General features: G+C 34.6%; 1 protein-coding gene across 4 annotated transcripts; it reads right to left on the reverse strand.

The window, feature by feature from the left end:
• Positions 1 to 5,888: 5,888 nt before the first annotated feature.
• LOC123533149 (RNA-binding protein Musashi homolog 2-like) lies at positions 5,889 to 121,014 on the reverse strand. 4 transcript variants are annotated; one of them, XM_053519339.1, is made up of 16 exons: positions 120,130 to 121,005; positions 119,941 to 119,981; positions 119,674 to 119,755; positions 112,166 to 112,250; positions 107,611 to 107,652; positions 87,922 to 88,014; positions 60,858 to 60,906; positions 32,732 to 32,814; positions 32,263 to 32,338; positions 30,369 to 30,431; positions 27,481 to 27,573; positions 20,154 to 20,252; positions 17,984 to 18,205; positions 16,617 to 16,801; positions 15,843 to 15,902; positions 5,889 to 15,417 (listed from the first exon to the last, which is right to left on the reverse strand). In XM_053519339.1, the coding sequence occupies exons 1-15, from the start codon at positions 120,195 to 120,197 to the stop codon at positions 15,864 to 15,866; spliced, it is 1,320 nt and encodes a 439-aa protein (XP_053375314.1). In that variant the 5' UTR covers positions 120,198 to 121,005; the 3' UTR covers positions 5,889 to 15,417; positions 15,843 to 15,863. The 4 variants fall into 4 exon arrangements, with proteins under 4 accessions (XP_053375314.1, XP_053375315.1, XP_053375316.1 ...); XM_053519340.1 differs by lacking the exon at positions 30,369 to 30,431 and having other exon boundaries at positions 120,130 to 121,014; XM_053519341.1 differs by lacking the exon at positions 20,154 to 20,252 and having other exon boundaries at positions 120,130 to 120,987.
• Between the last annotated feature and the right edge of the window lie 882 nt (positions 121,015 to 121,896).

Here is a 121,896-nt window from a genome sequence, read left to right on the forward strand (position 1 = left end):
AAGTTTCTGTCATTGTGTCATATCATTGTGCCGTCAAAACTACAAATGTACATTCCTTTGTTATTCTTTTAATTATTAAGACTTAATTTAAATGACATTAGCTGTTTTCTATCAAGCAGGTGTGCTTTCATGAAAGATTTACGAGTTATTGAAAAACTGACGAATTGAACCCAGTACCAAAATGGACTCGTCCAAAATTTTCGTACATTCAGCAGAATCGTATACGTCCTTCCAAGCTTTGTACCACATGTGTGACAGTCTTCAGTTTTGTTGACGCTTGCATGTTCTTTAAAATAATGAAATATTAAGAATTCTTTTCTCCTTGCTTGTATTTTCGTTCAGTTAGGCTGATCATTGTTTTTGTTGCCTTTTTTCACTTAAGGGACTTTCTCAACACACAATATCTTAAATACGGGACATAACTGTTATATATATTTAGAAATATAAGGCTAAGAGTTGTCTATCTTCCTCCCGCAAGCCGTGCTATTATTTCTAAGCATCCGAATGATTCGAAATGGCTTCGGTTTTATTTCCAAATATTTATGTTCAAATAAATCACATAGAACTGCGATAGCAGGAAGTCCGCATTTGTCTATATTATATAATTATATACTTTCTCCTCCACAGAGTCACTAATTTGGTGCGATCTAATACCACCGTCCGTTAGTCCTGGTATATGGATCTTCATCGGCGCGTTAGTGGCATGTTCAGAGTTCGTGTACTTGCTCCACGCATGTAACCGTGGTCACCTAAAAATGAAACTATGGTATTTTTTATAATCCAATTAGTCTAATGCTTTTAACACTCGGCCTGTCATTCAGTCTGTCCATGTTAAAGCACTGAAATACGATTTTCTTAGCCGAAGGGCCGTTTTGTTTGTTAGTGCTGTGTTCAAGTTTTCTCTCAATTTGCGTGCCTCGCTCTGATATCCCATACCTCCTGATGCCGTGGTTATTAAACCATGCTATATCGAGCATATTAAGTAGTGAGTACAGGTTGTATTGTAGCCTAACTGAACAATAATACTGTAAAAATGACCTCGGAAACACGAAAGGTAAATGTGGTTTGTGGAAACCTACAGTCAGAAAGAAAGGCTGTTCCCCTAGCCGGACAGTTTCTGCTGAGCTTTGCAATGTCTTCAATACTTATTTAGCAATCTATTCATTAGTGAGTGGTCACTCTATGAGCGGGTCATCAGGAACCACAGACCAGATATGTTTGTCTGTCTCAGGATATCCGTGGAAGTATGGTTCAGACCACGAGACAAGATCGTCCTACCCGGACGCTTCCCCGTTGTGAAACCTTTCCAATACCAATTAATGTATATCCGTTCATTTTGAAATATTGTGGCAAAGATGTGTAGTTTCCACCAACTTCCCGGAAGTAAGGACATATCTCGTAGACATGCGTAGTGTCTGGCCTGCGCCCAGTCAACAGGGATGACCTATTTGGCGCACTCAGTGCAAGGTGAACATAGGCCTGTTCCGGAAGCAAACTACGAGAAACTAGGACGTCTAAGGTGGATGTATGTATTTTCGGAGACATCACTGCTGGGTAGTTCTTTCCTTTGCAAGCACTGTAGCCGAATGCCGTATGCAAGAAGGAACAATACGATCCATAACATATTGCAAGTAATGAAATGGTTGTAACGGTCTCAACGGCAGAAGCAATTATCTTTGTTTTCATTTTGAATTAAAATGATTTCTTAGCCATATTTGTCTTTAACTGTGAACGTACATATTTAAGATCCGGGCCAAATTCAGCACGCTGTAATATTTCGTTTGCCGCGACACTGTGCTCGAAGTGGATTTCTTACATAATTTGTCAACAGTTATCTGTCAGTTATTATTTATATGCATATATAATATTGTTGTTAACGTATACAAGGCAACATTATAGTTCTGTTTTCCTTACTAATAGGTATTATTGTATGGGCTATAAGTTGTTACCATCATCCTCGACTTTATCCAAACTTGGTACAAATTGCAATGATCTACACTTTTTTCTTTGCCATAATCATAGAGGTAGATCAAAAGAAGTGTATGTAGATAATTAGACATTTTCAGTAGCGCGCCAGACTTTGGATGCGGTCAAGGTGATACTGCAGGCATTTTAAAGCTGTTCTCATGTTCCAAGAGTCAAATTTTGTTTAACCGCACGGAGAAACACTTTCACATCTTACTGTTTTAATAAATTGCGAGTAAACTCTTCTAGAGTAATGGAATTACTGAAATATGTCGTTGATCTGGACAGGCTAATTTTCTAAGAAACATGTCTTTAGAAGAAAAGTATTTGTTTCAGTTTATTGGGGAGAGGTGGGCGAGGGTGCATTTTTTTCTTATTTACAGTGTTGTTTAGCATAGAAGATTATACTGTACATATATTGTTTTTAGTCTGGCCACCATATTAACCTTGTAGTAACTTCTGCTTTTTTTCCGAGTTGTGTTGCAACCAAACTTCGTATATGTGTTTATAACATCATCTCAGTGAGGACACGGGAGTCTGAAATTCTATCAATAAGACCCTAGAAGTCTATCTTTACAAAAAAAATACCCCCTAGGGTCTTTTATATACCGTATATAGGGGGTATTTTTTTGTAAAGATAGTCTTCTAGGGTCTTATTGATAGAATTTCAGACTTGTGTAGTGAGGGGCACTTGTATCCTAATGTCAAATGTTTGATATTGAGGGTTTATCTTCTACATTCTGTTAATCATGTTCCACGCACTTTCTTATTCAGGCATACACTTCAATGTGGTTAATCAGTCCTTGGTCAAGTAATGGATTTGTTCAGACTTTTAGCTGGAGGAGCGGGGGCTCGAACTCACGATCCCAAGTTTTGTAGTCAGCCAGTTACCACTGGGCCACCGCTCTCGGGAATTTTTGTGTTAGGGGTGGCTCTCTTCTAGTCTGTAGTGTCTGTTAATACCACGATCAGACCTTAGATCTTGTTCATAGGAGACAACTCATGCGGGTATTCAGTTCGTCAGACATAAGGAAATTTGCCGAGTTAGTAAAAGCGAAAGTGGAAAGTTTAGAAAAATAGTTTAGAACGTTAAAAAAGATTATCTAGTCGGTAGTCAGACTACCAAGGAATATGTAATCACATTTTCAGGATATGTCGAAACCATTAGGCCAAACACTTCATTAGGCCTTCGATAGTAAAGAAATATATTTTTAAATGCGAGGTGACCGGGTATCTATTGATTGTGGACATATTATGTCGCTATGTCCTACGAGTTGTTGATTCTACTAGAGACACCAAGACCTGTAAACGCTGAGCAAGAACATGTCGCGGCTAAACGGTAAACTGCCACAACTCACTGAACTCGAAGAAAAACATACAAGCTTGATGCACAGTTCTATAGTACTCTGGCTCTTTAACACATTGCGCTAATGCATTTTACTCCGACCTGTTTATAGGACAAGAGGACCATGATGGTCCTGAATCGCTCACCTCTTCCCACATGATCCAGTTTTGAGCATGACGTCGTTTTTTCTATTATTTGACATAGTGACCTAGTTTTTGAGCTCATGTGACCCAGTTTTGAACTTTACCTAGATATTATCAAGATAAAAATTCTGACCAATTTTCATGAAGATCCATTGAAAAATATGGTCTCTAGAGAGGTCACAAAGTTTTTCTATTATTTGACCTATTGACCTAGTTTTTTAAGGCACGTGACCCAGTTTCAAACTTGACCTAGATATCATCAAGGTGAACATTCTGACCAATTTTCATGAAGATCCATTCAAGGGTATGGCCTCTAGAGAGGTCACAAGGTTTTACTATTTCAAGACCTACTGACCTAGTTTTTGATCGCAGTTGACCCAGTTTCAAACCTGACCTAGATATCATCAAGATAAACATTCAGACCAACTTTCATACAGATCCCATGAAAAATATGGCCTCTAGAGAGGTCACAACGTTTTTTCATTATTTGACCTACTGACCTACTTTTTGATGGCACGTGACCCACTTTCGAATTTGACTTAGATATCATCAAGTTGAACATTCTGACCAATTTTTATGGAGATCCATTCACAAGTATGGCCTCTAGAGAGGTCACAAGGTCTTTCTATTTTTAGACCTACTGACCTAGTTTTTGACCGCACATGACCCTGTTTCAAACTTGACCTAGATATCATCAAGATGAACATTCAGACCAACTTTCATGAAGATCCATTGAAAAATATGGCCTCTAGAGAGGTCACAAGGTTTTTCTATTATTTGACCTACTGACCTAGTTTTTGATGGCACGTGACCCACTTTCAAACTTGACCTAGATATCATCAAGATGAACATTCAGACCAACTTTCATACAGATCCCATGGAAAATATGGCCTCTAGAGAGGTCACAAGGTTTTTCTATTATTTGACCTATTGACCTTTTTTGACGGCACGTGACCCACTTTCGAACTTGACTTAGATATCATCAAGGTGAACATTCTGACAAATTTTCATGAAGATTTCATGAAATATATGGCCTCAAAAGAGGTCACAAGGTTTTTCTATTTTTAGACCTACTGACCCAGTTTTTGACCGCACATGACCCAGTTTCGAACTTGACCTAGATATCATCAAGATGAACATTCAGACCAATTTTCATACAGATCCCATGAAAATATGGCCTTTAGAGAGGTCACAAGGTTTTTCTATTATATGACCTACTGACCTAGTTTTTGATGGCACGTGACCCAGTTTCGAACTTGACCTAGATATCATCAAGGTGAACGTTCTGACCAATTTTCATGAAGATCTTGTGAAATATATGGCCTCTAGAAAGGTCACAAGGTTTTTCTATTTTTAGACCTACTGACCCAGTTTCGAACTTGATCTAGATATAATCAGGATGAACATTCAGACCAACTTTCATGCAGATCCCATGAAAAATATTGCCTTTAGAGAGGTCACATGGTTTTTCTATTAGTTGACCTACTGACCTAGTTTTTGAAGGCACGTGACCCCGTTTCGAACTTGACCTAGATATCATCAAGGTGAACGTTCTGACCAACTTTCATGAAGATCTTGTGAAATATATGGACTCTAGAGAGGTCACAATGTTTTTCTATTATTTGACCTACTGACCTAGTTTTTGATGGCACGTGACCCAGTTTCGAACTTGACCTAGATATTATCAAGGTGAACGTTCTGACCAATTTTCATGAAGATTTTGTGAAATATATGGCCTCTAGAAAGGTCACAAGGTTTTTCTATTTTTAGACCTACTGACCCAGTTTTTGACCGCACGTGACCCAGTTTCGAACTTAACCTAGATATCATCAAGATGAACATTCAGACCAACTTCCATACAGATCCCATGAAAAATATGGCCTTTAGAGAGGTCACAAGGTTTTTCTGTTATTTGACCTACTGACCTAGTTTTTGATGGCACGTGACCCAGTTTCGAACTTGACCTAGATATCATCAAGGTGAACGTTCTGACCAACTTTCATGAAGATCTTTTGAAATATATGGCCTCTAGAGAGGTCACAAGGTTTTTCTATTTTTAGACCTACTGACCAAGTTTTTGACCGCACGTGACCCAGTTTCGAACTTGACCTAGATATCATCAAGATGAACATTCTGACCAATTTTCATGAAGATCCATTGAAAATTATGGCCTCTAGAGAGGTCACAAGGTTTTTCTATTTTTAGACCTACTGACCTAGTTTTTTAAGGCACGTGACCCAGTTTCGAACTTGACCTAGATATCATCAAGGTGAACATTCTGACCAACTTTCATAAAGATCCCATGAAAAATGTGACCTCTAGAGTGGCCACAAGCAAAAGTTTACGGACGGACGGACGGACACGGACACCGCGCGATCACAAAAGCTCACCTTGTCACTTTGTGACAGGTGAGCTAAAAAAAAACAATAACCAGATTTTACCAGTTCAAACGTTTTATTCAGAGTAAAAGTATGACATTTACAATAACACATAACCCAGTAAACAATCATGGTACATAGAATTTGAGACATTTATTCCCGTAACACGCTACAGTAAAATGTTTAATAGTCAACAGTATGTCCAACTAATCAGATCAGTACCTCAAAAATCTAACCTCTATCTCAAGGACATTTAGTTCAGGGACAGAGGAAACATACTGATAGGGTGTACATTTTCTATCCATATATGTTAGGTTTCTCAATCCAATGGCATTATGTCTATGAAACCTAAAAGCCTTTGAATGTGTCTAGAACAATCTTTAATCGCAAATCTAGGATGGCAGATTTGGTTTATATATCTTTATTTCTAAATATGTATCCATTCTCTAACCCCAGTACCAACTACCTACTCAGCATCTCCATGGCAACCAAGCCCATTCACCATCTAGGATACCTATGGGTGTATGGGCCCTGTTGCAATGTATCTTCCAACACAGCCAGATACCAGAGAATGGTATCAAATTATCAGGATTATCTCACCCTCTGTAACTAAATGTCCTCGGGACAGATATTAGATTTTCCAATGTTTCACCTCTCCGGTGCACGTGTAAAGTAACACCGGTCTGTGGACCCTTTGGCACATGAAAATTTTTATCCATGGCTTGTAACCTTTATGTGAATCAATGTCATTTCATCAGAAGTATCAGTGTTTGTCTGTAAAGCCACACAGGCTTATTATAACACAAATATACAAATCTAAGCAGAGGGTGGCAAAAATTCCATTTCCGCAAGTTGAATAAATCACCGCAAGATTGCAAAGTATGAATTTCATTCACATTATTTTTAACTACCCACTTGGAAAAGTTCAAATATTAATGGAATAAATGTTAAGGGTCTTTGTGCTACATCTTTTTTTTCTTTGCCGAGGAATAGCTTCTATATAAAATGACTAATGATCACATAAAGGTTGGTTTAACTAAGCTACTTAAAAATAATATACTGGTTTTGCATAAAAACATGCTCCAAAAAGTTAGCATGTATTCTTATTGCTAATCTAACATAAATAAATTTATCACCTTTGGGTAAGAACTGAGTTTTTTCAAGTATACTGTATCAAAAACAAAATGTGTACATCAAATACATAAAAATGCACATCTTAATCTGATGTGATGATAGGCCCAGAAGTTCCCAGGGGAGGTAACATATACTAAATCCAAAAAGTATTAAGAATATGGGACAAATTCCAATAAATAAATTATTTACAAAAATAATTTAGATTTTTAGAAATATTTACACTCTTGAATGAAGCCAATACAATACGCTCTAAAACTATCAGCTGTCTTTTAAATTGCCTAAAACGCTACTATTACTGATTATTAAATGTTAACATCTATTTTGGTGGTCTACGTAAATGCCTTACACATATGCCATAAACATATATATACAAACACACATATGTATGTAATCCATACTAAATATGCTAACACACTACATTAAATATCCCCTGGGAACTTCTGGGAGAATAAAATACACTGATATGTTATGTCAAAAACGTTATACATCATTGGATGTAAGTAACTTTTACAGTAAACTTTCTGGTGGTTAGTGTGTCAAAAACATCTCGTATTAATGTACAATGAGACAAAAATATTTCCAAGAACAAATTAATGGTGGGCGTGGTACATAAAAATTTCAAACATTTTAAGGTAGTTCTGCACGTTTGGATCGAAATTATTTCTACAATGTAGAATTTGATTAAACACTGATTTTTCAAAACTTCAGAATATACCTAGAAAATTAAGCAAATATAAAAGATAGGATCGTGTGCTTGATTTTTTGCTAGACTGATTTGAAAAATAGGAACCTCACGCAATATTTCATAATGGGAGTCTATGGGGAAATCATAACTTTCATAATATTTTCACGGATAGAAATTTTTCTACAATGTAGATTTTTATGAAACTTCTCACAGTTGTAAATAAAAACGTGGCCTATAATTTGATGAAATAAAATATATAGGTCCGTGTGCTTATTTTTGAGATATGTGACCATGATTAAAGTAAACCGGACATTTCACGCTAATTTAAGACGTTATTTTGAATTAATTAACAAGTGGTATGTTTTAATATCATATTTTGACTTTACAATATAGCAACAGTGCCATTGTAATAAATTTACTCACAGGTTGCAATTAATTCATAAAATGATTTTCTGTTCCGTACGCCGAATCCAGTCTTTATTCTACGTTTTCCGGAAAAATGGCGTTACACCATCACTTCCGGTTTATCAAACGTGCAGAACCACCTTAACTTAATTCTATTTTTATAACTGCATTATTTGCACTGCATAACTTCTCTGGCATTATCAACATTACTGCCTTTTTTCTTTTTAAATATTAAATGTGGAAAGATCAACAAAGCTTTATGCGTCCGAATCAAGTTTCAACTTTAGAATAATTTCTAACCACATCCTTGTTATCAAAAACTTGATCATCTTTTCTGGTACATTTCTTCTGACCCTACTGGTCAGATTCTTTTACGATGAAAGTAGCATGTTGCAAACCCATGTACTACATGCGCTAGAAGTTGCCACACCCTGGAGGTTTTACGAGATGACAACTTACACCCGCTTGTAGCTAAACAGGCCAGAGAAGCCATGCAATACCTCAGTACCAAATGGTATTTTTTTTTTTTACGTAAATGTATAATATTACACTTTTTTATAAATTTATATGCAATATATAAATTTCAGTCAGTATATAAGCATTTCATTTACTCGAAAAAGAAAAAAAAAATATTTCGCAAAATATAAACAGAACTTAACTTTCATAATATTTACCCATCTTTACCATATATAAATTCATAACCAAAAATGTTATAATGGTTCCACATTCTATTCTAAATAAATGCATTTATTTTGTTCAGTAAACCCCCGCATGTTATAAAGTCAAGGTAACAACAGATGAACCCTAGTAAAGACACAATCATCATGGATAATCAATATGTATTGATGATTTTTTTTCTTAGTTTTGGAAGCAACATAAGTTGCTCATATTTATTTCTAACAGATTTGATAATATGCATTAAATTTTATAAAAAAGATTATGGTTTTAGCTTTTTTCATCATTCCATCTGCATAGATGTAATTTCAAATATTACTGATGAATAAAAGAAAATCTTATTCCTTGGTAGAAAAATATCTGCGTAAATTTTAGCACTCTTGTAAAAGTGTTTTGTTCTTTGGAACTTGATGTAATAATATGCTATAAAAACAAGAAATATAACAATACATTTATATACAAGCTTATGGTAGGGCATAGATTTATTTCCACTTTTTGTTGGTTAAAAACCCCACATTTTCTTTGGTACATGGAAAGACTAATTTTCAAACTCGGATTTATTAGTTCCAAGTTTTTCCCTACCTAGGCCTGCAGCAGATGACTGCCTGTACTAGGTCTGTAGCAGACGACACTGCCACAACTGGGTCAGCAGCAGAGGGTAGTGACCTACTAAGTCAGTGGCAGACGACAATGTCCCTACTAGGTCAGCAGCAGGTGACAGTGCCCCTGCTTGGTTAGCAGCAGACGGCAGTGCCAAAACCATGCCAGCAGAAGACAGTTATGCCATTCTTAAGAAACAGGTCCATAACTTGCATAACAGAACATGTTTATTGATACTGCAAGAGTATTTACTGTTCTGCCCTGAAAAGTGAAAATATTCTATGCCAGTCCACAAGATAATTCAACATATATCATAGACAAAAAAGTACAATTAGATATATTTTAATAATCACTACACACTACATGATACATGTTAACATGATTTACAAGTTATCACTGTACAAGATCAAAGTTGTATTACCACCACATCATATTTTTTCACACTTTTTTTTTTAATAAAGAAAAACAACCATAGTTGTATTTGTGATGCATCATGGGTACAGAAAGTATCAGCTGATGGCACAAAAATGACACATACACCGCTGATTTTTTTTTTTTTTTTTTTTTTTTTTGGAAACTCAACTAGGACTTCAGAATTAAGAAATAAAATGGGTAGAGCATGGCATGAAATTATGGCTTCCTAAATCCATCTAATCTATCACAAACCACACAAACTTTGCAACATAAATGCCATGATAACTTTGCTAAAAATATACAACTTTGTAAAGTTTGTTGAGATGATACCTTTCATTTCATAGTATCATGAACAGATGATGTTCAAATATTTTGAATGTTAAAAATACACTTATAATACATGTAAAGTTCAAAATAGCCAACATGAAAGAATGATGTTCTTGTGACATTACAAGAATAACCTGTAATTGTTGAATCAATGCATGCTTTATACAATCAACTGATTCTTTCTACCACAATGCATCACTGAAAAACCATCCTAACTGCTATTTATATTCCCTTATACAAGTAAAATTGAATATAAAACCAATCTGCACACTTTTATGGAATATATTTTCTGCTTTTTTTTTTATATGAAAGTCATGGGTTTAATCAAGTTTACACACTTTTTTCACATATTATAATAATTTCATGTTGCTTCGGACACTCTATACCAATCAGTAATTAAGTGCTCCCACTTTTAAGTGACATTTTCCGACAGTGCAGAGACAAAATGCTAACACAATGCTTTGCTATAGTCAAAAAGGAACAACAGTAAGATGGGAATGTTCTGCCATTTTACAGTTAAAATCCATTCCGTGCAAATTGTTTTATAACATTTGGAAGTACCCTGAACAGACAAGACCCGATGAATTAAGAATCTTATTGCTTTCGAATTTTTCTTTTTTTTTTCTCTCTTTCCAGACTATTTACACAAACTAATGCACAAAATGTATTAGAAAATGCACTGTACTTCATATATATGATGGAAAAATTTATTCAAATGATAATAAAAACATATTTAAGACAAAGCTTCCATGGTAACAATATTTTAAGTATTTATACATGATCAATTACAGAATTTTTACACAACAATATCGGGGCGGGTCAACTTTTTGGGGACTTGTACGTGATTTTTTTTCCTCTACAACACAACAGATACAATATTTCTGTACAGCGGACACAGATCACTCTATATATATATATATAATGTCATCACATTTAAAAATAACATCTTCGGTTTAAAAGATAAAAACAGTATACAGTGTTAACAATGCATCAACAAGTATATAAATTAAGATTATGTGTATATAATTTGCGTGAAACCAGCTGTAACGTGTAATTTATCTAATTCTATAAATAATACCAGTTCCGGTCGGAGATGACCAAATTACGCGAAGGATTAACAAAGTACAAAAATGCCTAAATCTAGCGTGTTATTTTCACACAGACTGAACACTATAAAACTGCCAAGGTTTGATATACGGATGCATTTGATATATCTAATTTGAATAATTACTAATTTGGAAGTCGAAACCCACTGAATGTAATCATATTTATCTAAAATCCGGAATGTCACATGATCTCATGTCCTCTCTAATCTATCAGTGGAACTTGAATTCATGTCCATAATTAAAAAAATATATTTTTTCTTGTATTTTCGATACTTAAATCAATTTCAGAATTTTAAGACTTGTTGCCATTTTAAATTTCTGTAAACAGAACAAAAATATATCATTCTAACAGTTTCTAGATAGATTTTATTTTTTAGAAGATAGATGACTATTTAGGGCGAGTAACAAAGAAGCCAGAATACATGTCTACTATTTTAGGTCTAGCATAACAGATATCTACTTTTCAATTTCTGAACTCGTTTCTGAATATTTCAGCTAAGGGTAATGATGGGAAAAAACTGTTGGGTTAGGTCTAATTTCTAACTTTGAACACATTGATGAGCGTAATTTGGTCAACTCCAAACAAGAACGTAAGCTGATCTAATTCTATTATCTATAACCTAAAAATATACCTACTTGGTTATTGCTTGAACATATTAAACAGTAAAATACCCGATTTTTCTCATTAAAAAAGAACAATAGATCATAAATAAGGTTAAAATCTTAAAAATACAAATAGCTGATGGAAATATGTTCGATGGATGAATATCAATAAATAACTATATTTGATGATACCACAGAACTAACATATAAACTATTCATGTATAACACCAACTGCAGCGCAAAAAGAAGTTATCTCAATACAAAAATACAGTATCAGATAGCCTCTTTTTGCAAAAACCAAATAAAATATCCCACCACAAGCTCGCCAATGTTGGATAGATAACAGCATGCCAAAAGTAAATTTCGACTTTTGCAGATTTTGTCTCGATGCTTTCAAGTTTTCGATATATAACGTTAAAGCTTAGCATTAAATAAAAATATCATTTGAAGGTAATGGTTCTAGACCTTCCTGTACAAAAAACTTAAATTAATCATTGTTTACTGGAATTTAATTGATGATGGAACGTGCAAACAGTCTTTAAAACAATTCAATGGCAAATCCAACATGGCTGATATATCCAACATGGCCGACATTGCAACCTTAACGCATTTCAAATATCCCAGTGATGGTCGATGATTATATAGGTCATGTATCAAGCTAATATGTGTAACGATGAAAATATGTCATGAACAGCATGCAAGAGTGGAGAAAAATATGGCAGAGTAATATAAAAGTGTAAATCAGTTGACAGTTACATGACAGAGGTAACCATATAATCCTGCTCATGCTAATTTTCCATTTCAGAATCATTACTGTTCAAGTCGAAGGCCAAAAAAAAAGCCAATTAAAGGACAGTACCGATTCTGCAACCAATGAAAATCAGCGAAACTGTACAACTGATTTCACCTTACATATCTTAAAAGTCAATTTTCACCATGTACATAGTATCTCAATTCTATTTCACTTAAATATCGTTATTTGAAGTAAAAACTGTACAATATAAGTAAAGTAAATATCTTTCTACTAACTTTGATCAATCTGGCCCGATTATTTTTTTAACAGGCAACTAAAACAAGTCCCTGAAATTATTACTAAACCTCTCCTACATCATTTTTTTTTTTTAATATAAACCATTTCTCAACATCTGCGTAGCACATTATAGAAACAGACTCGGCCAGTTTTGCGTATTTTTCACTAATCTACAGTACAAATGCAATTTATAGCACAAAGATAAAATGTGTCCAAACTGCTTTTCGCCTACATGTTAAAGCTCAGTATCTGTTCTTGCGTATGTATTTTAGAAAATAACTTCAAACTAATTCTAATTTTTACAAAGACTTATGCGTAGTCGTAGCACCTTTCAAATTTGAAAAAAAATAACACAAAAAAGGTTAACATCAAGCACTATGCTTTGTTTACTTTGCAGATGATGTTTAAATGCTAGAGTAGACTAGTTTCGATGAAGCCTAAAAAAGAATATTTCCAAATTCGGTGAATTTTTTTTAAGGTATTTCTGTTTTGTAAACTTCTTCCAACACCTATTGTGCCTTTTAAGTATAACTTATGCATATACTTGAGAAAAAAAATTATCCAAATTTGGAAAAATTCATTTTAAGACTGTTTGAACAGAAGAGTAAGAACACTATAGTATATAAATTGTATGCAAACATCGATAAAAACAAGTACGAGAGAAAGAAAGAAAATGAAAGCACACAGAATGAAGAGAAATGTGTGTAACTATAGTTACTAAATGGAAGAAAGTCACATGATCACAAACAAATGGTCACATGACTGTATCACATAGCGTCAAAAAAAAATGAATCTTGCATAATGTTAATAAAATGAACGCCTAAAAAAATATCGCCACTACCGAAGAAGTAAACAAAATGTTTGGTCCTACAGTGCTATTTACAGCTAAAAATATGTCAAGTCTCAAAAAACATTCAATAAAATAAGGTCTTTGTCAACTACCATTTTCCTCGGTAACAAAAATTTTGTCACCTTCCCTCAAATAATGTTTACTAAATTTTTCCCAGACAAAAGTAAAAATTTCTCTATTAAAGCATGCAGTTATTTTTTCCTTAAAAAATGTCAATCGATAATTTTATCACCTTAATATTTTATATGTCCAACAATAATGCCACTATCAAATGAGACTTGAGACCCTGTGAAATCTACACAACACTACTATAGCTCTAAAAAAGCTTGGAAGTTCAAAAAAAATAACAATACTTGAAATAAAGTCATCAAAAATATAAGTACCAGTTAAAAATAAAATTGATAAAAATCACAAACAAAAAGAAAACCTGTGCAACAAAAAGTTGTTCTGGTCATGTATATACATAATGAGTTTTAAACAAGGTGTATGCAAATTTAAAGTACTCAATACATCTATCGAATATCTTATTTTCGATACTGCGATGAATCTGGATATGCACATGACAGGGCCTTTTTACAACAAAATTCCAGTTCTCAAATTACTACATCGCAGTTCTGAAATGATGCACATACAATGTAAATCCATTTTGGTCGAATTTTCATTTTAATGCCAGATTGCTCTGTTTATTCAATAACTGAGCGAAATTTCGACTGACTTTGCAACAACTTTGGAATTTTGGACCAAGAGCTACAAACAGACCACTATCTAAATAGTAATGAGACCAAATATAACAATGATCTGGGAAACAAACGCTTGCATGTCACGAATTAGGCCAAAATTTGCCATTTTTATAAACTTAAATAAAGTTAAGATTTCTGATTATAAACTCTTGTGCTAAGCAAACGTTAGCAAGCACACATTCCAATCACAAGCACTGTCGACTTTCCTTATTTCCGCCAACAGGGGGCATTTCCTTTCACCTGCTTGGCACAGGTCTTTAAATTCTGATAAATTTGCATACAGCATGTGTAATAATTATATGACATTAACTATATAACAGTAAGCCACATATTGTGGCATATAATATAACATTTTATATATGAGACTCTCCATAATATAATTATGTAAGTCTTTCTATGTCAGACCCTCCCATACATAGTCACCCCTATCCACCTAAGAAAAAACAAAAAGGTCAATAGGTGTAACCTTATTGCACTGAAGGGTCTGGTTCCCAGTCCAACTCGAGACAGTATAGCAAATAAATTCTGCCATCGACAGAGTGTAAACAGTAACTATGACAACGTAAATCTAGCCACCTTGATGACGTAAAACTGTAAATTTCACAATACATATAAAGTGTGAGTTTGACAAAATGTCTTAACAAATCCATAAATCAAATTCGATACAAAAAGTGAAGACCTCATTACAGATACAGAATAAAATACAGAAAATCTAGAAAAACTTATGATAACTGTTCTCAGTGTGTCTTCACTTTTATCCGGTATCCCGGAAACATGCTCAGCACTGTATTGTATACTCCAACATCTGTAAGAATTCTGGGTAATGCGACAGTTTCAGCAAAGATCGACTTCAGTATGACTGAAAAATTCAGTCACACATTCTTTGGTCTCGTAGTAAGAAAGAAGCAAATCTATCGGTCTTTGGTATAAAGAATTTATGGTTTAAGCTTCGAAGAAGAAAAAAAAAGTAGAAAGGTCAGCAACTTGTCCGGTTATCTTTGGCAAACGTCTTGCTTCCTGCGGTAAAAATTAAAACTTTTATGAATTCAATGTTAAAACAAGTTTCTAACTGTTATGACATTTACTAATGACTGTAACGGTTATCAGAGAGGGTTTCAAATTAGTACCATACTGGAAACTAGGTAACTATTTAAAATACAACTTCAATGATAAATAAAACTCCTGGTATGTAGAATAATCAACTGGGACATTTACATACAGTCAAAACTCTTGAATTTCAAGAGATCGAGCGTTTTACTTCAAGATAACAGAAATTTAACTTAAAATGATATTTAATCACGTTTTCCGAATGGTGCTTGAAAACGTCTTTCAACCTAAATTTTGAGATAAGCGAGTTCTACATATTGTGTTTTAACTGCATCACAGCAGTCTTATGTTCATACTTAAGTATTATATGAATAGTTATAATGAAATGTACTCACCTGTCGTCTAGAGTATGGAATTTAATGGTAGCCATTCTGAAAGCTGACCAGCTGTGTAGGCTGAAATTAACAAATTACTATATTAATTCTCATACCTGTTGCAAAAACACAACTCAGGGCAGAAACTTCCCCATTTCAATATAACATTTTAAATTCATGTCATTCACTATGTAACACATCAGACGTAAAATTTTCTGTTCCAATTTTTGTAAAGGTACTTGCAATTTAATGAAGACTCATTCACACTTTTTTAAGAAGAGTAGTTGAGCCGCGCCATGAGAAAACCAACATAGTGGCTTTGCGACCAGCATGGATCCAGACCAGCCTGCGCATCCGTGCAGTCTGGTCAGGATCCATGCTGTTCGCTAACAGTATCTCTCTAATTCCAATAGGCTTTGAAAGCTAACAGCATGGAACCTGACCAGACTGCGCGGATGCGCAGGCTGGTCTGGATCCATGCTGGTCGCAAACCCACTATGTTGGTTTTCTTATGGCGCGGCTCATTTATACTGCATGTATTTAACATGATTATATTTAGTGAAATTATTTCGGGACAAACTTTAGGTAATGCTTGAAAATATAAAGATAGACTTTCACTAGATCATATGCAGTACTTTCAATTCTATTAAAACAATAACATATTCTAACCCTATGTGTGAAAACAGTGCTGATACTTTCTGTCTAACAGTTTTAATCTTTATACATGAAGAACATGGTTACTCAGACATTTTGTAGTCTTTCATTTTACCACCATTGCGTAAAAAGTATACATACCCTGGTCAAATTGAGCCCACTGAAGCCGGCTGGCTGAGGGCTTGTGGCCTGCAAGTAGCTAAGAGGATCCTGCATTGAGATCAGTTGATCAAGGGGTCCTGGGCTGCTGGCCCCAGGGATGATCTGACGACTTGTGAGGGGAGAGGTAGCTTGTGGGACTTGTTGTAGGGACGACAATGCCATAGCTACAATTATCAAACAGTTATAGTTACAATCTGAATTAAAGTCAGTCAAGAACATAAAAGCTTATTTGCAAGTCACGCTCTCCATTGCTTCGGCAAAAACTTGTGAGATGTTCGTGTCCTCGGATGGGCTCAGCTCTCCAACCACCAATGGGGTTCTCATCTTTGACCTCGGATTTCGGCCTCTAAATCTGTAATCTCTTACATGTATATCTACAAAGTACTACCATAAAACTACTATTCTGTTATTGTGCGACTTGTTAAATCACGACAGACAGGCATTTTTAACACATCACTTCTGCCTGTGCTAGTTCACTCATCTACAGATTTAGTGGCTAGATACAGTATGTAGTTAGAGGTATGAAATATTGACAGTAAAAACAGCTGGTTGATAAAGAAACTGAAAAACTCCACCCACACCCCAATCTTGATCAACAACCATTTTTAACTTATCCTAATATACAAACTAGAGCTATTAATTAAGAATACCCCCACTAAAAGCCTTGTTTGGAAAGGTAAAACAACAATGGTAATCAATAATACTCGTAGGTATCATTTCAGCAATACAGAAGAAATGGGTTTTTTTCAAGTGCAAATAGGGAAATACATGTAAATTGTAAAAACAAACATCTGAGTTATGGGACCTGGTATGTTAGTTTGTCTTTATGATCAAAGAAGCCTTTTTTGAATTACCTAAGCAATAATTTCATTGGTTTCATGGATATTCAAAGAAAACAAAAACGGTGCTACAGGTCAGTTTGCAAGTCCAGTAATAATTTTGTCAAAACAAGTCATGGGACCTGGAATGCGAACTTGAACACCTGTTTGAAGTTTCAAAATTACATCTCCATGTGTTTTACAAGGAAAACAATACCAGATGGATGGACAAAGTGATTCCTATATGGCCTCGCCAAGAAAACTTTGCTGGGGAAATAACTATCAGCTACCAGAAAACAACTACAATATGTCAACTAAATAAAACATTATACTCACCACTGTTTTTCATTATTATTATTTATTTATCAAAACTCATCAGATTTTAAAGAAATCTTAAAGAGAAATGCAGGGTATAAAGAAACAAACGCATAGCAAAAAAATTGTCTCCAATCACACCTTTGAAGACCTATCTTGACTGCTTCTTTGTTTTCAGTGATAAATCATGCAAAAACAAGAAAATATATTTACCTGAGCGCTGGGCATTAACTAGAGCCTGTGCCTGGGACTGGGCCGTGAACAGGGCCTGTGTATCATTGGCTCGTTGTAGAGGGGAAGTGGAGACAGGAAGTGGAGATGGTTCGCTTCTCTGAATAGTGGGGACTCCAGTGGTCACGTCAGCAAAGTTATACAGAGCAGTGGGAGATGTGTGTCTCTCCGTTGCCGAGGGGATCAAGCCGTAACTAGGGAAGCCTGATAGAGAAAAAAAAATTGTCCCGTTTTAAAAATTTTGAAATATAGTTCTTACAAATTACTTTTTGCTTTTGTTCGTAATCTATAAAAACACAAAAATATCAACATGACGTCTGCATTTTATATGGCTTCCCTTGTTATTGCTCTGAGTGTCAGGTTTTGTAAACGGCACACAGAAGTTTTTTGTTTTTTTCTAACAATTCATAAGCTCTCCAATGCTGGAATTGCCTAAGTTTCAAAATTAGTAAAAATGATTTATTCAGATTCTTTGGTTGGCTGAACTCGGTAGTCTAGCTTAATATTGATTTTCTACAGCTAAAACTATTCTCTACTATCTACAATTTCGATTGGTTACATTTTAGTGCATCATGGGTAAACGATGCAATTCAAATTTTCAAATAAAAAAATTCTTCAAAACAATCAAACAAGACATGCAAAAAGTAAAACTACACTTGATTCATGGCAAACTACAATCTACAAGCAGACAGTTTGATGTGTGTGCTGTCGTCATTAAAACCAGGACATGCAGAGCAATATGTTAAGAGTTGTCTTTCTTGATTTCCAATTAGCAATATGTAACACTGGTACAAATTTTTTTTTTTTCAAAAATACAGTCAATATATAGAAGTATTTCTGTCATCCATGACAGGGAATATGTGTGGCTTTGGCAAGAAAAGGTTATTTAAACAATTTTGCGATTGTTTGAATTTTCATAAACAGAGAACTACATTTAAAAACCTCTTTTTGATTTTCAAAAGGTAAGTTTTTTAACGTTTTCAGAATAAATCTGTTAATATTTTCTCATTATTTACGTTATTCCCTATCATGAAAGTAGGAATTTTGACTGTATATCAATATTTGTGTTTAACACACTGAAAACTGGCATCAGCTCAGAAACTGTACGCAATATGTAAATGGTAATCAAAATATGAAAACATATAAATAAACTGAGCCAGTAACTCCAGTAACTCGCAACTGCAGTTAGCAATTTATGCGTAAATTACTAATCTACTTCACTTAATAAAAATACATTATGCAGATGCACACATTTAAAGATGGAAGCAAGATGAAAGTTTGCTGTATTAGTCAACAAAGCTGGGGAAGGTTTCAAATACAAAATATACATGTCACAAGCACTATGTATAAATACACAATTATTCTGTATAACACCTAAGAACTATTTTGTTTGCTTTCATTTTCTCTTATTACTAAAATGCTACAATTCTATCAAGTAAACAAATCAAAAAGACTTTCAAGAGAAGGTATGGCAAACAAAGTTTCTTTGGAGTTACACATCACAGTTAACAGTAAAAATTTGGTACACGTTAAAATTTTTAAAATTTCTGTGATATAAATTATTGATATGGCAGAAAGACAGACAAAAAGCGATTTGGCTGTCTTTCTTTCCTAGACGACCTCAGATATCAGCAATATGAATACAATATAAAGAATGTGAAGAAGTAAACTACTCTGAAAAGTGGTACAACACTTCACAATATTGTTACTCTCAAAATTTGTTTACGATTGTTTCAGTGAATTTTATGTCCATTTTTATCGTAAAAAGTGAATGATGTTATAGAAACAAAAAGTGCAAAAAGGCCTGCTCTGGATTTAGTCCAAAACATAACACATCTCTTGTTCCTGTCACGACATTATCGATATATTGATACCAGAAATAAATTTATTTTTGCTGAAATCCTTTACATAAACAAAATCTTGAAAAGAAAAATTTGGTAATTTTCATATCAATCATACGTATCAAATCTTAAAAACAACGAGGCTAAATATACCTTTCCTAAGAATTCATTTGTAAAGATATCTTAAGATCATGGAACAAAATTTTAATTCAAAAATATGTGTAATGATCCTAATAAAGTAGTAACAATATTGCTAGGGCTCTGTACAATGAATACAAGTATCTACACTGCCACTAGGGGACACTGCTTACCCCCCATTCGGGAAACAGTAGAAGCCCGTGAACTGAACGCAAGAGCTGCGTTCTGAGCTGGCGTGATGCCAACAGTTTGCCCCAGAGAGCCTATACCAGCTGTGAGTAGAAAAACAGAAGACCTGTCAGTTACTGTGACAACCGACTGTTTACGTAACTATGGCAACTAAAATATAATCTACATTGACAATATATCTACAGAAAATATAAACATTATACGTGCTCTATTTTTCTAAGCAACAGAAAATTTTGGTCTTTGGTGTATCTTTCAGCATCTAAAGCCTGATTCAGAAATTCTTCAAATGGAATTATTCTAAAAACTCAGTTCTTGATCACCCAACTACTCTCTAAACCCCTTTAATATTTAACCACCATAGCTGCATGGATATCTTTATTGATTCCTTCTTTCTTTTTTTTTCAAATTTCTTTTTTTTTTTTAAGCAATTTTTTTTGCTGGGTGGGGGAGGGGGGTAACGTCGCATTGACACAATTAAAGGTCATATGGCAACTTTCCAGCTTTGATGGTGGAGGAAGACCCAAGGTGCCCCTCTGTGCATTTATTTCATCATGAGACTTTAAGCATCTAGACACACCAAATAAAATTTTTTGAAGAGAACAAAAATCCACATTTTGTCGAGAGCAAAGCTGAACCAGAAATCATGTATAAACATGCCCGATTCGAAGATAACAAAAAGATCTTCAGCAACGAAATCTGTTAGTGTCTAGCTTACATCAATCTCAAATACGCATACAGTTTTATAACACACTCAAAACACATACACTTGCAAATTAAATGCATACATATCATGTTCTATGCTACAATGATCTATGAAAGTGGAAGGCTGTCCTAAACATAACGGTGTTATGGCAAAAAATTTATGATAACTCAAATTTTAATATTTCGTTTGAATGCTGACATCATTTAGCATTTTACATTAATAACCAGTTTCCAGAAATTTAAAACTTTTGACTTTAATACAATATTTAAAACTTTGCCAAAAATACCTGTTATGTAAGAGCAGCCTTTTAAAAAAAGCCAGTCAGTTAAAATTCATACAAAAATATCAAAAAAGAACTTTAGCACACTTAGCAAGCAAAAAAATTACACAAATATTCTCATTTGTATAAAGATCACTACTAATTGTTCAAATATAGACATACAATATCTGTATGCATTATAATTTCAAATAAGAAAACACCACTGTGGATTCATTTAATTTCGTGGGCATAACTTTTTTGCCCCCCACCACACCCCCAACTTCCCGTCTCCGAAAACTGCTTTTTTGTGGGGGATATCAACTTCTATATTAAAACTACTGAAGATAAAAGGAATGGGAAGCGGAGTGTTTAACCCTTACCCTGCTAAATTTCTTTAATGAACTTGTCCATGTTTGAATTTGGACAGCACCATTAACTGTTAAAAGGGGTGCTTACCAAAAAGATACCGACTGAATAGCGAACAGTGCAGATCATGATCAGACTGCAAGGATGTGCAGGCTGATCATGATCTACACTGGTTGCAAAAAGTGTCCAGCATGTAATCGCCCATGAATATTAAAGATTCCACAGCATCTGTCATCAACAAACATGCATCAGCCAACCTTTTAGTATGAAAAAATATACTCGTATTTATAGAAAAATATTCAGAAAAGATAAAATACAAAAATTCTTTATTACAAAAATTTGTTTTCAATTGCTTTAAAATAAAACAATGTTGCGCACCTATCGGCATTTTCATTTTTAAACAAAAGGTGAGCAACTGAGCATCCAAAGAGTAAGCACAGAGCATCCAATCAAATCCCAACCTGTTCCCAACACTAGCCAAAAGAGGCTGTTGGAAAATAGGCAAAGCATTGTGAAATTTGAGAAATTTCTAGTATCTAATTAGGTACATCTTAGCAAACCTGCCTTTGTGAATTCCAGCAGGGTTTTGAAAGATGCCCGATAGGTGCAAAACAAAATTTTACATCTCTTATTCTGCATGTCCCCCTCACAAAAACGGGGATTTTCTTGCAATTTCAAATCATACAAAACCTGACAAAAATTCAAGTTTGAACAGAATGAATGAGGAGTAAGATAAACTCAATCAATATTTTATTGCATCATGATATAGTAATTATGTTATATTGTTTTTTGAATGAAAAATATACCTTACAAAGACAGTAATTGTCACATATGTAATGGTCAAATAAACATGGCTGAGATGAAAAAAGGTCATCATTTTAAACTGTTTTCTTCGAATCAATTTTCCGCAATCTTACCACACTGCAATTTCATACTAAACTGACATAAACATATTTCACAGAGAGTTTAAACAAACCATGTATGTGACATGTTTTCAAATCAGTATTTCTGCTCTACTTTGTTTTCTGTTATCATCTACCTCAATTTACGGCAGATCAGGTAATATACGCAATGTTTTTTGTGACGTTTTTTTTTTTAATGATGTTTTTATTTTCACAAATATTCCTGCATAATTCTACTGGAGAATTCAAAATATCCATGTATATAATAATCTGCATCGTGTCCTAAAAACAGAAAAACTACTCGATCTATACAGTAGTCTAGGCCCCTAGCTGAAGTGTTCAAACTTTACTGAAGGAGAACAACAGATGTATGTGACGATTTCCAACAGCCATGTATATTTGTTACAAAAATGAAGATTTTTGGTCTTTTTGGGCACATTACAAAACAACAAAGATACAATTTAAAATCACAGCCCGATTAAAAAAGGGGGAGTTAACACTGGCTGAACAATTACCACCGTCTTATTAGTGATTTCTTCTGCAGATGGTTTCAGTGACTTTAGATCTAAATCGCCCTAATGCTGACATCATGCTGACCTGCTTATAGAGATGAAAATACAATAATAACAGGTATAGCTATTATTTTTACACTAATGATAAACAGTAAAATAACAGCCAGTTGAAAGGTGTTTTAATCTAAAAAAAATAGTGGTTATCCTGCTAGACATGTATAACCTTGGTGTCAAAAAAAAATGCATTTCTGTTATATACAGTACTTCTTAACCTTTAGCATGCTAGATAAATTGTCGTCTGCTGGAAATGTCGTCTGCTAAAATTGTAAAGTTCATTCAATTTGCTCCAAAATTGGAAGAAATGTTGTCAGAGTAGCAAACAGCTTGATCAGCAGACGCCGATTTAATCGGCGTCTGATCTAGCATGCCAAGCTGTTTGCAAAGGCTGTTAAATTCGCCTGCAGCAGGCTAAGGGTTAAACAAGCCATACTAACTTAAATCTGGAACTTTACAGGGGAGATAACTCCTTTTTAACATAGGAGCACTTTTATTGCTACTGTTACAGAAAAATGCAATGTTTGAAATAAGTTTTAGCCGAAAGAAATCACTAATTTGACAGTACAGAAATTGACAACAATTTCAAAGCATTACATAAATATATAAATATAATACAATAAATATGGTGATATAAATTAACATAAATATATATAACACAAAAACATTATGTATATTTTGTACATCATTTTGGCACAGTGGTACTGTTGATGTGTTAAAACCCACTGAAAAACAACAACAATGTTGTTTTAGTGCAAAACTACTCTTTCCATTTCATTCCATTACTTAAGGTAGCGGCCAGGTAATGACATGCTGTAAATTACAGATTTTCCTTATGCAATTTTGACACTTTCAAGATTTTACGGAGAGCCATGTGTGTTTTTAGCTATATCTGAAGAATGCTGAACTACTTTAAGAGAATATCGAGGACTCGGCGCAAAACTATTGCAAGTCTAAATAAATAAAGACCAGGAAACAACTGTTACGTGCCGAGTCCACGATATGTAATTATGAGGAAATTGCAGTGTCACTGCATATCCACAACCTTAACAAGGTTTTCTTTAAAAGCCATTCTTAAGTTACATTAAATTGCATAAGTAACATTTTATTTTAAAAATGCTTTCATCATTTTCATTTTTTTTGTTCCTAGGAATATCCAGGAAATTCTGCCCCATAAATTTTTTTTACAAATTTTTTGTATGAACATGTTGTTTATATGATGTTTCCTAAGAATATTCTAAATACGAGTTCAACAACAAATTGTGTTATAAAAGCAATTAAAAAGAAAGGAAAATTGGTAACAATAATGCCTGAAATTTACATTGATTCAAAATGGGACTTCTAGTGATAAACTCTACAAAAAATAAAGTGTTCCTATTTTCATCTTTCAGTTTATAAAAAATATTGTTTGCAACCTTTTTATTTTGTATTCAAGAGGAATGAATGAAGAACCTTTGATCATACAACTATAGTTTTGCACCAAGACAAAGAAATTTACACTAGTTACTAAAAAAAAAACACAATCGTACGCCTTCTTTTTAAAATACATGCGGACAGAAAATATTTGTGTCGGCACTTCCAACAATACCTTATCTGAAATAACATTTAGCTGCACCATGAGAAAATCAACATAGTGGCTTTGTGACCAGCATGGATCCAGACCAGCCTGCGCATCTGCGCAGTCTGGTCAGGATCCATGCTGTTCGCTAACGGTTTCTCTAATTGCAATAGTGTTTGAAAGCGAACAGCATGGATCCTGACCAGACTGCGAGGATGCGCAGGCTGGTCTGGATCCATGCTGGTTGCAAACGCACTATGTTGGTTTTCTCATGGCGCGGCTCATTTTATTTTCCAGTTCAAATTATTTGCAGGAGGGGACATAGCATTTCAGACATACAGTGGTGTGAATTTAAATTACGATGGAAAGGAGACCGTTTAATACTTTGTACATGGGAGAACAACAACGGCATGTAGAGAAAAATAATGCATGTACAATTTACAATTCACAACATTGCAACACTAGTTGACGGGGTTCACGCACACCTAATGCTGTTACCGACAGACAAAAAGTATCATGTGCATAGTTCAATGGGATATTTTCTTATTGTTATGATATATGACATTTATAGATATAACATTAAATGGAAAATGTGTGTAGTGAGTATTCCAGCCCATTTGTTAAATTGGCAAAAATGTGGCAAGGTAGAAAAAAGGATGTATGTGAACAAGTATTTAACCTAACTGAAAAGAGCAAATATGGAAACTTAGGCACCTGTATTCTATCTTAATAATATATGGTAGGTGTTATCTACATGGTAAAACCTTTTACATGGTACAAAATGAGTCTTTAATGTTAAAAACGGCAGCCATTTCTGGTCTCATCTTTACCCTGCTTCAACTAGTTTCTTCAACAACACAAAATGACCTGTGTAAAAGTCAATTGGACACACAGCCAAAGGTTTTTTGAAAAAGGGCAACAACTCTCACATTACTGAACAGAAATGGGGGTGGGGTATTGTGGGGCTGAGGGTCTCTCTGCTACAGTTTAACATAAACTTTCTTCTGTATAGAAGTCGGGGAACTCTTTTTTTTTGTAACACTGTTGACACAACCGTATTCCTACAACAACCAGCAGTTGTCAGAACCTTACGAAACGCTAGAACAAGGAATGTCAGAGTTTAAAATATTAAAGGGAGAAAACTTGTGTGAACCAAATAGAGGTAAAAAGTTGGATTCAAAACCCAATAAACACGGATTCATACATTTCAACAAATTTCTTCAGCACGGTCTCGAAAGTTTAACAGACTGTTCAAAAGGTAAAAAAAGACTGTGCATACGCAGTTCAAAACACAAAATCTGAGATAAAACAGGTAGAAAGATATGGAAGAAATATTTGCTTCATATAAAACACGTTTACATCATGTATAATAAATAGCTAATGTATTTACAAAATCTACCATCACTCTCGCATATACACACCAGAATAAATACAATGTACATGTATATATACAATGGTAGAATAAATATTTATACAAAATTCAACAATCTTTCAAGTAACCAACATTTAACTGTTTTTTAAGTTCCTGAGTCTTGCCAAGTGAAAACATTTTCATTTTGAAAAAAAAGCCATGTTGAAAAAAAAAGTTCAAATTGTAAGGGAGCTAACTATTAACATAATAATTTTGTTTGGAATCAATATGTGGTCTCCCTTATTGCAATAATTCTATTAATCATAATTTTGTGATATTAAAGAAGCATTTATTTCACTAACACATTCAGTGGTCAGATATATACTTTCACCAGACTCCTATGCAAATCAAAACTCAACAATAAAGTATTCACAAATATCAAGTATATAAATTCTCGTATTCATATTGTTCATTATTATATAGAATAATGTAAACCTAGATTTAACTTTGCCACTTTTTACTGGTGGAAAGGGCATTGGGTAACGCAATGGTGTTTGAATTGGTCTAAATTTTGGGTGCAAAACTTGAAATGAATAATAAAACTACGACTGTATGCACACATCAACTCGCATTGCAAACATAAATTAATAAATTTGATGGAAATTTCAGATACATTGTCTAAGTGTAAATGTCCAAACACATCCAAATCCGAGTCGCAAAAAAAAACACTGACAAATTGTTAGTTTGACCAAACAGTATTTTCATTTTACATTTAATAGCCAATTCTAAAGTTCAAATGATTTATAATTAACATTTGAACGAATCGCTAAAAACGAACAAAGATTTCTCTATTTCTAGCAAAAGTCTTCTATTCCCCGATGTCATCAATTGGTAAGCCTCTAATCCCCATGGAAACGTAATTATTTCGATTTTGCAAGTAGTATTACACATACAGTATTATGTAGACATTTAGTAAAAGTTTTTCATTTCAATAAATCAGAAAAGTTGTTGGTGATTATGCAAAGTAAGGGGAAAAAATAATACTACCAGACAAAAATACGACGTAATGTTTATCAGTTGAAAAAAAAAAAAAACAGGAAAAAATGGGCAAATAATTAAACGATATGGAAAAGATTAATGACGTCTATCAGTTGTAACAAGTAATACTGATATGTTAGAATTGCATAAAAATATTACAAAATTTTCTTTTCCAAACCAGATATATATGGCCACAAAAAAACAACACCCATGGGTAAAAACTGCCTGATATAAATCCATACCCCTGGATCAATATTGAATGAAAATAAAAATGCACCCTGGGGTAAAATTCAATGATAAAGATGAACCTTATATTCACTTTTAAAATAATCACAGTTTTGTCTGTTAATCTGTCTGTACAGTCACTCACTTGATCCTCTGCATATAGGTTTATACAGCACTCAAAAGAATATGCATAACAATATCAATTCTTGGTTATTTTGTCTTTTTTGTTTTTCTCCACAGTGATCTCCCCTGTTGCCATGGTGATGACCTCAAGTCACATGACTGCAGCTAAAGGTGAAAGGTTAGAATGGATACCATTGACCTAAATCTAATATCTCCATACCTGGATAGTAATAGCCTGCGGGAGCGAATGCTGCAGTCGGCAATCCACGACCATATGCTGCTTGGTACGCCGGCAATACATTTGGAACCAAACCTGTAAAACACGCAAGTTATCGTCAGTTTCTCTTCAGAACAGGACGTACACTTTAAAGCAATGCAGTTCACAAGATAGATGAGATAATACAAATTATTTTATAGACATGATAGATATTTCAAAGATTTTTTCGAAGATATTACACTGTTAAGAAAACTCTACTTTGTCTTGTCACAATACAGACATACATCCGGACAACTGTCAGTGAGGAAAATGTCAACAATTACAGTAAATACTAAGCAGGGTAACTTGTAATGTTTTCCTAAACGAAATCCAATCATTTTTGTTGATAAAATTGGAGCAACTAAGTTATCATAAGGGTGTAAGATAGCAATTAACATAAAAAAACTATTAAAACAATCCTGGTTACTGGAGGATAAATTTTGCTTTTTCCATCACAGCGTTACTTAAATCTCTTGAACGTTCCTAAAATATTTCTATTTTTTTTTTATTTCCTCATCCATATCGTTACAGTCGTGATAAGGCTTGGCATAAAAGTGTGGCAGCTTTCATTCTAGAATCGTAAAAATTAAACTAAAAGTCAACAAAAACCAAGTCTATTTTCCAAGAATAATTTATACATCTGACAAATGATAAATTATTTGGCATCAAAATACATTCATGTTGCTATTTACATCTCAATTTCACCTGTTATCGCAATTTCATAAAACACTGAACAAGTCAAACCTGTATTTATAACCCATTAAACCGGATAATGTTGTTTTTAACTGAAGCAAAGATCAGAATAATCTTCATCCAAAAAAATGTACAAATTTTCAGTTAAACACGATTTTGCAACACAAAAAATTCAAAAGCATCTTCAGTTATCACATCTTCCGCAATTACAATCTACCGCTTAACTAAACCAATTCATACGTTATCATCAGAGCTCTCTAATGATCTGTTTGATAATTTTCCCCTGAAAATGTTCATTAAAATGTTTAATTACCAACTTCAGTCGTTTCCCGGAGATATTCAGGTTCTACAGGCAGAAATATACTGGAGAATATATAGAATCTGCAGATTTCTGACATTTTTGAAAAGCAATTAAAACAGTTTATGCCACGTTTGTTGCGTTTTGGACTTGTGGCGCCGTTCGATAAGCATTCTTAATTCAACGTATGTTTGTATTGTGTAAACCCAGAGAAAAAATTACATTCCCAGATATTGCTATCTTGGCTCACTCAGAGGTATATTTTAAGCACCAAATTTTGGCAGGAAGTGAAGAAATTAACACCTCGATCGGCCATTTAAAATGGATAAAACATTCCTGAGATCTTTCGATTAGTCTTCATTCACCAGTTGCTAGAGGGGGGTTCTGCTGTGAAGTTCTGAGATGAACCAGTTAAACAGATAAAAAATACGAAGCAATCAGTCTGAAATGGCACACATGTTTCATTTTTATAAGTTACTCTTCAGAGATCTTCACAAAGAAGGTAGTTTTATCTGCGTATCATACATCACACCCAGCTAAACTAGCTTCGTACTGATTGAAATGTTTGATTAGATAAATTATCCACGGAAATCTTCCAAATTGAAAGAAGATGGAACTCCCTATGAAAGATTAATGCACCAATCTCCGTCTTAACTTCGGATTCATGAAAAAATTCTCCCCTAAGTTTATTTAATTTAGTAAGCTTCCAGCAGGTTTTCATTCTGCTGTGACCTCATCCACGTCAGAATTTGAAATGACTGCATTTCTTAACAACTGTGAAAGTTCTAGCCAGTCTGAAAATCGAAACTTTCTGAAACAAAATGTCTGTTTTGTGACAAGACAATATTCTGGTAAGTTTCTACCATTCCTCATGAACATATCAGTATTACATTTTTAGAAAAATTACAGTGGTATAATAATATGATATTTGTTTTTTTGCTATTCCTAAGTTACAACATATTTCAGTGTACACAGAGAATTCTACATTACAAGAGTCAGGCTACATCTACTGATTCTAAAATTCTATCATATTCTTCAGAAGAAATATGAAACAGACACTATTATTTCATTTATATCTTACCATCATTATAGTCTTTTTTTTTTCAATGAGAAACATTAATGAAACTTATCATTTCAATTGAAAAATTAAGGTTTTTTTATCAATGGTTTAAATAAACATATGTCAGCTGCAGCGTTCTAGATAAAATATAATTCTTAATGTTTATAACTTAAAAAACATGAAATTGATTGCATTAAAGCAAACTGGTTATCTGATGATAAATAATACAAAATAAAGCAAAGGGCTTTAGCGTAAGGGCTTATCAGCAATAGAGGCTTTGCATATTGTCATGGAAACAGAGATGCTAGCTGAGAAGACTAAGGAAGATACTTCTTTTTTCTAATTTCATTGATAACAGAAAATCAGGTTCAAGATTTTCTCATGTTTACCACAATCAGCCAGTATTTTCTAATAAATTATAAGTACATCACTTAATCTTTATTAATATCATATACAGAAAGCCAAATGATAAATGTTCTTTCTCAAATCTGAAAGCGAGCCAAATTTTCACAAAGAAACTTCAAAATAGCAAAATTAAAATTTAAACAGATTTTTTTTTTTTTTTTTTTAAAAACAAGACCGTCCAAATCCATTTTTGAAAGCAAAAGTATGGGATAAAACAAATTAAAAGTATATACTTGTGAAAAGAAGCCATTAAATAATATTTAAAGAAAAGTTCCCGAATCCTAAAACACGACTGCTTCCTTCCCCCCTCCCCAATCCCACATAATAGAACTAGCATCTCTGAATGTAAAAAGTAAGATGAGCCCTGTTGTCATGGAGAAAAGTTGGTGCACTTACACAATTCTGGCATAACAAGGTCACTGGGTAAAGGTTCCCAGATGATCTCTCCGTCCTCGGTCACTACGGAAGATTAGAAAAAAAGGGAAAAAATATGTTTTAGTGGCGGCAAGAGATATAAGCTTCACACGCTCTCAAAATCACAAGTAAAATCATGCTGCCATTTTTTAAATTTTTTTTTAATCATCAATTCACTGCAGTAATTAACTGCTACTAAATCTCCCGAAAAAAGTACTTATGTACACAGCTCATCCAAGAAATTAAAACTGAAAATATCTCCATCAAATTAAAATCTTGAGAAGTAGTTTCTAATCTTAATTTTCTGAATTTACCGTTAACTGCTCATTTAAGTACACGGCAACATGAGTTTCCTCGTGTCTTGAATCAACTGGGGGAAACACTCACTTCTCGTTTACACTTTCTCCAAACTATAAAACCTTTTAATGTTACAAACTTCCTCAAAAGCCAATTTCTTCAAAGAGGAAAAAATCGAAATAAGTGGAAATGTGATTCCAGTTTTTCAGATTAGAATGTTCTGTGTAAACAACATTTGACATTCGGAAGAATTTTTTGAGTTTTGTTTTGGAGAAAGTTGAAATTGCTAAAATAACTTGGCAATCCTATGCTCCAAAAACAAATTGATTCTAGAAACTATATAGAAAATACCAGGCATATTATGCTAAGAAACTGTCACACAACAATTGTGAAACAATCAAATCAGGTTAACCCACAGTGCAGCCATTCTACAAAACCATTTTTTAAAAATATCCCCACAGAAAATTGAAATATATTTATTTTTTCCATCAGTGGTGTTTCCCCGGGTTTATGTGCGTCAATATTTTGATTCCAAATTCTTGCTGGGTTGCAACCATGATCATGTGACTACTCTGTGGTCATGTGACTTATCATGTGACACAGAAAATTAACCAGTCACAAGTAGGCTTGGTCATGTGACCCAGAATTTTTACCAAGAAGACAAAATAGGACAATGTGACCAAAATGTCCTACAAATTATCCCAGATAGAATTTGAATTCAAATTTCAAAATCTAAATATAAATATTTCTAATCAGAACAGACACAATTATAGGCTCTAGACAGATCTTTCATCGATAAAACTCGAAACTGACAAAAATAGGAAAATCAGTGATTAAATCTCTAGTTGATATAATTGTCAAAATCCGTGTATAAACACCATTTATAAGCTAAGTGACAGCACAATAATCTATTTCATGAAAGAATAAAAACACTGAAATTTCTACCTAAAGTATCCCTTTTGCATGACCTCTTGCCTTTTCAAGCCAAATTTTAGTGACATCACCGTGGGTATTTTGTATTTTTAACATTAAAGTAATTCTATCGTACAATGGTCATGCACAAAAACACATGAAATATATATATATGTTACACTTAAAATTATAATAGTCTACAGAAATGTGGCATATTTATTCTTCTGCTTTGTGATCTGACAGCTTTTTTTTTCACAGGCAATCTGTGCTTGTCCAAGTTGTAAGATTGGTGGTTCCCATGGTTACATGAACTAAATGACCCTAAAAGAGCATGCAGAACTGTTTCCTAGCAACAGAATGGCAAAAGGTCTTATGCAATGGATTACAGATTTAAATATCACACAAAATGTTCAGGCAAACTATGATCTTTTTCAAAACAGAGACACAGAAAATAATTATGTGACTTTGCTCAGAAATCTGTGACTTTGTTCAGAAATAATTTATTTCAATCTTCAACACAAAACATTAAAGAAAATGAAAAATCAGCCTGCACATTTTGGCATCCAACAGAATTTTCTACAATAATCATAAAATTACATGTCTACTTTACTAGTTGTACCAAAATGTTTCCCCCGGCCCTGTAATAAATTCACAGCAATATAATTACCTCGTGCAATACCACGACCACGAGCTAACTGTTGAGGCAACATCACTTCTTTTGGCTGCGCTTTCTTGCATTCAACCTGTTGTGAGCAGAAAATACAACAACCCTTACATTTTGTATTCTTTAATTCCAATCTTTGGTTTGCTATATGTATCAACTTAATTCTCTTTCTTTTCTTCTTTTCAAATACAGTTTGTTATAAGGACATTACAATCACCCAATGTGTTGAGTAGTTTTAGGATACATATGGAAAGGGAGCTAATATTTGGCACCAGCTGTGAGTAATAGGTTATACAGAGTGGACAGCAATTTTATTCTGAAATTCAAGCTTCTTTACAAACATTCTTGAGAATGACTTACAAAAGCTTAAAGCTACAAAAGCTTAAAGCTTTTTCACTTTCTACATTTCAGTTGAGACTATTTTCACTTTCTACATTTCAGTTGAGACTCAAGTCGAAAGTATTTCACTAACCATTTTCTTGTTGATTTCATGGAAATGTAGTTCACATACTCGTTCCACTGTATCTTCATCTTCAAATGTGACAAAACCAAAACCTGCAAATAAAATGCAATCATTTCATCATACACTGCGTATAACAGTTCACAATACTGTACGGTGGCACAACTTTCCAAAGAGTACCCAGACAGGGTGAAACTTTCCAAACAGTAGCCAGACTTATAAACTTAGCTGCCTGCTGCCAAGTAAAATTCAATTTGCTGCAAATCAAAAAGAATCATCTGAAATTATTTCATGTAAAAATTTTGTTCATATTTAACACAAATCGGCATTGAAAATTTCAAATTCTATTCATTTACTGCAGCATATAGCTCAAAATATTTATTTCGGCTTGACTAACTTGTGTCCAAAGGTATCTATTTAACATATTCCTTTAGTTGCTATTTTATAATATTTTCTGCCATTTCAAATTATTACGAGTAAAATTATTTTCAACAATACCAATTTCTATGTTGTTTCCATACTAAAATTACCTCTACAGATTTAAACCTAGCACTGGAGTGCAAAAAAAGGGAGATAATTTACTGGGTAAGAAATATTAATTTTGATCGAGTAAAATATAATGTGTTTTTTTTCTAATACATTTGCTACTGAAAATATTTCTAAGAGAAACATAATTATGGAAAAAGGGGTCTAACACACTCTATGAATGAAAAAAATGGTACTTCATTTGCATTTTTGCCCGATTCTTTTGAATTTAATTTTGCTATTTTTAGAATCTGTTTGCTGTACCTAATTACGTATATGACCTTACAAAAACACTCAACGGACAATATCCTTGACATTTTTTTGCCAAGCCTAAAATAGCACCAAAACTTTCTAGCTACATAACAGTTTTGCGACTGCTATTTCTAACCACCTGCTCGCCGAGACATGCGTTTCATCAATAGCTCGTAACCGCTGTCAACTTGAGCATCTTAAATGATATACTTAAGGTTGGCTTCATAAAGTTTTCAAAATAAATTGAAGATTTTGCAGATGATACATTTTCAGTAACAAAATGTAATAACATTGCCAAAGTTATTACCAGTTTATTAAAGAAAATATTTACAGTGGTCCCTATTAGATAACGAGTTTTGTACTAAAACTGCCAGCATTTAAAATAGTTAAAGATAAATGTTTCAAGAGGTAAAAAAAGTATATCTAAACTACATTATCAACAGAGTGCACATTGTCATTCCAAAAGCTTTCTATCGAATAAGCAGTCAAAGACTTAACTATATCTTCCTGTAAATCAGCATTCCCTGATATAATGCGTACCAATTCCTGCATAATGTAACTATCAACACCGATCTAAAACAGTATTTCTACCGTTCTACAAGCAAATTTTGCCGAGACATTTTTATTAATAGTTGGTACATCTAAAACAGTAGCAGTATGTGCAAGTTTACGTGTTGCCGATAGGTAGTCAACAAAATGAAACAATATTTTGACCAGTTCCGCATTATGGCATGCCAGAAATTCTACAAAACATGCGTCACATGACCTAGTTGGAATATTAAGGGTGCGAAGACAGCTGTAAAGAGACATAATATAGCTACGTAACTGTGAAGTTATATACAGTACTTTCTAAACGTTCAACACTGTAATTCCGTCACCAACTGTATATTGTCCACTATATTCCTCAAAATGGCCACCATTCCATCTAAACAAAGCAAAACAACAAGCGGCTTTCGAGTTTTATAATTAAACTAAGATGTTGTCAAAAAGGAGTCAGTTACAATGAAACTGACTCGAAACAATGTTTGCGACGCCCATGAAAATTAATGTCATGCATAATGCGTAACTTTTTTTTTTACAGAAACGTGACATTCTTTCTCTAAGTCGCCATTTTGAGGAGTTCACTGCAGTAAATGAACAGAAACGATTATCAAAGCTACAACAAGGGCGATAATTATACATAACATTGCCAGATCAAAATACAATAGGTATACATAATTTAAGCAGTTCTTTATCTTCTCGAAAAAAAAAAAAAACGACCAAGAATCTGTCTAAGACACGACTAGGCTATTTTAGTTTCCTATACTAGAGTGGAGTTTACCCATAAACATACATGTCTCCTTTGCGATTCCAGCGAAATCAGGGACCTGAAAAATGGTACATTATCAAATTTTATTCAATATCTGATGCTAATGTAAATGGGAGCTAACTCTACCACTACTATATCAACATTAGTGTCTCTATCCAGAGTTACATCCCTTACACCCTAAGGTTATGGCATATTTATCCTTTTTTTTATATCTTGTAATTTTTAAATATGATCGATATCAGATCTATAAAGATCTTCAATTTATTATTATAAAGATTGTGTCACTGATATTCCTTTATAATCAGTTAATATCTTCAAGTCTCTTAAATTAGGTAAAAAAATTGGCAAAGTCTTATATAAATATCATAAATCAACAGCCTTCAGTGATTAATCTTTCTAAATATAGCCCCATATCAATTTTCATTAAATATATTTGGTTGAATATTTGTATGGGTATAAATCATGAAAGGACATCCCATTTCCGACTGTACGATTGTAAATTATTACAGGGCGTCACTTTATTAAAGTGTTCAATCGATAATCAACAGAACGGTTGCACTTGTTTGACAGTCTCCGCTGCCATTATTTTTATTTAAAAGTTTTTATAGTTTGTAGAATTGATCATTGTTTAATTATTCAATTAATTATTCAATTAATTATATCGACAGAGACTGTCTGAATCCATCACTGCCAAGCAAAAGGTCACAGATCAGAGCTGCAGCTAGATTCAGAAAAAAATCATCTGGCAGTCTTTTCCTGTTATGTAACTGCCTAACTGCTATTTGAAAAAAAAATAATGTAAAGTTAAGCATACAGTTTCTCAAGGTATGCTTATAAAAACAAAGAGTGGGTGGATTTATGTATTTAAATGGGTTGTCAAGATTTTCTATCAATTTATAGCTATAAACATTGAATGAAAAACTCCTCTACAACTTTCATAACTTGAAAACAAATGAGCATGAAGGTTACCTTACTTTACTTTAATAACTAACTAGCCTGTTGACTACTTATCCTTTAACCTTGAAAATTTCTAAAACGGACTGGTCCATCATTCAATCTGGGCAGCACCACTTATCATTCAAAGGGGTGTTTACTGAAAATTGGATGTGCAGGCTGATCTTGGTCTGCACTGTTCACAAAGGCAGAACGATTTGCCAACAGCAGGCTGCAGGTTACCCCTTACCCTGCTACATTTCTATAATGGACTGGTCCATCTTTCAATTTGCAAAGTACCATTAACTGTTAAAAGGGGTGCTTACCAAAAAAGTACTGACTGAATGGCGAACAGTGCAGACCATGATCAGACTGCATGGATGTGTAGGCTGATCTTGGTCTGCACTGGTCGCATAGGCAGAATCACATGCCAACAGCAGGCTACAGGTTAAATATGCAGTAAAACAATGAACCCGAACTGTATGGAAGTCATCAAAAACATAAATCACAATTAATGAGGTAAATTTCACTCAAATATTTCAAACCTATTAACCCTTGTAATAACTGCTTTCATTAATTTTCCCCCTCATTAATCATAAACAAAAGCTTTATAGTCTTTAGGAATTGTTTCAAAATACCCGGCAGGCATTCAAACATGCTTATTGCATACAATACAAGAGTGTAAGGTTTGAGTGGTGCATTTTAATGATATTTTAGCAGTAGAACAGAGGTCAGTTATCTTAGCAGTAGAACAGAGTTATCTGAGCAGGAGAAGTAGGGTCAGTTATCCGAGCAGGAGAACAGAAGTCCGTTATCTGAGCAGAACAGGGGTCAGTTATCTAAGCAGTAGAACAGAGATCAGTTGTTATCTTAGCAGTGGAACAGAGGTCAGTTATCTGAGCATGAGAAGTAGTGTCAGTTATCTGAGATGGAAAACTGGGGTCAGTTATCTGAGCAGGAGAACAGGGGTAAGCTATCTGAGCAGAAGAGAGGTCAGTTATCTGAGCAGGAGAACAGGGTTCAGATAAAAATTAGCCATTCAGGTATATGAAATACATTCAGACAGCATAAACTTTTAAGTTGCATGTCATAAACTCTTATCAAATTTCGCTCCTTCAGTAGTCTGTGTTCAGACCGTAATAACTATGTTTTGTTCGTAGGAGATAACTCCTGAGGCTATTCAAATTTTGTATAATTATGTCCCTTTTCTTCTCAAAACAGATAATCAGAGCCAAGACTGATGAAGTCAGAATATATAAAAGAATTATTCTTTCTAAAAAAAAAAAAAAAAAAAAAAAAAAAGAGTATCTAGTCGGTAGCCAGACTACTCCTTCAGTAGCATACACCAGTTTCCATACCATAGTTTGCACCCACCCCACCAATAGCAGCCAAGGTGTCAGTGATTTGGATTACAAGTTGGGAACATTCACAACTTCACTTCCAAGGCTCATTTGTCATAGAAAATACTGTATTGTTTTCACCATTCTGAAGACAAATGTTCAACAGGTTTGAAAGAGAAGTTGATTAAATTATGGCTCATTCAGGGAAACACATTCTTGTAAGTGTTCGGAAATTGTGCATGTAATTTATGGTGTTCCTGGCAGCACACAAGCAACTTGCCAAACTACTGGTTTAACTGTCTGAATTTGAAAATGAAAAATGGCTTTAAACAGCCAAGTGAACAATAGGTGACAAATGTAAAATATTTGAAAGTTCTATTCTTCTAGCTGGGAGCTGAATGTAAAAAGGTTTTCTCCAACACTTCTATTTAATTCATTATAGATATTATTTCCTACAGTTGACAGCTGAAAGGAAAATTGTAACAAACTTTTGTTGTTGTTGTTGTTGTTATCATTTTCAAATCTTATTATCAATACAGAAACACATGTCTAAATTTTCATCCGACTGCAATTTAGAATTTATCGTTTCAAAATGATCTCCTAACTTACTCATAAAACCAACGTTAACGCCAAGCTCAAATATGTGTTTGTTCATTATAGTGCTAACATTGGCTTACACCCCATCTTCTAAATCATATAGAGAAAAAAACCCAGAAAGATATTTAACAAGGGATCAGATGAGAAAACATTAGTGATGATAAAAGATAAAATTTCCTGGAGCGTAATACTGTTAAAGACTATTTCTGAACATATCTTTCTCAACCTCAGGCGTAATGGAATTCAATTTTCCTGCTGAGAATGTGTTTTTACTAATAAATGTGAAATGAAACAACATTACCCGCAAATGAGTTTTCAGAGATCAATATGTCTTATTTCATAGGAAAAAATCGGCACAGTCTAAATTTAAATATAATCGAGTAGATGTCTAAAATAGGGAGTATTTCCGAATTTTAGCCCTTACACTGATAAATTTCTATAATGAACTGGTCCATTTTTCAATTTGGACAGTGCCATTAACTGTTAAAACGGGTGCTTACCAAAAAATACTGACAAACAGTACAGATCTTGCTGACTGCATTTATAATTGACACTACTGCCAAACCTGGGGCCAGCAATCTCTCAGCCATGGTACTTTAGAAAATGGTTTAACCATGATACTGACCGGGTTCACTTTTCAAGTACTAACTAAAATGTGTTCCCACAAAGGATGCAGACAATTTCCCCTCATGAATAGCAAGTGAAGACAGAAATGCTTTGAACCTTTGGATAGCTTGTGGAGTACAACGTATTTCAACTATATATATCAGTTTGGTTTTAATGTAAATAAACGTTTAAAACTAAAGATGTCTGACAGAAAGTGTAACCTTGACACTACATTATGAATCAACCATAGGTCACATTGTTCTTTTTATTCTAAAAAACACTCAGGAAAACATTGCTTGCACTTGGACGGCATTGCGAGAACAAAGACTTCCTGTAGGAAATGGCATTTTTTCCCTGCGTTTTATATTCTGTCAATTAAGCAAAACAAAATCCAGTCACACTGGGTGGAGACAAAGGTTCCTTTCTTACCAAGTATATTTTTAAGCAATCAATTATAATAAAATGCAAGGATATTTGCCATTAACTGGCTTACAAGTTAAGTCAATTAAAGACCAAACTGATCCGAGAAAATCAAGCATGTTAAGACATTGTTATGAAATTTAATATGAACAAATGTTGCACTTAATGAAGTATGAGAAAAGAAAAGATCTTTAAGTGCATTACGGTAATACGAACTACAATAACTGTCAATAATGATTTATATTCTCTACCGTTATAAAATTCACAAAACTGAAAGTAATACAGAAATAACTCTTGTTGAGTTGACATCCTCTTCTTAATAAAGAAAATGCAAAAAATTTCACTACAATTTACGACATTTTATGACAATTTATCATATTATCACTTAACACCGAATTAACATCTTCTGTGTGTCATTGCTCCAAGTACCGTTTACACTTTAAATAAAACCTTTTTCTATTTTTTTTTTGTAACACTAAACAAGGCCAACTTTTTCTCATACATTAATAAGTCAATTTAAATTTTGATATCTTAATCATTTTCTTTATCTTCAATAGCACAAAACATTTCAAATTTACACAGTTTATTTCACAAATTTGCTAAGATCTGTATTATTATGAAGTAAAACAGAAATTGCGTTTAGTTTATACCGATTTATTTTAGCTTGTGATGAAAGCTTTAAGCTTATTTGAACCACTCTCTAGTCCCGATTCCTGGAAAAACCAGTACTGGTGCTTAATGAGAAGTGATGGACATACCATCGAATACGCCAATACAAACTTGTCACGAAACTTGTGAATATACGAGTGGAAAACAAAAATTCTTCCAAATAGTAAGTATAATGCATTTACCGTGTAAACAAATCAATAAACGAATCTGATTTCAACAATCAGTCCTCCGATACCAGTCATTTTCATCGGCAGAAATTAATACAGATCTTTGGTCCATTATCTAGAAACTCCTATGGAGCCACTGTTTATCTAAAGGAATACTTCTTATCTCCTTTTTTCCTCATATCATCAGCAGTTCGGAATTTCATATCACTCATTATTCAAAGGAGAAAAAAAAACTTTACTATCTAGCTAACTGATTTATGTGAATGACTGAACATTCATTTCCATTTGGTACAAAGGCAGTCCCAGATTGATTGAAAAGATTTTTTTGTCTAATTTAATTGTTAATTGGCAGTGCAGGGTGATATGGCTGCACTGGATGTGTCCTTAGAATTATTATTGATTATAGCTCCTCTCATTATACCAATTTGTGTGAAAATCATTTTCCAGTGAATAGTCTTTTAGCCAGCAGAAACAATTAATAAAAGTTTTGAGTTTATTGTGTTTCTATCGATATTCTTTCCCAGGAAGGAAGCATGATGATTAATTTCCTTAATTAGGAAAACACTTAGGGAGCTAAATACCCTTTCAATGGTTTCTAATCAAGTAAAAGGGAGGCTAACAACTCAAGGAAAACAATTATTCTCTCCCTTTGATACTTTTCAATCATTGCCTCCCTTTTTTGTACCAAATTTTTATCTCCCTTGCGTAAAGTCATTAGAGTAATCTCCCTTTAGGTAAGGTATGATAAAACTTAACCTCTAAGTTATTCTCAAATAATGTGAAGGTGACTTCACTTACATAGACAAATATTCAAGTTCAGGTAGTTGTTGGTCTTGTGGTAACAAGCTTCACTGTCAGTCTAGAGGTCAGGGGTTCGAGTCCCAGTTCAGGCACTGGAGATTTCTGAGATGCTATCAAGTGTCTCCCATCTAACTGAAAAGCCAGTACTGGTTCTTCCCAGGAAAGACAGCTTCATGTATATAGGTGCTACACACCAGGCACACTGTCTATTTGCGAAGAGTTAGGCTAAGTTAGCCAGACAAGTCTGTACCTAATAGATTTCTCACTCTGTTCAGGAAGCTTTCTCACGCTCTGTCTCTCTGGTCAGATCACTCCGTGTCTGTACTAGTAGTGGATGAATGGCCTCATGTGTGGCTGCCCTTGTATGTTAAGCACCTTTGAACAGGTTTACCATGACAATGGGCGCAACAAAAATCTAGTATAACAGTAAGTTACCAGTATTTTATCCTAGCTTATGTAACCATAGTAATTATTAGTTTAATGTTTAATATCAATCTCAGAAAAATCCCCCGGGGAACCAAAAACATAACAAATCAAATTGAACTGATACAGAGAGCTCTATCGTATAACATTAGATAAATATGCAATTTGGGAAGTGGAAACATTAATATCCATAGGGATGTATGGCGATGAAGGGGAACAAATATGGATCGTTCTAAGACGTCCTTAACTCAATTCCTCTTAAACTTTTCAATCTGCTAATGGTCTACCATTGAGATGTTGTGTTTTGAATACAACTATTTTTCTTAAAATACATAAAATAATCTGTATACTTTCACATCAGTTCCATCTAGTGATGGTCCAATTTCATATCCATCACTGAACTGAATAGTCAAGCACAGCACTGGCCTCAGAACGTTTGTCTCCTAAATTACGAATAAGCAATTTGAAAAATTTAGTGTATGCTATTTATAATAACTTCACTTAGGGAGATATTATATACACTTATACTGTATAAGTTGAAATGTTCGCAATGTGGAAAATGTTCCCGAATTCAACAAATACGTAAAAATATCAGCCAGCGTAAATTACTACGTTCACCAAGATTTGTCATTACAGTCGGGTAAAGATAAACAAACTCAGCTTTGGCACTTCAGTTTTCAGTGATTCGTCTGCAATACTTAATTCGCGAACTTTTTGACCCTCTTAATATATCCACTTATACAGAACGTCTCATAGTGCTTGCAGTAAAATCTTTACTACCCGAATGTGATTCTCAGAAGTGATTCTTTAAAATAAAAAACGTTTGTCTTAAAAGACTGTCCAGATGCTTATGCAATTTCTCGCAATATTAGCAGCAGTGGTGATGAACTTTCTTGAAGGATGTATTCTAGCGTATTGATTAGCGTGACCTAACTGAATGTGACACAAATTGTAAATCACCAGGCCAAGGCAGACCGCTATAATTTTCTACAAAGAAAATTGGAAGCGTTTCTGAGACAGTTCTCAATTGGCGTTAATTGAATTTCGTCTTGTACATGAGCACGTTTTAGACTTCCTATAATCTAATAGAACTGCATATAATGTGTTTTCCAATGTCTTCATTTTGTTCGAAACTGGTTCATCAGCGGAAAATCCATACGGCACACGTGACAACCCCATCTACAATTATTACTTACGCCGAAACAAACTTGACAATATAACAGAAATTGTTGTTATCTCAGTTTCATTTGGAATACCATTAACAAACAAGACCCATTTTTCAGAATTATTAACAATGTATCGGAGTTATACGAGAAGATCTGTTGTCAATATTTTTTTACCCCTACTTAAAATGTGATGCTGTCAATAGCATCTCTTATATCTGTGAAGTTTTGTTTACCGAGGAATGTTTGAAGGAGATGTATTACAGGCTCGTGTCATTAAGTGTTGCGCAATGCAATCCGTTTTCCGATGCGCCGATTGTCAGATGCAAATTAATATCAGGAGTCTTGTAACATATTTATATATGACTATGTGCATATCTTTGCATAATTTTTTTTTTTTTCTCATCATTAAGGTTGTGTGTCATGTATGAAATTATTACGGTATCTAAATTTTGTTGCAGTGTTTAGACAGGAAGTTAAGAACAGACTGTCTGCTGCTGACTAATTCTTTGGTAAATTACGATGTATATATAAAATATTTGCTGCATAAAGAAATGTTTTAAAGAAAGTATGCAAGCTGACAGTAAAATTTTCTCCGAGGCTGTAAAACCTAGCAAACAATACTTTTATTGACAGATGGACAGACTTCAGAGTGAATAACCCCGACAAAATCATAAAATTTGACATGAACATTACCGATTTTGCCTTTCTTCATTGTTCTCCTTTAATGGAATTTTGAATTGTTCTGTACTAAAGCTGTCCAGTCGCATCAATACTCCTCGATGCGGAGCAAAAATCACATTTTCTCTCATGATCGAAAGTCAATACTTCATTTTCTTCCGACAGCTAGATATAATATCTTTCATAAGAGTGTGACTGTGTTTCTGGCGACAAATAATCAACTTGCTTGAGATATCTTGCACGGAATGAAATGAATATTTGAGAAAATGTGCCGCTATGCTCGAGCGATCAATACATCGCCAATGTTGCATTTCATCATTCAATAGATGCCAACGGAAATGAGATTGTATACTAGTATTACTTGATTTTCTCATTAAAAAAAAATTTATCTTAGAAATGACTGACAGCCATATTGTTGAAAAAAGCCTTGCTGCCGCAAATTTGGCAAAACTCAATTGTTTGCCGTTTGTTACACACTGACGGCTGAAAGGTTGGAAAGACAGCGGAGAATTAATCTGTCACATTATCCTTGGTATTTATACAACTTTGTCTTGTCCCTTTTCTTTCATTTTATATCTAATTTCTTTAACACTATCCCTGTGAAGATTGGCTAACTTAATTCAAGAATGTTTGTATCCTAATTCAATTTCTAATTATTTTATTCAATGCAAATATTTCCCACTGAAATACAAGGAAGTTCAGAAGCAGGGATAATCAACAATTTAATTATTTTGCACTTAAAATCCTACTGTCGAAATAGGTATACTATACATTCTAGAATTATTTCAAGGAATGGCCATGTTGTCTGCTAAAAGAATTAACCTTGTCAGGACAAGGGGGCACCCCCTAGGGTTTCCGTCTGCTTTTTTAACCAAAGTATAAAGATTAGGGTATCAAGAAAACATTAAACGAAATACATTAAGACTTTCATACAGGCATATATAACAATATCCATAGAAAACAGATCTCTTCAAGTAGGGTTTGGTAATCAATTTTTATCTTCCCTATCATTACTACAGCAGGTTTAGGTTGAAATTATAAATGCCTAGTTCTTATTTTCTGGGAGAAAAGAAGAAATCTGCATCTTGTATTTAGATCAAGTTCTGTCCATATGCTATGTATGTTTAGAGATGTTGTAAACATAGGTCCCCTAGAGGCTTTACTGGCATCTGGTTCTTTACAATTTCTGCACTAAAACTGATTCAACTTGCACTGATTTATCATGGTAAAAACTCATTTTTTTTGTGGCAGCTCTGACCACTGTTACCACTGGGACAGCTCTGACCATTGTTACAACTGTGACATCTTTGAGCTCTGTTAGCACTGTGACAGCTCTGACCATTGCAAACCACTGTGACAGCTGTGACCACTTTAAACTACTTGAAAAGCTCTGACCACTGTAACCACTGTTAAAGCTCTGACCATTGCAAACCAATGTGACAGCTCTGACCATTGTTACCGCTATGACCACTGTTACCATTACAACAGCTCTGACTGTTACCACTCTAACAGCGCTGACCATGTTTAAGAAGCCACAATCTTCCTGACTTGTATGCAATCTTCCTGATGTGTTCGAACATGATGGTTTCAGTCCTGACTAAGAGACATTTTTATGACAAAACATGACAGATAGGGGCATCTGCTATAAACTCAGCTTAAATATGAGTTTAGGGACCTGTTCAACTCAATGACTGATGGGAAATGAAAGCTTAAAAGCTTACCACAATAAAGTAAAGATAAAAACAGAAAAGTGCCTCATCAATAACCAAACAAGCTCCTGATTCATTCGGACTTTGAGAGATGCTTCTGTGAGATCTTGATGAGTAAGTACTGACATAACCAATCAGAATGTTGCATGTAACCTGATTTGGACTGACGCAATGTTTTTAAATTCTACAAAATATATCAAAAGAAGAAAACTATTAGGAAAAGTTATCAAGATATAAGGAATGGTGTCTTCTTCTGGAATAACTCTCATGAAAAATTCAATGAAATTTAATTATTTCAAGGAGAGGTAATCAAAGAAAAGACAACTTCAAAGGGAGTCTGTAAATAAATTTATTATCACACAGCATCCCTTGTACTTATGCACCTGTGCATATTCTGGGAAGGTAGCAACTGGGCTTAAAATTAATTTACATTTGCGGTTCAACAATTATGAACATAAATTAAACATCATTATTTCATGCCCGCCCGCTTAGCTCAGTAGGTAAGAGCGTTGGTCTACGGATCGCGGGGTCGTGAGTTCGATCCTCGGGCAGGGCTGATGTTCTCCGTGGCTATTTGATAAACGACATTGTGTCTGAAATCATTAGTCCTCCACCTCTGATCATTCATGTGGGGAAGTTGGCAGTTACTTGCGGAGAATAGGTTTGTACTGGTACAGAATCCAGGAACACTGGTTAGGTTAACTGCCCGCCGTTACATGACTGAAATACTGTTGAAAAATGGCGTTAAACCCAAAACAAACAAACAAATCATTATTTCATATTCAACGCTTGGAAAAAAAACCCATGGAATTCTGCATCTACATTTAAATTTGAATTTGAACTTAAATGAAATATTCATTATTTAAGAGGGGTTGAGTATTGGAGTATTGCAACATTTCATTCTATAAACAGTCAGAACTAAATACATATCGAGAAATATTTTTTTATTTATGGTACATGGTCTATCGCATGTGTCCCTGTGGATTTGAAGTACTTTTTAAGGGTTTTGTATCATATTAAACTGCACATTAATGATTAACTGTGGCATAGAAACTGTAATAAATACAGGAAGTGGTTAAACACACTTGATACTGCTAATTAGCTGGCAATTACTTTCTATCCCATTAAAGTTTTTTTTTGCATTACTCCTGATATATACTACATTTTGCATATAACAGAGACCAAATCTTTATATTTTCTATGATGTTAGAGCTTGTCCTAATTACTTATAAAGAAGGCTGTTTAAGGTAATGGTGACTCTTTAAACGCAGCCTTTTTATTAACAGGCCTGGCATTCATTTAACTCTTATCATGCTGGACATGATTGATTCTGCTTAAGTGACCAGTGTAGATCTTGATCAGCATGCACATCTGTGCAGTCTGATCAAAATCTGCACTGTTTGCCATTCAGTCAGTATCTTTTTGACAAACATGTATTAACCCTTAGCCTGCTGGCGGCAGATGATTCTGCCTTTGCGACCAGTGTAGACCAAGATCAGCCTGCACATTCGTGCAGTCTGATCATGGTCTGCACTGTTCGCTATTCAGTCAGTAAATTTTCAGTGAAAACCCCTTTGAATAATAAGTGGTACTGTCCAAATTGAAAGATGGACCAGTCCATTATAGAAATATAGCAAGGTAAGGGTTAAAGGGAACTCTAGAAACCAAAAGCCTGAAATCATGCAGGACCAGTCCTGGAAAATCACAAGCTTGACTAATCAGATAAATAGCAGTACATGTACTTTCAACCATTTTCAGCTATTTTGTGTGGAAAATCTTAGAATTTTAACTCTGATTTATTCTTTTTTCTCTATCGTAACAACGAAGTGCCTATTGGCATCATTTTTTTAACCCTAACATTACTTTTAATAACCCTAGTGCATTTTCCTTCCTTCCTCTTTCCTGCTGCAGAACCGCCTAACAAGACTTGTGTTTTACTACTGACAGCTTAACATATTCAAACACTCATCAACATTTTTCCATAATTATTTCTAGCATTTCTACCCTTCTAATTGCAGGCAATTACAACCCTGGCTCGATTCTATTCCCATAATTCTATTCTACACCAGCAAATGTTCAATAGATTGCCAGCCTCTATGATAAAATGCCCCACTGCAGAAAACAGATAAAATGAAAAACAAAATCATTAATAATTGCAGTCACCCTTCTGGTGATGAAGAAAATGTCCACCTATGGTGTAAACAGGAGAAATCTGGAGAAATCTCCGTTTTCCAGTCTAAATACTGGGAGGAGAGGGTAGACCATGAAATAAATATCAGTTTAGCCTTTATGTCCATCATTTACATTCCGAATTTTTTTCATGAAACCATGCCAGATTCCCCACTTCCTACAAAACAGCGGGGAAAAAAACTCATAGCTTTTTCCTGTGTAAGTAATAGTCGAAAAACTATAGAAGTCTGCTGGAGAAGATAAACGCACCAACTGTCTAAACCGATCATCTATAAACAACAACTGAAAATAAACATATCACTTGCATCATATTGTGCTTGTACAACTTCGGATGTAGTTAATTCTGATTTGAAGGAAAACGATTCCAATAAAAGATACATACATTACATGGCCCAGTCCGTACTTAAATCAAACTTAAGTGGATTAAAATAAATGCAGTCCGTTGTGCCTATCACTACGTGCACATTTCTTTTCTCGTGCAAAGTTATTTTCTCTTGCACTTATTTTCTCGTGCCAAATTACCTGTCATTTTATTGCTCGGTATGTAATTAATGGAAAATGCTGTGGAGCACACTTTCCTGTGTTTCTCTATAATGACAAGAGATGAGCCGTGCCATGAGAAAACCAACATAGTGGGTGTGCGACCAGCATGGATCCAGACCAGCCTGCGCATCCGCGCAGTCTGGTCAGGATCCATGCTGGTCGCAAACCCACTATGTTGGTTTTCCCATGGCATGGCTCAGATGTGTTTTTGTTTCAGTCAACTATCCTGCAGAACTGATGAAATCTGTCGCTTTTTTAACAGCCTTTGGATTATTTACAGTAACATCAGACAGACTTAGACCCCATGGAAAAAGCTTTAGAAGTTCTCAAGGAAACACTTAAGTGGTGCTGGTTCTTGTGGACAAAGTACTCTTGGGGTCAAGCAGTATAGCAAAGATGTGCTACTGAGATCTGCGAGGTACAGGGTATCAGCTTTTATTGGCTTTAGAAATGGAAATCTTTAAAACTGCGCAAATTTTGGAAAATTGCGGCAGATTTTGCATTGGACAAGTGCAGAACAATTGTCTTAAACACCTTGCTGTACATGAACGCACAGATTGTTTCACAAAGTGTTCACTGTCAGCATTACTGGTATTATTTTATTGCTTGGCATTACATGTAGCCAGTTTCATTTTTTTCAGGTGTTTTGTCCACTTTGCTGTGGTGTTTGTCAGTCTCTTGCTCATTTCAAACTGATGATTCATGTGCCTTTTCCCGAATATTTGTATTTAATTTCATAAATGAGAGATTTTATACTGCTGTGACTATTTTCTATTGTATATAAGAAACATTAACAATGTGTATAAATACATGTGTATCTTTGAGATCACTAAACAAATCTGCCAGGAATCCTGGAGTGTGATAAATGACACTGTCTGACTGACCAGTGATTTATCTGATACTGGGCCAAACTGTCAATGTTCCAGTAATAAGATATATCCATCTTGATCAAACCTCTAGATGGGATCACTTAATGAGATCGAAAAATCTTGTTTTTTCTTTTCTTTTTTCCAGTCCATTCAAAGATGGAGACACTGTGAATTCCAAGGAATGATGATGAACCTTCCTGGTGTACAGGGATAACTTGGCAAGAGCAGAAAAACGTAGAAAATTCTTATTAAAAGGTTTGAAACCATTGCATAGAAACATAACACTAAAGGATGTTACTAAAGAATTGAAGTTCTATTCTACAACATTACTATTTGGTATATCTTCTCCGCACATCAGGAATTTCACGCATAAGAAGCAATCACGCAACATGACTGGTAAAACAATTAGTGTAACACAAACACGAAAAAGTAAGCAAACTTACTCCAATTACAGTGCACACACAATGGAACACAACTGAACATAATGATAAAACGAGATTTGCAGATGTGAAACACCCATGCCCCTTAAACTGCACAACTGACACAGGGTTAGAATCAGTGCCCTTGCCTCTGACCTTGACATTATATTCTGCATTTGCGACCAGTGTAGATCATGATCAACCTGCACATCCATGCAGTCTGAGCATGATCTGCACTGTTTGCTATTCAGTCAGTATCTGTTTGGTATGCACCCCTTCTAACAGTTAATGGTTCTGTCCAAATTGGAAGATGGACATTAAGAAATTTAGCATGGTAGGGGTTTAAAAATTCAAAACTTTTCAAGAAGATGGATGAACTATCTACATAGCTGACAATGTCTGTCTTTTAATCCATTTGAAGTGCTAAATAAAAGTGTAACGATGAGCTACTAACACTTAAGGCCCTACGTAAAAGGCTGCAGTTAAATGGTACAGTAAAAGAATACTGATTAATTCCTAACTTTCCCTACCCATGACAAAATTTATACGTCAGCAGAATTGGATTGCCAGGAATTAATATACCCCCAGTTCATAACTCAGCGGCAATTCATGGAGAAAGATTCAAACGAATTACAAAGGTCTTGTCACTCTTCCCTCACCAGTATTGATCTAGCAGCCTATAATCTATCAGAATATTGTTGTTTTTTCCAGGAGCTAGGAAAAGTAAATAAGTTTCTCGGTATTGTACGGTGTTTGAGACAAGCACTGATCAGTCAAAATGACAAATATGAATGAATGGAGCACAGGCATTTCAGGATTGCAATATCTCCAGATGAATTGATTCCTTACAATTACCAATCTGTACTTGCAGTGGAAATTAAACAATTGTTTTCCTCCAAGAGGCAATTCACACATAATGCCTTGCATCCTTAACATTTTTGGTTTCCACCATTGAAGAGTTTTTATGTAACAAATCTGTCATTAACAATGGCTTCTGTCATTGGGAGATGTGGGTTATTGAACAGATGAGTGTGGAGTAAAGTAGATTGTACTCAGGATTAACAAATCAGCCATATATCAAATTTAATCATCAATACAGACAGATTTTGTTAGCTTTCCGATCAAATTAATATTTCTGTATAAACAAGACAAAAGAAGTCTTCGGAAGTTTGGCTAATAAGGTATCACAGAAATAAGAAGTTAAACAAGAGATCACAGAGTGATCTTGGCGCCCACCAATGTGCCATTTTTGAGTATTCCAAATTTCAAGACTTACTGACCAGCTCAAGGTCAAATTTCAGTTCAGTACACAACACTCTGCATGTGGTCCAAATTCGACAGCTGTAGCTTGAGAAATGTGAAAGTAGGTCACTAGATCAATTTCAAGGACAAAGTTCTTTGTACACAAAACTATGCATGTGCATCAAGTTTGAAGGCTGTAGTTTAAGAAATTTGAAAGTAGGTCACTAGGTCAATCTTAAGGTCAAAGTTTATTTCGGTACACAAATCTATGCAAGTGGTCCAAATTTGAAGGCTGTAGCTTGAAAAATGTGAAAGTAGGTCACTAGGTCAATGTCAAGGTCAAAGTTTGTTTCGGTACACAATCCTATAGATGCATGTGGTCTAAATTTGAAGCCTGTAGCTACAGAAATGTGAAAGTAGGTCACTAGGTCAATCTTAAGGTCAAAGTTCATTTCGGTACACAAAACTATGCAAGTGGTCCAAATTTGAAGGCTGTAGCTCGAGAAATGTGAAAGTAGGTCACCAGGTCAAAATCAAGGTCAAATTTTATTTCGGAACACAGAACTATGCATGTGGTCTAAATTTGAAGCCTGTACCTTAAAAAATGTGAAAGTAGGTCACTAGGTCAATGTAAAGGTCAAGGTTGTTTCGGTACACAAAACTATGCATGTGGTCCAAATTTGAAGCCTGTAGCTTGAGAAATGTGAAAGTAGGTCACTAGGTCAAGATTTTAAAAGCTTTTCCCTATATAAGTCTATATGAACCATGTGACCCCAAGGGCGGGGCCATATTTGACCCTAGGGGGATAATTTGAAAAATCTTAGTAGAAGACCACTAGATGATGTCACATACAAAATATCAAAGCCCTAGGCCCTGTGGTTTTGAACAAGAGGTTTTTCAAAGTTTTTCACTATATAAGTCTATATAAACCAAGTGACCCCCAGGGCGGGGCCATATTAGACCCCAGGGAAATAATTTGAATCATCTTGGTAGAGGACCACTAGATGATGCTTCATACCAAATATCAAAGCCCTAGGCTCTGTGGTTTTGGACAAGAAGATTTTCAAAGTTTTTCCCTATATAAATCTATGTAAATTATAGAAATAAACAAAGGGCCATAACTCACTAAAAGATTGTTGAACCAGTCTGATTTTCAGGGGGACACAACTAGGGTACCAATACATCATTCTGACAAAGTTTGGTCAAAATCCCCCTGGTAGTTTCTGAGGAGATGCGATAACGAGAAATTGTTAACGGACGGAAGGACGGACGGACGGACGGAAGGACGACGGACCACGGACGCAGAGTGATTTGAATAGCCCACCATCTGATGATGGTGGGCTAACAAAGAGAGTTGCAAAGCTGATATGAGGGATCTGATAACCCTTACCTTGCTAAATACACTAGGACCCCGTTATAACGCTGTCATCGGGGTCCAAGGTTCGAGACCCGCGGATCTAGCGGGGTTAAATTTATAACGCGGGTTGATCGTATCAGCGGTAAATGCAATACCCCACCCATCGGTAATGTATTAGACTTATTTTGGACGCTGTTTTATGTTAATAAGAAATAAGAATCGTATAAACAGGACATTTATTTACCTTAAATGCTACTGAAAAATACATTAAAACAATTATAACGCTGTGTCATCTTCTCATTTTGTCGTGATTCTAAAAGAAAGTTGAAATTGTTTATCCCGGAAGTAAACATGTATAACGCTGTGTGAGGAGTGCGATGTCATGAGAATTACATACGCAATGCAATTGCACTGGGGGTTTATGTAACTAAAAGAGAAAAAACGCGGACAGTCTTAAAAAAAAATTTTTGAATGCATGAAGAAAATCGATAAATAAGATAGAAAATTGTTAAATCGCCGTCGTTAATATACGATATTAAAAAGGGAGAACATTCTCAATATGGCTTTCAGTGCGTCGAATCTTCGCAAATTCCGACGAACCGAGAATGATGATTATGAAAAACGGCTGCATTTTATTACAAAACTGGGCCTGTTGTTCGATTTTTATTCACTCGAGTGTTAATGTCATCCACTTAATTGGTGCAAACTTAAACGGTTTGATAGTTGACTGACCGATCTTCCACGCTTGTTAATGCAAACAGTTTAATTTTGACACGGTACTGATTGCCTAATTGTCACAGGTCTACATGTATTGAAACTTTAACAAAGGCGATATGCAAACAAGTAAGCTAGCAGACGATTGATTTTTGTCACAGTTGTCATGGAAAGGTGTTAATGTACACGTACTTGATGTAGTTTTAACGCTGGTTATGATCAAATTAAATAACATCCGCGATTTTTTTAATTTTTTTTTTTTTTTTTTTTTTTTTTTTACCCTCTAAAATTCGGGAGCCAAGACGATACAGCGTTATAACGAATACCGCGGTATATCGAGAAGCGTTATAACGGGTTTCGAGTGTATCTATAATGAACTTGTCCATCTTTCAATTTGGACAGTACCATAAACAGTTAAAAGGGGTGCTTACAAAAAAAGGTACTGACTGAATGGCGAACAGTGCAACTGTCATGATCAGACTGCACGGATGAGCATGCTGATCATGATCTACACTGGTCGCAAAGGCAGATTCAATCGTGTCCAGCACAATAAGGGTACGGAACACTGTTCCTCTAGGCTTACTGTGGTATCGACGAAAATAGCATTGCATCAAAATTGCTGCTGCATCTTATTTTTCATTTAATATAGGGACAGTCATTTCTGCAAATGAGAGAGCTCCACACAGTAAGTTGAACTGACATTATGTATGCACGACTTCAATGCTTCTGTCATAATAAGAGTTCCCCTTATACTGAAGAGACCGAAGGTTGTTACACATTTCATAACCTCTCATTAGTACCAACTCAGTCACAGCGAGATTGCTATTTCATTCTGACTGGCTGCTGCCATTCTAATTGTTCGCAAAGAACTTTCTTACAGATTTCACTGCATAAATCCAAACAATAACTGTATCGTACAAATAAATTTCATGATTTAAATGAATATAAGCATGATACAGCCATTACATGCATTTACTGTCAGTATAATTACACTCTCAACTGCTAAGAAAACGTTCAATTTAATGTAAAACCTTTGTACCCAGTAACCTATTCTTGAAAATAATACAGGAATCTAGTAAAATCCATTCTAGCGAATAATTTATGAATTTCAGTAGGCTGCGATGAATGCGCTTGACATTCCATACACAATATGTGATAAAGGGGGAATAACTAGTACAGCTGAAAAGCCAAGATTTTTTTAAACTTTGTTGTGAAAATTTGTTTCAAATATTGCACCCAGTTCGTAGTATGTATCCTTATAATCAACCGAACGTGATGCAACACAGGTCGGAATATGGGCGGGAAAGTGGCATGTGATATAACCCATCAAACTTCATTAGAACTATATGCAATTTAAATCAGCAATTTGTTGTTGTGTTGAGCAGGCGGGGCAGTAGACAAAAACAACACGGCAGCGTGATAAACAGAGGGCGTCAGAAAGACGATCTGCAATACCAAAGCTCATATAAGGCTGTTTAATATTTATTAACCTTTATTAGGTTCAAATAAGGATGTTTTGCAAGAAACTTTATCACAAATATTGACAAGCACGGACTGGCAACTTGCTACATAAAGACAATAACAAACCAATCAGACGATATCGCCAATCTGAGATTCTAACACCAAAACTTGTGAAAATGTCCCCACTGATAGAGTAACGGCTAGACAGACATTTATATCTGCTTAAAGAATACAACTTAATCAAGGGATCCGAATCACCATTCTTTTTTCTTCGATATTTTCCCCGATTCTCAACTGGAATTGATGACATGCCAATTCTCAATGAAGTTTATCAACTCGGAATCTTCATGAAAAGATATTTGTGCCATTTATTTTGAGAACATTTACTTCTAAATCACTGAAGATAAGACAGTGCAATATCCTTTTTCCAAATTTATGTTTCCATGGCAACTGAAGTCTTCATTGTATGTAATCCATAACATCTTTTGGGGGAAAAGGAACCAGATTCTAACTCCTATCAAAGATTTCATTGATTTTCTGTCAGATAATATTAGACATCTAGGCTGATTGAAATCCCTATAAAGTGGCAAACACGATTCTTATTTGTTTCCAATCCAAACACTTAATTCCGAGGATGCTCTGCTGCACGCGATTTTCAAAGAGAAACGTCATAACAAATTCCATTATAGCCTGTGTATGCAAATATGAATTGGTAGGTAAACAATAACCCTGCCATGATCATTTCATATTTTATCGTTTTGTCATGTGAAGCAATCGTAAGTAATCAGATTACTTACAATAAAATGTCCAAATGTAGAATACATTTCTTACAATATTAGCGACATCACGAGTGCCGACGTATTTCTGCTTTTATTCTCTAGTTTCTTTAGGATATAAATATCTGCCTAAAGTTACCGCTTAGCGCATTATATACGAGTATGACAGTTATGAGAAATATGTAAATTTCTTCGCATTCAATTTATGTATTTTCATAGATGGACTTGACTGATGAAAAATTAAACATTTTCCAAACATTTCCATAACAATGGTTATCGAAAAAAGACTATAATATTAAACTTGTAACCAATCGTAATCAATCAAAGATGATATATTTTCCGAAAGACTTTTTCGGGAATTCTCAGAATACTGAAATTAAATAAAAATTAGTTTTCCAATGAAAAATGTAAATTTGCTTGAGTAAGTTTCCATTTTGAGCACGTAAAAATCATGCTAATTTCGATATTTTGAGCAATGATGCCGTATTAGGGTCGTAGGTTCTATAACCGAATAGCAATTATGAGAAGAGACAATTTCCTCTAAGCTGATTTCTTCTTTCCAGAAAATAAGAACGAAGATAAACAACATTAGTATGAAGATGAAGGAATTTTGCCGTAAACCATAAACAGATATCGGAACAATTACTGCGGAAAACAGCTTGTATTATTTGTTATGGATTCTCACAAAGAGGAATTCCGTCTGATTTAACTCGCAACCGTGCTCGTTATATTAAAATTAGAACAATCAAATAAAGAGCATTTCATCTATATACAGTTCGTTTCATCTCCTGAAAGACATTTCGGTAGAACTGTCTCTACCGCTGCAACAATAATGCTAATAAATAACCTTTTTTAATGCAGGATTATGTTACCCAATAGCATATCACAGACATTCGAGTTTCTGCACCCAGTTGAACTTAAATAATGAATATCCAAAAACATTGTTTTTTTTTTTGTTTTAAATTTTGAATGTCTTTAACTGACCATTTCACAAGTACTCACATCCTTGTAAAGGAGCTGTGGAAACAGTTGATATCGAGGCAGTTAAACTCCTTGTGATTCAAACCAGTGATTTTCTTAATTCCTGAGCCAATCAAATTCTGTGTTTAGGATAACTGACACTATTAAATATTCAAATTTTTTGCTCCAGATGGATAAGTTACCATGTTGCCCGAACAGGACAGGGGACGGATTTTAGGAATGGAACCCATTATCTGCATGGAGTGAGAACTATATCCCTGGAAAATGACAGCCACTGTTGCTTTCATGGCGAAAAAAAATATCCCTAGAATGAAGAACAGTGCTGCCTGCATGTAGTGAGAATTATCCTTGGAAAATGACAGCCACTGTTGCTTTCATGGCGAAAAAACTATCCCTAGAATGAAGTACAGTACTTGCATGTTATGAGAACTATCCCTGGATTAACAACCGGTTGTGAGAGCTATCCCTTGAATGACAACCATGCTTTCTTAACAGTAAATTTATTGCAGAATAATCAGCATATGATTTTATGTGGTAGCTTTTTTGTCTCCTTTGTGGCTGTGACTTATAATATAGTTTTGCTAAAAATCTACCAACCTAATCTCCATAGCTCCAATCTAATCAGAGGTTTCAGCGAGAGATTTTTGGTGGATACTGAGGCAGGCGGCTGACATGCTGATGCTGTTTGATTTGACAGAGAAGCTGCTAAACTAATGAACTACCCAGGTAAAAGCAGTAAAAATGACAAGAAATCTTCTACTGACAAGGGTTTTTCTCTTCTCCTTTGCAAAATAAACTGACTTGACAAATTTAAGACCAAGATGTAACTTTAAAATCATAGAAACTCATCAAGGAAGGAATTCACCATAAAAATTAAAATTTCAAGAAAATAATCAGACACTGACAAATTTAATTTCTGTTTTTTTTTTTGTTTTTTTCTCTGACAATTTATAAACATCCCCTAAAACCATGCCCAGCTTTACATTCTAAACAATTTTGTTTTCATATCACACAACTGATTTGTTATTCAAAATTAATAATTTCCAAAACTAATGAAACTTTGTTGTTCTTGAAAATCTCATCAATGAAATTTTTTCTCTCTTTTTCTGTCTAGACTTTCTCCTTCCTTCCAATATATACACTCTGCTGAATCTGCTACCCTAATTAACAACATACCAACATACACTCTGCTGAATCTGCTCCTCTAATTAGCAACATACCATTATGATAGAAAATCTACCATTTTCCTGAGCTTCAAAAATTTATTCAAATCAAAAGATAAAGTAGATGGAAATGATTAAATCCTTAATGAGGTGGGGGCGGTGTTCCATTATTATCCCTACTACTCATTCTCAACATTTTCTAAATCCATATTGCCAATTAATGCCTCAAGGCTTTTTTACTACCTTTACTATAAATTACTTGTCAGGAAATAGAGGAAGAAAAAAACACCCTAGCTTCTTGAGAGTTCTTGAAGAAGATCTGGAAGCAATTTCTAAATTGTAAATCAAGATCCTCTATGCTGTTAAAGGAGTAAATTGCAAGTTCACAGATTCTTTCCACATGTTCCATTGGAATCTTAGGGATTATTTTAGGCACATTCCATCAGTCAGCACTTCCTTGCTAGATTTATGGTTCCGACTTTTACCCTTTGCCTGCTAAATTTCTAAAATGGACTGGTCCATCATTCAATTTGGGCAATTCGATTTATTATTCGATGGGGTGTTCACTGAAAATTAACTGACTGAATAGCGAACAGTGAAGATCATGATCAGCCTGCACGGATGTGCAGGCTGATCTTGGTCTGCACTGGTTGCAGAGGCAGAGTCACTTGCCGCCAGCAGGCTAATGGTTAAACACATTAGAGGAACCTACTGTGAAAGACACAAAACTTACATGGCAAATGAACTATCCTGGACAAAAGAAAAGGATTGAGATAGTCAAAACAGCACTGAAAATGAAACTGATTGCATGTAATGTACTGAAAATGAAACTGATTGCATGTAAGAGTCTGAAAAGAACTGGATGACAGAAATTGCTCTTGCTCCTTAGGATGCTATGACTTGCAACTTACAAACTGACACAATGAGGAAGTACCAGGACAAGCTTCTTAAAGGGATATAATACAAGTATTAGGCAGAGATAAGAGTAGGGACCCAAGAGAACAGAAGGTAGGACAATAGGACAACTGACCAAAGACCAGGTAAAGCAATGAAGCGATTTTCACGAATGGAGTTAACAAAACAAAATGATGGGATACGAGATTAATTATGATGCCAAAGAACAAAGCCGTGACAGTAATGTGGACATAAACTTGGGATTCAACAAGAACACAGGGAAAACATTTGATGTAAACATACTGAATGGATTCAATGTGAACATGAGAAAGGACTTAAATTATTCAATGCAAACATACTGAAAATGTTCAATGTCAAACAAAGGAAGAGGATTCAATGTGAACATAAATGAAGTATACAATACAAGCATAATGAAATTTTTCAATGTCAACCCAAGGGATTCATTGTGAACACAAGGAAAGAATTTGATGTAAACTAGAAATGTGTCCATGGGACACAGATGCCCCCACTACATGACATTAGTCAGGGGCCAGAACTCCTACAATACTGAATGAATCCGGATGCGAAACCCCAGGTGCACAACTACACATGCTGACCAACATTCCTGTAAACTTTGGTGATTCTAGGTCAAATACTTTTGGGGCTATGCGCGACACAACATTAAAATGACCAATTTTTTACTAAGTCAGGGGCCATAACTCCTACATGACTGGATGAATCCTGACGCAAAACCCCAGGTGCACAACTACACATGCTGACCAACATGCCTGTAAAGTTTTGTGACTCTAGGTCATATACTTCTGGAGCTAGGCACGACACAACATTAAAATGACCAATTTTTACAAAGTCAGGGGCCATAACTTCTTCATGACTGCATGAATACGGACGTGAAACCCCAGGTGCACAACTACACATGCTGACCAACATTCCTGTAAACTTTGGTGATTCTAGGTCAAATACTTTTGGAGCTATGCGCGACACAACATTAAAATAACCAATTTTTTACTAAGTCAGGGGCCATAACTCCTACATGTCTGGATTAATCCGGACGCGAAACCCTAGGTGCACAACTACACATGCTGACCAACATGCCTGTAAAGTTTTGTGACTCTAGGTCATATACTTTTGGAGCTAGGCACGACACAACATTAAAATGACCAATTTTTACAAAGTCAGGGGCCATAACTTCTACATGACTGAATGAATCAGGACGCGAAACCCCAGGTGCACAACTACACATGCTGATCAACATTCCTGTGAAGTTTTGTGACTCTACGTCAAATACTTTCAGAGCTACGCACGACACAACATTTTCGGAAGGACGGAAGGACGGACGGACAAGAGCAAATCTATATGCCCCCCCCCCCCAAAGTGGGGGCATAAAAAATGCAAAAGGGATAAAATGTCAACACAAAGATGGGATTCAATGTAAACATAAGGGAAGTATTCAGCACAAATAAGCCAAAATGATTCAATATCCACTGAAGGGGATTCAATGCAAACACAAAGGGAAGGAATCATGCAAGAATAATGAGGGAAAATAAAGGGATTTCAAATGAGAACACACTTAGGAACAAATCTGGTGTACATACATATTGGGGATTAAATGTCAACACTAGGAAGGGTTTCAATGTTAACACAAGGAAAACATGCTGAAATGATTCAATGTCAACCCAAGAAAGGGATTCAATGTCAACACAAGGGTAGGATTCAACATAAAAATGCTGAGGTGATTCAATGATGACACCACCAGGGAAGGATTAAATGCAAGAAAGCTGAAGAGATTTAATATCAACACAAGGATGAGACTCAATGAGAACAAAAGGAAAGGATTCAATGTACAAAAGGAAGGGCAAACATAAGTAAGACATGACCTTTCCTGTCTGATCACAGAGGCATAATTCATACTTCTCCCCATATTCAGCAACTTCCAGCAATGAAGAGATTTTTTGTTCAATATTTATGCCTACGTCAATAAATTTGCTTGGCTGAGCTATTCAATCATTTTCTTTTCTTTACGTCAAACGCTAGGCCATTCTATTGTTATATTTCTGAAAACCATTCCATAACTGGAGCCAGCAGTACTGTATTTTCTGACTCAACTCATCTATCAACATGGATGAAATATTCCAAATTAGTCTGGGAGCAAAAAATACTAAATTATGAATACTTCTGGCCTTTCTAATTACTGAGGTGGTAGTACAGACTGGTTTATGACAAGGACTGGTTTGCCTAAACTACAACAGTAAATACTAACCAGTCCGGGATTTCCCACCAAATCAATCATGGAACCAGTCGTTTTTCAAATTCAAACTTTCTACAGAAATTATTCTATGCTAATTTTCACCTTCGTCAGGATTTATTGCAACTAATTATCTCTTAAATAATCTCTTGCACATTTTCTGTGTAAATTAATATTTAACAGCAGGAAAATCAACATATGGCACACGGCAGTAGTTTATTTTTCTTGCATGTAGAAAAACTGGAGATAACATACGTATGCGAAATAAAATTTCTCTAAGTTGCATGTATGCAGAATAAAATTTCTCTAAGTTGCATATGTGATTTTTTTTCCCTAAGTTGCATGTATGAAATAGTATGTTGTATATCCACATGACTATAAACTTTTCTTTTCAAAAGTCAACTTAAGGATTCCACAAGATCAATACTTATAGCGTCAACTTTGTAATTTTTCCTCATAGCTGTATTGAGCCGCTGTGATATAAATAGCAGTGTGACCAGATATCTTAATCTGACATCCCTTGTTGCTAAGGATATGATACTGATATGAAAACAGTTATTAATCCAAATCAAACCACTTTAAAATGTATTAATTTACTTTCTACTAGAATAACGTCACCCATTACGTCTGATATTGTAACAACTGCATACAAAAACGACAACAAAGCATTCACGAAATGTCAGGAAACTGTGTGAGGAATTTCTAAAATGTATTTCTAACAAACCTTCAGGGAAAATCTTTTTTTTCTTCCGCTAACAGTCTATATATTCAACTACGGCTATGCTTAAAATATATATATTGTCTGTGTATAACTTCTCTCCCCGAGGAGAGGTTTTCCTGAAATAAGTGCTATAAGATATGAATCTAGACTGCTTCTCCAACTTGCTCCTTAGCACCAGATATTAAACATATAGACAAAATAATATATTTATCACTGAACCAGTCTAAAAATCTCTAATTCTCTCTAAAAACTTGGCAGCAGACGCTGAAACTACTCAGCTAATATATAAAGCAAAATGATAGGTGAAGATATATACATGTTTGCTATTATTTCTTCAGTAAGAACATAATTGCTTCCGCAAAATGTTTAATCTTTTTTTCACTTTGAAATTTCATCTGGCACGGTACTTTTTTTTTTTTTTTTTTTAAAGCTGTAGCAACAAAATGTAAGAAATTTTGTCCTGGACTACTCATTGTATGAAGCCATTTTGAATCTTTGACAACTGGTAATTAGTGGAGCCTTTACATTGTAATCATCTGTCAATCTAATGAGCTGTAGAGATTAATCATCAATCTTTCTTTAAATACGAAACAACGTTTGATACCGCTTACGAAAATGCATAATGTACAAAAAACATCAAGCATTACAGTCATGTGAATCATTAGGTAACTCAGTGGATGATGAATGAAACATGAACTTCTTGCAGTGCCCCCAAAAAATAAATCTTTTTGCAGTATATGGAATACCCTTTTTTCCGCAGAATCACAGAACATGAAATCAAACAAAAGCCCCTTTTTCATCAGAATCAACAATTTTGCATTTGTTCTAAGCTACCCGTAGGTAATTATTACAGAGCAAGGTTGTACAGTGCCATCTTTGATGTAAAAGCTCCACGATTTTTCTTTACAATTATGTTTATACATTGTACGGTATGTGGTTACAGGACTCACCTCTGTGTCTGTTTGTGGTCTTGTCAAACATTAACATGGCATCTTCTATCTGAAAATACACAAACATACATACCGATAAGTATACATTGCTTAATGAAACAGAATTAGGCAGACACACCTGTAAGTTAACCCAAAACAATTCCGAAAACATGTAGAGAAATGCAAACAGCATTTTGTTCCTGTTGTACAGAACACTTTCTTTTACCAACGATATCAAAAACAGGGAGGAAAACTTCCTGATTTCCCCTTTCTTGTTACTATATTTAGGTATTTTTTTCCCATTTGGGGAAACAACACTACTGTTTTTCAATAAGGGCAGAAAAACTGACCACCGCATATTAGTATTAGATTGAAAGAGACATGTTGTTTCTAACTTTGGGAGAGATTTAGTGCTATATGTCCATTATCATGGTAGAGGTAATATAAACCCACTTGCAGTTTTTTGTCAGCTTCCTATTAGGACCGTGTGCATGTTTCAAACTGCTAAAATATCACAATCCTCGTTTCCTTGTAGGCGCCAGAGCTAAGTGGTGTAACTGAACTCGCATATCACCATGTAGGCAGTGTGAAAACGGACATTTGTATGCAAATAGATGTATAGGCAGACAACAGTAACAGCATGGTAGATATTGTAATGAATCTCTGGCAGGGTAAAAAAATTCTCAAGACATTCCAGTGATGCTATGACATCTTGGTCAAATCAGGAATCTCACAAAGATATTTGTGAAACATTGAGAGAATCATTGCCAGACACAATGACAATGCAATTCAGCTTTTACTTCAGCAAAGATTTTTCTCAGCTCTGTACTATATGTTGCTTAAAAAATTTGCTCTAACGGTTTATTATTTTTTTTACATTTCAGTTCGTCTAATAAATATTCTTGAGAATGAACAGAACAAGTTACAACACTGTGACCTGACTGCCATCCTGCAATTTTGAATAGGCCCATTCATTCCTTAGCATTAGGTCATAAAATTGCTCTGTATTTCATTAGGGAGTTTTAACAAACATAGCAGTCTTAAGTTAGTGTCTAAATATGATCCTTATTAACCTATTTTCTTAAATCGTGCTTTGCATAGAACCAGTATCAGCACAACTTGGCTAAATCTATGACAAATATAATAATCGTGCACATCGACAGACACTGACATCGAACAATGCACTAAATCACCAAAATGTTCGCTCGATCATCAACACGTGTCACAACTGATACTCTGTTCAGCAGATGAATATCAAAACCATGACTTGTGTCTTCCAAAGACAACGTCTTTACATACTTATCTAGATAAACTACGTCAGACTGGTACAATATAGAACACTGAAAAGCATCATTAAACAAGCCTTTATTCAGTTTAACCAGTCAATGTGCTTTACTGTACTATCATATTTGAATATTAGAAGCATGCTTCTACCCTGTTATAAAAGGATGACCATGAACTTATTCTTTGGAATAACTTTTCTTTAACTTAGCCTGCTAAATTTCTAAAATGGACTGGTCTGTCATCCAATTTGGGCAATGCCGTTTATTATTTTAAGGGGTGTTCACTGAAAATTTACTGACTGAATAGCGAACAGTGCAGTCAATGATCAGCCTACACTGATGTGCAGGCTGATCTTGGTCTGCACTGGTGGCAAGCAAAATCACCTGCCACGCACTAAAGGTAAAGCCCTGATCACGCTATTCAAATTTATTGGTGGTAGCATCCCATGTTTTCAATAGTAACATTACGGCCACGCCCAATTAGCAGGCAAACCACAGGTTGTTATATAGAATTTTATTAAATTTTGATTAAAATGACCTATTTTGACGCCACTGTTCCAAGTCAGATTCATCTTTCGTACAATTAAGTTAAAGTAGATGGAGCAGGTCTACCAACTGAACTGAACAAAGTTCCGTCCCATTGGAGAATGGGACAATCAATGTGTAAGTCAGTTTTGACAACGTTAAACTTGATATTCTCGTACCTTACCTACTGTAGAGTTACTACATTACGAACTTACGAAGAAAGCGGACATGAGTTCCGTCATGCAGAGACATATATATGTAGAGATGAAGTCTGACATTTATCTGACCTGTTCATATTCATGGATGTTGGTCAGCAATGGTAATTAAGAGTGTTGTATTGTTATCTAACTCTTGTTTGACATACTTCCCCCGACCGTGAAGTGACGAAATAAATGTTACCATTTGCATGAGAGAATGCTAAATGACAATTACACGATTATACATGGTGGAGATATAGATCTCTACGCAATCTCTGAACCAAAATAGAAAAGAAATTAACAAGTGAAGCTTTCACTGAGAACAGTTTGTAAATCATGAAATGTTTCACCATTACACATTTTTGTCCGGGCACCTGCACCTATAGGTGCAACTGTACTACGAACAAACAAACAACCCGCGATGAGATTGTTAGAACCTGCAAGCTACAACGCAGTTGAAAGGTTTAATGTCTTTGAGAATTCGTGTTACATCAGTCATGTTTTTAAAAACTTCAAACACGACGAATACTTCAAGTAGTACACCAAATGACCAAACCTCTGTGACGTCTTTTGATAGCTGCGTTATTTTAGTGCTGTTATTCCCGATTTGCCGTATCGACCAGAATAAAGTATCCTAATCAGGACTCTATTATAATCGTATTTATATGGATTTTGTTATTCAGTGTCTGATATGTTACACCTTTTGAAAGTGACAACAGGAAAATGTGGTAGCATTACATAAACCCAGTGATCTCGCCACCCGACACCCCGATATTTTGTTCTATAAATGGTTAATCGTCACCATCATCAATTTTCCCTGTTACTGTAATTGTTCATGTCTAGGAGGTTTTTGTATCATAACTGACAGTTTAACACTTAACCAAGATTAGCGCAAGGGAGACAGGTTTCAAGTTTTTCAATGTAAAGGATTTTTCTCCCTGTGAACTAACGAATTGGGGTTAAAGTAAGAAGAAAAGAAAGACGCCATTTAAACTGTGACAAAATCATCGTTGTCAAGATCATATCAGTTTTTGTAACCGCAACCAGCGCCTTTTTTTGTAACCCTGTACGGTTTACCTTTAATTACTTGAACAAAGATATATGATTTTTTTCAGTTAAAATGCATTACTCATATTTACGGTTAATCAACTTAAATAACTAATTATGAGAAAATAATTAATTGCAGCTGAGATTCAGCAATGCGATAAAAAATGCTCCTCTAATACCACAATCTGTGTTCACAACACCATTATCTTCATTCTTCAATGGGAGTTCAGTAAATCCCAGGTCCAAAAATCCCAATCCCCTTCTACCGCCAATGTCCCCCTATTACATGGTCAACAGGACATGAAAATGCAGTAGTCCAGGTCAAACCCAAAAATCTAAAGGAACCGGACTGCCGAAAAACAACGGTATTGCCTTTTTAGAGTACCGGCTCAGACAGTTCCATTAAATATACCATATAATATTTTATAGTTCTTTACAAGTACTAACCTGTTCTCCACAGGTATATGACTTACTCCTCCAAATGAATCAGAGGAGAGTCACATAGAACATATGCCTCACCTGAGAATTGAACTTCCCCATCAATGGTCCGTAGATATGATTGTAATCTCCCTATTAAGCTATGTGGGTAGGCACCTTTTAAGTGAATCCAGTAAGTAGATCATTTACTTTCACTTGTTTAACTATAAATATGTTATAGATCACTAATTGACCTTCTAATGAATTAAGTAATTGCTGTCTGCTGCTGCAAAACTTAATTTCATTAGGTCAATAAATGATCTATAACCTATTACTGTAAGAGCACATATTTTCACTGGACCAAAATTTCGCGAATTTGAAATTTTGAGTATGCTCGCGAGGTTTAATATTCGTGAAGTTGTAAAAATTGTATCCTACTTCAATTTGAATTATAATAATGGTGAATATTTACGGGAGAATTGATTTTCACGATGTTTAGAGCCTCACAAATATAGCGGAATTTAAACCCTTGCAAAAATTTCTGCTTTTACAGTAATACATAAACATTCTGCAATAACTGCATTCATGTCGAAAAGCAATATTTGATTCCCATTAACCCGTGGTAAATACCAAAGAGTTAATTACATAAATAACACAAAATATCTTTGCGTTACCAAGATACATTATGAATTTACCTGCACAAAATACTTATTCATTAAATTCTCATTAAGACTGATTTTATTTCGATTTTTTTGCCCCAAATCACAACAGTGTGAAGTGTTTTTGCTCCGAGTTGATCAACCTTTACCAGATGCACCCGATTACCTGACTAAACTCCCGGTCACATTAAAAACACAGATTTTTGTCAAGATTTACCTCTACGATCATGCAACCTTAAAATGTTTGACGATAAAGACGTAAGCTATGTAAACAAGTCGGCGCAGGACTGAGTCATTTGAAACAATACGCCTTTTCATGACCATCTGACCAAGAAAATATTTTTACAATATTTTATTGAATTGCAGTGACCTATAAACATCTTTCAATCCATAGCTTGTCAACTAGTGCAACAAATCTGACATAATTTGACTTGCGGTTTAAATTAAGATCTGTCTATGTAAGTATATCTAGGGTGTCTACCCACATAGGTATATACTTATAACTATCTCCGAAGTTCATGTACTTTAAACATACTTCACAAACATGCATACCAATAGTATAAATATTCAAATCAATAAGAAATCGTGGTAAATTACGTCAATCAAATATAACAAATGTGATCTTGAATCTATCAGAAGAATGCCTTTTCTATACAAGTAAGTCTGGCAATTATGCAGAAGGAATTTATTCTATTATCTGATCTAGTGTGACAGTTCGGGCTGACATACAACCCAAAGTCTCTTTTTAAAGCAGTTAACGAATGATAGATGTCCCATAACAAAACAATTTAATATTTATCATTTTAATCCAAACATCCTCTGATTTTCTTTTTGTCCAGTTTACTTTCATAGTAAAATCGGTGGCTGGTAGTGAATTACTGATATAGACATCATGAAATAATGATTGGCAGATATCACAACGCACATTCATCTGGTAGGGCACGACCAAGTTCCGTCCCCCAGTACCGTTCTTTGTCATCCTGCAGAAATCAGTGACCAGATTGGTAAGGTATAGAAACAGTTATATGGACAGTGAAACAGTCATTAAACACCAACCCAATTAAGAAAATGCGACATCAAAAGAATTCTAAAATACCCAAGGGAGGTAATGTAGAGAAAAAGAGTCACTGAACCTTGATATACTACATATTTACAGGACAGCTTGGTGAAGTACTAACAATAGTGGACTTAAATATTTCTCCTACGTAACACAACAAAAAATATTTATAAACATGCACTGTAGTTACACACTTTTTTTCCAAATAAGGGCGCTTGAAACTTAAATATGAAATGATTATAATAAATGTACCCAAATCTCTTCCCTAATGACAAATTAACATCAAAAACATAAATCACAATTCCTTTCGCTAGACCTACACTCAATATGTAAATGAGAGTAAATTTTCTTTTCCCGGCTCTAGTAGATTACCTTTGCATCCTGAAACGACTTTTCTTTTGAACATAAAGACATAAAAAGGTTGTCCCGAAAACTATAAAGTGGAGGGACATGGTGATAAATTATCGGCTTTTACATCATTGCTGCTGTACGTCTCTCCTTCATTATTCTTTGAGGTAAATAAATTCCTAGAGACGCAGGCCCGTTATCGACTTTACCGCTAAATTGTAATTAAATCTTGCCTTTCCCAAGCAATTTTCTTCTTAAGTTAGTTGATTAACATAGGTTCCATTTCGATGACGGCACGTCAATGTCACTAACACCACACTTGAGAACATGAAGTTTTAAAAAGCGTCATAAAAGGAAACTATTGTTTCTTACAATGGGTCCCGGCTTTTGATTAATGCTGCATCACTGCGCAGGATACCGCCCACTTTCACTTTGGACAAAATTGGAAATCTAACATCTTCCTAACCTAAACTGACATACGCTGATCTAGTCGAAACAGATTAATTACTACCAGTATTGAACCTTACTTTCCAAGTAGACAAAACATTATAAATTACAGTTTAAAATGGTACTGAAACCGCATAAAAGCTGGTGTGTCTTGTGTTTTCATTAAAGTTCTTAATACATTAACTGGTAAAGTAAAGTAAGGTTTGTGAAGTAGCTGTACTTTAGAAAAGAGTGACATACGATGGTCTTACTGAACCTAAATTTATGCTTGCTCTGATTTAGGTTTTACTAAAGCGAAATTCTTTCATTTTATGGGCACATCAAGTTAGAACCCACATTCCCCTGAAAAATGGAAAGATTTATGAAAGCTACAAACTAGAACAGGGTACGGGAAAAGTAATAGTGCGATAGCAATCTTGGTTTCTAACCGTTCCAATTATGTCAAACATTCGTCAAAAGCTGATCAAGATTGATTTCACATTATAAAATGCCAATACGAATGCTATCTAACTCTGACCAATTTTACTCTCTATAAAACGATTGCAATTTTGTTGCAGATAACCCACAATCAATACAGGAAAAATCGTTCTTAAAACTAGAAAAAGCTTTTACCACGATAAACAAAAAAGTGTTACAAATGATAATTATAATCTGAAGGCCACTAATGAATAATTGCTTTTAACTCGCGTAATTCTTTAATGGACTGTCAATAAAAGAATGTTTTTTTGTGACATACAAATATAACGTAACATGATTTTTTTCCATAAAAAGTTATTTTCATACAAGGCAGAATACATAAACTTTAAAGGAATTGTGCAAAAAAATACCTGCAGAAAAAGAAACAGTTTGAGAACCTTTTTAATGGTTTAATGGTCATATTCAGGAAACCAGGTCATTTTTTAAAAGATAATTTTAGCCATCTCAAATTCCTTCTGGATAAAAACAAAATACCTCTTAATTAATGAACTGAACCGTGAGTGTTAACTTGACTCATAAAAATGCTATTGTCCTAATGCATTAAATGTTACAACGTTATAACAAAAGACTTAATATAATTAACGAAAGATGACGGCAATAAATCACATGGAAATGAAACGTTATTTTTAGGTCTAGCATGATTAAAAACCGCCTTGAAAATAAGGTATGTAAATGAATTTCCTCATGTTAAAAATCAATGCATATATCATAACTGTCTTACACATTCAATGACATATAGTAGCTAAGTATATATACAGAAGTTTAAACATTTTTTTAGTTGGGCACCAACACAATTACAGGTCATACGTCGACTTTACAGCTTTGATGGTGAAGGAAGACCCCAGGTGCCGAGGAACATATACTGTATAACTTAGCATTATAACCTATTGGCATTTCTCATTAAAACTGAACATTGTCTCTTAAAATAGGTTTCACTTAAAGTACCTGTATAATCTATAATTAATGAATGCTGTGACACTTTAAAGTGTTTCAGTTGTTTTGTGACTTCTAATCAACCGCTGGTTAATGGGTAACCACAGAATGCAGCCAGCAACTGGTATTTTAACAGATCACGCGTGAACAACTACCCCTCTGAAATCAATACAATATGTATCGAATTTTATTCAGGCTTGACAGTTTATATGTATAAATTTGTATAGAAGGTGTAAAAACTGTTACTTTTCAACTGTCAAAAACTTATTAATATTTTATTAATAACCATATAAGGTGTAAAATCAGTCACTAAGCATCATGTGCTGAAAGGTCACCTGACTGAGAATTTCCTTCCTCAAGGACTTAAAGAGAAGTTGTTCAGTTGCTATATAACCAACGGCCATATATTCGAGCTCTTAGAGAGCAATTCTCATAGTTTAACACAAATACTAAGGTTTCCAATTTAGCAATCTACCAGACAGTTCTTCAAGTAACAGCCCCAAGCTTTATTCAAAGAAGAGCTAAAATGAATTGGAAATCAAAATACTTTGTATATAACTTTTAAGTTCAATATCCAGGGTTTTTTTTTCTTTGAAAACCTGGTTACAAATAGTCCATGACATGGAATAAGTTAACTTGAGGGCTTTCATCTACATTGCTCACCCTTTTGCCTTATAGTTTTGGACCCTAGATGATCAAGTCTTGAACTGGCCTTAAGACATTATTAGACAACATTCTGAGCAGGTAGAAAATATGGCCTCTAGTGTTAACAAGGATTCTAGTGATCTAGACATTTTAACCAAAGATGACCCAGTGTTGAAATCATCTAAGATCACGTTAGGGCAACATTCTGACCGACTTTAATTAATATTTGGCCAAAATTGATGGACACTTAGGTATAGCTCACCTTCAGCACTTTGTTCTGAGGCAAGCTGATAAGTCAGGACCTTGAAATATTACTGTCCATAACATGGAATTATAACCAGTCCTTTTCCCCAGAGTTCTTTATGAAAATTCTTGTAATCAAAATAAATGAGGGGTCTGTACAAACTACCTAAAAATAGTCTGTCATAATGTATAAAGATACACTATATAATCTGCAAGCTACTGGAAACTTATTATATTGTGATGTGTGTTTTTACTGTTTACTCCTCCGGACACAATTTATTGCAATCAGGTTTATTACACATGATATTCTATCTGAATTACTAATGAATATTTTCATTACATCCTGCTATCAACCAATGATGATAGCATATAAATATTTAATGGCGGCTTACACCTCTGGGTATAGTAGTGCCTTTCTTTAACCTTCGCTCTCGCTGCCTAGTCATTACCGCAATTTGCCTTTTTAAGACAACTTGACACCTCCGTTAATGTCTAGGTGTTAATTAAGACTTAGGATACTCTATTATTACATCGTCCTTTCATTGCACGTATTGATCCAGGTAAGACGAATGACTTGATGATTATAAAGTCATTAATAATATCTACATGTAATTTATATAGAGCCGCTAACATACAAGAGCAATCAGATTTTAGTTTATCATACTGTGGCCCAGTCGCAACGTATTTCAAAATCTAATTTCCAAAGTTTCGATTTTTCTTTATTTGGAGATTATCCGCGTCACGAGGCTTAATTATTCTAAAGGGCAAAGGTACCAAAATAAACTCTATTCTATCATAATCTCCGGGTATAGGAATATTTATTAAAGCATTTAAGCATCAATAAATGTTTCACGCATCTGAATAAGTCTTATCAAGACGTAAAAAAAAAAATCCAACACGGCTTTTCCCCGACTGTAAAATTGGATTAAAAGTGACAAAAATAGGATACTAATACAAATTAATCTAATTTTGACATGCTGTGGAAGGTTGTGAAGGCTGCTTGTTAAAACTGGTAAAAATATTCTTTGAAGGATAGAGAAAAAAAACGTTCTTTTCATAATTTGATTAAATGTTTGTTTAATTTTCAAAGGAAGACTGAATTAATGAAATCTTTCTAAAGAATTAGATATTGAAAGTGGTTCAAATGGCTACAGCTTTCTTCAGCACACTGCAAAAGGTTAACCCCCCCCCCCCCCCCCTCCCCCCGACCACCCCAATAGGATGCAAACAAGTAAGAAGTCTTAAAAGAGTTAACTCCCCTTTCAAGACTGTAAAATGGTAGCCAGTTTCTTCGATGTGCACATTTTTTTGACAAAAGCGTTAGTTGTAAAACACTGATTGTTGTGACATGTATGTCATGCTGCATGTAGACACGGTTTCACTTCAATTTAACAACCGTCAAAGGACAATCATTACATTAATTATTTCCTGTCATTACGCTGCTATTTCTAACACAAATTATTCTCAAGAGCGGGCCCACTTGTGTGTGACATAATAATTGTGTACACAAAAATTTGTTAATTTTACTCTGCAGTATTGTTGCGGTATTGTTGTGCAATCTCTAAGTAGTAACTCAATGTCATGTGTGTTTTTTTGGGTACTAACTGCGACATTTAATTTTATATTTTGCAATTCTCTCTTTATTTATACTGCTGAATGCTCGAAACTGCCGCCAGCTAAGTTGAACACTTGTTAAATTCACAATAGGTAAAGCTCTTAACTTAGTGACTCACAGAAATTTCAGACTTGTATTACAAGTAAGTGAGCATGAGTTATGAACTAGAGTTAATTCCCTCTGACAGAGATGACCAATGCAATTACGCTGTCTACAAAGTTTATCTGTAAAGCACAGACCACTTAATCTAAATCTGGACTTTTAACCTTTAGTTTTACCCTTCTAAATTTCTATAATGGACTGTTTTGTCATTCAATTTGGGCAATACCATTTATTATTAGAAGGGGTGTTCACTTAAAATTTACTGACTGAATAGCGAACAGTGCAGACCATGATTAGCCTGCACGGATGTCCGCACTGGTCGCAAAGGCAGAATGACTTGCCACCAGCAGGCTAAAGGTTAATTCTGATAAAGACAGTTGATAAGATTAAAATAGGACCAGCATCACAAAAAACCAGACATTCAATATGTCATTAGGGAGAGAGACAATTTAAATCCAATCAAAGTGGTCAAAAAAAAACTTTTCTGAACATAGAAAATGCTGATATGGCACTAACAAAATCTAAGTATACTATCTTCTAAATACCATAATGTAGCTTTGAATCAAATTCTTCCCCAACATGACATCGGCCTGACACATCTCCGATAAACCTAATTAATTCTTGTTATTGCCCTACTTTATACTTGTATATAATATATAAACATGCCTTTCCTAAATGTAATGCACCTGCCTCTATCTCGGTTTAACCAAAATCACCTCCCTACCGGATTAATTAACTTTTACCCTAATCACCATGTCAAAGATTTAGATAAAACTAATATCAGAGTTAAGATAAATAAGATAAAATCAATATCGGACATGGTATATCTCTATGATCTATCTGCAGAATTCCTAGATGAGCAATCTGACCAGTGTTCCAGGGCTCCTGTATAAACAAACAAGGATTTGTACGATCTCAATGAACAAACATACCTGCTCGCAATCCATGCTTTATCTATAATACTAACATAACACAACTTGTTCTCTGTTTGCTAATATATATCTGTGACACCATCAACTTGTTAGTGCCGATGTACTCAATCCATGTGGCAGTAGTTCAAAGAGACAACATTAAGTTGGCAGAAAAAAAGATTACTATGGCTGCATACTTGGACAAACTTTAATGAAAGCATAGAACAAACTTCAATGAAAGTATATTCGAATCATATCATTTTTGTCCATGGCAGACCTAATGACAGAAAGCTCCAACCAACTCATGGCCTGGTCCTCAAATACAAGAAATTACATTGTTCAATATGCAATACTTTTCAGAACTCCTGTATCAGGAACCTAAACATTAACCATCTGTTCTACAAAATTCAAGTTAATTGGGCTTGCCCCTTATTCAAATTGTGAGTGATCTACTCCAATATTCATGTCTCAACACTTCTTCATAGATCTAACTCAAGTTTCACACAACAGGAGTGATAATCAATATCAGAGGCTCTTCGAGTCTCAAATATTACCCTAAAAGCTCTGCATTTCTTAAGTCATCTGCCTAAGAATTAAATGCATAATGCAAAAAAACTGTGGCGTATTTTTTTGCAAATCTGAACAACCACTGCAATTAGACAAATCTAATCAGAACAATCATCTTAATTTTGAAGACAATTATTCAAAACTAATTGAAAAAGGAAGAACTGGAGACAGCAGTTCTGCTGTTCAAAATGCTAGGAGCTAATTGGCAGATGCTTTGCTCAATTTTTTAATTGACCAACGGCAATGTGGAACACTGAGACTACACTACAAGGTCCACTACAGAACTTTCATACCAAGTCATCTGATTGGCTGTTTATTTGCCCAATCCTGAAATTGACCAATGGCAATGTGGAACACTGAGACTACACTACAAGCTCTATTATACAACTTTCATACCAAGTCATCTGATTGGCTGTTTCTTTGCTCAATTTTGTAATTGACCAATGGCAATGTTGAACACTGAGACAACACTTCAAGCTCCATTATAGAACTTTCATACCAAGTCATCTGATTGGCTGTTTCTTTGCTCAATTTTGTAACTGACCAATGGCAATGTGGAACACTGAGACTACACTCAAAGCTACATTACAGAACCTTCCTCACCGAGTCATCTGATAGCTCAATCTTGAAATTGACCAATGGCAATGTGGACCACTGAGACTGCACACCAAGCTCCATTATAAAACTTTTATACCAAGTATCTGATTGGCTGTTTCTTTGCTCAATTTTGTAACTGACCAATGGCAATGTGGAACACTGACACTACATCAGAACTGAAATTGGACCAAGTCCACAGCAGTTATTTCTTCATCTGTCTCTAGTGGTGACCTCCCAGTGGGTTAGGTGACAAGATGAGTACAGTTATATATTGACACAGCTATCTAGGGCTGATCTGGACAACATACTTGAGATAGATATCTATCCTTGTATCTCCTCCTGACCAAAACACTGATGGTTATCTCATGTTGTTACCTGCATTTAGTCTCTATCTCCCTTCTCCAGGGTTTTAACTTTACAGTGTTACATGTTCAACAAAAAGTTTGGTAGTGCCTTTGGGTTGTGCTTTATTTGATGCTGTAACTGCTGATCTGATTCCTTTCCATCTCTCAAAATTGTTTCCAGTTATTACCTAATTAAAAAGTAGTTTATTTTGTTTTGGTTTTTAACGCCGTTTTTCAACAGTATTTCAGTCATGTAATGGCGGGAAAAAGTAGTTTATATACCCTGATAAATTTTAGAACTATAGTTTGATTTTGACGTTTGAGAGTTCAACTCGTCTGCTGATTAGAGAAATCAGCATGATTTACCTTGCCTTATTTAGGTAAAAACCACTATAGAACTGAATAACACTACCTAAATAACGGACCATTGCATTATTAAAAGTACAAAAACTTAGCTGACCTAAAAATCGAACTATAACAAGTATCTGAATGTACCAATAAGCACTAACTAAATCTGTAAATATTTCACCAACTTCAAGAATCATTAAGGGGACCGTCTGAAATTTGTCTTCAGTTTAAAATATTTCAGCAAAAGTAAGAAAAATATACTTTTGCTGTAAAGAGCTCATAATTAGCCCTAAATCTTGCTGACAGTTATCAATAAGGCAAATCTGATAACTCTAAAATATGCACCCCCTAATGAGGTTAACTGTCCAAGAAGAAGACAGTAATCATCTCTGTCCCAGACCTGTCAATCACGCATGTCAATCACATCAAGCACTTGCTGTAGGAAGCTGTCGACAGGTGCACTAAGTTAATTAGCATAAAGACATTGCAATTGTACAAAATTATGATAAGGTGTCTAGCTGGATAATTAGTTAATGGTCAGATGATGTATTGGCTGATGACATAAGTAATCTATTCATACCATCCTTTATCTACAACAGATAGAATGTATCTACAAGATCAGATAAACACAGTCCACAGGAAAAGCCACAGAAAAAAAAAACAGCAGCCTGTTTTGCACCTCAGAATATAACCTAAATATTACCTGGGTGTTTTCCATGACCATGATTCTCACATAATGAAAGACTAGCTACAGATTAATTTAAATTTAAGCAACAAAAACTTCTTGCCGAAAATAGTATGTGATCTGGGTTTTTTTTTGCAACTTAAGAAAATTATTGCAATTAATATATATTTGTCCTGAAGTTCCATCAGTCGTAGCAGGAAACCAAGGGACCTGCACGGACACTTCATCAACTTTTGTTGGAACATTCTTTATACCACAAACCAAACAAGCACACTATTCAGGAAACACTGAACATACACAATACCATCAGAACAATGTTTACGGAAGCATCTTTGCTTAGGTATAAAGTATTATTTTGCTATAAAACAGAATTATCTCGGATTTTATTAATCTACATCTGATCTGATTTATTTTTATATACCTGTCAGTCTGAATAGCACGCAAATTGGTACCAAACAGTACTAAATCCACCCTTCTTATCTAGTTATATATTAAGTATTTCCCCTTTTTTTACATCGACTTTCTGTCAATTTGTTCATATCAGAAGCTTTTAAAGGGCAGATAACCAATGTAAACTTTACTTGCAAAACTGAACTTGTTTTATAAATATTGCATGTGCATGGGTATTCAATTTAATCTAATCATAATAAAAAAAATAATTTAATTAACGATTGGGTGCAACCTATTACATAATGAATTTAAATTAAATTCAACAAATTAATTTCGATAAAAGGTTTTAAAATATTTACACCTCAGTACTTATTTATAGCACAACGAAGCTTTTATAAAATTTGAATTGGACTGCCTTGTTACCAATATAATATAAATTAGTTGAAAAGTTAAATAAATAATGGCGTTTTTATGCTTTTTTCTCTCAAATACACACCGACTAATTATCAACTGAATTGGAGATATGGTACTTTCTTTTCTATAATTTCCAATAATTACTCCCCAACCAATAATACATAAAAAAAGGTCCCAAAGTCCTTGAACCCAACTCAATAGCTTAAAAGGAATCTTAATTGCCAATTAGTGTCTAATATTTTTTCTCATATAAACTTTAATGTCCCAGTAATGAAGAATCACTCTCAACAAATCCTATATATTGGTATTTTTTTTTCTCTCCAGAAATAATTGACTGCTGTAACGGCAAGCCACCCTATTCCACCACAGTTTGATTGGTTTGGTGTTGAAATTCTCCCAAGCCCTGTAATTGATAGTAAAGGAAGCTTATCTTTGCTACAACTTAGCTCTGAACATAATTAATTATCTCTTTTTCAAGTAATAATGAAAGGAGAAAAAAATCACTTTTTTTCATCACTATTTTCTTCCCCAAACAAATTAGTAACTGTCCAAAAAAGTTTCTTTTTTTTTAGTAATGTTTCTTAATCATACTATTACAGTCAAAGCCTGGAGGTCTCTTAACCAGTCCCTGGGCACTGTGTCATCCTACTTTTAAGTTAAAGGGAACCGACAAAACATTCAATGTTAAAATCAAAGAAGATACCATTCCCTCTTGTACAATAATTGTAAATAAAACCACATTTTTTGTGTTACAGAGTTTAATATGAAATTCTGTTTTTTTTTATGCTTTTTATAAATATCAAATACAAATTTACCAAAAAGCATTATGCTATTATTGAAGATAATAATTATTAAAGACTGGGCTACAATTATTGTAAAAGACAGATCTGAAGCACTTCAGGTCATATACCACAATTATAAATAAGTCGCGGGCCAACTTTCCAACAATTTTCTGAAGCTTGGGAGACTTTTGAATATAAAATTTGTATAATTTGGGGTGAATTATCTTTGATATCCCATCAAACTGTCTTTTTGATATCTAGAAAATACAGCAGTAAAAATCAAAGCGTGGAGTCACATAGCTAAATGTCTTCTTAAATTGACAGTGGTTCTCATACAAGACCAGAGAAATTATCTTTGAAAGTAAATTTTTTTTACACTGGAGTATCAATTAAGTCAAATAAATTCATAAGAACTGTTTGGATCTTGCTCATGAAAAGAGATCTTGCAACAAAACTAGATCAATTTCCCTTCAATTTATTTTTATGAAGCCTATTATATGTCAGTTCAAGTTTATTGATATAATAATATAAAGCTAAAATGCTTTTAAGAATTCTTGAGTCGAGAAACTATAGCCTAGGATCTTACAGCAAACATTTGGCTTACTTAGAAGTGTTTTCCTGATAATAAAAAAAATCATTCTAAAAATTGCTTTTAAAACTTAAGTTGTCACACAACCAATCAAAAGACTTGATACATTGATTTAATGGAAAGTTTGAACCAATCAAAATTTAGTCCTTTGGAAAGAAGTATCCCACACCACCGTGACAAAGACGTTCCAGAAATGGTAAAAAATGATTTAAATGGACCACAAGTGATTTTTGCTTCAGTTAGAACAATACCAATGCAATTCCAAAATGAAAACAAATCTGTTAACAGATGCACTATTAGAAAAACGTTTTCAGTGTGGTTGTTGTTACCATAGGTTGTTGTTAGGTTTAACGTCACCGACAATTATAGGTCATAGGTGCCATACGTACTGTATTTCCAATCATACCAACTAATATGACTGTTCAATATACTGAACCTGAATAACGGTGAAATACTATTAAAATGTCCCTCCTCATTAAGTACAGAGGATGTTTTCTCTACTATAAATAATGTATGAGTCGGATTGCCGTCCCAGGATATTGATTTGAGACAGAAACTAAATTACGAATTAAATCCGCAATACCCTCCAGGGCCCCTAAAAAATTACAATACTTTTGAGGGTAATGTCTTTTTCAAATGTCAGTACTTTTATTTAGATTTCAGTTCAGTTCCATGTCTTTAAAACTGCTAAAGCTCTTTTATTTTTTCAGCAAGTACGGGCAGGTTTTTTCTTCAAAGTTCAATTTTGATTTGGCTTTAAAACTGTTTCATTTTCTATTTTTATTGAAGGTCAGTGACAGCGCTAGGAGATTAGCTCGGTTCTTAAACTATCTGATACAACAATTCCCACGTTTACCATCGGCGATTGCTGTGACAACAAAGCCATGCCTAAGAGGAATGTCTAATGAATTATTAAATTTTCATTTAATCAACATTTTAAATACAAACAAAAATATAACTTTTTCTTCAATACTAATTAAAGCCTGATATATGAAAAGATTTCAAAGCAATTTTCTACGTAATGAAATTCTCAATTATGATTTTTGAACTTGTATTATTATCAGTAATGAATAGACAGAAGTGTTTTCGCTGTTAAATGCTCCATCAACGCAAGCTATTTTCACATGATTGGTGATATACCCACTATCGTCATGGTGATTGCAAATATTTCTCGTTTATTGATGGCTGCTTTAATTGAAATATATTTTCACTTTCTGCCTGACTTGGCGTTTCCCAATGCAAGCCGTATCAGACGTAGATCTACCGTTGGGGCACGTCTGGTAAAACTTTGGTTGTGAATAGATAAATCAATCTAAATTGATTTTATACAATCATCTAATAGGAAATAATTTGTTCACAGATCAAAAATCACGTTCAATTGCGGTCTTTATAACTGTATATAATGCTATTTGAAAGGAGAAATGCAATTTTTATCTAAGTATTGCGTTCACAAGTCTAAATGTTGACGTAAAAACCTTACGTTGCTAAGCTGTTATACCTCATAAAATATATAAAAAAAAGAAGTTTATTCATGGAAAGATCTTCCGATGCAAAGTAATAGTTTGTTAATATTTAAATTAAGCAAACAAGGAAAAAAGTTTTATCTATATTATGACCAATCTTTAACGTAGCCAGCCAATTAAAATATTCCCTCAATGTCGGCCTATAATGAACATTCACTTGGTATTTATGACATTAGGCTTTTTTTATTATGTACCTGCAAATTCTGATTGAAATACTGTTGAAAAACGGCATTAAACCCAAAACAAACAAACAAACAAATCAAAAGTTTTATACAAATCGGCCCATTTTACCATGCTTCTATTTTCGAGAGTGGAATGCATACCTTAATTAAAAGTCATCAAACTTTCATGTTTGGAAGTCCAATCCATTAACAGTGTTGAAATATTCAGTAGTCTTTCCCTGTGACATCCAAGTTAATAAGCCATGTCATTTTTTTTGTGACAACAGTAACCAGTTTATATTGACAGACATGATCTATTCACCTGGGAGTAAAAGAGGTCAGTGCGCAACGACATTGAGTCGAGTCGTATTTATTATTTTTCAACATCAGGAAAGCTGGCCAGATCAATTATGTAATATACGTGAATATACCAGAACACTACTTCGCAGTACGACAAAATCCCGCCTCCATACCCCCCCACTCCCCATTACATACTCCCCCACTCCCCATTACATTTTAACTCATGCACACACCATTGCTATAAAATTTACATAGAATCAATTAAATTAAAATTGTGTGTATCTTATTACATGAAATGTAGCGCGACTTGCTAACAATTAAAAACGGGTTTAATTAATTAATAGAAGCAAGGTAAAATACTCTTTAACTATCAATACAAAAGTTAGTTAAATTAAAAATAAAAGCGAAGTAAAATGTTCCAGCTATCAATCAATTTTAACAAAAATGTATCTTCTTTCCTTATCAAGTTTCTAAACTGAATAGACGACAGAGAAAAACCTTTTGAAATATTATGCTAATATTGAAATTTCACAACTTCTTTCAACTGAATTTTTTATCAAAAACTTACGACAGTTTGAATGATCGGTAAAAATAATATTTCAAGGCGGTAAAAAAAACCCATTTGTATTTCAATCAAAAAAGGTGAGAAACTACATTATAGCTATGAATCTTAGATTCTTTATCATTACATGCCTGTAAAAACAAATACTTCACTAACTGCTACAATGGTCTTTGTAAAGTGCTTTAGGCATCAAGGTCAGATATAGGTATAAATCTTGACACCTTCTGAATAAACCCACCTGGTGTGGAATGTTACACCCTTCAATAAAGAAGTCAGAAATGGCAGGCTCTTCAAAAAAGAAGTGAGAAAAATCATACTCTCTCTAATAATGGAGGGGGAAAATATGCATAGTGTTATTGAATAATTTGAAAACTGGCCCTGAGGTTGCAAATCAATGCACTTTTCCACAATGCATGTAGAACCTAAGGCTGATCTTCTATCATGGGATTATTGAAATACTGTTCTTCCCTGATACATTTTAAATTGCTATTTTCTGTCATCATATTCTGTTAATTGCTCCAGTTTCTTCAGTCACAGGCCTCTACATGGAAGTACATTATCCTGTTAAACCAGGCAATAAATTAAACATCAGCAAGCTTTTCACTCATAAATTGTTTGGAATGACAGTAACTAACAACAAAATAACATTTCTCTCAAGCAGAAAATAAGCCCAGAAAAAGAAAAATGTACTTTATAATGAGTAATGAAGGTTAAAGATCACAGAATGCTTTGCACTTCCGAATGAACATTTCTTCAGCCTGAGAAACCATCTTGTGAATGATTGTGGCTAATGACAATTTATAAGGCATTAATTCCACAAGCTCTTGGAAAGATGGCAGACACAACCATTATGTCAAATAATAATAATAAATACATAAGGATTCAAGATTCTTGGCACATTTTTCAGATTTTCCATCTTTTATGCATGCAAGAAAACTATCCATCATGGTTTGTATCTTTTTTGTGTCTTCCTTTACATTAAGAGGGTAGTTTTCAGATTCAGCTGATCATAAATGAAATAATTGCATGTTTGTTCATCATTCTGTACTATCCTACCTTCTCCTTTCATCGCAGTTATATCTCCTGCTTCCGTCACTGTTATACATTTCTAGAGTTGTTCACTCTGGACTGCCCTACCTCATGCTTCCGTCACAGTTATACATTTCTAGAGTTGTTCACTCTGGACTGCCCTACCTCATGCTTCCGTCACTGTTATACATTTCTAGAGTTGTTCACTCTGGACTGCCCTACCTCATGCTTCCGTCACAGTTATACATTTCTAGAGTTGTTCACTCTGGACTGCCCTACCTCATGCTTCTGTCACAGTTATACTACAAGTCTACGGAGTTATTCATTCTGGACTGCTCTACCTCATGCTTCCATCACAGTTATACATTTCTTCAAATCTGTTCATTCTGGACTGCCCTACCTCCCACTTCTGTCACAGTTATACAAGTCTACAGTGTTCATTCTGGACTGCACTGCATGGCATTCTAGGTGCTCATGTACAGAACTATGTAATTTTTGTCCTGACCAGTTCTTGTTCTATGACATTTACAGGTGAAAGGCTATGGCTTTTGTCCAAAGACAGCATATCTAGGTACCACTGCTACACGAGATACCCTAAAACTCTCCCGTAACAAAACAAGAGGGCCAAGATGGCCCTAGGTCGCTCACCTAAGAAACACACCATAACAGTGTAAAACATGTTTGACCTAGTGATTTCATGGAAACAAATATTCTGACCAATTTTCATTAAGATTGGACCAAAAAATTGGTCTCTTGCGATAAAACAAGCATTTTCTTAGATATGACCTAGTTTTTGACCCTAGATGACCCATGTTCAAACTCGACCTAGATTTTATCAAGGCAATCATTCTGACAAAAATTCATGAAGATCAACAGAAAAATACAGCCTCTATCACATACAGAAGTTTTTTCTTTTATTTGACCAAGTGACCTAGTTTTTGACCTCAGATGACCCATATTCAAATTTGACCTAGATTTCATTAAGGCAATCAACCTGACCAAATTTCATAAATATTAAATGAAAAAAACAGTCTCTATCGCATACACAAGATTTTTCTTTAATTTGACCTAGTGACCTAGTTTTTGACCTCAGATAACCCATATTCAAAACCGACCTAGTTTTCATCAAGGCAATCACTCTGACCAAATTTCATGAAGATCAATTGAAAAATACATCCTCTATTGCATACACAATGTTTTTCTTCGATTTGACCTAGTGACCTAGTTTTTGACCCCAGATGACCCATTTTCGAAATCAGCCTAGATTTTATCAAGGTAATCATTCTGGCTAAATTTCATGAAGATCAGTTGAAAAATACAGCCTCTATTGCATACACAAGGTTTTTCTTTGATTTGACCTAGTGACCTAGTTTTTGACCCCAGATGACCCATTTTCGAACTTGGTCTAAATTTCATCAAGGCAATCATTCTGACCAAAATTCATGAAGATCAATTGTAAAATACCGCCTCTATCGCATACACAAGGTTTTTTTATGTGATATGACCTAGTGACCTAGTTTTTGACCCCAGATGACCCATTTTCGAACTCGGCCTAGATTTCATTAAGGTAATCATTCTGACCAAAATTCATGAAGATCAATTGAAAAATACCGCCTCTATCGCATACACAAGGTTTTTCTTTGATTTGACCTAGTGTCCTAGTTTTTGACCCGAGATGACCCATTTTCGAACTCGGCCTAGATTTCATCAAGGCAATCATTCTGACCAAAATTCATGAAGATCAATTGAAAAATACAGCCTCTATCGCATACACAAGGTTTTTCTTTGATTTGACCTAGTGACCTAGTTTTTGACCCGAGATGACCCATTTTCGAACTCGGCCTAGATTTCATCAAGGTTATCATTCTGACCAATATTCATGAAGAAGAATTGAAAAATACAGCCTCTATCGCATACACAAGGTTTTTCTTTGATTTGACCTAGTGACCTAGTTTTTGACCCGAGATGACCCATTTTCGAACTCGGCCTAGATTTCATCAAAGTTATCATTCTGACCAATATTCATGAAGATTAAATGAAAAATACAGCCTCTATCGCATACACAAGGTTTTTCTTTGATTTGACCTAGTGACCTAGTTTTTGACCCGAGATGACCCATTTTCGAACTCGGCCTAGATTTCATCAAGGTTATCATTCTGACCAATATTCATGAAGATTAATTGAAAAATACAGCCTCTATCGCATACACAAGCTAAATGTTGACAGACGACGGACGACAGACGACAGACGACAGACGACGGACGACGGACGCCGGACATCGAGCGATCAGAAAAACTCACCTGAGCATTGCTCAGGTGAGCTAAAAAGTATAGACATAAAATTAACATCTTCACACAAACAGGCATTCTTCACTTTTTCCCCCACAATAATCAGTATTGCAGACTGATGCACCATTGACTGTGTAGAAATTGGCAAAGGAAAGGCAAGTATGCCAAACATTCATTTACGAGATTCCAGGACAGTTGCAGCGCTACTTAACCAGCAAAACTGATTCTCCAGCAACTGTAAAGGGGTACACGCGTTTATTCTAAGACCTATAATGACTCCACTGAGCAGCCTATCTGTGAAGATACACACATTTTCTGACTTTTATCAAGCCTATCATAAAGCAGGCATGTGCTGTATGAGAAAATGTTTTATTGTTGAATTTATTTATCTCTAATAGCTACCAGGTTTCCGAGGGAAGTTTCACATTCTTTACAGATAGGTCTTTTTTTCGTTTTCTATGAAAATAGCATTCCAGTTAAACAAGCCGGGAGTATTTTTGGACTCCAAGCCATCAATTATGTCTAAAAGATCCAAATCACAATTAATTTATATGTTTCCATTAAATAATTGCAGGGTAATTCGAATGGTTTCAGTACAAAAGCATTTTTTGCTATATGCTATCTGTAACTTCATAAATCAAAACAGGACGGTCATCTACTAAGTCGACAATGAGTGATTCCCATAGCATGATATAGCCAGGACTCTGAGACTGGAAGTAAGTTGAACATTAACCCGGCCTAACTGTCACTTTTAGCCCCACAATATTCGACTTCCATTAATTTTATTTATCAAAAAAAAAAAAAATGAAACATGTTCAAATTAACCCTTAGCTTGCTGGCGGCAAGTGATTCTGCCTTTGCGACCAGTGCAGACCAAGATCAGCCTGCACATCCTTGCAGTCTGATCATGGTCTGCACTGTTCGCTATTCAGTCAGTAAATTTTTAGTAAACACCCCTCCAAATGATAAATGGTACTGCCCAAATTGGAAGATGGACCAGTCCATTATAGAAATTTAGCATGGTAAGGGTAAAACCATCAACACCGTCTTAATATCAGACCAATATCTATTAGTCATAATGTATATCAAATGATAAGTAACTTGATATATGTGCTCTTCATTGTACTTGTTCTTTCACAGTCTACTGATTGCTCAATACTATACTGCAACATGTGCAAACCAGGAGAATAATGTTCTAAACCAATGATTGAAATCAATCAAGTGCACCATGACTGCATTATGATTATTTCCTTACGTATAGTAAACAGAAGTCACTACGTTAAGAGATGCACGCCCCAAAGAGGAGTGCCCTTGGCTGTGACCTTGAAGGTACAGACTTTACTCTCATCCTTAATATATTTGTGTCTAGTTTCATTGGAAATCCCTCCACTTGATTTCAAGTCTGATCTATAATCATCTGAAAAAAATAAATCGTTTTGCACGGATGGATAAACTAATTACAATGTAACTTAATATACACTGCAATTACTACATGCCTCAAGGAACACTTTACTATATAACCTAAGTACGAGACGTCTATTCTTCTTGGGTATTTACTGCAATTTTAGAAAACCATGGTACTTTATATAACTTCTGCGTCATTTTAATCAGCATCCATCAAGAATATAACAAAAAAAAATTATTATTAAAATAGCGGGACGGTCAGTAGGTATTTTCATCTTCCGGTAAGTACAGTATAAATGCTTCTTGTCTGATTGAAACATGGAACATATCCAAAATATGAATTATGAATACTTTGAGGAGGCATGATAAATTTATGCGAAATGATCAAAGTACAAGTCATTCAGTGAGCTGACTGCGTGAATGACACCTTTTCATCAGAGACGTTTTAATTTAATCCTGGCAAAGTATTAGAAACTTTTTTTTTTATGAATCACATGATGCGTAAACCGCTGAATGAAAAGTGAAAGTAAATGTATAATTTAGTTCAATACTATTAAGATATTATGCATAAAGTCCTCTTAAACTGTTCACGGTGAATGATTCTACACCTACGTAAATTGCCATATTCAATTCATTAATTTTCAATGTTATGGCGATCAAATAATATTAGATTTCTGTTAAGGAGCAAATTCAATGATAGTTAGAAACATTATATGCTATGTCTGAACAAGTTATATATATAATTACAATTCATCTGAATGCTTGCATCACTAATTGAAAGTTTCAAAGTAACCAAGACGATAATAATTCTCTCGATAAAATACACACTTACTCATTCAAAACAAACCTACACCATTTTTGAATACGTGACTTTACATGATGTGAAAACTTATAATTTTGTGTGGGCTTTCTTCAAATTTGCTACACCTATAAATTTTTAAAGTTTCATGATTTTATAAATGTTTTTTTTTCATGCAGTAAAAGTGGTTATCCATCTACTGATAAACAATACACCTATATACAAAAAAAATCCTACTTTGAATAATAAGAAACCGTTTATCTCCTAACGAAAAAGGATCGTCTGGCCCTAAAGAAGCCGATATAATGCCACAGGTTACGTTAAGACGTATTTTTTAGTTATATGAGACATTTTCTTTGACAATAGCTCGGCATAATTGCAATCGATGACAGGACAGTCGCAACAGATTTCGAAACTTCTCTGCAACTGATACATCGGACAATGGGCAATTACTGGATAATGAAAAGGAATTACTGGCATTCCACGGAGCATTACAGAACTTCTTGAAAATACCTTGACATAATACAGTGTCCTTATTTTGAAGAGGTAGGATCAATAGCCCATTATGGAAACACATATTCTTAATATGTATTTCATCTCTTTCACAGCTCTCGACCCAAATTTGATTACAGCACAATAATAAATTGCTTTGTGTCATGCAAAGGTCTTGATGGAGTGAAGAGTTCATACACGTAGGCGGGGAGAGAAGGGGAATGAAAGTTGAAATGACTAAAATTTGAATCACCTATTTTTCTTATTTGGTCCTGCAATCATATCAGAACTGTTTCCTGCCCCTTTAGTTCTCCCCAAGAGGTTTGCAATAAATATAGGTTGCTGCTTTTGTGTCAAGAAATAATATATTGCACAAATGCTGTATCAGAGATACCGAATTACTTTAAAATGTGCACTGTGATTCTGTAAAGAATGAGAGCATACCTCTAGAATCAATGCAAGCAATCGTTTTGTTATATATGCATCTCCTGTGATCAAAATTGTACAAATTGTATAAATTTGTTCTGTAGCCCAAGTATAATTAAAGATATCACTATTAATGGGACATCACATATTAAAATGGCATAACAAATGACATCACACACCCAATATGAAATAAATATTGACACCAAAGGTCTCATTTAAGTTCAAGGTGATTGCGTAAATAGGTATGTAACAACAACAGATATCCATAGGTCAAAATATCACAGAAAAACATGTCAAACATTGGAATTAAATCAAAGCCCCTCAAGAGTACAAGTGTGTATATATATCAGAACCAGTCTAACAAGTGTGTATATATATATATATTAGAACCAGTCTAACAAGTGTGTATATATATTAGAACCAGTCTAACAAGTGTGTATATACATCAGAACCAGTCTAACAAGTGTGTATATATATCAGAACCAGTCTAACAAGTGTGTTTATATATTAGAACCAGTCTAACAAGTGTGTATATATATTAGAACCAGTCTAACAAGTGTGTATATATATCAGAACCAGTCTAACAAGTGTATATATATCAGAACCAGTCTAACAAGTGTGTATATATATTAGAACCAGTCTAACAAGTGTGTATATATATCAGAACCAGCCTAACAAGTGTGTATATATATCAGAACCAGCCTAACAAGTGTGTATATATATCAGAACCAGCCTAACAAGTGTGTATATATATCAGAACCAGCCTAACAAGTGTGTATATATATCAGAACCAGACTAACAAGTGTGTATATATATCAGAACCAGCCTAACAAGTGTGTATATATATCAGAACCAGTCTAACAAGTGTGTATATATATCAGAACCAGTCTAACAAGTGTGTATATATATCAGAACCAGCCTAACAAGTGTGTATATATATCAGAACCAGTCTAACAAGTGTGTATATATATCAGAACCAGTCTAACAAGTGTGTATATATATCAGAACCAGCCTAACAAGTGTGTATATATATCAGAACCAGTCTAACAAGTGTGTATATATATCACAACCAGTCTAACAAGTGTGTATATATATCAGAACCAGCCTAACAAGTGTGTATATTTATTAGAACCAGCCTAACAAGTGTGTATATATATCAGAACCAGTCTAACAAGTGTGTATATATATTAGAACCAGTCTTTAAACGCTCCATCTGACTGTCCTGTCACGGAAGTTCAGATAAATTCTGTCCTCGTCATGTAGATAAATTTAAGTGTACCTACAACATGTTTCTTTTCTTACAGCGAAATCGATAAGATATTACAGATGTTTCTTTCAGTTAACATTCTAAAAATAGTAAGGAACCAATTTTTATCAATATGTCAATATGAGATTTTCTGATTATTGTTCACCCAAGTACATGGTTATAACAGATGTTCTTTTATGTCGTAAAAGATTTTTTTAACATGCCTTTGCACAGACAAATTAGCGCCATTTGACTTTTGTCAATATTAAGATGCATGTTTAACATTTCTTAGGTAATGAAATCATAACACAATTTACCCAAAATGTTAATGCAACTAAATGATGAGTATTTTTTACTGGAGATGAAAATTATTACTTTTAAATGAGCAAAAGGTTTCAACGCCAAACTGGTGTTACGCAACCCCCACCCCCCACAACAACCAGTCATCAGGTTTCATTGCAGGTAATATCCCTATTAACTTATCTGGTGATATGTGCTCCACAGATCAAACAACAGTATCATTGCATACTGGTATAGGGATATAAAGTTGCAGAGAAAAGACCCATATAAACTGTTGCTTTCGCCTCCAATCCTTTTTCACACATGTATCTTTTGTACTGTGTAACATGAATTGTTTATATTGTAATCATTGTTTGAAATAAACTATATTCAAACTAAGTAATAGAAAGAGCATTGAAACTCGAGGGTAAACGATTTGTACGAGGGGGCATAGCCCCCGAGTATAAATTGTTTAGCCGAGAGTTTTAATGTTCTTTCTGTTTTGTATCATAGCCTGCCATATATGGTAGTTGTAGGCGTTCCACATTGCCATATAGAGCAGTTCAGTGTGTACTAAAATCCTTGCTTTACAAATGTGTAAAGCCCAGGTAAAATCAACCAATGCTAGAGCAGAAAATCAATAAAATACACTTCACAGTCTACTGTTTCAGACACGCAGGCATACTTTTCTTTCCAACAGTGCGGTAACTAGCGTGCAGGTATAAAATACCTGCACACTTTTAGTTACCGCACTCTGTACTCAGAGTATACGAATTACCTGCACCAAATTTGTTAAGAAAAAACACCGAGCTATGATACAAAGCTAAGTTTGTGAACCAGTCTCAAAACTCTCAACATTGACTGGCTGCTTCTAGCATAATACTGAAACTGACCAATGGGAATGTTGAATTTCTAGACTGGTTTATTACCTAGGAATCTATAAATAGTACTTACTTTTCCAAATGATGAGAAATATTTCTTTACATCTTCTACTGTGGTTTGTGCTGACAATCCACCCACAAATATCTTTTTGGTTTTTGTCACCATCTGAAAATAAAATACATAAATTCTAAGCATGAGTAATTTGATCTGTAAAAAGTAAAATGTGACTTTTGCGAGTTGTTTTGTAGTAATTGTTGAAGATGTTTCATTTTTAAAAAAAAAAAAAAAACTATATGCAAATGAATTTCCTTCACAGGAACTCAAATACTCCAAACACCATGTGACCCTTTCTTCAAACTCTTCGTCAGGTCCCTGGCAAAGTCTCTTAATATAATGTACATTGCTCTATGTCTCAAACTGCCCTTAACTCAGACAAATTTTTTCAATCCCATCCAGTTCGAGTAAATGAAGTTTGACTGTAAATGATACAATTGTTCATGTCTTGTCTGGCATGTTATAAGTATCTAATTAAAATTTAGTGTCTATAAATAACTGTTCTAATGAAAGATGTGCATAGGATATCTTTAATACATAAGTCTATTAACCACTGGCCTCTTTGTCAATCCCAAAATATACAATGGCAGGCAATCAACTTAAACACTTCTTTGCAACATTTTAATGAGACTGACAAGCAACTTCTGTTGCCCGTTCCTTAAATGAAGAAAAGTCGAAAATACTTTTTCAGCTGTATCAAAACAAGATCAGTAGGGTACAACGATAAAATTAGACGGTATCACATTTCTGTGTTTATTTATAGTACAGATGACCATCAATGACCAGTTCAACCGTATCAACAAATAAAGAGCTGAACTTTTTGTTGTGAACGTCAACGATGCATATGCTTACACAGATGAATGAAAAAACATACAAACATTTAGTCATTTACAAATATTAAAACTGATGGGGAAAAGACGAGTGTGACAAAATATGAATCTAGACCAAAGTACAACGATTACGTAAGAGATCATTAAATTAAGTGTAGTATCAAACACCAGCATGATCAAAGAGGGGCGGAATAAGTCCCGGAAATTCTTAGGTATACACAAACCACTTTCATCAAGGTAAATTTGAAGAGCTATCTTATATAGTTCTTTACTTAACGATTTTTCCATGTATCACAGCACATCTTCCCAGATCATTTTGCATGTTTTCAAGAGTTCTGTTTGCTCCCACTGACGTCAAACAAGGATTACAACGCAGGGAAAGTGACAACTTTTGCAGGACAGTGAAGGAATCTTCAAGAAGAATTGCACTTAGATAAAGAACACTTAAACAAAAATGCTTGCTGACAAAAACTGAAGATAATACGTATTAGCACAAAATTAATGTGTTTTATAAAACCTTAAAGGACACTTACAACACCTGCCTCAAGTTTAATCGATTAAACATGTTCTTAATTAATAGTGAACTTGACAGAAAATGATTTATCTAACTTCAATCAATGTCTTACAGATAAAACATCAAGTATTAAATTAAATCACCATTCAGTTATATTAGGTAATAACAAACATTAAAGAAAGAGTAATGCACTCATAATATAAATAGAACAGAACAAAGCAAAATAAGAAGGTAAAAGTCCAAACGGAAACAATCAATGCTGGATGTAACAAGAGTTCTAGTTCATGGCATGTTATCATGAAATGGTAAATTATTTTTTAAAAATGTTGATAAAAATCGCAGACCAAGAGTTTTTTTGAAGAAGAGCTTGCCTTATACCAGATCACACCAATGATTGCCTGAAACCTAAGAAGCTATTCTCCCAAACAGTAAAATACAAAGACCAAAGTGACAAAAGACTACCTTAAAATTACTATCATTAACTTTCGACCGCCCAGAGAAACAAGGCCAAACAACTTTCAACCAGATCAGATTGTGTGAAAATCTTTCCAAACCTTCAAATCTTTCAAATTATCAGGTAGTGAAAAGAGATTTCTTTATATGTTTTTTTGAAGCCTTTATATTTTGACACGTCTTTTGTTTCCACTAATTAAGCTGACCTTGGTCTACATGATTACACCTGACTGTGTAATTTTAAAACTTTTTTTTTTCTTATCTAAGAAAAGAAAACAATGCAGCACTGTATACCCTGTGCCATTTCTGTCTGTGAAAAAAAAACTGTACTCTTAATTGTAATATTCAATTAAAAGTCAGACATGACTGACACAGAATTGCATAAATCTACATGAAATCCTGCCAGAACTGGGTTAGTATAGTGACTATAATTCCGTACTTTGGCCTTGAACTCTCCGACTACTTTGGCGTTGAACTCTCCGACTACTTCGACCTTGAACTCTCCGACTACTTCGGCAGTATTTGTGCCCTTAAGCTTACATCTAGTATCAAATATTAACAAAACACAGTACTCTCTCAAAAAACTTATTTTAAATATAATTTGTCATGTAAGCGCAAAAAGTGGGTAACTACTTCTTTATGTCATTGCAGTTAGCTACTTTTTGCACCAAGGTGATGATATGCTTACTGAAACAAACAAACAATCCAGAAACAAACCACAAGTCTATAAGATACATGAATAAACCTAATTAAACCAGGAAATGCAAATGAAAAGGTTAAGACTGAGCTGCTGTAAATGAAGCACATACTGCAAACAGGACAGAAAACACACCATTAAACAAGTTTGAGCAAAATTAATGTAAGATTAGATCAGATCGACTGGGAATCATGTACCAATGACTGTCTCCTACAAATTGAGGAAAATGCTGCAGGTGAGAACACAAGACCCCATTAAAGAATATATTCAAACTACTCTGGAGTAGATGATGATCGAGGAAACTGAGATTATGGAAGGAATCAGGTGAATAAAAAGAGAAATCTGAATAAAAGATTAATAGAAAATGAAAATAAGATTTCCATGCTGTGATGTGCATCAATCTTGACTCAGCTGAACTGAATGAATCAAAGCGACAAGCCTCTGAAAACTTGCTTTTTTTCCCCTTCATTAGGGGTTATCAAACAATTAACAAATCAAAGCTTCTATCAACCTAAGAATAGTTTTGCTATGTGGTAATCAATAAATCAGCAGCTATTTCAAAATGAAACGACATATTCTGGATAACGTGGTCATCAGTAGATCTGACATGCTGTTGCATATCGCAATTGTTTTTATTTGAATAGGACAGCTGTTCAGTGATGTAAATATCGTACAAAACCTGCCTCTACCACAATCAATCTTTGGGACGTAAAATGGCGTAAAATCAATTGGTTTATTACGAATGAATTACCCTTAAAATAGGATAAGACATGTAAAACATTTGTAATCAATGAATAATGAACTATACACAAACGTTAATGATCGTGGATCAAAAACGAGCAGAAAAACATGAACAAACTACCGACTCCGATAAAAACAGCTGCAAGGTCTGATACAACTCAGACATCGTATGTTAAAAATATGGTGATAAGTGCCATGTAGTAATATATAAACCGTGCTATGTTCCTTTATCAATAAATCCTAAAATAAATTTTCTCAAATGAAATTTTTTTTAACCTGAATGTTAAATAAAGACTGTTCTCGATAAAAATTCGATACAAAAGGTATAATCTCTAAACATCGTCAACAAAGAATGAAAATATTATTATCAGAATTGCGTGCAAATTATTTTTTTATAGCACCCTACAATTCTTCTCTGATGTCACAATTACTTAAATATGGGGTTGGTTTCTAACACTAAATGCCAACATTATACAGAACATTACCAAACTTTCCAATTTATTGCGTTACAATTTATCGCATTATAATGGTGGATCATTATGTACAATTTGTAAGAAATTAGAGTAGGTAACAATTTTTGTTTTCACAGTTAGGTACAGCCGACAATAGCTTTATCTCCCTGTTACAATGCCTGTTTGCTTTTCTTTTCACCGTTACAAAACATGAAAGGCTCAGGCTATGAAAGCTATGTAAACTTTGACATAAACATTTCCTTCAAATTAGATACCTTCTTAAGTAAATATAGTCTACAAGAGGATATGAATATCAATAGGTAAAACTTTGTATTTACTTATGAACAAAAGTTTTGTGACGGTAAAGAACTACAAAGACCTGCCTGTATCGAATGTTGTTTGCTCTTTCAAACACATTCTCACGCAATACAGTTATTTTACATTTTTTTCCTCCTTAGCAAAAAATTACTGTTATATAACAGAGGTCAGTTAGCCAAACAGATGTCAGAAGACATTGCCGCAGCCCTCGAGCATTTTCACTGCTCCTGTGGAGCAAATTCAAATTCGCTATGTTGGGGTGACTGAGCATGACTTTACAAAATGGCGAAAGACATATTAATTGAATATTTTTACATCTCTTTACCTCAATTCCCACCATGCAAATACGGTAAAAGCAGATGGAGATTTTTTCGCAACGGAATTACCTCTTCAAATGGTAAAGATGTCTTAAGTGACTCCATCTTTCTCGTAACTAAAAATGTCTTCAGCAAACCCGTCTTTCTCGTAACTCAGGAGAAAACGATACCTTAACACTTAGTTACCAAAAATAGATGTTTCTAAGTCTCTGGCATTTCCATAATCCGATCCAATTAGAGGAAGCCGTTAGAGAAAGCAGAAAGATAGTCGATAAATATTGAATTTTTATACCATCACAGATCCTGATGCGGCTACGTCCTACGGAAGAATCTCTGTTTCTCAGAGATATTGCCTTTTACATTTATTTGATCAGCCAGTCTACCGTTCAAAACCAAACAAGCATTTATATAATTAGCAAAGCCATTCTTAACCCCCAGACTTCATATATCATATTATCAAAAAAAAGAGAACATTGATAAATCAAATACAAGTTTTATCTGCGGATCTTAATAGCATACAAGAAGAAATAATCAAATGACAAACTTTCCCTCAAATCGGCCATGAAAAGTTTTATACTAATCCATCATGTTTTAAGATATTCAGTCGTCATATTTAATACATCTGCACTGGATTTTAATTTTCTAAAACCGTACCTGAGATAAAACAGTGCACTGTCTCTATATATCTCCAGGAAATACATGTTTTTTTTCTTTACCAAAACAGCAGCTGGAACAGGTTCTGAGTCTTCAATGCCCAGCGGGGTGGGAATAGTCTGTTAGAATTTTCATCTTCAAAATCTTATCTATTAAACTTGATGATAAGCATTTGAGATGTATCTGAAGAACATACTCTTAAATTAATCAAAATCTGAAATCAATGCAGCATATTTTCAAGAACTGCCGATGTTATCGAGGATTGCAAATGTTCCCACCACACCAATCTCAAAGGAAGAACAGTTATTCCCAAATATATCAAAATTATCAGATATCATCATTATCTTAATGATAATTCTTTTTTTTTTGAAATAGAAGAGGAAATGTTTCTTTTCTCCTAAAAAACCCCATCCTACCATATGGAACAAAGGTACAGTCCTACAACAGAACAAAGGTACAGTGTGTGAATTCAGAAGTTTTCTCACAAAAAGTCACAACCATACTGTTCTGTCACGTGCTTGATAATGCTGTTCTTGTACTTTGTGGTACCAGCTTTTTAGACTCGTTCATACAATAAAATTAACATTATGGGATAAACACAATTAGCTTCAGCATCAATGGCTAAAACACCAGGACTGACTGGAGCAATTCGTAAGGTCCCCGAAACCAGTTTCCTAATATACTTTCTGTTCTGACCACTAAGGAACCTTACTTAACTTGAGCATTTTGCTTATCGCCGCAAAACTTTGTTTTTTTGGACAACATTATGATTAGCAAGCTGCTACACTGAATACTAAAACTGAACAATAAATGAACAGTTTTTAAAAATACATCTGAATGACTGCTTCTATATAAAATAAGGGAAAAGTTACAAATGGTTCTGACTGGGTAAGAGATTGTGTATCAATTTGAAATTCCTGCTGTTTGCAGAACATGATGAATGAGGGATCTACAGAATGATTGATAGATTTCTCTGTAACAAAACTCTGCACTCAGCAAGTCTCCTAGAAATCAATTATGATTAATTGATTAATGTTTCATACTGATTACAATTTTCACCTGATTTTGAGCCAGCTACCTGGAAATTATTTTTTCTCTGCTTGCAAACATTTGGACTATTTCAAACATAGTGGCTGGTATTCTTTTCAAGGTCACTGACACTTAAATTCACCTTGCACTATTTTTACATAGAAAAGCTTTAAGCCCATATATATTAGTACACATGTACTATATACATTATGGAGAGAAATTCTTCGTTATCATTCTCCTGTATCTCTAATCCTGGCAGATCACTGCAGACCTTCTTTCCATTAATCAAACAGATATATCTTTTTTTTTTACTCCGCTGATTCCCGTAGGAGTTCTTACTATGTGGCAGAAATTCTATAAAAACATGCACACTGCTTTCTATATGTAAATAAAGGATCGATTGTCAAAATGCTGAGAATTTATAAATGTTGTAAGATTTGTGTCTGCTGTTTATTCAGGACAAGGAACTTCTTCTGATCCCAAAGAAACTCATGAACTGAGTAATTTAACAAACTCTCCTGTGTATCTTCATGTTCCCAGCTTTAAACAAAAGAAAACTGACGAAAGCCAGTAAGTGCACATCTTTTAACTTCCAAAGAACATACAAACACAAGCTTTTGGATGAGCTATCATCAAATTTTCAGCTATTTTAATCCTGATGAACCTTGAAATAAGATAACTATTAGTTTGCACTAACCCTTACCCCTGCTTAATTTCTATAATGAACTTGTCCATCTTTCAATTTGGTGGTACCAATTTAACTGTTAAAAAGGGGTGCTTACCAAAAAGATACAGACTGAATGGTGAAACAGTGCAGATCTTGATCAGACTGCATGGATGTGCAGGCTGGTCATGATCTACACTGGTCGCAAAGGCAGCATCAATCGTGTCCAGCATAAGGGTGAAATACAGTACAGCTTGCATTAAGAGACCACCAAGGGAATGACAAAAAGTGGTCTCTAACACAACAGGTCTCTTAATACAACATAATTTGTTCTTCACAAACAGAAACTGAAAAGGAGGTCTCTCAGTGCAAGAGGTCTCTTAATAGAGCTAGATACCTAGATCCAAAACAACTTAATTCCTCTATGTTACATGATTACTTTGGGACTTCCGTTTCAAAATTCTGGTCTCGTTTTAAATGCATGTATAGAGCTGATTTCTATCAAATATGATTCCAACATTATATATTACAAGTACAAAGTTGATTCTATGACCATTGCAGGAGCAACTTTTTCTCAACTTTTCATCCCCAACTTCACCATCCATAGCATATAGGAGCTTACTGCCACTTAATGTATCAGGAACAGAAGGCTGTACAATAAGATAAACAAGACAACATTGACATCTACCATTTGTGAAACACTATCTTCTGTCTGTCTGTTGTAGTTCTAACCAGGATAAAACAGAAGCTGGTGTATATATTATAGGTGTTTACGTAGGAAGGTGATATTTTCATGCATTCATCCTGTCAAATGATTTTTTTTTTTAATTATTAGGAAGTTAATCACAACTTTTGCTCAAAAACCATGGCTTTAATTGCCCCACTCATTAGCAAGATAAACTACAGTAAGTTGATATTAGATACACTAGTTAAATCAGGCTAGGTCGTCAAATTAACTTTTCCCCCTCAGGATGAAACCCTTGCAACCTAGAGGTTCTGTTAAAATAGTTTCTTGCCACAGTGATGAAATGCAAGTAAAACACTTTTTTTACCTTAATTAGTATAAGAATATTTCTAATTAATTTGAAATACCGTTTTTTCTCGATCACTGATCAGCTAAATCTCAGAATTTAAAAAAAATTACCCCCCTTGTCCACTTTCTACATCTAAAGATCAGCTTGAAGTCAATACGGCACCTTACTGTGTATATATTCTGTGCACATTTTCAATTTCCTTATAAAACTATTCAAATTTCAAATCATCAGTTTATGCCTCAGAGAACCGAAAAGGAGGACTTTTAATAAAATGTTGGTTCGAGGACGATTTGATTTAATTTGAATACGTGCAGCAAATGACATCCTATATAATCAGCACCTACGTACCTTAATTTAAGCTTCGATCGATAAAAAACCAATCGGAATAAAAAACATCTTTAATCTGCCGGTCATTTCTTTCTCATATAGTATTTTCTAATTTGATCATTTAATTACAACCAGAGTATCTTAATCTATTTATAAAAGTAAATGTAATTTCATTTGCTCTCACAGTGATCAATTTATGATTTTGCTGTTTGCAACGATGACATAATGCGTCCTTGTCCTTATAAACAGGCATTTAATTACGGGCTGGGGGTTTGGGGAAATTTCCCCACAGTAATCTAAAGCCTTGTAAATGGGAGGATCCTTAGACTCCCCTCTACTCTGCAGACTTTTATTGTCTGCTTTAAGAATTAATCAAGCCACTACCTTACTCAGAATTCTACAAGTCTACAAGTATACATATACTTAATATCAGGGTGGGTCCAGCTTATTAGCAGAACTGTGATAAAGAATATTCCATCTAAAATCCTATCTTAAATTCCAGAAACAGTTATGCCAAGGCTTAAAGACAGAATTTTAAATTTCTGTGCTATGTAACTTACCCATTCACTTTTGTTTACAAGACAACCAGACAGTAAAAGAATGCCAAAAATCTTTACAAGCAAACTCAATCAAGGGAAAAACAGAAGACTATTTTTTCCTACTAATAATTGTTAGGCAATTGTGGAGTTTTACAAAGCACTGAGTGAAGCAAGCATTCTGCTTTTCCTGCTATCAATTATTTCCCTTGTTTATAAATATTGTAAGAATCTTGTGCAGTTTTAAATCATTGTCAAAGGCAAAAGCTATGAAGGAAAATAGTGCATAGAAATGGCTATTGTTTACACATTCGTCTTAATTAAGAGTAATTCTGTCATAAATGATTTGTTTATTCATAACGCATGAAATTTCAATCCCTTTGTACAATTTTAAATATAGTGAATTTTTTTTTATTTGTGGGCAATCGTTTTTTTTAGATTATGCGGTTGCATCAAATCACGAAATATAATCCCAATAAAGATTAATGAACTATCTTTAAAATTTGAATATTCATAAAATCATACTTCCATATCACTAAATGGCCTTGGCAACCAAAACAGAAAAATATATGAGCCGTGCCATGAGAAAACCAACATAGTGGGTTTGCGACCAGCATGGATCCAGACCAGCCTGCGCATCCGCGCAGTCTGGTCAGGCTCCATGCTGTTCGCTTTTAAAGCCTATTGGAATTGGAGAAACTGGTAGCGAACAGCATGGATCCTGATCAGACTGCGGGGATGCGCAGGCTGGTCTGGATCCATGCTGGTCGCACACCCACTATGTTGGTTTTCCCATGGCACGGCTCATATATGCAAATGAAACAAATAATTTGACAATATAAGAAAATAAATCCCTAGCAAAAGATTATCCATTTTGTCACTTGTTTTCATGACCTCATAATCGTTTGTAAATTACTCTGAAATGCTGCTCCTTGAAATTTTTTTAGTTATTTCATGAAAGAAATTCAAGCAAAAGACTGCAAATTTTGTAATTTTATCAGTACAGAAAACTATACAATAACCCGTAAGTGTGAGAACCAAAAACATGACATTATCTGTAATTGCAAGTTACTGTCATGATACTTGTATTTCATGTCCAGTTTTTTTCAAATACCAAATTAACTCACAAGGAGAAAAAATTCTGTAAGTATGGCACATGCCAGTATTCCATTCTCTAATATTATCAGCATTTTTCCCCCCTTAATTACTTAGCTCGATTTCTCTTTCTCCTCTTTTTCCATTCTCTCTTCGTTTTTTGAATCATTTACAGTTCATTATACTCCCCTAGAGCATAAAAGACCTATCCGCCTCCTATTTTCCACTGTTTATAGAGCTTTGACGTTCTAACAGACCGATATATACATACAACACCCTATCATTACAGCACATAATACAGTCTATCCAGACATTGTTTCAATCTTGTCCATGTTTTTTTCCTCTGGTAATACGAAATTAATTACCTCGAGAGTACTATTTACTGACACTTCAGTTATATTTTCCTCTACAAATTCTTTACTAGGCTGTTGCTTACGTCAACCCAATCCAGTCGAGGCAATTAAAATTACAACTGAGAAAAATAATTTAGTTACCCAAACTATAAAGCTACAGAAGTCATTTTATATTTTGCTCATTATGTAAATTTTGTTCCTTAAATGAGATAGAAGATGAAGTACATTGCATAACAGACAGCTAAGAGCCACATACTTGGGTATCTATTAAGATATACAGATTAAAAGTATACCAAAATCTGACATAAATTTTTAAAAATTCACTGTCTTTCGTGATCTTGTCTGTAGATTCAATTCAGCTCCCAAATGTTAAAATACGATACTTTTTTATTTTCATATCAAATCTTTCCTGAATCCTAGCCTGCTGGCGGCAAGTGATTCTGCCTTTGCGACCAGTGCAGACCATGATGAGCCAGCACGTCCATCTTCTTCTGCACTGTTCACTATTCAGTCAGTAAATTTCAGTTAACATCTCTTTGAATAATAAATAGTACTGCCCAAATTGAGTGACAGACCAGTCTGTTTTTGAAATTAAGAAGGTTAAAAGTTATTAAAAAATTTAACATTATTTAAAACATACCTTTACAGTAGTAGTGGTGGTGGTTGGAAACGAAACATGCCCTGGAGATATCATTCTGGAAATTACTAAATTTAATAGATCCTTCTGCGTATATAAAATAAGTTCAAAAACTCTACAATGAGTGAGGCTTCAACAAGACGGCAACGTAAAATGACTCAAACACCAGGGTGAACGCAAAATAAATATTGTCTTAAAACCTGTTAAAATGCCAGGATATTCTTTAAATTAACATAATTACATGCAATTTTCTTTAGTAATTCTATTGTCTCCAAATACTTTTTTTTTAGTCATTTTCTTTTAACTGCACGGCAGAAGAGAAAGTCATTATTACTTTTTACATTGAAGAAGAACGACAATTTGTTAATGAATCATCAAAATTTTAAAAGAATTCTTTAACTTCACTGACAGGGGATCTTTCAGCAAATTGATGCATGAAGGACAATTATTTGGCAGATTATTATCAGCAGCTCCAAAAAGTATATAATCCACTTCAAGGTTTTGAATGTATAGGACAAGAATCAGTCAATTACACCTCATTATTACAGACAGATAATGGTCACTTTCCCTCAGGGGAATAAATGACAGTACTACAAGTGTAAGGCGATAAAATGGACAGTTTGTCACACAAGTCCCTTAACAAATTGCCTTATTTAGCATATTTCTATCGTAAAACAGCCGAAATGAATATGATACTTGATAAGGATTGTTATACAATGATAGTATGTGTACATAAACATAATACATATACCACTATTTACATATCATCAAAACAAGGAAACATTATCCCCATAACCCCTCAAACCACTATGATGGGGCTGCTAGTTTTTTAAATATAGCATAAGATTTTTTTTTTATAATTATTTTCATTAGTCTTTGTATATTTCAAGAAAGGTTATACAGAAAGTTTAACAAAAATAAAACAAAGTACTTCACAGCGTTTTCACAACAAATTTACAATAATCTTTTTTTTATTGAAATCTTTGTAATTCAATTAAAGCTTACTGAAATGTTACCAAAAATAGAATTTAAGTATTTTACTGTCTTTTTACGACAAATTTATGACAAAATTATCTTTAAAAAAATATCTACTGCTTGTGACCTATCATATATTGTATGAAAAATCATTTTGAGCTTTGTGTGAAATTTCCCTTATTAAACTATAGTAATAATATTGATTGTGAAAGCTTGAAAAATTCTTTATATTTCTCCTCTATTCATTATAAATTCATTATAAATTACATGGACAAACATTACATACCAGTATAATACATTACCAATTATTTAAAGTAAAGACCTATTACAGCACAGTGTGAATTTACAGAGTTTTTTCTTTTATGACTTCATGAAAAAACTCGAAGCTTTTACTTTAGAAGCCAAATAAGAATTATTCTTAAACAAACAAAAAAGTTCAAAGTGGCATGAAAAATCGACAATGATTTCTAAAGGTTTTTCTACACTAGAAGCTTATGCAAATAAGAGGCTATGTGACTTAGGACTATAACAATGGGCGCCACTGTTTGACTATCCTTCTGACCCATGTTTACTGTTAGGAAGAATAAACAAATATCGCTGAAAGTTTTCAAATATTGTACATGGCCTTTGCCATGGCAACCTCATGTACATGATGGTACATGTACAAACTTTTGGCCACAATGTTCATTTATAAATTGCAATGAAACAGCAAATGGCATTTTATTCAATTATTTTTATTTGCACTAACATTTCTAAACTTTTCTTCATTTAAATTCGTTTTGCAGCACTTTTCTCGCAACAATTTTTCATCTTATATCCCGAGGATAGCTGTTCGATCCAATTCTTCTTTCGTTCTGTGACCTGATGAAAATTGACTTCTACGTAAAACTGACAAAAAACATTGTACAATTGTTCACTTTCAGCCGAATGTTTGCCGCAATTTACCAACCAAGCAAAATCAATAACATATCACCTAATTTGGTATTTGCCACAGAAGGAATTAAACTTTGAAATTGAAATTCATGTAAAAACGCTATAAACACCAGGGAGTTTCATGACAGTTTAGCACACAATGATTTATACAACAAAATTTGTTCCTAGCATGCTGTAATGGGATAAATATTCGGCTTGTAATAAATGTTTCCCAAAATTTGGTTGTTTCCATAAATTTTACTATGAAAGCTAAAATTGGTAAAAAAAATTATAGAACAAAACCAGACACTAAAATCTCTTCTTAAAAAGTATTCTATTACGTCCAAAACATTGAAATGATGCTGAAAAACAAAGTAACTGTCAACGATTATCTGCAAGAGTAATGTTTGTTCACTAATTCGAAAACCTAATTAAAAACTGGAAACGACTAGTTTGACATTCAGTTTTCTTCTCCCGTCTTTACTTCTAAGTTCTAATATTCTGTATTCACAAATCCTGCTTTGACAGGTTTTTCTGACTGCTTCTTTCTAATATATCTGGCCCCGCAATGCAGTCAAAATGTGAAATTTAATTTTTGCTCAGTCAATGTTTAATATGTACAGACTGTTAAAAGTACACTTGCATGAACTGCAGACAGCTAAGCAAATTTCATCAGAAAAAACTGGTATATTTTAATTAGCAAAGTTAAGGCAAATCGAATAGTCTGAGTTTCAGACTTTATACACCGGTGAATACAGGCCCCGTTTAAGATATTTTAAGACACATTTTCCTCTAATTTTAAACTTAAAATTTGCTCCTTTCAACAAATTTGGTAACACTGTAGATATTGTTCCAGCCGCCAAAGCCCCAAGTGAAATTACACGTACAGATAAACTAATTTTCTCTCTCCCTTATCGTAAATGGGTTTTTAAGTAAACATGAAATGGGTACAAATTGGATCAATTCTCATTTCAATTTCTATCCAACAGTCCCTACAACTTTGGGAGTATTTACAACAGACAATGAAGCAAATATGACTCAATTAAAACCGAACTGAGTGTGTGCCTTAAAATCATACTTATATAACAGACCTTTTGTAACCTGTTCCGATCTGTCACCTGCTTGCCGAGTTAAACTTCAGTATGTACAGCACAAAGATCGAGACAATGTGTTACAATATGACGTGAAACCGTGCTCTCTCATTCATGAGGGGAAGTTGTCAGTTATAATTTTCAGCGGAGGAGGTCCCTAAATACTCTGCATCATTTCTGTTCCACTGCGATTCTTTCATAACTCAGGGTATAAAATGTTCTTACTGTGATATCAAATATACGTCTGAAGTCTTTATCTACATTTATCGTAATACGGTTTTATGGTCAGATATCGAGAAGGGGATCGCAGCCAGTCTAAACAGTGACAAACAAGTAAATTTACCAATCCCAACGGCAGACAGAATTTCTTCTTCTTATCAGGCGATGCCATTGAAAGTCATGATTTAATACAACTGGACATCTAGTGACCAGAGATGATAACACGGTATTGATTGAACAGCTATCAGCTATAATTAAATATCGCCATTAAGCTAGCTATATGGCAAACTGACTGTTTTCAGTATTATCTACTCAACGCAGGAGGAATTTCTGGCTTCGTTTTGCCAGCGAAGGCAAGATAACGTAACTTCCCAATGAGTTGAAAGTGCGCAAACATTACACTAACTTCAAATTCCTACAGCTCGGGTTTATAGGAAAATTGATAAAATGATATTTAATTCGGCTCCTCAAGTCCACCTGATTTAATTTAGTCTTGATTAATGGGTTTTCCACATTGTATATGTAGGAAATCGGTCTATTTTTATCAATAGTTCTTCCAGTTCTAAACCAGTCAGTTGTTATTATCAAATCTTGCTAGGCAAAAGACAAAAATCAATTTGATATATGGGGGAATTAAGAATGGCTGCCGGAACTGTTTTATATTAGGAGAAAACAGGAATTCTTTTGGACTTGACGATATTGAGAAATATTTGACAGCCAGCTGCTTATGCCCTTATATGTTTTGGACGTTTTCGACGCAAATCTGCATCACAAAATTTAAAGCTACAGTGTCACAGCAAGATATACTGTAATGCATTATACATGAAGTTTTTACTTATATAAGTATTACATTTAAAACAATTTACACAGGAATTCCTTACCTAGTCTCTTTTGTCAAGTGATCATGGGAATTACTAAGTAAAGCCTAATTAATAGCCTTTCTCAATGTCACACAGCAAACTCTGAACTATTAATGTTGTGAATGCTAACCATACCGAAGCCTCCGTTGGTTCTTACTGGGAGTTCCAACATCAAAACTGTTCTGTGATGTGACAGTTTACTGGGTTGCAACACCATTTCCAACAGTATATAAAGACTGCCTGTTCTGATGCTACTCAGAATGTCCGTATATAAAAATGGGTCGCAAAATAAAAAAAAAACAGTTTCCAGGTACCCCACCCATAATTTGACAAAACCCACCCTTAGTCCCAGAATACAAATTCTCATTATCTACCAATGTTCTGTGTAGTTCTGAATGTTGTAAATGTAATAAAGATATGTACTGCTGTTTGGTCTGTTCAAAGAAACTTATACCCCTACTGGCCAAGTCGTATCATACGCTCTTGCTATCTCATAATGCCTTTGTTTAAAATATGGCTGCCACATTTTCCATTATGAACATAAAATACATTAATTTTTTGTGAAATCCTATTTCTGATAACTACTTTCTTAACATTTGTCAAAGCTTTGAATACAGCTGAATATACTAAAATGTTTTATTAAATCTATTGTTTTTATTACCTCCCTTTAATGCTCTATCTAACCATGTAAGTACGTATAACATCTATTTGGAAAGCTGTTTCATCTGTTTTTAAGATATAGCATTATGGACCTTTAATAACAATAGCAAGAGACCATATGAGCCGTGCCATGAGAAAACCAACATAGTGGGTGTGCGACCAGCATGGATCCAGACCAGCCTGCGCATCCCAGCAGTCTGGTCAGGATCCATGCTGTTCGCTTTCAAAGCCTATTGGGATTAGAAAAACTGTTAGCGAACAGCATGGATCCTGACCAGACTGCGCGGATGCGCAGGCTGGTCTGGATCCATGCTGGTCGCACACCCACTATGTTGGTTTTCTCATGGCGCGGCTCATATACAATCTAACATGTAAATTTTACGAGCCAAAAAACCTAAATAGCCTTTACCCATAATGCCCCTTTCAGACATAAATGGATTTGTTTCCTTTTCAATTCTAAAGATAAAAATAAATGTATCTATCTATAGGTAAGATGAATCGCCCTGCACAACAGAACAATTTAGATCCGTCATTACTGTTTACAACCTTCATGTTTTAATTATTTACATTAAGTGAACAATAAATGAATATTAAATGAAGATCTATCAAATTTATATAACCATGTTTATAACTGTATCATGAGATACAAATCATTTATCAAAATTTGTACCTAATGTACAATCAAATTTCACATGTAACGTTACCAAATACAAATTCTAATACCTAGGTCGTCTTGAAAGCGTAACGACTATTGTATACATTTGACACTGTTTTATCACTTGTCATTCAAAAAGAAAATGTCATGCTCTTTTTAAGAAAGATTACAAACTTATAATATTCTTATAAAAGCTTTCCTTAATCTTAATACTATCATATCAGTCAATTTTCCATTCACAGCCGTTTTTCATTAAATAAATATTATTTTAGCAACACATAATCCCAAGCATTTTAATACCTTTTGAACCTAAAAAAAATATGGCAGACCTTGGCTTATTGTGCAACAGAGAAAACATATTACATCCAAAATCTAGCCCCAACCCCTTCTATAACTATAAATATTGTTAGAAGTAAATACTGTTTAAATACCGAGTGAAGTTTTCAGAAAAAGGTCATTAAAATAACAATTACTTTTCATGTACATGTATAATTAACTAGTCCCTTTAAGAACTTAAAATTATTTTGGTAATGGATTTCTGTGAAAACTTACAAAATTATGCTATTTTCCTACACAAGACAAAAATATTTTGGCATTGTTTTCCTTTGACATAAATTGGAAAGGTTACATCATGGAAATAAAACATGACATGCCATCTAGATATCATAATCAGCATCTTCTAAGCAGGCGTACAATAAAATCTTAAAAGTCACCTTTAAATGGGTACATCACAAAAGGTCAAAGACAATAGGTCAAAGACATATGCCTAATTTTCAAAATACGTAATACCTACTGACAGCAAGCATATCACACTGTGCAAGGTGTATACGATCGGCAAAAGTCATAATTATATACCCTAGAAATCAAAGCGAACACAAGCAGTTTCCCCAATTGTTCGGAATGCAAAACGAGCATTTTTTCCTCATTTCTTCCCACCATGATACGTATCAATATAAGTCCCTCCAAATGTCTGAGAACGATAAAGAGTGGCAGACGTACGGTTCAGTTTTTTTCCTTGATCTTGTAAAATGATGGAAAAGCATTATATGACAAATTGGTGCGAAACACTTGAGGCATTAATATGCATTTACTGGTAATCATAATAACACTTACACACTGACAGATATCTGTAGTACACGTTTTTACTTCTGAGGACCGTATCAAGGACGCATTTTGGTGCAATTTCTTTACACACGTAGTAAAGCGCACATGTTATACATGTCCTCGAAATTTTACAGCATGAAAATATGGGCCCGACTGCAACGGGTGCAGAAATTTTAAGCAGTTCAACAATTGTGATCATGTTGACAAAGTTGTAGCACATCCCGTTTGGACACAGCCCCAAGGTATGGCAAGACCAGTGTTCACAGTCTCCCAATCTCATCTTGGCAAAAAGGAAAACAGGAACTAGTAATTTGTATCAATAAATTTCATTGGCTGGTTGTTACATACTGGGGGATCACTAACCAGTCAGAGATGTAGTAGGAGTAGAAAAACAGGAACTAGTAATTTGTATCAATAAATTTCATTGGCTGGTTGTTACATACTGGTGGGATCACTAACCAGTCAGAGATGTAGTAGGAGTAGTGACCTTCACCTTGATAAATACCTTGAAAAGATCAAAGTCATACCGACTTTCATATAGTTGCTATAGCAATACCACCTAATGCACAGAAGACTGGTCTTCAAGAAATTTCTGGACTTTTAGCATGAAAAGATTGAGAAAATAATCTCTTCTTAACTTATATATAGTAGAACATGATATCACCAAGTGTGAGAGATAATCAACTTGTTAGCTAAGCAGATAAAATTGAATCATGAATGCTTAATATAAATTATATCAAACTCTATGTTAATAAAACTGTGATTTTACGCCAGGTTTAACTTTAGAAACAAGAACAAGAACGTATGAATTTGAATCTGCTCTGCTTGATCAAGAATATTAATTATTATTCACATGAATTTAACAACCAATTCATGGAAATGTTTTAAAAGTCGGACTTTGAAGATGTATTCTCAGGATGAAAATCATTTAAATATGATCCTATGAAAAGATATGGTGTATGCCTTGATGACATGCTAATGCTATAAACATTTACAAAAGGCTGCTGTGAGATTAACAAGCGTAAGGCGAATCATTAAACATATTTCTGTGAGAACTTTGACCTTTCTTCAAGACACGAAACTTTCCTGCGAAAAGAATCACTGAGATTTATATTTATCTACTCTGCTGCCAAGGTAATCTAAACGCCAGAAAATTTCCGAGGTGGAACAATATTGTATTAACCGCTGGAAGCCAACAGTTCTGTTAGACGAGTTTTAACGGTAAGAAAAACCTGAACTCGCTCGTGCTGGAAAAACCAAAAATTGAGGAAACAGCTGTGCGATGTTTGTTCCTTGTTCTGACAGAAATACATATTGGCATATGGTTAAAAGAAATAGGCAAAGTATATGAAAGAGTGCATGTTATCTTTGCCATGAAATGCGTATTAATTTGTTCAAAGTTAAAAAGAATTGATAGATCTAGCATGACAAACCCTTTAGTTGTTACAACAGTCTGACAGAAAACAACTTTCTATAGCATTAGATATCATCCTCCTTCGTTTCCATTAATCTACATACATCACAGGTTTTACATATATCATTGGTTTGAGAGCTTTTTTTCCCCAAGAAAATAGATATTTTTCACTGTCCCAATGGAAATAACTGAATCCATAAAGACTTGAATGTTATTTTGGATTTTTTTCCTTCCTGTATATAAATTTTTCAATCATAATTACCTTGCAAATTCATTTAGAATATATGGGGAAGATAAAGCTTTGCCATTTAAAAAGTAATTAAATTTTGGCTGATCATGTAAACAGTGACTTTAGTGTCTGAAAAATGACGAATTACATTATCGCTTACAACAATATTAGCTTGTTACAAACTATACATGACTTCTTTCTTACAATAACCATAACCCTGCTAAATTTCTAAAATGGACTTGTCCATCATTCAATTTGGGCAATACCATTTATCATCTGAAGGGGTGTTTGCTGAAAAATTACTGAATTGCGAACAGTGCAGACCATGATCAGCCTGCAAGGATGTGTAGGCTGATCATGGTCTGCACTGGTCGCAAAGGCAGAAATATTCACCGCCAGCAGACTAAAGGTTAATATTATATAAATAGCTATGAAATAACAGCTACAATAATTTTGAAATGAGTTCAATGGAAGGCCGCCAGTAAATTAACTCCCCGCAAATAAATAAAGTGTTATTTCTGAAAATATTTGCGTAAGAAATTATTGCCATGAACATTAACGCAAAATAAATATGAGCAAGAACAAAATATAACATCAAAGATATGGTAACAGACTGTAACAAAGCTTAAGAGGAAAACAAAGTCTTCTGATAAAAACAGAACACTTATGACACCCCAAAATGCTTAAAATATATCAAACTGTGTTGCAAAGAAGCATTCCAAGTTGAACTGCCATTTGTCTATTATGCATTATCTATAGATTTCACCATTTGTCTTCCGGAACATTTAAAAAGATGGACCTTAAATCAAAGTGATGTGCCAAAACAAATGTTTTCAACTGAGCGAAAACTTTGACATATACATGATCGATGCGTAGAATCTGTTGTAAAACATAAAACTTTGACAAGACGTATAAAAATACACTAGTGTTGGCTTACCTTTGGCTGTGCTTTTCTTGGGAACGCCACTTTTGGATCAACCTGTGGATAGACATAATAAATGTTCTCCATTCTTGATTCTAGTCCGTACTGGCAAAAATATTCAATAACTTTTAATTATATTCCAACTCCCGACCGGTTAAACACGAAAATGCAAACAAATTAGTTTGGTTATAACACTGTGTTGTTCAAATATACGAAAATCCACGTTGTCGAGTTAAAATTGCTTTCGTTAATACCGTTTGCCCAATTAGTAATAGAATGTCGATGTGAAACCATAGAAAATCTATCACAAAAAGATGTATAAAGATGAACAAGTATGACAAGACAGTCCTAGGTGTCGCGGTCAGGTGCGTAAAATCTGATGCACTTGAACGATTATATTCTCCTTCCTGACACTATATGACATCTATATGATCTCCAGATCTCACAAAAACTGGCAGAACAAGTCCGTCATATAAAACTGGTAGGGACAGGTATATATTTAAAAATGTACATATGTGGCTTCTCAAAAACTCTTGAGATAACTGACGGGAAAAATCAACTGTCAAGGTTTTTAACTTGCAGCTTCTATTTGAATTGTTTGAATGTCTACGGAAAGGACTTACGTAGCAGCTGTGGAACAATAGTAAGTGACGCCCCCTTTTTTCAAATTTACCGACCCGCGATCGTTAGCAAATATTAATAAATATAAAATCGAATTTTTCTTTTGTGATGTAACTGTTGGTTCTCTTTATTGAATAAATATGTAAACATACAATGTTTGGGAAAACTTAAGCCCCCTTCCTGTGTTGGAAAAAGCGTTCAAAATGCCATAATGGATTGTGTTCTATATTCATATTCACCAGGTTCAGTAGACCTTGTAAAAATTTCACAGGTGTAAATATTCATGTATGCACAATCACCAATCAATTATAGTTGGAAAAGCTTATCAAACAAACGGTCTTGTACAGTGAGAATCTATTAATTTATGGGAGTAAATATAGCAGTATTTGACCTTGTTGACTGACAATAAACCTTATATACATAGCTCACAAAAGTGGTCATATAAACATCAAAAACAAGTCAATAGTGACAGCTAAACAATTTTTCTTTTTAACCAATAGCCATCATGTACATATTATATGTACAAAGTGGGGAATATATACATTATCTCATGTCATCTGGGCACAAATACAGTGGACTTTATTCAAACAAAATTTAGAATGAATAGACCATAAAAATGTCTTTGAATGCAAACAATGCTGTGAACTTGGTTCCCCGTTAATACAATTTATTACACATTGAAAGTACTGAAAATTGATTTAGATGTATAAAAGTGCATTAACCACAACTTAAACATATAATTATCTGTGTGAAACCTAATATACATACATACACAAAGCCTGAATGCATGTTAATGCTTGTATAAGGCCAACCTTAGTAAAATCTTTGTTAAATCCCCTCTCACAACATATATTTAAAAGCTGTGGGCAAGTAGGAAGTTGGAAGGGATTTTTTTTTTTTTTTTGATACATTTGTTTTCATTTCCAATGCACAAATATAATATTACAAGTGATATAAAATCAATCCATTCAGCCTTCATACTTATCAATTTTTACGCTATAAATAGCTAGATGTAATACATCTGTATCAACAGCTGGACCTTAAAGTGACAAGTTCTTTCCAGAAATTAAGCAACACACCTTTAATAAAATATTTGGGTAGATGCAATTATTGCCAGAAGGGGGGGGGGGGGGGGGGGACAAAATTTATATTATCTTGGGCTCAAACAGGAGATTATTGTAATTATATATACAAATAAATCTTAACTGCCATTGTACTTCTTCAGTTACCATTACCACAACAGCATTTTTGTTGATATCATAGGTTGCTTTACAGTCAAAACATAGCTGTGGCCACAAACATTTATACTAAAATCTGGGTTCTTGGAAACATTAACTTTCCACTAGTCTCTATTCTTCTGCAACTTCTATTATAACGTTTTCATAAAATCATAAAGCAGGGCTCCTGTTTCACTCAAAAAAAAAAGAACAATAGAAATCATTTTGAAGTTTATATTTGCTAAGCCTGTATTTTCAATTATTCCCCTTACTGTAGCTCTTCCACATGAAAACAAGAAAACCAGAAAGCTACAAAAAAAATTTTTTGCCATACAGAGTGATAGTCTTACAGGTTTTTCTACATTACTAGACAAAAATACTTTCATGAATACAATAAAAGGCTTGCAATGGAAACAAGAGCACCGCCTTGCGGGTGCTGACGCTCATCTGATTTTTTTTGTATAATAGAAATATTGTCCTACCCATGATTTTCTAAGTCTAAAAAGGGCCATCATTCTTGCAAAAAGCAGGATAGAGTTATGTTTCTTGATGTACAGTGTCCACTTATGATGGTGAAAAACTGTTGCAAGTTTTAAAGCAATAGCTTTGATAGTTTATGAGAAAAGTATACTAAAACATAATACTCAACCAAGAAAATTATTTTCTAAGTCCAAAAGGGGCAATAATTATTGCAAAAAGCAGGATGGAGTTATGTTGCTTGCTGTACAGGGTCAGCTTATGATGGTGAACAAGTGTTGCAAGTTTCAAAGCAATAGCTTTGATAGTTTAAGAGAAAAAGTTCACCTAAACATAAAACTTAACCAAGAAATCTGATATTTTCTAAGTCCAAAAGGGGCCATAAATCTTGCAAAAAGCAGGATGGAGTTATGTTTCTTGATGTACAGGGTCAGCTTATGATGGTGAACAAGTGTTGCAAGTTTTAAAGCAAAAGCTTTGATAGTTTAGGATAAAAGCTGACCTAAACATAAAACTTAACCAAGAAAACTGATTTTCTAAGTCCAAAAGGGGCAATAATTCTTGCAAAAAGCAAGATGGAGTTATGTTTCTTGATGTACATGGTCTGCTTATGATGGTAAACAAGTATTCCAAGTTTCAAAGCAATAGCTCTGATAGTTTAGGAGAAAAGTTGACCTAAACATAAAACTTAACCAAGAAATCTGATATTTTCTAAGTACAAAAGGGGCCATAAATCTTGCAAAAAGCAAGGTGGAGTTATGTTTCTTGCTATACAGGGTCAGCTTATGATGGTGAACAAGTATTCCAAGTTTCAAAGCAATAGCTTTGATAGTTTAGGAGAAAAGCTGACCTAAACATAAAACTTAACCAGGCAACGCCGACGCCGACGCCGACAACCGCTCAAGTGATGACAATAACTCATCATTTTTTTTCAAAAAATCAGATGAGCTAACTAGAGATGCTTTTGAGAAAAGCGCATGTCTCCCACAACTGCCCCAATGAAAAATGTCTAGTTTCTCTAGATGGATTAGATGAGTGGACCCAATTAGATGGCTTGAACGAGAGGACTCAATAATTCAAGGGCCATAATTCAAAAGTGCCTGGGCGGATTTGGCTAGTTACAGAACTTGGCCAAGGTCTTATGGTCAAACACATTTTGTTCAAGTTTGGTGAAGATCGGATGAGAAATGTTCGACTTAAAGAGTGCGGACAAGCTTTGTGACAGACAGACACACACACACACACAGACTGGAGTAAATCAATATGTTCCCACACCACTGTGTGGTGGGAGACATACTTATGTTGCGTAGGGTGATCATGAAAGTCAAAGGTTCCTTAATTTCTGTTGAACTATTCTTTTCAGGTAAACTTACTTATTTTTAAGAGTTGTTCTACAACTCCAGTGACCTACCAGTAGTAGGCTTTGTCAAACAGGACCTCTATCCTCTACCTTCAATTTATGAACATGACATCAAGATTGTATGACCCAAATTATGCCCCTTGAAAATGTTGGAACAGTAAGTAAAAAAGGGTCGCAAATTCTGTGTCCACTTACGTTGACCATGGATGCTCAGTTACATCTAAATTGGATGGTAACAAGGTACATTATGTAGTTGTAATATGGCTAAGTCTAAAACAGGAGGGCATAACTCAAAATCAAATAGCATGACATGCAAGTCCCCATAGTATATGCATGTTTGCTTCACGCTGATGATGTATACAAAATCTCATTTCAATGGAAAAGGGGGCCTCCGTGGCCGAGTGGTTAGAGTCGTTGACTTCAAACCATTTGCCCCTCATCGATGTGGGTTCGAAACCTCATTTGGGGCGTAGAATTCTTCACGTGAGGAAGCCGTCCAGCTGGCTTATGGAAGGTCGGTGGTTCTACCCAGGTGCCCGCTCGTGATGAAATTATGCACGGAGGGGCACCTGGGGTCTTCCTCCATCATTAAAGCTGGAAAGTCGCCATATGACCCAAAATTGTGTCGGTGCGATGTTAAACCCAACAAAATAAAATAAATAAATCAATGGAAAAGAAAAACTATTGCAGTTGATTACATAAGAGTGTGACAAACAGATAGAACGACAGACACATGGACAGTTCAAACACCATGTCTCCCAGGTTTTCAACAGCAGTGGCATAAGAAATGTTCTGGTAACAAAATAAGAAACAAGTGTTCCTTGTTAATCCCCTTACATTCTTCCACATATAATAAAGCAGAAATAAAGATCATTTGATTTTTTTTTGTACTTACTTGTTTCCCATCTAATATATGAGGTCCGTTTTCTAAACACCCATCTACGCTAACTGGATCTTTATATGTCACGAAACCAAATCCCCTGAAAAAGTACAAAAAATGCAATATATTTCAAACGTTCTAGAATGAATGCCCTTGTGGACAACAAAACTCAAGACTTAAATAAACAACATTAAGGCAACACACAGACAGAGAACATAACAGAATATGAAGTTTATACATCTTAACACGGAATCTGGAATCTACGGGAGTGTATCAAAATACAAAGATGATTTCTTTCTCAGTATTTATGTGCTATGAGTGAGATGAAAAGGTGACAGGAGTTAAAGAAAGAAGATGTTGAAGGCTGATCTTTCGTAACATATAAGTTAATTTTTATTTGTAATCAGTTAGGGAGTCAGTGGCACAGTGGTTAGCAGGTTGGACTACAGTGTCAGCGGTCCGGGTTCAATTCCCGGTTGCGGCTGATATTTCGACTAGTGTTCAGTGCTGGGTGATTTACTTAAATTGGTACTGTTTCCAGCAGTATCGGCCTAGACTGGAAATAAGTTGTTCCATCCATTCCAGTTGGGGACTTTCGTCGACTACCCACGTTAAACAAGAAACTTTCCTTTACTTTACTTTACCTATAGTTCAAAAAGCAGTATGAAGAACTTTTAACACTGTAACAAGTCAGAATTTTCAACAGAACCAAAACAAAACTGATGTGCAGCTTTTAATCTTTCAATGCAGATGTGTTCATGTGTTGCTTTTCAAAATCCATTCAAAAAACTTTTTTATATAATTCAAAATGAAATCCTGATGAAACTGCCTCGTTTTATTTAGTAAAATAAGTCTGGCAAGTACATGTGGAATCAAATCTTCTACGCTGGCTTACAGAAAGAGAATTTCAGAAGCATACACATACAGTCTTAGTTTTTCCTCTGGGGATTGCGTTTTCTTCATTAATAGATGACAGGAACTTCCAAGCCATGGAAATGTATTTTTCATCATTTTGTTTATAGGCAGACAAGATGAATTTTTTGTCTCCGATATATATGGCAAATAATCTCAGGCCACAGGAGAAAAACGAGATAATTCCTTATAATCTAATATACGTCTGATATTCTTATTTGACCATGTACAATACAGTACACAAGCATTTTTCCAATGTGGAACAATGCAAGAATTTCTACAGGCCAGACATTTCTTCCAGATGTTATTTTAATGGGTGAAGAAAGTATAGTAAGAATATTTTAATGATAGTCATGTAAATAGTAGCAGAGCTGAAATTCAAGACACACAGCAGGGTAGATATATGAGACACATTGCAGGGTAGATATATGAGACACATAGCAGGGTAGAAATATGAGACACATAGCAGGGTAGATATATGAGACACATAGCAGGGTAGATATATGAGACACATAGCAGGGCAGATACAAGAGACACATAGGAGAGTAGAAATATGAGACACATAGCAGGGTACATATATGAGACACATAGCAGGGTGAGACACATAGCAGGGTACATATATGAGACACATAGCAGGGTAGATATATGAGACATATAGCAGGGTGAGACACATAGCAGGGTAGAAATATGAGACACATAGCAGGGTAGATATATGAGACACATAGCAGGGTGAGACACATAGCAGGGTAGAAATATGAGACGCATAGCAGGGTAGATATATGAGACATATAGCAGGGTAGATATATGAGACATATAGCAGGGTAGATATACGAGACATATAGCAGGGTAGATATAAGAGACATATAGCAGGTTAGATATATGAGACATATAGCAGGGTAGATATAAGAGACACAATCATAGCAGAGTAGAAATATGAAACACATAGCAGAGTAGAAATATGAGACAAACAGCCTTGCAGATATACGAGACACATAGCCAAGTAGAAATATGAGACACATAGCAGGGTAGATATATGAGACATGTAGCAGAGTAGAAATTCAAGACATGTAACAAAGCAGAAATACAAGACAGATAGCAGCAATACTAGAAACGTAACAGCAGAAATACAAGACACATAGCAGAGTAGAAGTAAAAGATTTGTAGCCTGGTAAAGGTTGTGGTTTCAAACCCCTGCAACAGCACAATTTGGCCTTAAGTCTTATTATCAACTGCCTAAATACAAATCCTAAAACAGAACAATTATTCATCAGTCTGTTCAACAGATTTGTTTTAACTGAATTTCTGAATTTGACAGTATTTTAACTGTTTACATATTAACGATGTAATGTCACCTAATTTATCGATCATAAAAGCTTTATACAATATTTATGGCAATCAGGCAGTTCTATTGCAACAGCACAATTCAATAAAACCCATTAAAACGTTCAATCACAGAAATCATTGCAATAAATAGGTAATACGTGCTAAAATATGACAATCTGAAAGGAAATTGTTGAGCACCCTTTAAAAAAAACCGTAAAAAACCCATTATCAAATATTTTCACTCGAGACTATTTTATCTTATCGGAGAATATTTAAAAGAAGCTAATGAGGGCTTTAATTGTTTGCACAGCGTATTAGGAAAAAATTTCACAGTGAACAATGGCTAAAACTTGTGTGTACACAAAGAATAACGCTAAATTCTATTTTTATATTTCAACTTCAGAATTCAAAATGAGAAGTGAAAGGGCCATTACTCCTGAAGTTTTGCAGAGTAATCAAAATTCGGTTAAATATCGGAATGAAATATAGACACTAAGCTGGTGCTTAGCTAAAAGGAAAGCGAGTGACGACCCAATGGCGCATGACGGTGACATATACATGTAGCAAAGATTAAAAACTCAAATCAAAACAACGTGGGCAATCTACTGTTTATTTTATTTTTATTTTCAAATGTATAGTTTTTAAAAGCAATGGCGGCCTTCTGATACGGGTTCATGATAAACTCCCCCTATCAATTACCCTTCAGAGTGTACTTACTGTCAATTTCAAGCAGGCAAAAAATGCATTTCAATATATACCCAAAGATAAAGAAAGGAAAACCAGTGAAGGTTAAGACTGCTAACCCTTCATTTCACGATAAGATTACAATTTCAGTTCACTAATCAGGTCCCAGTTTGCGAGATTGAAGAATGTTTGAGAGCTACTGTCTAGCTGAGTCACACTTGTGTTTCGGCAAACATTATGGCTTCTTAACATTTACATTCGAACGTGAACGTTAGGCATGTAAGAGAAGAGCAGTGCATGTTGTATTAGGAATGTACATATCACAGTATGTATGAATTTCCTGAATGATAAAAAAGAAGTGCGCCACTGCCGTTTTATGTAACATCAAAGTCATGCACATACTGTAACAAATACTGATGATGCAAAACACAATTAGGAAACCAATTTGCAAACAATTAATCTCCCATAGACACACATGAAAATGGATGAAGCAATTGGCATCTTCGGATGAAATGATTTTATAATCTATTATAATAGTGGGTCACATAAATTGATGATGATTACATTGGAGAATTAAACTGAAAAGTTATCTCTAAGATATATTAACCAACATCTATTTAACTATGGTATAATCGTACTATCTTTTCACTATTGCAAAGTCAGCAGAGACTCAAGGCATGCCGTAGTTACAAATTCAAGACACCAGTATTGTCCTTCAAGAAAACATTCAAGAAAATTGCTGGACCTGAGAAAAAAAGTGTCGGATTTAAGTGGAACAGTAACAGGAACAGAAATATAGAGTAAGAAGAAAAGACTGGGGAAAAAATCTCTGAAATTAATGAAGGGAATTCAGATGAAATGCACTAACCTCTAAAAGGCTCTTAATCTAAACAGTAATTCTCAGCCTACATTATAGACAGTCAGATGGAATAAGTACTCTAGGTAAAAAAAGTGGTTAGAACAAAACGATAACTGAACAAAATCAGACCTTGGCTACTGAACAAAATCAGACTTTGTTAGGTTTTCTGCAGTGTAACAAAAAGTGTGGAACGCAAATAAAAGTCTTCTCAAAAAGCCTCGTTTTTTCTTCATCGCATTAAACAGCAATTGCGTGAAGTCTTCAGCAAAAAATGTAACGGTTGTTTGCTTTTAAATTCTGCTCAGTTTTACAGTGGCAAGAGACTACAAATATGGGGGAATTAATGGTGGTTCACAGTCATGATGTAACATCAGGGATTTGATTGAATGCAGATTATTGCACTGAAAAAATTAATTCATTTTCAGTAAATCATGATAAACCGTATTCTAACCTTTTCCAACTGAAATGGATATACGAGTAATTAACGAACACTAGAAACGTTTCGCAAAATGTGTCAAAGCTTAACTGGTACAAATAGGAAACTCGAGTCATGTCATTCACATTGACTATTTCGGAAACTCTACACCGCCTATATTTTTTGTACGAGGCCCTCTGTATATCATCCTTTAACTCTAATTAAACTATACAATAGTTTTCCGAAGGTCACAGTTTACAAGCAGTGATGCGCTACGCTGGTGCCCACAAGATTTAATGTGAATTTCTTGTTTCGTAGCAAGTCAACTTGAACAAACAAACAGACATCAAAGCTTTTCAACTGCTGTAAATATTCTACTTCATTTATAATTAATTTTTTCGTCAGCGATTTGACGATATGATCACCGGCCGATTTCCGTCATGATGTTACATGCATACCTTCACACGTGAACCATTACACCGACCGCTATTCTTGGGAAAACACAGAAAGTCCATTTACACAGGAGAATATTAGGCTACACTGAAACCGAGTTAATCAGAACGAACATTATAGTATAAATGGATGCAAGACATCAACTTTACATCTTGCCTATTTTTTTTTTATTTTGGCATTTGTAGAGATCAATTCTAAATCTTTAATTACTGCCATCTGAGAAAAGATAAATCTGTTAGAAAATATGTATGCTAAAATTGAAATTTAGTGATGACCCAATAGCTAATGATTGACATACAAAATGATACAAGGTTATAATTGATGGACAGGAGTCTGGTGGCGTTTTTATTCTTTTTAAGATGCAACGCATTATCCTCTTAGAATGACCCCCCCCACCCCCACCCCGCATATCTTGTTGATCCTGATTTATACATAACCAACATTGTTGGAACTTACTCCTAATGTTGTAAAATAATCTTCAAATTTATGTAACTTTGGAATCAAACAGGATATACATTAATACAGAAAGTGAGGTTTCATGTCTAAAAGGCCATAAAACTGCCAATTACTGCTAAAACAACTTTTTATAGTACCCATAAAAAATACTGTATCCTGACTACCTGGCACAATTGTTAAAATTTTTCAGAAAAAAAAAACTGATCTCTTAAATGTACCTTGAACACTGTGAATGTGTATTGTATTATCACCAGTTTTCAAATGTGTTTTGGTTCATAATTGTTCCCCCATTAAAGTATTATAAATATAGATTTGTCAACTATTAACTTTAATGTAATGAATTTCCTATGAACCATTCAATGTCTGAGAGATTTTTTTATATCTTATTCTAATGTGGTAAAATTGTAGAATAGCTAATTGTTCTTGAATTTATTTTTAGCATGGTAAATGCAAGGTTTTGGTACATGTTTGTGTTTTTTCTTCATTCTTCATGAATTAAGGTGTGTACTTTAAAATAGTTTTACTGGCAAGAATTCCAGCATGCTGTTAAGAGTAAGAAATTTTATGAAGCAATAAAGTTTGGTAAACAAATGTGCGCAGTACCTTCCTCACCATAACAGATGCTTGTGTTATATCAGCAGTAAAATTCAGTCCTTAAAAGATCCCTACTGGATACTTGTGGTGAAAATTAAGGTTTGGAACTTGATCAAGATTAATGGATAAAGTAGATCCAGGGCCTGGGAAAAAAAACTACCTTTTGTTTATAACTAAACCCGGGTACAAAAGTAACAAATGGTGTAATGGACCACTGAGACAAATTGGGCAAGGGACCACTGAGACGAGGTCATTGATCAAATAGTGTAAAGGACCATCAACACAAATGAAGAGCCATGTGAAGGCAAAGGGGATGAAAGTACATGTAGTATCACACAGAAACAATGACAAAAAATAATCCCACATTCAAAACAACACCAAGAAGATTGGAGGGGATATGAAGAAACACTCAGCCAAAATTTTAACGGATTCAGTCCATCAAGAGGACCCTAACACCTAGATTATCTGATATACATTAATAGACAAAAATCATGCTTCATTTTAACCTCTGGGTTCTTTTGCTTCTTAAGAGCCTTTAAGGTAAAACTTTGGATTTTCTTTAACAACAGTCCTAAAATAGATCTATTTGACCTGATGGATAGGTTGCCTGATCCCTCAAGCCAGTAAAATACATTTAAGCCTGACAAAGATAGAGGCATTTTCTTTTTTGTGTGGGACTAATGAAAACACTTCCTAGAAATACAAAGACTCTTATTACATAGCCTCGTCCAATTTTGGAGACAGCAAAATCATGTAAAGAGAGAATTGATTTTTATCTGGGTATTGTACCAGACTGGAAGTTATGCATAGAGAACTTGTTTCATTAATGAAGCAATCTTGTTCCCTGTCATTCATCAATTGTAAGCACATTTGATTGGAAAAGAGAGAAATTCTTTCTCTATGCCAATACAATTAAAACCAAAGAATTCTCCATGCAGTTAAAACCAAGATTGAATCTAGACTTTAAATTGGAGTTCTTACTGCAACTATGAAGCGAAATAAGGTATTCAGATGCCTTGCATTAAACTGGTGCACTAAATGCACCTTTAAGTGACCTTTATGCAGCATGCAACTATTCAATGCTGAAGCTACTCAGCACTGTCTGGCTGAAGGAACACTTTTACAAAAGCATTTTCTTGCCCTAATTAGGCCAGTGGACATTGTATAAAGTGTGACATCCCAAGGGCATTCAATTATTCTCCTCTGGATGTGCGATCAATTCCTTTAATGGCAATGTGTAAAAACAGTCAACTTGATTGTCATTCTGCGTCTATAATTTCCTATGCCGTGGCCTCCCATTTACACAAACCCAAGAATTAGAATTGAATCCGTTTAGCTTTTATTGCTGGGCATTTTACAAGGTCATTTAATCTGCTTTTTATGACTCAGTCCCAAATATTTTGTAACAAATTTAGCAATATTGAATGGCAACACACTGATAGAGAAATGGAGCTTAAATCTACAACCCTTAATGGGTTGATCAAGATCTCCATAAATATAAAGCAATATTTGTCTTAATGCTTAAACAAATATTTAAAGATAGAATTGAACGTTTAATTGAGGATTGCCTAGGTTGTGTAGTAGCTATCCGTGCTCATGTACATGCTTTCTTAATACTTACTGTTGAGAAATATTCCGAAAAATATAATAAAATTATCATTCCTGTATACTACTACCTGTGTAGTATAGTGCATTCGCAACTCCAAAATAATTCTTTTGATTATTATTTGCCGAGCATACTTGAAGCTAATTACTTCAGTCATAGAACAATCCAGGGTGTAATTAACATCCTTTTTATCACCAAGTGGGCTATAAATATACACGCACCTTGATCGTTTGGTTGTTGGGTCTTTCATAACCATGGATTCTTTAATTTCTCCATATTTACCAAAGTGCTCTTTCAATTTTTCTGTAATTACAAAACAATACAGACGTGAACTTAGCAGATTTACAGTAATAACATACAACTGACGATGACAATCGAGCATTCCGCATGACTCGCGGGATTTTTAGCGTAATTAACAAATGTAAACAATACATGTTCGCGGTGACATCTAATAGTTAAAACAGGTGAAATCGATCAAAATCATGTACCTGCAGTAGTCTGCCAGCTGAGACCCCCAATAAACATCTTCCTGCAAAAAGAAACGGGTAGAATTTGGTAAACAAAGAGCCATTTTGAATTGGTGAACCTATGACCTAAATGTCAATGTCGGAAAAGATGAAAAGGATCACAGATAACGACGAAATATGTCAACGATAAGTTATAAAATCAGAACTTACCCAGGATCGTTCGGTATTTCTTCAGTCCCATTAGTAGGGGATGTCGGTCCGTTAGACTCCATTTTCATAATGTTATAGAATCTACTCTACTAAAACTACACTGCACAAATGAAAACTCTAAACACACGTGGGATTCTCGCTCACTTCTATCAAACATCTATTGGTCGTTCGTGGGTGGGCATTTGGCGCGTCCCGCTTAGGCGCGAACTAAGGATGATTGACAGCAAGAATTCCGCATTTGATTGGCTGGACTTGCCGTTGCTCGGCAACCAATAACGGTTTCTCATGACGTCAGTGAATGAAAAGAAACCATTTTATCATTAAATTAGCATAAATAGATACGCCTATTTTCTTTTTATAAACACAGTTTGATAAGAACCGCCCATACATAACGCAAAGCGAAAATAGAAGAAAAAACAATAACAAGAAAATGCTTTATAGACTCTCAACTATCGGAATGCGTTAGCCGCATCTGAATATAAAGAAAGCGGATTAAAAACTAACAGGAGTTCTTTGTTCAACTGGCTTTGACAGTGTTAAAACATGATTGAACTTAATTGACATTTAACAGAGAGGATGCTTTCAAAATGTCGGACACAAATGTCTCTCCCTTAAGATCACTTTGTTTACTTAAACAACAAAAATGTCCACATACATTATATTCTAAATATCATAAAAGAGAATAGGTCATCACAGCCATCTTTTCACCTATACATACATACGAAAGGAGTCCGTGATAATACAAGGGGGACAAATCGTACTCGTACAGCTGTGTGATATCTTACCATTATGTAAAATCTTCAAAACCAGCTATATTTCCAGGTGTTCCACCACTTCTCGTAAATTATATCGTTTTAACAACCGGGCTATTTGTCCATAGTCAATGTCTGAAAAAGAGATTCATGATTTATATCAAAAGTACAGACTTATCCAACTCTAGCAGGCGAAAAATAATATATCTGCTTTCTTCCAAAACAGCCAGTACGGAAGAAAGTAAAACTGAAACATAGAAATTAAGATTTTTTTTTTATTATTTAAAGAAACGGGGTTAAATAATACCTGTAACAGTTATGTGATTATGGTCTGTGCTTCTTAGATTAGCGGTTTCGATAGTTCCAATCCGTGACTATAGTTACCTCCCTTGTTAGTTGAGTGCCGTGTAGCGGCTGTAATAGGTCTCCCCATACATTAACTCGATGTTTTCATATTTTTCTGGTCCTTTGTGATCATGGAGAGCATTCATTCTTATTGTTATAGAATTCAACTGAAGCCAGTGTTGGGGTGGGGGCGTTGCATATTTCATTACCTCTCCTTAACAGCTCTTACTTTGCTTATATGCTGCCTAGTTGCGTTTTTTGCTTCAAAAGAATCTTCTTATAGAGTTTATGATGTTTGCTCGTTTGGTCGTATCCTCATGAGACCACAAGGGGTAGGTATCCAACTCTTTTTAGCAAAAAATGACCCAATGTATATATTCTGTATTGGACTGTAATGTAGTACATTCAGGCCATTTCCCAACAGTTGAATACTGCCCTCGCGCGCACGAGACTGGTTACTGCTTAAAATAAAGCGTTTTCTTTTCAAATAGAACCCTTTTGAAGCAAGTGTATATTCAGTTTTGTTACATGAGTCGTACCATAGACTGCCGGTCCATAGTTTGTGCGATATGACCTGGTCTAAAGTTCAACACAGTATTTTGCTGAGCTAAAATAAAATCTTGAAATCTATATTCTGATGTCATTGTAATAAAACACTATTCGGACCTGG

Source organism: Mercenaria mercenaria, chromosome 12 (genome assembly GCF_021730395.1).
Source record: "Mercenaria mercenaria strain notata chromosome 12, MADL_Memer_1, whole genome shotgun sequence".
NCBI lineage: Eukaryota > Metazoa > Mollusca > Bivalvia > Venerida > Veneridae > Mercenaria > Mercenaria mercenaria.

Bases quoted from the DNA above. Each gene is read 5' to 3' on its own strand.
- LOC123533149 (XM_053519339.1), bottom strand. From the start codon at position 120,197: ATGAAAATGGAGTCTAACGGACCGACATCCCCTACTAATGGGACTGAA. The intron at 119,982-120,129 runs GTAAGTTCTGAT...TTCTTTTTGCAG, and splicing joins GAAATACCGAACGATCCTGG to GAAGATGTTTATTGGGGGTC. The intron at 18,206-20,153 runs GTAAGCAGTGTC...TTTCTCTATCAG, and splicing joins TACTGTTTCCCGAATGGGGG to GCTTCCCTAGTTACGGCTTG.